Raw genomic sequence first — 144,179 nt, 5'->3', positions numbered from 1 at the left:
TGGGCCAGATGGCATACACCCCCGGGTTCTGCATAAATTATGTACGGTGATAGACAAACCTTTATTTTTAATATTTGAAGATTCACTGAGGACTGGTTATGTTCCACAGGAATGGCGCATAGCAAATGTGGTACCAATATACAAAAAAGGATCAAATAGCGATCCTGGAAACTACAGACCCGTGAGTCTAACTGCTGTGGTGGGGAAAATATTTGAGGGGTTTATTAGAGATGCTATCCTGGAGTATCTCACTGTGCACAACCTTATAACCCAGCGCCAGCATGGGTTTATGAGAGATCGGTCCTGTCAGACTAATCTGATTGGTTTCTACGAGGAGGTAAGTTCCAGACTGGATCTGGGGGACGCTGTGGATGTTGTATATCTGGACTTTTCAAAGGCATTTGACACTGTGCCACATAAAAGGTTGGTATATAAAATGAGACTGCTGGGAGTAGGAGAAAATCTGTGTATTTGGGTAAGTAATTGGCTTAGTGATAGAAAACAGAGGGTGGTCATTAATGGCACATTCTCAGATTGGGTTGATGTTACCAGTGGAGTGCCACAGGGGTCAGTATTGGGGCCACTTCTTTTTAATATTTTTATTAATGACTAGAGATGAGCGAACATGCTCGTCCGAGCTTGATGCTCGGTCGAGCATTAGGGTACTCGAAACTGCTCGTTACTCGGACGAATACTTCGCCCGCTCGAGAAAATGGCAGCTCCCGCCGTTTTGCTTTTTGGCGGCCAGAAACAGAGCCAATCACAAGCCAGGAGACTCTGCACTCCACCCAGCATGACGTGGTACCCTTACACGTCGATAGCAGTGGTTGGCTGGCCAGATCAGGTGACCCTGGGATAGACTAGCCGCTGGCCGCGCTGCTCGGATCATTCTGTCTCTGGATGCCGCTAGGGAGAGAGCTGCTGCTGGTCAGGGAAAGCGTTAGGGTGTTCTATTAGCTTACTGTTAGGCAGGAGTGATTCTCAAAGAACCCAACAGCCCTTCTTAGGGCTACAATAACGTTCTACTTTTTTTATTTCAATTTGCATCTTTTACCATTTTGTGAGGAATTAGCAGGGGGACTTGCTACCGTTGTGTTTAGCTCTTAGTGGCACACATATCCATAGCAAAGACCGAAGTGGGAAAATTCAGTAGGGGTTGGATTTCTATTAGGCAATAACTCAGTGTCATCTCATCTGGCATAGTAGTGTGCTTCCTTTGATACTTGGCTAGAAAATAGCCATAGGAGAATACAAACAGCTTCTTGAAGCCTACAGTAGCGTTCTATATATTTGATTTCTGGTTGATCTGCTGGTGGCTGTAGTTTCTGCAGTGCATGTACTTGCCAATTCTGAGCAATTTGTAGTGAGACTTGCGACCGCTGTGTTCTGCGCTTAGTGGCGCACATATCCATAGCAAAGGCCGAAGTGGCAAAATTCAGTAGGGGTTGGATTTCTATTAGGCAATAACTCAGTGTCATCTCATCTGGCATAGTAGTGTGCTTCCTTTGATACTTGGCTAGAAAATAGCCATAGGAGAATACAAACAGCTTCTTGAAGCCTACAGTAGCGTTCTATATATTTGATTTCTGGTTGATCTGCTGGTGGCTGTAGTTTCTGCAGTGCATGTACTTGCCAATTCTGAGCAATTTGTAGTGAGACTTGCGACCGCTGTGTTCTGCGCTTAGTGGCGCACATATCCATAGCAAAGGCCGAAGTGGCAAAATTCAGTAGGGGTTGGATTTCTATTAGGCAATAACTCAGTGTCATCTCATCTGGCATAGTAGTGTGCTTCCTTTGATACTTGGCTAGAAAATAGCCATAGGAGAATACAAACAGCTTCTTGAAGCCTACAGTAGCGTTCTATATATTTGATTTCTGGTTGATCTGCTGGTGGCTGTAGTTTCTGCAGTGCATGTACTTGCCAATTCTGAGCAATTTGTAGTGAGACTTGCGACCGCTGTGTTCTGCGCTTAGTGGCGCACATATCCATAGCAAAGGCCGAAGTGGCAAAATTCAGTAGGGGTTGGATTTCTATTAGGCACTAACTCAGTGTCATCTCATCTGGCATAGTAGTGTGCTTCCTTTGATACTTGGCTAGAAAATAGCCATAGCAATAGGATAGGATTGTTTGGTTTTAAAAACTCAAAAAAAAACAAAAAACACAAAAAAAAAAAAAAAACACAAAAAAACACAAAAAAAAACAAAAAGAAGTAAAAAAAAAAAAAAAGTTATAACTCTCATTTTAAAAATGTTTAACCCGAGGGCTAGGGGTAGAGGACGAGGGCGGGGACGTGGGCGTCCAACTACTGCAGGGGTCAGAGGCCGTGGTCCTGGGCGGGGTGAGACACCACCTGCTGATGAGGGAGCAGGGGAACGCCGCAGAGCTACACTCCCTAGGTTCATGTCTGAAGTTACTGGGACTCGTGATAGAGCACTGTTGAGGCCAGAACAGTGCGAACAGGTGATGTCGTGGATTGCTGACAATGCTTCGAGCAATTTGTCCACCACCAGTCAGTCTTCCACGCAGTCCACCCATGTCACCGAAATCCCCACTCCTCCAGCTCCTGCACCTCAGCCTCCTCCCCCCCAGTCTGCCCCCTCCCAGGAAAATTTGGCATTTGAACCGGCATACTCTGAGGAACTGTTTTCTGGACCCTTCCCACAGTCACAAACCACTTGTCCGGTTGCTGCTGAGCAATTTTCCGATGCCCAGGTTTTCCACCAGTCACAGTCTGTGGGTGATGATGACCTTCTTGACGTAGTGGAAGTGTGTAAAGAGGTGTCCGACGATGAGGAGACACGGTTGTCAGACAGTGGGGAAGTTGTTGTCAGGGCAGGAAGTCCGAGGGGGGAGCAGACTGAGGGATCGGAGGATGATGAGGTGACAGACCCAAGCTGGGTTGAGAGGCCGGGTGAACACAGTGCTTCTGAGACGGAGGAGAGTCCTCGACCTGAACAGGTTGGAAGAGGCAGTGGTGGGGCCAGACGGAGAGGCAGGGCCAGAGCTGGTGCATCAGCGCCACTGTCAACTAGTGAAGCTCCCGTGGTGAGGGCTCTTGCGGCGAGGGCTAGATCTTCAGAAGTGTGGAGGTTCTTTAAGGAAACACCGGATGACCGACGGACTGTGGTGTGCAACATTTGCCAAACCAGGCTCAGCAGGGGTTCCACCACTACTAGCTTAACTACCACCAGTATGCGCAGGCATATGAATGCTAAGCACCCCACTCAGTGGCAACAAGCCCGTTCACCTCCGGCCGTGCACACCACTGCTCCTTCCCCTGTGTCAGCTGCTAGTCAGCCCCCTGCCCAGGACCCTGGCACAAAAACCCCATCGTCGCCTCCACGATCCTCCACAGCATCCACCAGCGTTCAGCTCTCCATACCCCAGACGCTGGAGCGGAAACGCAAATATAGTGCAACCCACCCGCACGCCCAAGCCCTTAATGTGCACATCTCCAGATTGCTTAGCCTGGAGATGCTGCCCTATAGGCTAGTAGAGACCGAGGCCTTTCGCAACCTCATGGCGGCGGCCGCCCCTCGGTATTCGGTCCCCAGCCGCCACTACTTTTCCCGATGTGCCGTCCCAGCCCTGCACCAGCACGTGTCAGACAACATCATCCGTGCCCTGACCAACGCCGTTTCTGACAAGGTCCACCTGACCACGGACACGTGGACGAGTGCTGCCGGGCAGGGCCACTATATATCGCTGACGGCACATTGGGTTAACTTGGTGGAGGCTGGGACCGAGTCTGACCCTGGGGCTGCTCATATACTGCCGACGCCGAGGATTGCGGGGCCTACCTCGGTCCAGGTGTTTCAGGCCTACTATGCCTCCTCCTCCTCCCACCCCTCCTCCACCTCCTCCTCCGAACTACCATCCGTGGGCACGGCGCCATCAGTCGGTAGCTCTAGGCACAGCAGCAGTGCCGTCGCTAAGCGACAGCAGGCGGTGCTCAAACTGCTGAGCCTAGGCGACAAAAGGCACACCGCCCAAGAGCTATTACAGGGCATCACGGCGCAGACTGATCTGTGGCTGGCACCGCTGAACCTCAAGCCGGGAATGGTTGTGTGTGACAACGGCCGTAACCTGGTGGCGGCTCTGCAACTCGGCAGACTGACACATGTGCCATGCCTGGCCCATGTGTTAAATCTGATAGTGCAGCGTTTCCTCAAGACATACCCCAATCTGTCTGATTTGCTCACGAAGGTGCGCCGCATCTGTGCGCATTTCAGGAAGTCCAGCCCAGATGCTGCCACTCTCAGGGCAGCGCAGCGCCGCCTCCAACTGCCCGCTCACCGACTGTTGTGCGACGTGCCCACGAGGTGGAATTCAACACTGACCATGTTATCCAGAGTTTACCAGCAGCGCAGAGCGATTGTAGACTGCCAGATGTCAACTTCCACCAGAACTGGTAGTCAGGTCAGTCAGCTTCCTCAAGTCTACAATGAGGAGTGGACGTGGATGTCTGATATCTGTCAGGTGCTGAGTAACTTTGAGGAGTCAACACAGATGGTCAGTGGCGATGCCGCCATCATCAGCCTCACCATCCCGCTGCTTGGCCTGTTGAAAAACTCTCTGGTCAGCATGAAGTCGGAAGCTTTGCGCTCGTCACAAGAGACGGGGGAAGAATATTCCCTTGTTGATAGCCAAAGCACCCTGAGGTCTGTTTCTCAGCGCATATCGGAGGAGGTGGAGGTGGAGGAGGATGAGGAGGAAGAGGAGGAGAATGTTGGCGAGACACAAGAGGGGACCATTGTTGAGTCCTTCACTGTTCAGCGTGTATGGGCAGAAGAAGAGGAGTTGGAGGAGTTGGAGGAGGAGGAAATGGACAGTCAGGCCAGTGAGGGGAGTGAATTCTTACGCGTTGGTACTCTGGCGCATATGGCAGATTTCATGCTAGGCTGCCTATCCCGTGACCCTCGCGTTCAAAGAATTTATTCCAGCACCGATTACTGGGTGTTCACTCTCCTGGACCCACGGTACAAGCAAAATCTTCCCACTCTCATCCCTGGAGAGGAAAGGAGTGTGAGAATGCATGAATACCAGCAGGCCCTGGTGCACAAGCTGAAACAGTATTTCCCTTCTGACAGCGCTAGCGGCAGAGTGCGTAGTTCTGCGGGACAAGTAGCGAGGGAGAGTAGGCGAGCAGGCAGCTTGTCCAGCACTGGCAAGGGTACGCTTTACAAGGCTTTTGCCAGCTTTATGTCACCCCAGCAAGACACTGTCACCTGTCCCCAGTCTCGGCAGAGTAGGGCTGATCTTTACAGAAAGATGGTGAGGGAGTACGTAGCTGACCATACCATCGTCCTAAATGATCACACAGCTCCCTACAACTACTGGGTTTCAAAGCTGGACATGTGGCACGAACTGGCGCTGTACGCCTTGGAGGTTCTTGCCTGCCCTGCCGCTAGCGTCTTGTCCGAGCGGGTTTTCAGTGCAGCTGGTGGCATCATCACCGATAAGCGTACCCGCCTGTCGACTGACAGCGCTGACAGGCTGACGCTTATTAAAATGAATAAAGGCTGGATTTCTCAGAATTTCCAATCTCCACCAGGTGAAGGAAGCTCAACCTGAATAATTGATCCACTCCTCCTCCTCCTCCTCATTTTCCTCCTTCTCCTCCTCTTTGTACAGTAAAGCAGAGGAAAATGGCTATTTTTTGACAGGGCCCACTGGCTCTTGCTATAGTACTTCATGCATTTAATTTTTCTGGAGGGCCACCTACCCGGTCCTCTGTTTGAAACAATTTTTGTGAGTGCCACATACAGGCACTCAATCTATTCCATTTTTCTGGAGGGCCACCTACCCGGTCCTCTGTTTTAAAAAATTTTTGGGACTGCCACATACAGGCACTCAATCTATTCCATTTTACTGGAGGGCCACCTACCTGCTCCTCTGGTTTGAAACATTTTTGGGACTGCCACATACAGGCACTCAATCTATTCCATTTTACTGCAGGGCCACCTACCTGCTCCTCTGGTTTGAACAATTTTTGGGACTGCCACATACAGGCACTCAATCTATTCCATTTTACTGGAGGGCCACCTACCTGCTCCTCTGGTTTGAAACATTTTTGGGACTGCCACATACAGGCACTCAATCTATTCCATTTTACTGCAGGGCCACCTACCTGCTCCTCTGGTTTGAACAATTTTTGGGACTGCCACATACAGGCACTCAATCTATTCCATTTTACTGGAGGGCCACCTACCTGCTCCTCTGGTTTGAAACATTTTTGGGACTGCCACATACAGGCACTCAATCTATTCCATTTTACTGCAGGGCCACCTACCTGCTCCTCTGGTTTGAACAATTTTTGGGACTGCCACATACAGGCACTCAATCTATTCCATTTTACTGCAGGGCCACCTACCTGCTCCTCTGGTTTGAACAATTTTTGGGACTGCCACATACAGGCACTCAATCTATTCCATTTTACTGGAGGGCCACCTACCTGCTCCTCTGGTTTGAAGAATTTTTGGGACTGCCACATACAGGCACTCAATCTATTCCATTTTACTGGAGGGCCACCTACCTGCTCCTCTGGTTTGAAACATTTTTGGGACTGCCACATACAGGCACTCAATCTATCCCATTTTACTGGAGGGCCACCTACCTGCTCCTCTGGTTTGAAAAATGTTTGGGACTGCCACATACAGGCACTATCCAAATTAAATTGTCTCCATAGCAGCCTCCACACGTTGTCTCCATTGCTACCTCCAAAAGTCGTCCATATAGCTGCCTCCATACATCGTCCCTTTATCAAACGAGGTGTGTCAGGCAGAAATTTGGGTTGTTTTCATGGATTCCACATCAAAGTTGTTAACTTTGTCGCCACCCTGCTGTGTTATCCACAAAATATACTGGCAAACTTTTACCATTTAGGGATATTATTTCAGCGCTTCTTGCGCATCTGTTTACATTCCCCTCACCCGGCATATCCTAAACTTATAAGAACGCTACTACACTTGATCTTATACAAAAGGTTCTTAGAAGTGCTGTTTGGGGAGTAGCCTAGAGACAGGGGCTTGGATTGGCGAAAGCTCGCCTGGCAGCGGAACGCCAGCTCCATGCGCATCATGCGCTTCTTGCGCATCTGTTTACATTCCCCTCACCCGCCATATCCCAAACTTATAAGAACGCTACTACACTTAACTTGGTGCAGGCTGGGACCGAGTCTGACCCTGGGGCTGGTCATATACTGCCGACGCAGAGAATTGCGGGGCCTACCTCGGTCCAGGTCTCAAAGGCCTACTATACCTCCTCCCACCCCTCCTCCACCTCCTCCTCCTCCGAATTACCATCCGTGGGCATGGCGCCATCAGTCGGTAGCTCTAGGCACAGCAGCAGTGCCGTCGCTAAGCGACAGCAGGCGGTGCTGAAACTGCTGAGCCTAGGCGATAAAAGGCACACCGCCCAAGAGCTATTACAGGGCATTCCACATCAAAGTTGTTAACTTTGTCGCCACCCTGCTGTGTAATCCACAAAATATACTTGCAAACTTTTACCATTTAGGGATATTATTTCAGCGCTTCTTGCGCATCTGTTTACATTCCCCTCACCCGCCATATCCTAAACTTATAAGAACGCTACTACACTTGATCTTATACAAAAGGTTCTTAGAAGTGCTGTTTGGGGAGTAGCCTATAGACAGGGGCTTGGATTGGCGAAAGCTCGCCTGGCAGCGGAGCGCCAGCTCCATGCCAAGATCCAACTAACATAGTTTTAACTGCAGCACCTTTAATCTACTACTAGTTCACTGCCTCCATACATGGTCCCCTTATCAAACGAGCTGTGTCAGGCAGAATTTTGGGTTGTTTTCATGGCTTCCATGTTAACTTTGTCGCCACCCTGCTGTGTAATCCACAAAATATACTGGCAAACTTTTATCATGTACCGATATTATTTGAGCGCTTCTTGCTCACCTCCTTTGGTTCCTCTCTGCCACCCATTGGTTTGAAGCCTGAGTCCATTTAGGGTATGTCGCCATGACACTCTCTAGCCTGCTGCCGCTGCCTCTGCATGCCGTCCCCTATAGTGTCAGGGTCAATTATTGGATGTTTTAGATGCTATCTAGCTTCATTCTGTCACTCTGTCATGGCCATGCTGTTGCCCATAATTTTGGCATAATGGTGCGATTAGGCAGCCTCAGAGGCATCCATGCATGCTGCCCCTGCTGTTTCCTGTCCATTTCCGTGGTGTTTCCATCCTTTTCTGAGGTTCCCAGGTGTTTGGCCAAGCTTCCCTGTGCAGAGCCTTGGTCCCCTTGAAAAATGCTCGAGTCTCCCATTGACTTCAATGGGGTTCGTTATTCGAGACGAGCACTCGAGCATCGGGAAAAGTTCGTCTCGAATAACGAGTACCCGAGCATTTTAGTGTTCGCTCATCTCTATTAATGACCTTGTAGTGGGTTTACACAGTCAAGTTTCAATATTTGCAGATGATACTAAGCAGTGTAAAGTAATAAATACTGAGGTCGATAGTTTAGCATTACAGAGGGATCTGTGGAAGCTTGAGGAGTGGGCAGAGAAATGGTTGATGAGGTTTAATGTAGATAAATGTAAAGTTATGCACTTGGGCCATGGTAACAAAAAGTATAATTATGTTCTAAACGGTCAATTACTTAGTAAAACTGAAGCTGAAAAGGACTTGGGGGTATTGGTGGATGGTAAACTTAATTTTAGTGACCAGAGCCAGGCGGCTGCTGCTAAAGCAAATAAAATAATGGGATGTATCAAGAGGAATAGATTCTCATGATAGAGACATAGTTTTGCCCTTATACAAATCCCTGGTCAGACCACACATGGAATATTGTGTACAGTTTTGGGCACCAGTGTATAAAAAGGATATAGTAGAGCTGGAACGGGTGCAGAGGAGAGCAACCAGGATTATTGGGGGAATGGGGGGATTAGAATACACTGACAGATTAAAAAATTTGGGATTATTCAGTTTAGAAAAAAGACGACTGAGGGGAGACCTCATTACAATGTACAAATACCTAAATGGACAGTACAAGGATCTCTCCAAAGATCTCTTTATACCTAGGCCTGTGACCAGGACAAGGGGGCATCCTCTACGCCTAGAGGAGAGGCGATTCTACCATCACCATAGACAAAGGTTCTTTACTGTACGAGCAGTGAGACTATGGAACGCTCTGCCGCAGGAGGTTGTAATGGCGGACTCTATGTACATGTTCAAGAGAGGCCTGGATGACTTCTGGAGAGAAAAAATATCATGGGTTATGGGGATAAAACATTTATTTAATTCTTAAAGGTTGGACTTGATGGACTTGCGTCTCCTTCCAGCCTTATATACTATGATACTATGATCATACGAAAATTCAAAGAAAGGTTCACTGAACATCTCAGAGATATTAATAATAAAAAGAAAGAAAAATTTTATTAAAAAAAAAATCTCTGGTGCGGTTAGACATTTCCTGGAAATTCACCAAGGAAATACTTCAAGTTTGGAAACATATGCCATCGAACACGTTCAGGGACTTAAAAGAGGAGGTGACAGGCAAAAAGTACTAAGAGATAGAGAGGCTTTCTGGATCCTTCATTTGGATACTAGAATACCGAGGGGATTAAATTACAAACATGAGTTTTTATTTCATTACTGATTATACATCGTGTCCCCGGTACATATGTCGTACCTCTTTCTATGTATTCATTCATTCGTACCCTACATATACCCACATATACCTATTAAGTCACAGTTGATGTAGTGCTGTCGTTTGCGGATGACGTGTGGTCCTCAGAAGGAGTCCATGTGCGCATGAGCACTGGAAAGGTGCCTCCGTTGCTCCCGATGTATACTTCCACCATTGGTTTCCCTCCCGATGACATACCAACTACTAATTTGGTAACAATCCATCATGCTTTTCTCCCGCGATATCACAATAAGATATTATAGTACTATCGTGGAATTATATGACAATTATTTGTTTTATTCAGATCTGTTGGCTCATCGAGTCTTTAACTCCTGTTTTTCAATCTAAATTTGAAGTGTAACTTACAAAATTGTGCATCTACATATGTCTCTTAGATATGAACCTATGCTCAGGGATCTTTTGATTAGAAATGAGTACATTTATTTTATATATTGTTAATTTTAGTGTTAACTGAGTACGAGCGTGGATACCGGAAACACGCTGATTACGTCACTATGTACTAGCATATTTACCTTGAGTTTTTGTACCTTCATTTGTGCCATGACTAAGGGTGCGTGTAGCACCTGAAACGCGTAGGCCTAATCCCGCAATATGTAATAACTGGTGTTGCTATTGGGTTGTCATGTTCCATATTTTAATCGGAAGAAAATAAAGATTGAATGAAATTTTAGCCAAGCCACGCCGGTGCCGGAGTGAATTTGTTCATATCTAAACTAAACACATATCAGATGGGGATGAATTATCAAGTATGGATGTTAGCACTTCCTAGAGCAGTGGTGGTGTACCTATGGCACTGGTGCCAGAGGTGGCACTCAGAGCCCTTTCTGTGGGCACCCAGGCCTTCACCCCAACACATAGTTTGCCAGATAGGACTCAAGGCTTCCTCCTGGGGTCCAAGACAGCCGAGGACGTGACATGCTCTGCGCTATTTTAAAGCAATATCCTTGGCTGCCAAGAATTACAGGAGGAGCGAGAAGGTGTGGATAGAGATGGATTGTCATTTGAGCTCCTGCTCTGGGTCTCCTGATTCTTCCTTTTCAGGGTACCCTGGAGGGAAGCTACAATCCAAATTTCTCCATCATCTTTCTATTGTTATTGGTGAACTCAGGACCTGTGATACAGCAGGGATCAATAAGTTACTGCTTAAATTGTCATGTTGGCACTTTGCGACATACAAGTGGGTTTTGGTTGTAGTTTGGGCACTCTGTCTCCAAAAGGTTCACCATCACTGGCCTAGAGGCTTCCATTTTCATAATCTCTATCTAGAAAAAAATATACATGCACTTATCTCCTTTACATCAAGAAACTTATCCCACATGAAAACAGAATCAGTGTTAATGAATTCATTTCCCTTTTATGGCCAATGCCTTAAAGGAAACCTGTCATGTTATGGAACGGTGGTTTAGTGTCCCAAATTGCCCTGTATAATTTTTAAGCATTTGGGCTGAAAAAAAAATAATACAGGCGTTCACCTACTTAAAGACACCCGACTTACAGATAACCCCTAGTTACAGACGGACCCCTCTGCCCTCTGCACCTCTGGTGAAGCTCCCTGGATGCTTTCCTTTAGTCCCAGGCTGCAATGATCAGCTGTAAAGTGTCTGTAATGAAACTTTATTGATAATCCTTGGTCCAATCAAATAATTTTGAAACTTCAATTGGCAAAATTGACAAAATTTGTCTGGATCTACAATCTACAACAGACCTATGGAAGCTATCTTGTATGTAACCTGGGGACTACCTGTATCCACCTCGGTCTCTCAATCCCTCGGCGCCTGTGCGTTTCGGCAAGTAAAGCTGGAGAATTACACCCGGCTTTAGATAAGGCACATGTGAAGTGAAGCTGGGATACTGTCCTGGTTTCACCTCCCTCATATTATGATGCAAGTCCAATGTGCCTCATCAGACTCACATCCAGGTAAGTATTTAAGTTTATTTTTTATTTTCCTTGCATTTTAAAAACTTTAAAAGGTCAATTTGGGACATTTAACCAAGGGACGGTTTTAGACACAGTAGGGCCCTGGGCAAAACCAAAAATGGGGCCCTCAAAATAAAACTATATGAACGGTCACATTCAGTACCGTAATATGAAAGATTATATAGATTTATAGATGCATAAATATAAAGTAGATTATATATAAATAGACAGATATATGTTAGAAAGATACAGTAGAAGAGATAAAAGATTGATTGATGGATGGATAGATAGATAATAAATAGGAGATATAAAGATAAATAGATAGACAAATAGCTAGATAGATAAATGGCAAGATATATATATATATTAGACAAATTATAGGAGTTAGATAACTAGATGATACCGTAGATATATAGACAGGAGATAGATGATAAGCATCTTCACCCGGGCATTCAACCAAGGGGTATTAAAAGAGAAATACATCCACTGCTCACAAAATCCCACATGCAGGGGGGGAACCCTTTAGGACAGGGGGCCCTGGGCAAATGCCCAGTTTTCCGCCCCTAATGCTGGCTCTGCCTTAACCACAAGTCAATAAGGACCTGTAGTTGGTTTAGAGTCTCAAATCGACCTGACAGGTTTTCTTTCTCATGGTTGGGATGAACTTATTAGACTGTAGGATATGGTGATATCCCTATTGCTAAATCTAGGTTCACATCTACTTCTCAGTATATGCATAGCACATACTTCAGGACAGCTCCCAGCCTATACATATACTGTCCGACAGAAGCATCATTTCTGCCTTTGTCTGCCCAGTATGCCTCATATACTATGGAAAGACATAGCAAGTTAAAACTTTCCATCCTGCTGCCACCTGCTGAGTGAAGTATACACTGAGCAGTGGCCATTGAAGTTTACTTTTACAATATCTCCTCTAAAGTCATGTGAAAATGTGAAAAAAGTCATATTTTGCCTTAGAAGAGTCAAGTTTAGAGGCTGGAGGTAGAGTGTTACTTCAGGTGCATCTACCTGTATTTCTGTCATACCTAGAAACATGCTTTGGTTATGTCATATTTTTATCTTTTCATCTTCTGTACCTAATCCAGCCACCTCATGAATACGCCGGACCGCTTTGAGAGTGGTCCGGCGTTTGTAATGTACAGCGCAGCAATGTTAGATAGCGTTATTAGAGGTTTCCGATAACGCTATCATTATAACACTGCTGCGTTTGTTTTAGCACTAAAAGTACTAAACTAAAGTAAGCAGCTCCTAGTGCCGAATTTCTGGGTGACAGGTCCTCTTTAACACAATTTCTTTATCTTCCTGTGTCTCTGGTACGGTAGCTCACAAGATGAGATTCCTATCTTTAAAATGACACAAGCAGCATCTGGCTACCATAAAAGTGAAGATAGAGACATCTGACGTGACCCTCCACTGCAACCTCTAAACTTGACTCTACTCAGGCAAACTATGACTCATCTCTGCTCATTTTGGACTTTGGAAGGGATTTTTTTAAAAAAATAGATATCTGATATTTCACATAAAAGAGGGAATTCTGGAAAGGTTATACCATACCTGAAGGTGCTGCTAGTTTGGTGGTGTAAAAATCTGGTGACCCTTTAATGGACATCTCCATGGATCTCCACTTCCTGCTTCCTCTCAAAGGTACATTCAATCACTGGCCTTAGTAGTTAGCAATTTTTGTTTGGTAATATCAGGACTGGAAAGTGGAATCTCAAGTGGTAGACATCAGACAGGAAGTGTGACCCCTTATGGCCCCTTAACCCCTTATGCCGTGTCACACACAACCCCTGTCTGTCTCTCTCTCAACATTCCAGCAAGGCTTTTTTAGTATTTCCCACCCCTGAAAGGAAATAAACAGAGTGGTATATGTCTGTAGTTCAATATTGGCAGATGGTCCCTAAGTACTAGTTCCATACTGGCAGAATGCTGGTAGCCGTGAGACCTGTCAATCAGGAACCAGGAGACAGGCCAGTGCAGGAAACAATGGGGCACATTTGCTAAAAACAGTGCAGTGTGTACTATGTGCAGTTTGCCTGTGTAGTGTGCAGGGGGCGCCAGATTCAAGATATGTAGCGCACGTTCTTCATGAATCTGCACCCCTTCCCCCCCTTGCACTGCGCTGCCAGAGTGCATTAAATTTTCTTGGTGCACCTTTAACATAGGAGTGCGACACACTTCTGTCAGACTTTGATGTAGCTGCTGCGCTAGTCGGAGACACTAGGGAGAAGGTAGGAGTAATTTATTACCACAGACCCAGTACAGCTCTGATCAACATCAGCCCTAACTACGGGTTGTTTCCCCCAGTAACTGGGGCTCTTATGGGGCTTTCCATATAAAAGTAAAAAAAATATTGAAAATGTCCTCTAGGGGTCTTTTATGACCTCATGGGTGAAATATAAAAACACACACACTAAAAATAAATATGAATAAATATTCATAAAAATACATTCTCATTTCCCAATATAATAAAAAAATACACAGCTACATTACAAAAAAACATTGCCCGAGACTATACATATTGGGGCACATTTACTTACCCTTACTTACTAAATCCCGCGGTTTGTCAGAATCAGTTGGATCGTCCGATGGCACGCCCCCCGATTTGTGTTGCATGAAAGCTGGCGGCGCATGTCCCAAAATCCCCTTCTAAATGCCTGTCCCAGCGGCGCAAATCCGAAAACGTTGGAATATCCGATGAAAGTGCGGTCCGCGGGACACTTAGAAAATAAGCCCCATTATATATCAAAACAATGATTTTTTTTTCCTGTTAATTTGAAAAATAAAATAAAATGTATACTATGTATACTATAAATGACTTTTAACCCCAAATAAAACAAAAATGTAAAAAAATCTTTAAACTTTTATTACGTTTAATTAATCCTAATTAAGTCCCCTGAAAAAGATGCAGCAAAAACAAACAAAAAAAAGGTAGCACACAAAAAAAAATAACTTATGGCCCTTAAATCGCCTTGTACGCTAAAATGCCTTGGTCATTAGAGGACGCATCATTAAGAGGTTAATCGCTCCACTGCTGGCGCTGAACGGCACTAAACGGCTCTGGCTCCGGCTTAGACCAGATGGATAATTCAGCTATACAAGCAGTCCCCGGGTTACATACAAGATAGGGTCTGTAGGTTTGTTCTTAAGTTGAATTTGTATGTAAGTCAGAACTGTATATTTTATCATTGTAATCCCAGACAGAACTTTTTTGGACTCTGCGACAATTGGATTTTAAAAATGTTGGGTTGTCATAAGAATCAATATTAACACTAAAGCTTCATTACAGACACCTGTGATAACTGCTACAGCTGATTATTGTAGCCTAGGACTAAAGTACAATAAATTACCAATATCCAGAGGTCCGTTTGTAACTATGGGTCGTATGTAAGTCGAGTGTTCTTAAGTAGGGGACCGCCTGTAGTAAATAAGGAGGGACGGGTACAATCCCCTCGACGCCCCATTCCGTTTTTTCCATTCAGTTTTTCAGATGCAGTTTGGATCTTAATGCGCCACATTTACTAAGGTCTGCGCCACTATTGTGTCGCACGTGACCCTTTTGTGGCGCAGATGCTCTAGTCATCATTTGGGAGCGTTCCGGTGCTTAGTCGGAATGTGTGCCAGATTTATCCTGCAAAGTTCAACAGAAGTGTGTTGCATGCATGTTAAAGGTGCACCAAAAATAAAGTTGGTGCACTCTGTAGGAGCAGTGCAAAGGGCGCCAGATTCATGAAGAACGGGCACCACAAATCCTGAATCTGGCGCCCCCTGCACACTACACAGGAAAACTGTATTTAGCGAAGATTACCCTGTTCTTAGTAAATGTGCCCCAGTGAGTGAGAACGTATAATTGACTAAAGCTGATCCTCCTATTTTTATTCACTCCACTTTTGGATTGTGAATCAAAAACTGCATCTGGAAACCTGAATGTGTGGACACACCCTGATTTAGCTGTATTACCCCTTCTATTCTCTGTACATATTTCTGTGAGCGTTCAATGTTTGTGTATATATATATATATGGCACATGTTTTTCTGATATATAATACACTACATCTTTATTGATCCCTTTCGGGAAATTGGGCTGAATACAAACTCCTATAATATTTAATAATACTTCATATGGCTATTGCTAGTGACTCCAGTGACATCAGCACATGCAGCGGTGATTTATCCAGAGTCTCAGGACCGGTTATAAATGAAACGGGACGTTCACAGGGGAACATTTTCTCACCAAGTGCAGTAACTTTATCTGCATGCATTTCGGATCTCCAATCTGTACAGTAGATCCCCTGGGAAGCTGGCACTTTGCAGTATAGCAGAATATCTGGCTCTTCGGATGGCTTATACGAGGCGGCCACTCAGCACTCGTCAGATTTATTCCTGACAGACGGGAGCAGATGATTGCTGCAATGCTTAACCTTGGAAAGTTGAGCCTGCTCGCTGACTTGAGTAGAAGTCTATTTCTACTGATGTGCGAGATTCGGGAAGGGTTAATTAAAGCACTTTTAAAAGCGAGGCAGAATGTGCAGGTGAAAGGGCGGGGGTAGAAATGTGCTGAGACAGAAATGGCAGGAAACAGCTGACACTCGACTCGCAGCTGACGTCAGCCGGTGCGCTATCCATTCCTCTGCGGGAATACAAGATTAATATGTCTGTTCTACCACGCTCATCGCTATCATGTAACTGGCCGGGAACTGGCAATGGAAATCTCTTTGCTATGGCTAAGAATAGGAATAATGCCTCACAGTTATGTAATTCTAAATATACAATTGTAGCGCTAGATGCGTCTCCACAGTGACATAACGGTGGGAAATATACCCATCCACTAAATACAATGGGGCACGTTTACTAAGGGTCCGCGGACCGCACAAACACTGGGTTTCCTGAAGATTTCAATTTTGCGCTGTATTTAACAGGGTTTTTTGTCGCACGCAATCGGATTGTGTTGCAATCCCGTCGCCTTTCATGTGACACAAATCAGGAGGTGGCCCGTCGGACGTTCCGACGGATTTGGACAAACCGCAGGATTTAACTTTCAAATTGTGTCGCATATAATGCACTTACATACACCGGGAAGAAGATGGTGAACTCCGGCAGACCTTATCAGGGAAGCGACACATGCAGGGTGTCGGGCGCACACTGTAAGTGAATTGCGGCAGCTGTGTGTTCTCGTCGGGGATCGCACAGGGACGGATAAGTAAATGTGCCCCAATGATGGCAGGCTCTGTAGCTGCGGACAACACCTCAGGTTTTGGCAGTGGGGTGGGAACCCTCTCCCCCCTCTCATGTCTTAAAAACTTTGAGTAGCAAAAAAAAAATAATTAAAAAAATCAGCATTTAGTGTACATGTTTCCACAGCTTGTGGATAGGATTATGATTATGATCCATCTACCTCATGTAAACCTGCGCCACGTGGTCTTGGGCCTAATAATTGATATTAAAGGGAACCTGTCAGCAGGAGCCCGTTTTAAGGCTCCCCTATGTCCCCATAGAGAATAATGTACACATTGCCAATGAGTTTTGATAGTAAAACTGTCTTTTTCACCCTGAAAAAGTTAAGTTAGATGAAAGTTTGCTTTTCTATATGCAGACATATGCCCCTAGTCCGATGGGAGTGGCCAGTGAGGAGTGGGGAAGACATGTATAACGAGATGGTGGGAGGAGATATGGGGGACATGGGAGTTTTTTACATTCATGAAAGAGCCGTTTCCCGAGGTTGGGTGGGGGGGGGTTGAAACTTTCATCTACCAATTTTACTATAAAAAAACTCTTTGGCAATGTGTACATTATTCTCTATGGGGACATGGGGGAGCCAGAAAAATGGCTCCCAATGACAGGTTCCCTTTAAAGGGGTTGCACCAAGTTTAATTATGTCTTCTGCTTAGTTTGCTTGGCGGGGAACAACACCCAAATTTATTTTAACTTGCAGAAAAAAAACTGTCTATAATTATTTCAGAAATCTCAATTACGCCTCAAGAGTGCTGCACTGGATTCACTAGGGACTCTTAATAATTCCAGCATGTTGAGTGCTGGAAGACTTGCCAGTCTTAATAGATCAGCCTGCTGCTCCATCAATTAGTGAAAACGAGACCCCTCTTCTCAAACTGCATTTTCGATGTTGTGATCAGTGAGGGTCCCAGTAGTTTTAGGGGCGGGATTGTGGCTTAGTGGTTAGCATTACAGCCTTGCAGCTCTGGTGACCTGGGTTCAAGTCCCAGGGTCAACATCTGCAAAGAGTTTGTATGTTCTCTCCGTGTTTGCATGGGCTTCCTCCGGGTCCTCCGGTTTCCTCCCACAGTCCAAAACATACTGGTAGATAACAACATATAGGAGATAACAATGAAATTTGGGATAACCATTTCCATTCCATACCTTACCAGACATTTTTTTTGTTGTTGGACGTTAATTTCACAGTGGAAATCTCTGTAGGCCAAAAGGATTCTGATTTATATACTAGTAATACATCACTGCTTATCTGGTACATAATATTTTCAGTTTTTTACGCTTATATCACTTTTACTCTACTTTTTTGACATTTTCTTACATGTTTTTTTGCCCGCCATGTATTAACTATGTGCTTTATAGCCCTTTGTGCTCAAAATCTGATGTGCACTTGTTTAACCGAAAAAAAAAATCCATCACTTCAAAGTCCAGCCTCAGGCCTCTCTGTCTGGGACTCTTTTATTGAAAGGCTTGGATAAACCTCATTGACGCCTTCATAGCACAAAGACTGCAGTACAAGGGCCCCATTGGCTTTATGCTAGATTTGCTAAAGGCTGACAGCTTCCTTATTCCATTTCTTTGTACCAAAAATTCACATGATGCTGAACCGTAACTTAATAAGTCATTATTTCTTTTTGTACTATTACATCACCATAATTCTTATTAACCACCATTAAACATAAGATAAACGTGACATACCACATCTGGAGCATCCACATCCATAAATAATAATGTATTTCTTTCAACAAATGCTCTTGCTAATGTCCCCAGATGAACTGTGCCAACGAAGGGTTAATGCATAGGTTTCTATAAGGTTGCTTATTCTGTTTCGCAGGACCCCATCAATATTTATCACAGTAGCTCATGGTGCATGATGAGTTTGGCTCATTGACTGTCTAAGACTTTATACCATTTATGGGTTGTCCAACCCCTGAATGATTGAATGGGCCGTGGCAGTGCCAGATATAGGGATGTTCAGTTCTGTTCACTATGTACTGTAGCTTTTTCATTTTAACTTTAAAAGCCATTGACCCTTCACCAGGATATGTTATAAATACTTGAGGCTGCTGGCCCGGTTATTTTTGGCATTTCCAACCACTACTCCAACCATTCAAGCAGCCAGTGAGATGGATTAGGACATAAGTGTGGACCCGGACAAGTGCGTCTTCTGGATCTGCCATAAATACCAATGACAGAATACTTCTTTAATAAGAGATGCAGTACCATTCTGGACCACTGTGCAGTGGATGGAGCAGTGTTACTTCTGTCACTGTTGTAACCCATTGACTTATATGATTGCTAAGCGTTCCAGAAGTCAGACCTTGCTCATATGATATTGATGACTGGATAAGTCCAATATATTAACGTCTTGGGAATTCAAAGTATTTTGCAGAATGTCAGAGGCTGTGGTTATGGGTTTGTTTGATGATCCATCTGACACTGGCGATGACCATGGCACCTGTTGTTTGGCGCCATACAGAGAGAAAACAATTCTGCCAAAGCTTTATCCGTTTAAGCAAGTATAAACATTTACAGGTCATCCCGTGCTCCTTGTGTTCCGCTCCATGTCCTATTTTTAAATGCAAACAAAACAAGGACACCAATGTGAAGATCTTGAGGAATGTCCTTGATATACACAAGTGTCTCATTCAGTGACTTCAGGAAACGCGACTTCTATAGGGGTCAGAGAGTGAAGATAAAGCAATGAAATCCTAGACAAGCAGAATGCTCATTGCTATGGACAAACAATATGGACTGCGGAGGAGCAGCTGGTTCTTTATTACAAGAACACTTATTGACAATCGCACCAAGATGGAGTTGTTGGACTCAAATGAAACCTTCAATGATAAAATACTGTATGCAAGTGATTACAGTAGTAGAGGGAAAAGTATTGAGACATATTGAGAAAAAATGTACACTTGAAAGGAGACTCTAGTACCCCGGTGGGCCACCTCTGGGCTGGATACCGGACAGGGGCGTAACTAGGAGAGGCCGAGCCCCTTAGCAGACTTCTGCATGACATGTTATCCTGACTACATAATCTTGTTGTTGCTTACAAATGGACTCTTCCAGTCTTAACCTTTGCACTACCCTACCATATCTCTTGTTTATTTTTTTGCCTTGACACTGGAAATTGAGGATGCCTTCCTGTCTTCAGGTCAGCCGTTGCTAAAGGAGACACCTCTGTTTGTAACAACCAAGGGAATCCCTTCGGAAAAGTTCATACATTCTTGAAATGGTTGAGGGTAGGCTTACACCATAACAAGTTCGTCAATATCTCTTGTTGGCCATTTTTTTGTACCATATATGTTCAATACATGTAAATATAACTTGATTGGCATGAACTTGATTTTTTTTGTTTTAAATATTTCTTATTGAACTTACCATACTTACCACCCCAAACCAGAACCCCCATAAAAAAATCATAGAATGCAGAACGATTATCAGAGATATTGAAATGGCCCTGAACAAGCAATAGTCCAAAAAGCTTTCGCTGGACCTTTTTTTTTTTTAAACTTTGATTTTTATTAAATTTTTTTTTATATTAAATCTTTACAACAGGGACAACAAGCATGATAATACAGTGGTCTTCACTCTTTGTACAATAACAGATTTGATTCTGGTGACATAAGCAGCGTACAATATATAATACCAGCAAGTTAAACAATGAAATGGTATAGTGCGGTTCAGTTGCTCAAATAAGGATCTCATTCCTGAGTAAAGCCTATCCTTAATTTTCTCCCACCAGACAATATTAAACCAACCTTTGGAGGTAGGCTTACGCCTAGGTACTCTGCAATCCGTCATGCTTTCTCCCAATGCACAAAATCAACCTACAACAAATAACCTAACTTTATATAACTCAGAGTTTAGAACATAAAACATAGAAACAAGACTTGGGTAGACACGACAATAGACACAAAAGTTTAAGTGGATCTCGGGGTAGGAAAACCAAGCTTAAATAGTTGGTGCCGCCCAAAATGTAGCCCGAGGAGGCTATAAACCTGTAAGGGTGCAAAAAGAGTCCCACGGCTCCCATACCGTCAGAAGGGCATCCATAGAGTTATTAAGCGAAGCTGTCATCTTTTCCAATGAATAAATCTCCTTAATGCGGGTAAATAACTCTATTTCAGACGGAGGAACAGTCCGTTTCCAAGACTTAGCTATTAGACTTTTGGCTGCCATACAGACATGTAAAAATAGCTTCGTATGGTGCTTACGCGTATTTTGTGGGGGCACATTAAGGAGATATATCAAAGGATCCAGTGGAACCCCAACACCGAACAGCTTCCCAGTCAGTCCCATGACACACCGCCAATATGGAACTATACGAGAGCAAGACCAAAAAATGTGGAAAAGCGTGCCTGTTTCCTTTTGGCATCTCCAGCATATGGGCGAAATTGTCGGATTGAGGGTATGTAGTAATGCTGGGGTATGATACCAGTGCATCATTATCTTATACTGTGTTTCCTTATAAGCCGTGCAAATTGACGATTTCGCCGCCCTACTCCAAATCACCTGCCAAAGGGCTGGGGGAATAGTGCGCCCGATATCCGTCTCCTATTTACTCATATATCTATGGGTGATCAAAATCTGGTAAATGGCAGATATCGAACCTCGACATGAGGTACCCCTTCTACACAGGTATTCAAACTCAGAAGGCCTGGAAACTTGCCCTGAGCCAAACTGTTCAGTAACATAGGGGCACATTTACTTACCCGGTCCGTTCGCGATCCTGCGGCGCGTTCTCTGCACTGGATTCGGGTCCGGCCGGGATTCATCAAAGCAGTTCCTCTGACGTCCACCAGGTGGCGCTGCTGCGCTGAAGTCCGCTGGAATGCCTCGAAATACACCGGCCTATCCAAGATGAAGGTGAGTGAAATTTTCGCGACACAATTTTTTTTTTAAATGCGGCGGTTTTTCCGAATACGTCGGGTTTTCGTTCGGCCACGCCCCCCGATTTCCGTCGCGTGCATACCGGCGCCGATGCGCCAAATTCCGATCGCGTGCGCCAAAAACCCGGGGCAATTCAGGTACAATCGGCGCAAATCGGAAATATTCGGGTAACACGTCGGGAAAACGCGAATCGGGCCCTTAGTAAATGACCCCCATAGTGTCTTATTTGCATATAATGGTACCACTCATCGCTAGGTAGCTTACGCTCTTCCTTAAGGTATGAAAACTGTCTCAATTCCATTGTGAGAGGGTCTACCATGTCCGCCAAGTGGAACAACCCAACTTTAGACCACTGCCTCACCATGTGAGACGTTAAGCTATCCGGTATAGCAGGGTTGTATAAAACTGACATCATTGGGGAACACTTAGAGGAGAGGTTAAACCTTTTTTGGCACATTCGCCAAGTGGACAGGGTCAATGCGATAGGACCCAGTAATGGTTGAGACGGTTGGGGGGGTTAGGCCCCCATAAACACGAATTAGGATGCATCGGGGCCAACCAAAGCTTCTCTATTTCGACCCACTTAGTATAGGCTGCTGAGGCCGCCCAATATGGTATATATCGTAGCTGTGTTGCCCAGTAGTAATTCCCAATATGTGGGACTGCTAGGCCTCCTCGGGCCTTGGGAGCAAGCATGACCGATTTAGGCATTCTATGCCTTCTATTATCCCAGATGAAGTTAAAAATAGCCCCTTGTAGAGCCTTAAGCTCCTTTTGGGGTACTTTAATTGGCAGAGTTCTAAAGTAATATAAAAGTTTTGGGAGCCAAGTCATTTTAACAGCAGCCACTCGACCGAGCAGGGAAATATGATGTCCTTTCCATTTAGTGAGCATAGCTCGCAAATCTTTAAATAAAGGGGGGTAATTGGCATTGTAGAGCGTTGGATAAGAGGCTGTCAACTGTACCCCTAAATACTTTAGGGAATTTGTCTTCCACTGATACTGATAGTTCTTTTTCAGTAAAGACAACTCCTCCCGTGGAATGTTCACTGGTAAGGCTTCTGTTTTGGCCGTGTTTACCTTATACCCTGCTAAGTTGCCATATTCCTGAATAAGGGCGTGTAGGACCGGGAGGGAGGTGTGAGGTGACACTATGGTCAATAAAACGTCATCCGCAAATAATGATATCTTGAACTCCTTATCCCTTACTAAAACTCCTCGAATGTCCACATTAAGCCTAATTTTCGCAGCTAGGGGCTCGATGCATAAAGTAAAAATTAGGGGGGAAAGGGGGCACCCCTGTCTAGTACCATTATGTATGGCGATGGGGTCTGACATGGCATGTGGGAAGCGGACCATTGCAGTGGGTATACTATAAAGTCCACGAATCGCTTTTAAGAAGTTTCCTATGATCCCATATGTCTCTAATGTAGCTATCATAAATGACCAATCTAATCTATCAAAAGCTTTCTCCGCATCTAGGCTAAGCAATAAAGCGGATCGCGATTCCATATTAAACACGTCAATAAGATCTATGGTACGTCTGGTGTTATCAGACCCTTGCCTCCATGGGACAAAGCCAACTTGGTCTTTATTGACCAACTGTGGCAACCATTCATTGAGCCGATTAGCCAAGATGCGGGTAAAGATCTTCAGGTCAGAATTAAGCAGCGCGATAGGCCTATAATTACCACACTCTGTTGGATCCTTCCCTGCCTTAGGAATCAATGATATGTAAGATGCCAGCGTATCGCGGCAAGGAATGGTTCCTTCTAGAAAGGCGTTAAACAATGACAACATATAGGGAGCTAGATCATCCATGTAAACTTTATAATACAGATAGGTGAGACCGTCTGGTCCAGGGGATTTTCCAGAAGGAAGCATCTTAATGACCTCATCCAATTCTTCCTTTGTTATGGGGGCATTCAGGGTAGCCGCTGCTGTAGCTGATAATTTCGGCAGTTGGCAGGTGGACAAATAAGATTTCAATAAGTCTCGCCTCTTATTCTCATCCCTGGGGAGGTTACTAGGCAATGCATAAAGTTTAGAGTAGTAGGCCCCAAACAGGTGTGCAATTTCTTTCGGGTGATACCTAAGGTCGCCTTTCTTATCTTTAATCGCTTGAGGGGTACCATTAGTATGCCTTTCCGACAATAGTCTTGCCAGTAGTGTGTGCGCTTTATTACCCTTCTCATAATATCTCTGTTTCGAGAATATCAGTAATTTTTCCACTTTCTGATATGCGTAGTCCCGCAGTTTAGCCCTTGCTGCCACTAGCGCCTTTAAGTGTACTGTACTTGGTGAGGATAACATTTTTGCTTCTAGGTCCTTAATCGTATGTAATATTTTCCTATAATATTCAGAGGCAGTTTTTTTCACTCTCGCAGAAACTGCCATACATTCGCCCCGTACTACTACCTTGTGTGCCTCCCACAGCGCCTCTTTTGAGAGTGAAGAGCGCTCCTCCCTGACATAAAAGGCATGAATGGCCGCCCTGACCTGTTCCCGCAATATGGGGTCCCTGACCAATGACTCATTTAATCGCCATCTACTAATCTTAGTGGGCCTCAGTTGGCTCGTGAGGGCTACAGAGACTGGCGCGTGGTCCGACCACGAAATAGTGCCAATGTCTGCCGAACCTAGAAGACGTAGGGCTACAATATTCCCAAAGAAGTAATCTATTCGTGTGTGACAATTGTGGGGGAGGGAAAAAAAGGAAAAGGTGCGCTCGCCCGGGTGATCTATCCTCCAGAGATCGTACAATGAATGCAGTCGGATCAATTTACGGAACTCCCTAGCTACTCGCTCCTGCGCTGCAGATGCAGAACCGCCTGTCACGGATAGGCGATCCATTGAGGTTGAAAAAATCATATTAAAGTCTCCCCCCATCAGTATGGCTGCTGGGGAGAGTGTCTGCAGTTTACGCAGTATTCTCCGCAAAAAGGAGATTTGGGCCGTGTTGGGTGCATATATATTACACAGTATAATCGGACTTCCCCTTAGTGTCCCCTCTAGAATGACATACCTCCCCCCCGGATCTAGGTGCTGGGCCGAAACTGTCACAGGACATGTACTTGAAAGGAGTATTGCCACCCTCGCTCTTTTACGGTCGTGAAAAGCAGAAAAGGCCTGTGGAAAGTAATGTCTAGCGAAATTAAAATTCCCTGCTCGGTCAAAGTGAGTCTCCTGCACAAATGCAATCTCTGCCTTTAGTAATCGAAGCTCTCTCAGTAATAAACGGCGCTTAACATTAGAGTTAAGGCCCTTTACATTTAGCGTCACACAGTTAACCATTGGGATAATTTAGTTGCAATACAAATGCATAGGTCATGCTTACTCACCACCGTGTGAACCTGATAGTTGCACCAACCGTTACTAGCCAGACCTGCCAGCATAGTGAACAACTTTCGTTCAGACTCCCAGCTCCGAGAAAAAAGGAAAAACATGAGGTTAGGGAAGACAAAGACAAAAACAAAAAAGTGACAAAGACCAACATATAGGGGGTCATTTACTAAGGGCCCGATTCGCGTTTTCCCGACGTGTTACCCGAATATTTCCGATTTGCGCCGATTGTACTTGAATTGCCCCGGGATTTTGGCGCACGCGATCGGATTGTGGCGCATCGGCGCTGGCATGCACGCGACGGAAATCGGGGGGCGTGGCCGAACGGTAACCCGAAGGATTCGGAAAAACCGCCGCATTTAAAAAAAAAAAATGGTCGCACGACCCATACTCACATGCACCACGATGAAGAGGATGAACTCCCGGGCATCTCGGCGGACATCGGCGCAGCAGCGCCACCTGGTGGACATCGGGCGCAGGACCTTGATGAATCGCCAGAAGACCCGAATGCTCTTCAGAGAAGCCGCCGCTGGAACGCGAATGGACCGGGTAAGTAAATTTGCCCCATAGTGTCTTCAAATGGTCCGGGCTAAGGGCGCCCCGGCCTCAGGGAACTCCTCCAGGGGCCAATCGTCCTGTAGCGGACTAACAGCATCCCATGCAGGGACACCGCACAGACCCAATTCCCAAACGGTGAGGGGTAAACCATCACTCAACAGAAACCCCGGTAACCAACCTCCCCCTCCCCACAACAATATTGCAACTTATAAAGAGGAAACCTCTATGCATATAGAGCCACCACCTTTGAATTATAGCCGTTTTCGCCAAACCTGATGAGAAAGAAAATAAGAGCAAAACATCATATATCAGAAACAATAGCCATATCGTTCAGCCCTCTGATGGGGTCGCTGCAGGCCGGTCAGGCGGGGACCTGGATCCCCGTAGGCGCCTTTTCCTCTGCTGTACTGGCTGCCAGGCTGGTGAGGGTGATGGGGGTGGCATTCCCACCTCCCAATCAGACAATTGGGGCTCCACAATACCCAACTCCTTGCAGAAGCGAGGTAGGTCCGTGAAAGAACGCAAAAGTGAAGTAGTCCCATCCTTCCGAACGGTGAGAGCGAAGGGGTATCCCCATTTGTACGGTAGCTGTGCCTCCCGCAGTACTTCAAGGAGGGGACGTAGATGCCTTCTCTTCTGCAAAGTGATCCAAGACAAGTCCTGATAAAGCTGCACACGAGCTCCTTCGAACTCCAGATCTTTGGCCACCCTGGCTTTGGCCATGATCGCTTCTTTTAATGTAAAATCATGTATACAGCATATGACGTCTCTTGGCTGAGAAGAAAGCCCCTTAGGGCGAAGCGCCCTGTGTGCTCGATCCAACCTTGTTTGTCGCTGGAGCTCCTAAAAGCCCATTAAAGATATATTCTAAAGCCTTCTGAATTTCCGCGTCCAGTACCTTTTCGGGCAGGCCCTGGACTCTGACATTATTACGCCTGCCCCGGTTATCCAAGTCCTCAAGATGGCATTGCATGTTTCTCATGGCCTCAGAATGCTCAGTCACTGTAGTTTGTAGCTGGGAAACATACTGGCGCGTGATATCATGATCACCTTCTAGGGTCTCAACCCTTGCTGCAATATGATGTAAATCTTGTCTAACCGCAGATATTTCAGAGCGGCATGTCTCTGCTACCTCTGAGATTAAGTGTTGAAAGTCTTTCTTTGTTGGTAGGGTACTTAAAAACTGTATCATAGCACTTGGAAGCTGTTTAATATTTTCATCAGTAGTAACTGAAGGGGCTAATGGTGATGACCCCATGCTCAAAACGTCCTGTGCAAATTGTGACATAGATGGTGTGGCCCCCAAATCTTCCTCTGAGTCATCCTCTTCCCCCATCTCTGAGGGGTTAATGGCCTCTGACAGAAACTTCTCCCCCATAACTTGTGGCTGAACGCCATTTCTCTCAAGCTGGGTACATGCAGTTATGCCCTGGGGAGACATGGTTGTGGCACGCTCACCTGGGGTCAACGGGTGTCGCTGCGGCAGTGGCGCTGAGGGAGCCGGGAGCGCAGGCCAGTCCGGGTCCCCGTGTGTTGATCCTGCTGTGGAGGTAGGGTCATAGTCCTCGTTCCCAGGAGGCGCCCGCGGCGACTCCTGCTCCCCTGCCTGCTCCGGCGGAAGCTGGAGCTGGCGTTGGACTGCCGGAGAGGATCTGGAGCGCACTCCTGCCCCGGCTGAGGTCTGAGGCCGGCTGCGTCTGGTTGCTGGAGGCTGATGGCCGGGAGCAAGTGGCAGGGAAGATGGCGCCGGGCCGTGCGCTGTTCTTGTGGCGCGAGTCACAAACTGCTCCATTCCACCTCCCGCGACCGGTAATGGAGCTGTGGAGATGGACTGGGGCTTCTTGGAACGCTTTTGTCCCATCAGGTGCCGGATGGTGGTGGCTGCGATCCGGTATGTGGGGAGAGGTGACGGAGCTGCAAGGCTACACGTCTGCTCCCATCAGTGTCTAGGCCACCTCGCTGGACCTTTAGTTCACTCAGGGAGGAAGGTAACGGCACCACCAAACCTGCAAAGGTAGAAAGTCAAAGAACGAAGCATCCACATTACTGACAGTAGAAATGACTTATCCATTAAGACGACAACTAGCCAATCGAGAATTATGTTGCTGATTGGCCTGGTCTGGTGGACCTAGTGGATATGTTATTTCTAGTGTCTATAATGTGGATACTTGGTCTTTTAATACAAGAGACCCCTAAACACTAAACAAACCCCAATCGGTAACGGGACCAGAGGAATCAATCCACAGTTCGCACATCTTTTGAGACGTATAAAGGGCCCCTTTTCTCCATGAATTAACATTATAATTTCATGGGAACCAATTTTTGATGACTCTTTAGTGGACTCGTTTTTCGTTTCGTTTTTTTAACACAGACTGTAACAAGTCATAATCAATGGGGTACATTTACTCACAGGGTCACCAGAGTTCACTGAAAGTGCTATTTCTGTCTACTTCAATGCAGCCTGCGGCGATTCACTAAGATCGTGCAACTGAAATCCTGAATCTGTTGCTTCCCTGCACTGGTCCTAAAGAGTTCACCATCTTTTTAGTGGTGCATTTTCAACATAGAACTTGCAACACAGTTTCAAAGTTAAATACCGCACTCAATACCATTCTTTAAATGGATGGCATATGGATGCACTAAATTCAGCACTTTTTATAGGATTAATGGCCATGAACATTATAGGTCTGTTCCGTTAAGAGGTAGAGCATTTCAAAGTCAGAATTGCTTTTTAACAAACCGTTCTATAGTTTATGAGGATCTGTGAAAAAACGGATGCCAAATGGATGCAAATTGGCTGTGTTTCACAGACGAGAATCATCTTGTTTCTGTGTCTAGTTCATGGTAAAACGAAATTCAATTTGTGGAAATACTCTTTGCTAGTAACTTGGGTAAATAGGTGGATAAGGGCTAAAATCACATTTTGTCTTTGTCATTTACATTGGAAGAGAGAGGCAAATTAATGTAAATACAGTATCTAAATCTGCAACTATAACTACATAATGGAAGGGAAATATTTTTACCTGGGACCCTGAGAATAGTCTAAAGACCCTGTGCAGACCAAGAAAAGATTATGCTGTCTTTGTTTCAGGGTAAATCTAAATTCTGACTAAATTGTACATATCTGGAGCCATAAGTATATTTCCATTTATATATATAAACTGATATTTTATTCATTAATATAATTAAAGCTAAAGGAGAGTGATTGTATAAAACAAAGTGGATTGAGATTTTTGACAGAACATGTTTTTTGTATTAGTAATGCGAGTGATTCATCAGTGAGAACATTGTAAGAATTATACCAGATGCCTACTTGTGAGGGGAACAGATGCGCAAGTCTCTCTGATATTCTTCCCCGAGGGACTGGAGCTTAGACCATATGTAGCCAACACAAGGTAGATACTTGTATCCTGTTTAGTTTGGTCAGAAGTGATGACAAATCATTTTATGATGGTCAGTGCATGAACAACATGTAAAAGTACTAAATAATATCAGAAGAAACATGCAAGAAAAGAGTCTGAAGTCCATGTATGCTGCAGCATAAATCACAACTGGGTGGAATTAGCGGGAATCGGAAACCTGATGCTAAGTGTAGGGAACGAACAGGAGTATGACTGCAGGACCATCTAAATAGATGTTGTCTGTAGTCTAGAGCTATGTAGAGCTATCATAACATATAGAGCTATCTACACAGAAAACAGCAGGATATATGTTTCACTTAAGAAAAGTTTCTTAATATTCCATTCTAAATGAATTGAAGCAATGCAATAGCTTTTGTGAAGATACATATCTATAAACACCTCGGAAACCAAGCACTGTTTTCGTATATTTGAGGATGTGTTTTTGTCTTTAGTGTTCGAATTTTGGATTTCATCAAGTGCCAGTATCTAAATAAAGGTACAATTTCTATATTTAAAGACAATTTACCAAAAGTTGCAAAAATAACTCAATGGGGGGCATTCGTTAATAGTGTTGCAGAATCAGATTTTTGGTGCACAAATTGTCAAGTTAGACTGGGATTTTCGTTTTTTGGCACATGCGCTTCATGAATTGCTGCACGACTATGAAGGTAAAATAGAAGTTGGTAGAGAAGTTTTAAGCTGGTCTAATTGAGTACCAAAAATGCATCGCACAAAAGTGTCGGTAGAAATGGAAGAAATCGCTACTGTATTCCATTTAACGATAACAATTTACTCTTGTAAAATCGAGGTATTGATTGCTCCTAGAATAACTTTTTTTTTCCTTAGGGACCCCTGTATGTATACATATACAGAGAACAGACATATTTATGTCTATATGGGTGTGTATTTAAATATTGTGTATGCTTTGTATAACAATGTAGAATTGATGTTGTATGGTACAGTATAATATTAAATATGTAAATATAGAAGAGTCCAATAAAAACATTTGTTAAAAAAAAAATTGTAACCAAGAAGTGCAAGAAAAGTGTTGGGATTCCCAAGCTGCTCCCAAATCGAGCAACCGGAAAAGAAATTCAGAAAAGGACACATCATAAATATGGGGCACAAGGCGCAGCAAGAAAAACTGGTGGAAAGCAATTAATAAATGCCCCCAGTGAAGAGGTGCGCACCATGGGACATTAAACATCTCTTTTGCAAAATAAAGTTGATAAATTTGATCTGGTCTGGGCTCCATCGGCTTTGTACTGGTTCGGCAAGGGGTTAGTTTAGGGTAATAAGGGATAAGAAGTCCACCCCCACAAGAAGTAGCTGATAAAGGTCCCTTACCTGCACTTCCTTCTCTAATGTCATTCCCTTATTGTTTTGTGTCTGGTAATACTACATTCTTCAACTTGATTATTGTTATTGTTATTTTATTGTTACTTCGTGGTTGCATCCCATTACTACTTATACCTGAATCCTCTTTGGGCCAAGTGTTTAGACCCCCTTGAGGGCCTTTTTGAGATAAGTAGTTGCATAATTATCCTTATCCCTGTTGTATTTTTTCTTATGAGTTGAAAAATACCCGATAAAATGCAGTTGGAAAAAAAAAATAAATGCCCCCATTGAGGGAAGTCAGGTGCCCACATGGATTCATCAACAACACATAAACCAGTTTTCCTTTTAATTTCCGCCAACACTTTACCTCTCTCTTGATGTTCCCTTTGCCTTGGGGCTAACATTTGGGTAAGCTGTTATGTTGCAGCAGTTCCCCTTCTGTCTCCAGCACCCTTCTGACCTTCTGAAAAATGTTGATTCCAAATGAAAGTGAAGCTGTCTCCTATGGATGAATGATCTGCAAGGCAAAATTTACCTTCAAAATTCATGTAAATTACTGTTCACGCGATCAAGGATAAAAGTAATCGAAATTCTTTAGTTTAAAAAGGACCTTACAGGTCCTTATGGTTCATTGGTTTAGGGTCCCAAATCAACCTGTATGGAAAAAATTTATAAAACAAACTTTTTTACTTGCCTAGAGGTGATGAGGCACATCAGACTCACATGTGAAGATCCCACACAGCCACCTCATCTCGCAATATGGCAGGTAAATCCAGGATAGGGCCCGGCTTCATTGCGCATATGCCGAACCTGCACAGTAAAGCTGGGGTGTACTACATAGGCTTCACTTTCCGTAAAGCACAGGTGAAGAAGGAAATGAGGAAGGAGGTAAGTATGCATTTTTTTTAATACACCCGCTTGAAAAAATCATGTAACGCGATTTGATAGCAAATCAACCTATATGATAGTAATGTGGCATTACAAATTTGCTAAGGGTCCGTACGTTACACTTTCTTTGGGTTTCCCAAATATTTCTGTTTTGCGCCGAATTGCCTCAGGATTTCAGCGCACGCGATCGTATTTTGGTGCATCGGCGTTGGCTTGCACGCAACAGAAATCGGGGGGCGTGGCTGTCAGACAACCCGACGGATTTGGACAAACCGCGGAATTTAAAAAAGGATTTGTGTCGCAAGATCAAGCACTTACATGCACCAGGAAGAAGCAGGTGAATTCCGGTGGACCTCGGCCCAGCAGGAACACATGCAGGAACTCGGACGCACAATGTTAGTGAATCGCACCGCTGGATCGCGACGGGACCAGGTAAGTAAATCTGCCCCATTATCTCTGCTAAGGACTAGTCTTCTCCGCTCATGTGCATCAATCAGCATGTGGAATTTACGTCACTCTCCTTTTTGAAGAGGTTTTGACCATGTTGAACAGTATGTTCATCACAATCTGTCCCCATTCAATGTCCCTTATATCCATTTTTCCAGCCATCCACAAATCAATTTTAAGAACTTGCTGTACAGTCGCTTCCTTAGATGTGCCACCCCTTGACAGATGCCATCCTCTTGAGCTAAAGTTATTCACTTTCCTTTTGGCTTTAGTGTTGTGGCAGATCAGCGCATCTTTAGTTTAGCCTCATTTCTCCTTTGGATTTATGTAGCTATTCACTTGAGCATTTAATCCTTTCCATATTTTTGGGTCGTATGTGAAGACTGTTAATATGTCCCCGTTACTATTCTCATAGCAAAAGCAAAAACTGCAGCAAGAAAGAGCAAAATGTGCATGAGAGATTGAAGGGACCTGACAGATGGGTCGTGATTTATCCATATCAGAATAATCCTTTGAGAACAATAAAGCCTGATCATGACACATTAGATGATAAAGCTGGATTCTTTTCTGCAGTACATTGTCTATAGAGAGTACTAAAAATCTGTTTCCAACTAAGTTTAATGGTTTGTCTTGATGTGTGTACAAGTTGTATGTTATACTAGTATACTAGGTCATCATAACTACAGATGGATAAGCCTTCTAGTCTATGGCTGAATATGTCTATTTCCTGCAGGTGTCGCTTCCCCGCTCAGGTCCGCCAGAGTTCACCATCTTCCTCCCGGTGTATGTAAGTGCTTGGCTTGCGACACAAATTGATTGTTAAATCCTGTGCGTAGTCCGCATCTGTTGGATCGTCCAACTGCCCGCCCCCTGATTTGTGTCGCGTGAAAGCCGGTGCGATTGCGACACAAAATGATTGAGTGTGACACAATCCCCAGTGTGATGCCCTAAAAATCGGGAAACCCAACGAAAATGCGGCCATGGTACCCTTAGTAAATAAGCCCCATTGTCTCTTAACTGTTAGTATATTTTATGTAATCCTGGTGTCCTCTTATGTGGCAAAGTAGATCAAAGCCTGGGAAGAATATGGTAAGAACAGTGGTCCCAAGATACTGGGTTTTCCGTTTCCAAAGGATGCAGCCCTTGTGCAGATTCTTTTGGTGCAATGCAAAATTACAGACTCCTCCCAGGGGCACAATATTAGCGCTTATAGGATCCATATATGCCAACCAGATTATTTTCTTTTTTAAGAAACAGTCTACTCCTGTTGAAGGCTGAAGGGAGGAGGCAAGGGATTAGAAATGCTTATAACCCAGAGAGAACAAAATGGGGCTCATTTACTAAGGGTCCGTGGAGCGCATTTTTGTCAGGTTTCCTGACGATTTCCGAGTTGCGCTGCATTTAACAGCGGATTTTGGCGCATCGGCGCTGGCTTTCACGCAGCACAAATCGAGGGGCGGGCCGTCAGACTATCCGACGGATTAGGACAATATGCGGGATTTAACATTGGAAATTGTGCCGTAAGACACGCACTTACAAGCACCGGGAAGAAGAAGGTGAACTCTGGTGGACCTCGGCAGGGAAGCGGTGGATGCAGGAACTCGGGTGCACGAGCTACGTGAATTGCACCGGACTGCATCTTTGTCGGACTGTCCGGATCAGGGATCGCGACAGGACCGGGTACGTAAATTTGCCCCAATATGCCGGACTGGAGCCTGAGTCCTTTGGTACGAAATGTGTTGCATTAAAGAATAAAAGCTATATGTTCCATCGTGTGGTGGACATCTGTATTGTGTCCCCTCTAGTTTACAAGCATCTCATATGTGACAATGGGACCTTAAAGTCTATAACCTCCCCACTCATATTGGACAGAAACCACCATGTTTTTGAGCCCTTAAAGCTGACTTGCAATATACCTTCAGTATTAATAATGAGTGTCCCATTCAAATGGCTTTGAACCATTATGCATATGAGCTATGTTTCTTTCACACCTGGGGAACTTTTCTGCTGCTATTCTGGGTTACCGGAGTATGCACAGTACTATTGAAGAGCCACATGGTCGGAATTCTGCAAAAAGTGTGCATTGTGGGTGGAAGCGAAGGTGTGAAGAGTAAAAGCAGAGGGTGATATTGACATGGGAGAAAGAGGTGTCAGTTTTTAGCAGTTCTTTGGAAGCAAAAGCATCTCCCATGTTGCACCACATAGCTTTTTTTCTGGAAAAGCAGATAAGTCAGCTTAAGATACCCCTTACCTCGGTAGCTTTAGTCTTGTATGAATGGTAGACTCCTGTAAATGGTATGGATTTCAGCTTGGTTTCCTATCGGTCCCACCCTTATGAACTTAATCGGGGTTTTTTGAAACCCCTTTCACCTGCTCCAGAAAGCTTCAGGATGCATTTTTGTCTGCAAAAGTTTTTTCAGGCCCTCGGTTAACCCCAACAAAATATGGCTAATACTTGTGTGGATCTGTGACGCATCTCTGGCAATGCTTATGTAGAAATACTGATCTGATTTTATACTTATGGCTTTAGGGTCCTCTAATGCAGCACATTTGTCTTCAATAGCTTTCACTATCCTCCATATGTTATAAAAATATTTCTATTTTCTTGTGAGAAAACATTGAAAATATCACATGATATCGGAACAAAATTTTTTTTTGCATCATGGTCCAGTGTATGTGTTATTTTCCTTGTTTTGAATCAACACTGTAGGATTCTAGATTGGACATAAATCAAATACATTTGCTACATTATTCAGTAGACAATTTTAGACAAACAGGACCCACAAACCTGAAAATAACTCATATGCCGTACAAGACTTATAAACCTCAGTGCGTCTAGTGCTTAAATGTATTATTTTTCTATTAAACGGCTTCATCCTTGTCTATGAGCTGTATCTGGCACTGTAGTTCAACCCTAATTATACAGGAATAATAGGAATAATACCAGATCTGCACTGTTTATGGGGGATAATATATATATATATATTTTTACAATTCTGGAATAACCTCTTTAAATTTATGTTTTCTTTTCTTACTTGAATGCAGAAATGAGTGAATAAAAGCAACAGGCTTTGTGTGAGCAAGAAAAAAACGTTCAGCAGGAAAGAATAAATGGAGACAACTTAATTAAACAATTCTTCAGAGCAGGTTAAAGCTTCACACATCACAGAGGACAAACCCATTAATTACTATTATTATAGTTGCTGCCGAGTAGGATTTGTCATGCTGTGGCAAATGTACAAAGTATAAAGCAATTAAATCATATAAAAACGCTCATTCTTCATAAAAAAGAAAGTTGTTTTAATTTTCATGTAGATATTAATCAACTGTAGATGAAACTAGTAGTTATTACTAGCACTGGACTTTACCCACAAATCAAACTGATTCCTTAGACAGAGAAGATGAGCTCAGTTGTAGATCCAACCTTCCATAAAGTGTATACTATAAAACTGAAGAGGTAACACTGCTGTACTACAATATATGTTTACATCTCAGCAGGTAGTAATAGTAATTTTTTTATATTTGGATTACCCTCTAAGGCAGCAGCATTTCTATTAAAAAAAAAAAAAAAAAGTAATATATAAATTGTCAGGATCAGGGGTATTGGACCCACTGTACCACCACAAGCGTTGATGTAAGCCGACACCTGGGAGCGGAGTCTAAGTGGCGCCCAGTTTTTACCAGAGCCCGCCGCAAAACGAGTTTGCTCATGGTGGTGACCAAAGCGTAGTACAGAATTGTAGTCGATCGTGGTCGTAGTTGAAACATAGTCGAGGGCAGGTTAGAGGTTGGGACAGGTGGCACAGGATCAAAGTCAATAGCAAGCAGGAGGTCACACAATCACAAGGATAACAACTGGGAAGCTTTCTCTAGGGCACTAGAGACAAAGATCCGGCAGGGTATGCAGGAAAGGGACGGCTATTTATTAAATTAATGGTGTGTGCGGCGCCAATCAGTGGTGTAATAGCCCTTTAGGAGTCAGGAAGCCGCCACGTACGTGCCCTAGGAGATGGGGGGGGGGGGGGGGGGCACAAGCGCCAGGCTGCTTGAGGAATCGTGGGAACGTGGACAGGTAAGGAGAGCTGCTGCAGATGTGCTGGGTGAGAGAGGGGTGCACGGGACCTGGGTCGCAGGAGCATCCGTGACAAAATCATTTAATAAATATTCAAATAACTATAAAATGCGGAATATATCAAATACATTGACCAAAATATATACTCTCAGGTCCACAGCCTTTAAAAGGTGACTACACTACAAAAAATTTTGCAGCTCAACCTAATCCATGGAGAGTGAGTGGGATATCCTCTCTGTAGCAGAAATAAAAAGGGCAAGAATAGCCTGCTCCAGTCCCCTTTTTATAGTTAATTTTCCCGCCAATCAGCTTATTCAAACCAATGAAACAACTAATCACTGGGCAAAAGTAGCCATCACTGCTGCGCCAAAAACCTGTTTCTGTGCAGGTGCTACAGGCCAGCTCAACCAACGTGAAATTAATTAGGAGAGGGGACCAAACCATAATGTGACTAAAAATACAACACAGGGAGGACCAAACCTGCGGTAAAATACTCTCCAAAATGAACTAAACTTAATAAAAGATACCTAATTAGGGAGAGAAGAATATGATGGGCACCACACAAGTTGTGCCATTACGTTCTGGCAGCCACCCTTAATTTCAACAGAGGTTCTTTGGTGTTTCTGGTTCCATCAGGCCCAACGTGATGATGTCATGTGCAACACTCCTGCCAACATATAGGCAAGGTGGTAGTAGCGAATAGCGCTCTCTCCATGTCAGGATCTCTCTGGTGAGCCTGCACAACTCACCCAGAAGATAATGCTAGGAAAATATAGTGTCATTGCAGCTGTAGATTTTGCTTGGAAAGGCAACAGTTAAATTGGTGTAAGTAATTATCCAATTATGTGGATGTATTGCTAGCTGGAGTGGGATTGGAGAGGTGCTACCACCTGACCAGGGGGAATATAAAGCCCCTGTGCAGGGAGAGTACACGGTCTTATCCCAAGGCGAGAGAGACATTGTGCAGCACACCTTCAGTGCAGACACAGATACTAATCCCAGGAACTGAGTTAGGAGACTCCAACCCCAGTCCTGCAGCTTTCACAAATTGGACACAGCTCCACCTCAACTTTCCCAGCCTACATCTACTATCAGGCTGGTGCATCATTCCTGGGGACCACTCTCCATGACCACTCCAGTAACCAGAATCTGATGTTAATCGTGTTTGGCCATTGCCTGCTTTTTGAGGTTCAATAAAGAACTGTAAGTTGATTTGCACAACGTTGCCTCAGTCTGATCCCTGGTTCCAGGCTGCTCATCCTACAGACACTCATCCTACAGACACTCAGGGATTGCCCCAGGGAGAATCAGTATATCAGCCTCTCCCTTCATATTTCTTGCACACACCACCTGCTGGAGACCTGCAAGGCTGTAGGACAGCCCTCCGGTCTCCATAGCAAGCACCATGACAACAGTGTGCCTAGGCAGCAATCGTCAGCCACTCCGGTATTCCGGGCACCGGCTGCATCCAGGCCCCAAGAAAAGGCGAGGCCCCGGTGGGGGATGTTGTACATGCATATCAAGTGATGTCTGAGGCATTCCCTGGAATTCCTATCATCACTTGGAATGAGATTTGCTTATTGTGTGGGAAATATACTGCTATTGTTCTTCTGAAAATGTTGTTAGCTGCAGATTACATTTTTTTTGAATAGTCACATCTAAAAGATCGTCCTGAGACTTCCAAGGACAAAGGATTTGGTCAACCATTAGATGCAAACCCCAACATAGAGGAATCTAGTACTGGGACACAGGATTCATTTCAATCCGAAATCTTTATGGCAAAGCTTCTAAAAACATATACAAATCAGAATGCCGTTCTGCAATTTTTGCAATAAAGATTTTGCATTGAAAGGAATCCTGGTGTTTTTCTATGTTGAAATTGGGTACCCTTGCCTTGTGTTGTCCGTGCACCAGCTGGTTTTCCTTAAAGGAAATCAAACATAGGGAATCTACTTTCTGAAGTAGTTCCCAATGTACATTCGCCCTCCCTGCCCGATCCCCAAACTGTTTATACCTAACTCTGTTATGCAGCCTTTACTTCTACTTTATGTAAATTAATTGCAGGGGCTACTGGGGGCGTGGAGCAGCATCAGAGAGATCCAGGGACCAAAGGCCACTCCACGTTCCCAGTAGCCCGTGCAGATAGGCTTAGCCGCTGATCTATTTTTGCTCAGGGACGTCTACAAGTGTAGTAGCTCCTTTTCGCCTGTTGGAACCGCACTGGCAGCAGGAGAGTTCCCAGCCTGCGGGCATGTTGCCAGAAGTGGGACAGGAGCTAATGCGCTAGGAGTGTATGGATCTGCGGAGGCTACTGGGGGAGTGGAGTAGCCTTTGCCCTCTCTGAGGCTACTCCAAGCCCACCAGTAGCATCTGCAATTAACTCTTACTAATTGCTGTCTCTTTACTGTCTGGTAGGTGGTCCAGGAGTGGAGCAGAGAGCCTGGTACCACCCACCTGACAGTAGAATGTTGAAACTAATGGTACTAATTGACTGGCAATGGTTTGGTCTACAGAAAAAATTCTTATTGCACTGGAATCTGTGGAGTGGCATTTATTAAAGCAAGCAATGAGTGGAGGAATTGGTGATAGACCCTCTTTCAGATAGTGAATTAATATTGGGGGTAAGGGGACACTTAATAACAGAGTAAGTGACTGTAAGCCCTGGCCATAATCACATCGACAATGAATGTGAAATGAGCTGTGCTGGTAACAAGTCCTAAAATTTATACAAGACTTAAATAGAAGAAAGTGGAAGATTACCTCCAAGAGAGTCATATTCACTTGATTAATAACTGTGCCATAGTAAATAGTTCAATGACATTTTATAAAAAGAATTCCCACTGGAGACTGAAATAAATATTATGTTACAAGCAAAACTATTAATAGCTTTCATTTTGGTGCCAGGAACAGTTTTAAACAGCTTTGGAAAATGAATGAGCTCAGGCTGCGGGAAGATAGGTTTGTGTGTGCCGAGCTCACTCTTACTTTCATGACTGTAATTCTCTCTGACAAATATGACCATTTTCTGGAGTGCTGTAATTTTTCTTACATTGAATTATACCTTTCCACATTGGCAGAAAACACAAGTTAATTACATTCCACCTGTTAACACTGCATCACGTAAATAAATAACAAAACGTATTGGTGTCATCAATTCAGGGATCAGTGTAGAATATAATGGCACAAGGAATCTGTGTGGAGTTTACAGTTCCATTGGAGCGCTGTTCTAGAGTAGGGGAATACAAATATTGTATGAAAAACTGTCCAAAAAAACTCAGCCGGCGGAGATTGGCGTCCACGTGGAAAATAATTTTGATATGCGCATTTTCACCTTTTTATGTGAGTAGAACCTGTAATAAAAGCTTTTAAAATTTTGAAACTGTCTACACTATGGGGCAGATTTACTTACCCGGTCCAGTCGCGATCCAGCAGCACGTTCTCTGCTCTGGATTCGGGTCGGGCCGGTATTTATGAATGTAGTTCTTCCGCCATCCACCAGGTGGCGCTGCTGCACTGAAAGTCATCTCATCGCGCCGGAAAGCACCACCTCGGACCAGGTGAAGGTAAGCGCTCCCCAAGCGACACTTTTTCGGTTTTTAAATGCAGCGGTTTTTCCGAATACGTCGGGTTTTCGTTCGGCCACGCCCCCCGATTTCCGTCGCGCGCATGCCGGCGCCGATGCGCCACAATCTGATCGCGTGCGCCACAATCCCGGGGCAATTCAGGTACAATCGGCGCAAATTGGAAATATTCGGGTAACACGTCGGGAAAACGCGAATCGGGCCCTTAGTAAATGACCCCCTATGTCTGGATATGTCTCTTATACACAGTGAATGGAGGAGACTGGGACAGAAGTGAAAATATTGCGGTTTCTTGTCTGAATGGTGACTTATTCCCGAAAGTGATCTCTTGTGTTTGGAGTGGTGCACAAATAAGGAGGAATTGTGCAGTGATCGATGTTGGAATTATGAGCCCCCATATGTAGCCACAATCCAACTACTCACACTGTCCCCCCAGGTAGTCACACTGTCCCCGCCTACATAGCCACACTGCCCCGTCCCCTCATAACCACACTGGCCGCTCCACTTCATAGCCACACTGCTCCCTCACCCCATAGACACACTGTCCCCCCCTACATAGCCACGCTGCCCCTCCCCCAATGGCCACACTGACCTGCACCCTACCCCCACACTCTGGGAAAGAAAAAAAACAAACCTTTTCTCGTTCACCCGAAGCAGCACCTGCAGCCGTCTTCTTTCTTCGGCATGCGCCCACTGTACACGCCGCCTCACAAATGATCAGCTTCCGCACAGTATGCGACGGCTCTGAAGCTGGCACACGTTGATGTAAAATAATCCCATGTTGTGGATTGGATTGGTGTCTGTGTCCTGGGTGACTCTGGCCACATTGAGTTCAAAGCCACCCATAGGTGGGATGTGTTTACAGGATATGCCTCAGCAAGCAGTTTCACTATTAGCATTTACCGTCGCTTATGGTGCAGAGTGCCGCTGTATCATCAGGTGACAGGGGGCGGAGGAGCCTAACTGCATTGGGGTCCACCATTGTTTTCCCCGGCACACTGGTGGGCCAGTCCGACAAAGACCCTTTTCATTTGTTTTGAATCTCTAAGACCCACTTGCTTGACAAATTATTATTATTAAACAAGATGAACAAATTATTCTTAAATTGTTTCTACATAACTCCAGATTTTCACTATCTGCCCCCTCACTAGTGCTGAGGAGTAAGCAAACCTAGGTGACAGCTGAATATGATAAGAATCTGTGTACAATTCCTTGAACAGACAGTGCTAAAAACAAGCCTGGGTTGTATTGCCTTCACTATGGAGATACAAGTGTTCTTTCTGTCCAGCAAGATTGCTGGCGGTGATCCTGGCAGCCAGTGCTTACTCGCTGATGATACCTCCACACGTTGTATTCCATCAGAAAGCATTTATTTTATCTAATGAACTGTTACTGTGTCCTGACATCTAGAATACTTCTACCCCAGATGAAGAGTTTTTGTTAGACAGGTGTCAAGAACATTGAATAATTATATGTGAATATCTACATTATGCAATGGGGGTCATTTACTAAGGGCCCGAATCACGTTTTTCCACGTGTTTCCCGAATATTACATTTTTTCCCTTAATTCCCCCCGGGTTTTTGGCGCACGTGATCGGATTGTGGCGCATTGGCGCCGGCATGCATGCGACAGAAATCGGGGGGCGTGGCCGTCGGAAAACCCAACGGATTCGGAAAACTGCCGTATTTAAAAATGAAAAGTGTCGCTTGACACGGACTTACCTGCGCCCAGCCGAGCTTGGTGAACTCCGGCGGACCTCAGCGGACTTCAGCGCAGCAGCGACACCTGGTGGACATCGGGCGCACTTCCTTAGTGAATCGCCGGAGGACACGAATCAGCGTCGGAGAACCCGCCGCTGGATCGGGAATGGACCGGGTAAGTAAATCTGCCCCAATGTCTCAGTAAGATAGGGGGATGTTGAAGACAATTAGTGGGATAGTTCAATGGAAAGTGTTTGGGTGAATGTAGACCTTAACTTCCCAATCCGAACCTCGCAGGTCATGGTTTGATTTTTTTTTGCCATGAGTGGTGGTGACCATGAGACCAGTGTTTGGTCCAGCACTGATCAACTGGGTCTTTACACCTTGGATACAGGTGTCCGCTAGATGAGTTATGAGAAAAGATGAGAAAAGTAGAAAAGAAAGATTCTTCTTTTTTATATTTAAGTCTATACAACTATTTAAAGAGAAGCTGCCACAGATTTCACCCCATTAAATTACTATCCCCCTATGGACGGGGATGAAATGTCCATTCTAGAATCCCCTCTTTTATGTAACATCTCCTCCGTTTACCTATAACAAATTTCCTCAAAAGTCATTAGTATTTCATACATTCTCGTATTATGTATGACTTCATGAGGAAGTTATGCGGTACCCAATTGTCTATATAGATAAATAGATATCACCCTGTTCAGACATGATTTGCCTTAGCACCAGCTCGTAAAGTCTACACATAAGAGAAGCGTGTAAATTGTGCCAACTCTCTGGTATAACAAAATGATGACACGGTCCAGCAGGAGAGCGGCCGCACCTCTCTGCCCATTAGTCTCTTAAATGGTGCTATTGAATAGTAGTATGATATAATGGGGTAAGAAACAGCTAGTATAATGGGACAGATTTACTTACCCATTCCATTCGCGATCCAGCGATGCGTTCTCTGCGCTGGATTTGGGTCCGGCCAAGATTTATTAAGGCAGTTCCTCCGACGTCCACCAGGTGTCGCTGCTGTGCTGAAGTTCCCTGGAACGCACTGGAATACACCGAGCCGGCCTGAGTGAAGGTAAGTGCAAGCTCCGCGACACATTTTTTGTTTTAAATGCGGCGGTTTTTCCGAATCCGTCGGGTTTTCGTTCGGCCACGCCCCCGATTTCCATCGCGTGCATGCCAGCGCCGATGCGCCACAATCCGATCGCGTGCGCCAAAATCCAGGGGCAATTCAGGGGAACAGGTCGGGAAAACGCGAATCGGGCCCTTAGTAAATGACCCCCATTATCTGTCAACCAATTACGATGTACTGTAGACAACATTAAATCCTTTAGCTGTTACAATGGCAGCCAGAACTGAGCGCTGCATGAGATGCCTTTCCTCGTCCTTGATGACTTTGCTGGGAGTGAGATGCACGTGGCCTGCGCACTTTTTCATGTGTTTCAGATTTGCTCTTTAGAATCATTGATTGGAAAACCAATGATGACCACAGGATGCATTCCCATTGGCCAGCATTTGCTTGTTCCGTATTCTGCCCTTGGGTCACTGGGATTGATTAGCAATGATTGGACTGGAAGGTTTTCCTGTATGTAGCATCACTATCAAAAATGTGATGACTCGAAATATCACGGAGCAGTGCCAACCCAACCAATTTTTATATGTTTTTTACTACCATATTTTTTTATCTATTGTGAAGCTTAAATAGACTGGAAACCACAATACAGGACATAGATCATAGGAACCTGATATGTTTAGTAGATAGTTTATAGGCAAAAGAGTGACATTAACATTAAAATGTAACCCATGTTCTGTAAAGACCTTCACTGGACATTGCAGATCATGTCCACTGGTTGCCTACACTCATACGGTTGGACGCTCATTATGGAGAGGGGAGGGGTGAGAAGAACTTACCCCCTCCCTTCTCCAGCGGCCATATCAGTTTGCAATATGTTAATACTATATTACATAATTTTGACTCTTCCCACTTCTTTTGACTCTGTGACCTCTTTTTGACTTGTATATCCAGGATGTTGTCCAGATTCATGGGTTATCCCCACTTTTGGCTAGCTTTTCACTCTTAGGGACCTCTTGGTGATTAATATAGGGACTACTGCAGGAGTCCTTTTTTTCATCCAGGAAATTCATGTATTGTTTATTTTGATTTGTGGAATTGATTGTGCACCCTCAAACATTTGTGGCTGAATGTGGATCAACTTGCACTGTTTTGGTCCACTTGCTGTTTCCTTATGTGTGTTCTCACACCTTTTAATTGTTTTTAAACCAATTTTTTGATGCATGGTATCTGTTTAACACCTTAGCGCTCTGCGCCGTAGCTGTACTGCGCTGAGTCCCGCGATTAGCGCTCAGCGCAGTACAGCTACTGCGCAGAGCCGATGCCGGTTCAGCGCTGTATAGCAGCCGAACCGGCATCGTTAGCCGCGGGATTTCAGCGGTAATTTACCGCTGACATCCCCGGCTAACACCCGCGGTCGGAGTGGGCTCCGATCGCGGGTGTTTAACCCGTTAAATGCCGCGGTCAACGCGACCGCGGCATTTAACCTGCCTTCTGGGGGTCTTTACCCCACGATCGGCCCCCCCGCACCGTTTTCGGGGGGGCCGATCGCTGTTTTGGCTCCTCTGGGGTCCGATCGGGACCCCAGAAAAGCCTGGAGGGTTTACCTTTAAGATGGCGTCTGTGACGTCATCTTAAAGGCAAAGTGTCAGCCTATGCATCTGCATAGGCTGGCACTGATAATACCCTGCAATACATTAGTATTGCAGAGTATTATCAAGAACAAGCAATCAGATGATTGCTTGTTCATATCCCATGGTGGATCATGTAAAAAATGTACAAAATAATGTTTTTCAATAAAAAATTACTTTATAAATCACTAAAAATGCCCATAAGCCCCAAAACATATAAAGAGACATATAATGCTCAAAAAAGTCTAAATCATAACACAAACCCCACATATATAGTATCACCGCGTCCGTAACAATCCATAGAATAAAACTGAATAACTATTGAACCCATATGATGAACGCCGTAAAAAAAAAACGCCAAAAACCCGCCAAAAATTATGATTTTTACCTATTATATCCCACTAAAAATGCAATAAAAAGTGATCAACAAAACATATGTACTCCAGAATGATATTGTTGTAAAGAACAACATGTCCCGCAAAAAACAAGCCATCAACCAGCTCTGTAGCCAAAAACGTAACAATGTTATGCCACTTGGAAGACGGCGATGCAAAAATTATAGATTTTTCCCCACATTAGGGTTTTATTTGGCAAATTTAGTAAAACATAAGAAAAAATATTCATGTCTGGTATCCCCGTAATCGTATCGACCCATAGAATAAAGATAACATGATTATTAGGCTATACGGTGAACACGAAAAAAAAAAAAAGTAAAAAATCCAGTACAGAATTGATGCTTTTCTACTCATGACCTCAAAAAAAGTTCCAAAATTTTCAACAATAGGTGATACCAGCCCCAAAATGGTAACACTGGAAAAAGCATCTCGTCCCGCAAAAAAAATGCCATCACATGACCCCAATAACGGAAAAGCGAAAATTTTATAGCCTTCAAAAGGGGGCAACCAGAAAACTAAAATCCTGGCAGCTGCAGGGTGCTCCTTCCCTTCTGTGCCTCGCTGTGCCCCCATAACACAAGTAATGTCCACGTGTGGGGGGTCGCTGCACTCAGGAGAAATTGTGGAACAAATTTTCTGGTGAGTTTTCTCTTTTTATCTTTTGGAAATGTGTAAATTTTAGGGCTAAATGAACGTATAACCGACAAAATTTGACCATTCTAAATTTCACCGCCACTTTGATTCAATTACTATGAAGATCTCAAGGGGTTAACAATCTTTGTAAATGCTGTTTCTGATAGCTTGAGGGGTGCAGATTTGAAAATGGGTTGGTTATATAGGGGGTTTTGTTGCTAAATATGTAAAATTTGATTTCAAACAGTATTTATCCCCAAAATAGTCAATTCCGAAAATACGGAAAATCGCTATTCGATTTGTAGGCCGCGTGACGTCAAAATAAATTATCCAAACATTTCAAAAATTATGAAAATGTAAAGTAGACAAATGGGAAATGTTATTCTGCAAGTTATTTAGGTGGTAAATTTATCTGCCTGAAAACGCGGTGATTTTGAATTTCGAAAATGGCAAATTTTTCTAAAAATTCATCATTTTTTTCTTTTTTTTGTAAATAAACGCAAAACTTATCAGCCAAAATTTACCACTAAAATGAAGTACAACATGTGGGGAAAAAACAATCTCAGAATCGCTTTGATAAGTAACAGTGTTCAAAAGTTATTACCACAGGAAGAGACACTGGTCAAATTTCAAAAAAAAGTTGCGAGCCTTAACCTGCAAACAGGCTGCGTCCTTAAGGGGTTAAAAAATGTTTCAATGAATAAAATGTATATGTACCTTATGCTGATGCACACTTGCCCTTGTTGCTTATTATATTCTAGTGTGCAGGCGATTTTGTGATTATTTGGTTACTACACACTCGTCCACGTAGTGAGTACACTCAAATGCAGTGGTCACATCTACGACAACATTTTAGGGGTTAAAGGTCTATGATTGGAGGCCATAAAACTCAGCCACTATGACACATACTGAGCTACTGTGCAATCAATCTGGAAGTGGATCAAATCGATCGTCCCCACTGTTAAGGTCCATTTATTAAAGGGTACCTGGAAATAATCTCATCGGAGGTTCTGCTTATGAGACCCCCTATTTACATTTTATAACCAGATCCTACGGAATTTGCACAATTTTATACATCGTAGGATTCCCAGAACAAGCTGTTCCATGTAGGGGAACAATTCCTTGTACTGGCTGGATACTGATATCTCTTGATTCAGCCTCCCCTGCTCCTGAAGCTCCTTTATATATGGGAATCAGTCTGTGTAATGGCTCAGGGGACAATTCTGGAGCTATAGCCATGGAATGTATTTGCTTTTAGCATAAAGTCATGGGGATAACTGATCCATATGGTGTTACTAAGAACAACCACATGTAGTGGTGAGAAAACATGTATCAAGACCTGGACAATGTTCTAATACTGAAAGAAGGAAAACCCTGCACTATACCAGGATACATTTCACAGCAAAGTTCTGCCATCTGCCCATATATTACAGTTAAGCTCCACATGAATAAGGTAATCCATGTACTTCCTACCCCTCCGTACTGTGATGAGTGACACCATCCGTATTTATGTCTTGCTATAAAACTGCATGGTACCCCCATACAGAGCAGTTCTGTAACACTCTACTTTCATGAAATACAACTACACCTGTCACTCCATAGATAAAATGGAATGTGTCAAAAGAAAATTAACCATTTTTTGTTAAATGTATTCATTTGATAATTTTTGAAAAATGTTCCATGCTGCTATATATGAAAAAACAGACAATTCAATGCTAATTTTGTAGGTGATTTCATCACAGGCAGAAATACAATAAAAAACACCATCATTACATCACTACTGACAATGAATGATGTCACAGTTTATCTCCTCCTCCACCCTGTACAATTACCTCTATATAGATAACACTGACCCATCATTACATCACTACTGACAATAGATGATGTCACAGCTTATCTCCTCCCCTCCCTGTACAATGACCTCTATATAGATAACACTGACCTATCATTACATCACTACTGACAATAGATGATGTCACAGCTTATCTCCTCCCCCTCCCTGTACAATGACCTCTATATAGATAACACTGATCCATCATTACATCACTACTGACAATAGATGATGTCACAGTTTATCTCCTCCTCCACCCTGTACAATTACCTCTATATAGATAACACTGACCCATCATTACATCACTACTGACAATAGATGATGTCACAGCTTATCTCCTCCCCTCCCTGTACAATGACCTCTATATAGATAACACTGACCTATCATTACATCACTACTGACAATAGATGATGTCACAGCTTATCTCCTCCCCCTCCCTGTACAATGACCTCTATATAGATAACACTGATCCATCATTACATCACTACTGACAATAGATGATGTCACAGCTTATCTCCTCCCCCTCCCTGTACAATGACCTCTATATAGATAACACTGACCCATCATTACATCACTACTGACAATAGATGATGTCACAGCTTATCTCCTCCCCCTCCCTGTACAATGACCTCTATATAGATAACACTGACCCATCATTACATCACTACTGACAATAGATGATGTCACAGCTTATCTCCTCCCCCTCCCTGTACAATGACCTCTATATAGATAACACTGACCCATCATTACATCACTACTGACAATAGATGATGTCACAGCAAATTGTGTCTTAAGCCCAAGCACATCGTCCGAGCTTGATGCTCGTTCGAGTATTAGCATACTCAAAACGGCTCGTTGCTCGGACGAGTATTTCGCCCGCTCGAGATCGAGCATTAAATTAAAAAAACACAGTGAAGAATACAATGAAAACAGTGAACACAGGATCATTTAAGTGAAGAACACATTGCAGATGTTCCGTACACTTGCTAACTTATCAGAAGACATTAGTGCCGAATGGTGTTCTTCACCATACTATTGTGAAGAACACCGTTCGACACACGTGTCTTCCGATAAGTTAGCAGATGTACGGAAACATCTGTAATGTGTTCTTCACTGTTCTTTCAATTTGTTCTTTCAGTGAAAAAATGCTCAAGTCTCCCATTGACTTTAATGGGGCTCGTTATTCGATATGAGCACTCGAGCATCAGGAAAAGTTCGGCCTGAGTAACGAGCACTCGAGCATTTAGTGCTCGCTCATCTCTAATTATAACTTATTACTATTGTTAATCAGTTATAATATGATAAGTTATAATACGATAATTAATCACAAGATATTACTTGTGTTCACTTCTGAATGCTGTTTGGATTAGTGTTGCTGTTTATCCTGTACTAGGTACAAGAGAACAATTACTTGAAGCAGCAACTTTTGACATTCAGAAAAATTCCCCTGCTGAGGCTATAATATTTATATTTTTGGGCTATATATGAAGCAATTGGATAAAATGCAGAGTAAAGATTATTGTCTCATCTAGTCCAGCAAGTATTGTTATGTTCCAGAATATTTGCATGATGGCGAGATGCAGGCAGACCCCGAATTGAAGTTGAATTTGTATGTAAGTCCCCGACAGGTGTATTGTGTAAGTGTAACTCATGGGAATTCAGGGGTAATGAAGGGGATGGCGTGTACTCAATAACGTGACCATCTCTAGATATACATCTGTTACAGGAAGGCCTCTCATATCCATCTCCACACTCTTTTATATGTTTTACATTGCTGAATAACATGAGAAACTGTGCAGGACTTATTTTTACCAAGTTTGACACAAAGTGGGCAGATTTATACTATTTTACACCAGTTCTTTAGCGAGTGTTTGAAGCTACTTTGTAGAAACATTGGTAAATGTGGTTTTAATTTCACATACCAATATTGATCTTTCCCTTCTCTTTGGGCCACTAAATTACTGTTTTGCTGCAAAAAAAAAGAAAAGAAAAAAAGCACTCGATAAATCTGCCTTCGACATCTGGAATTACAAAATTTACCTGGAGTAAGGTGATTGGAAATAGGTAGCGCAGATTCACAAATCTGACAATATGGCAACACTTTAAAGGGGTTGCCTGCACAAAGAGTCCTTACTTACCTCCTTCCAATCTAGCGGTGGGCCTTTTGTCATCAAGGGTCTCTGTACCCCTCAGAACCACAGTGTGCAGCCGCTTCAGGCCCTGGCTGTAGTCTGTGTAAGGCTACATTCACACTGCTGTTTCCCGCCGTACCTTAGCACGGCGGGCAAAGGCAGTGCGCAGGGAGAGTAGGAGGAGGTGAGCGCAGCTAACCCCCGCCCCTCTCCATAGGAACACATGGCGCAAGGCGCCGTACTACGGAGAAAGATAGGACATGTCCTCTCTCTTTCCGGGGTACTGCTCCCGTTGGGCGCCGTGCGCCCATTGCAGTCTATGGGGGACGTATATCGGCTGTATATATGTGGGCCGTATATACGTCCCCCATACGGCAGTGTGAATGTAGCCTAAGTGTTACAGAGACTGCAGACAAAGGCTGATGTGGTAGCACACTGTGGACCTAACATCACCACTCAAGACCGTAGAATCTGATGGAGATAAGTAGAGCTTATTATTACAACTTCCACGCCAGTATTTAAAATTTCTTGGACGGACAACCACTTTAAAGGCAACAAAACCAAAACAATGTAAAGTCAATAGGGGCCTTATGTACATCAGTTTTCTTTTCCCTTCTCCACAATTTTTTAAAAAATTGAAGAGGCTGGGCACTGGACGGGCCAGGGTGGGGACGCTCTGAGATTCCCTTTAAAGGTAACCGGTCAGGGTATTTTGAGGCACTAACCCATCTGCAAGTCTTTATGGACCAGTGGTTTCGTGTTCTGAATCGCTATGAGATTCCTATCTAATTAAAAAAACCATACAAATAAAACTTTTATACTCCCCTTCCCTCCCGAGTTTCCTGCTTCCAGTGAAGCCGGAGTAGTACATCCTGTCTTAACTGCATATGTGCCGTGGGTACACACATGTGCAATGAAACTGAGGTGTTATCCCTGGCTTCACACAGCATCGCAAGCAGGGGTGTACCAAGCCTGTCTGCTGCCTGAGGCGAACCATAGAAAGACGCCCCCCCCATATATGTAATATATCAGATACAGCGTGGAAAATAGATACAGCGTACCTCCATGTAGTATAAAATAGATACAGCGTACCTCCATGTAGTATAAAATAGATACAGCGTACCTCCATGTAGTATAAAATAGATACAGCGTACCTCCATGTAGTATAAAATAGATACAGCGTACCTCCATGTAGTATAAAATAGATACAGCGTACCTCCATGTAGTATAAAATAGATACAGCGTGCCGCAATGTAGTATTAAATAGATACAGCATGGCACCTTGTATTATAAAATGCATACAGCATGCTGCCACGTAATATAAAATGCATACAGTGGGCCGCCACGTAATATAAAATGCATACAGCGGGCCGCCATGTAGTATAAAATGCATACAGCGTGCCGCCATGTAGTATAAAATTCATACAGCGTGCCACCGTGTAGTATAAAACTAAAATTTGCAATTATTTCGGGGCTTCTACGCCACTGACATGGTGCAGAAACCCTGATAAATATCACCAATACAGCATAAACAAATAGCATATACACACTCATACAGTTTATACAGCATCTATACACATACTGAGTATGCATACAGCAAATACACATATACAAACAGTATATACACACATTGCACATACATACAGCAAATATACACACACACCATATTCAGAATATACATAAATACAAACATATATATATACACATCTATACATACATGCACAAAAATATATACATATATCATACATCACTCATACATATTTATATACATACACATCTATACATATATACTTATATATAAATATACATAAAAGGTACCTTATTTTTTTTTTTCTATGGTCCTGGCTGTTTGGTCTTTATCTCCAGAGGGGGGGGGTGGTGGACCGGAGCCGGGGGGACCAGAGCCGGGAGGGGACCGAAGCCGGGAGGGGGGGGGGGGGGGGGAGAAGCAGAGAGAGAAGTGGGGGAACCCGGAGTGGACAGGTGGGGCTGCGGGGGGCTATGGGGCTGTGCGGGAGGGCGGGATGTGCCAGCCGACTGTCAGGGTGGGAAGTGCCGGCCAGCGGGAGGGTGATGCCATGTACATGTGCAGGGGTGCGGGCGGATGATATGCTGCCTGGCGGGATGTAATGGAGCAGTGCCGGCCAGCATGTACATGCACATATTGGAGTAGTGCCGGCCCGCAGGCATGTGCTTGTGCAAGGGAATGGGCGGAGGATGTGGCGCCCAGCGGGACGCACGGAGCAGTGCCGGCGGCAGGCATGTAAATGTGCCGGGGGCGGGCGGAGGATATGCAGACGGGATGCCAAGGGTAAGTGCCGGCCGGCAGGTACGTGTGTTGGAGGGTGGGCAGGGGATGTGCCAGCGGGCTGGACCATGTGGCGGACGGAAGCCCGACGCCGCCCCCTCACCCAGCAGGATGCGTGCCGCCTGAGGCGAGATTTTCAACTCGCCTCATGGCAGGTGCGCCCCTGATCGCAAGGTAAGCCTTATTGCACTTGCATCTAGGAAAGTATACATTTTTTTTTTTATGTTTTTTTTTTCACATTGACACCTGACAAGCTGATTTAGGACCCTAAACCACAGGTCTATATGGCTCTCTGCAGCATCTCAATAAATGGTGCAGATTTTACACAGTGGGGGAATTAAGTAAGAGCTGGAACATCATAGGGGGTGCTTAATTGGGTGGCCAGTCACAATTTCAAGGGGAAACCAAGCCATGATGAGAAAAATCTGCCCATTTCAGTTACTTATTTGCGGTGTGATTTCTGCTGGGGGCATTGTGCTGCAGAACCATCCTGTGTCCTTCCTTGCACCCTCCTGTACTCCACACAGGACATTAATACACCTCGGCATGCATTCAAGCAAGGAAACAACACAGAGACTGATAAACAACATTTTTATTGGTTCAAGTGAAATTCTGAAAATCAAAAGTGAAACATTTTCGGTTCAGAATTATAAATAAAGGGAAAAAAATGCAAATAAAGACTTTTTTTTTTCCACAGCAAGAAACGTTTAAAAGAGACGACATTCCATTGGTAAGTACATGGGCAGGCGGCTCGCTGTCCAGCGTACAGTATAACAACCAATTATAAATAGCATCTTATGTAAAATACAGCTGTGCACATCTTTAGAAAAATACCAACATTTTTTTGTTTCAGCTTCGTTTTTATAAAAGCCTAAAAATCGTACAATAGAAATGTAGCCAACATGCTAATTAGTGGTTTATTACCCAGTATTATCTTCAAGGGGGGGGGGGGGGACATGTATAACAAACAAGGTTTCAGTAAGAAATGTTTAAACCCCATCCAAGAGGTGTCTGAGCTATACAGGAGGCAAAGAAGTTCTCAAATATATATATATATATACACATACAAAAGTTTAAATAACAATTTAGTGTCTTATTATTGACTCTGTAGCTAAAACTATATAGAACAATATGTTAATAAATATACATGTTTTATATATATATCCATCTGTGTTTCTCAATACAAGCATTCACTATAGGGGCGAAAAAAATATATAAAAATATGCATCCTGCTGTCTGTAGATTAAAGGCTATTCTGTTTTCAGCTAATAAAGCTCATCCTATGTATAATAAAAAGTTCTAGTTTTATAGTTTTCTCTGTTTGCTTTAATGTTCTGGGAACCTTCATTGTTTACTTCGAGGGGATACAAACCTGTCCTGGTTATGTGATGGAAACCCAGAGCACTGCTACACCTATTGTGCCTAACAACGATCCTTGTCCCCAAAAATCTATGACCAGGATAGAGTTTTATTCCTTCGACATAAATAGTGAGGGTAAATTTGACTTCTACGGGAGGCAGTGAAAGTCTACTGCGCCCACACAGTGATTGATTGACAGCAAAAGTCCTGATCACTCCGACCACAAAGAGTGATTGACGGCGGGTGTGGGCGGAGTAATCAGGATTCTTGCTGGCAATCAGTGAATGTGGGCGGAGTAAGCAAGACTCTTGCTGGCAATCACTGAGTGTGGGCGGAGTAATCAGGACTCTTGCTGGCAATCAGTGAATGTGGGCGGAGTAATCAGGACTCTTGCTGGCAATCACTGAGTGTGGGCGGAGTAATCAGGACTCTTGCTGGCAATCAGCAAATGTGGGCGGAGTAATCAGGACTCTCGCTGGCAATCATTGAGCTTGGGCAGAGTGATCAGGACTCTTGCTGACAATCACTGTGTGTGGACGTAGTAATCAGGACTCCTGCTGGCAATTACTTACTATAAGAGTCCTGATAACTATGCCCACACAGTGACAGACCACGATGTGTCCACGTACACATAATACAGGAAGACCTGTCCATCATTCTGTCTAGTGGTTGTAAGCAGGACTCCAATACTCTCTGCAGTCCTGACAGGATTTATCCAGATTTTTATGTACAATACAAATACAAATTTATAAACCTATAAATCACAGATTTGGATTTATTACACAATGAATAAGATTCACCAGTCCAAACTGTGCTACACCATTAACACTGCTCCCATTCACTTCTAAAATCTCCTAGAATCTGTCACAACACGCTTATATAGGACACGTCAAAGGATAGCAAACACCAGTTATACTCAGCTTTGCATTAAGCCATGCAGACTACTTCAATTTGTCACAGATAAACCCAAAAGATCAAAAAGTAGGAAACACTCTTCATGAAGATAAACTCTGCATTTCTACATCCAAGCCCTTTTAGTCTGAATAACATTTGAAAGTAAAAATATCTTCCCGACTTACAAAAATGAAAAAAAAAAAACCTCATAAAATTCGAAAAATTAAAAAAATAAAATAAAAACAAAACAGAAAAAACACCACAACATAATCTAGTAAACATGAAAATATTAGATGTTCTCAGCAACCAATTGCACGTTATAACAGCAGGTGAAGACTATTTAAGACACTATAGAGGGCACACTGGCAAAAAAACCCCCCACAAAGGTTTAGGTCAGTTTCAAGTAAAACTATGCGCAGGCAGATGTTACAGCAGTATATAGGTCATACATTTTATTCACAATTTAACAATGTTTTTTTTTTTTAAGAACACCTGATTCTTTAGGTCCTGTGACTGCAGACTGTACACACCGTCCTATGGAGAGTCTGTGTTCATGCAGAACAGCCTGGGATGCACCTGTAGGATGTGCACCTACAGGATGTGACTTCTATAGAAAGCAGCACTGGAAGGTGACATGTTACACACCAGTTTCCTAGCATTTATGCCACTTTCTTGATTTGGAGACTGTAGGGATTCAGAAGGGTCAGACCCTGCATTAACAATATCCCATCAAAGTGTGACCAGAGACATAACCCTATTATATTATAGTAGATCTGTACGAAAACTGCTCAAACTGCGTCTGCAAAGTGAAAAGAGGCACTCAACACTGCAAAGTTAAAGGCCTTATGCACCCCACAGTATGGCACCCATAGCCAGCTATGTGCCCATTGTGTACCCTATAAAACTGGAGACGAGCAGAGGGGACGGAGTCTCGTGACATGTACATCTAGGATTTATGCATAAAGTTGGTACAAAGACTGCAGAATCGGGACTAGAAGAACTAGCAAGCATCAGGACAGGGGCAGCTAAAGGGCTATCCTGACCAAAGCATTGCTGACAAGTGTTAGATAGGTGGGGATAGAATGGGGCACCCACCTCTACGACTAGGAGCAGCCTGACTGGTGGGGTGACAATGACTCTACATAAAATATATGGCAGATACACTGTAGTAAATTTTGCACGCTTGTACATTTTTTCAAGAACAAGAAAAAAAAAAGTCCTTTATATCAGTTACTATATATCTAGCATCAGCAAAAATACAATCTATAATGTATATATTTATATACCGTGCATTACCTATGCCAGGGGGTTTCGTTTTCATATGAAATAACTTTTTGTGCAATATGAAAGCCAAACAAAACAGCCAATATCATCAAAATTAAAAAATTAAATATATATATTTTTTTTATTTGTGCCATTCTTTGAAGAACAAAATGTGCCCAAATGTATCACTGTGCAATTGTCCTTCCAATATACCTATCTATCTATACACGTACATCGTCTAGAGGCCCTGACCCTGACTAGATCTGTTAGAGACGCCCTCTTCTATAAAGTAGAAAACTATAGGATTTGTCACAATCCATTTCAATTAAAAAAAATTTTTCAAATAAAATCCTCTAAACAAAAAAAAAAAAAAAACAAAAAAAAAAAAACAATCACACGTGGCGATTTCTGTACGTACGAGTCTTCCAATAAATAATGTGATGGGTGTGTGTCTATATTTATAAATAATACCGCATAGGAGTAGAGTATAGGAGCCCGGTTCCTCTTAACCTACAAGCATGGAAGCAAATTCATCGACCCGAACCGAGAGAAACATACAAGTGTCAGGAGTCTGCGGCCCCAGGGGTCCCGTCCAGCCCTTAGTTATGTACATATCTATACATATAAATATGACAGTGAACGGTACCATGACATCAATTCAAAATAACTAAAAAAACACGAGCAAACAAGACGAAAAATAAATTTTTTTTTGAAAATAATATTTTGTTTTTATATTTTTAAATGAAATAAAAAATAAAATAAAATAAATAAGTTAAAGCAGTCACACTGAGAAGCGCTGCCAATGCACAGCGGAGGCAGGTCATCTGTATCCTCTGCCATTTCCCATACCTAGAGGAACTACGTAATGTGAATACTGCTCAGGTTCTACACTGTGCAAAGACCTATAAGCTATTATTATTATTATTTTTAAATAAAATCTTGTGAAAAATAAAAAAAAAAAGTAATAAAACTGCAACTGGTTAATAGATAGTAAAGTGGCAGCTCTTTATCTTCCATAGTAGATGGAGGCTGTTGTCCCCGGTAGTTACGGTTATCCATACGGTATAAGGGGTCGCCGGGGTCAGCCTCCACGCACAAGCCAATGAAATCCTATCTCCCGCAGCGCTGCAGTGGATGGTAAAAGCAGCAGGTAATGGAATAAGACTGGTGAGTGATGCTGCTGACTATTTCTTCTGAGATACGAGAAAACTTTGGAACCACATCCACAGCAACTGAATCCTCGGAGCACATTCCTCTGGCAGTCGCTTTTCCCATCTCCTCGCTATAAACGTCAGGCGGCAGAATAGTAAGGCAGCTGTCCGCTTCCATCAACCAAAAGTGCTGGTCTGGTGGTGGCCGCTGGCCATCGCCCCTGACTAGGCTCTTACAGCAGAATGTGTTTTGCCCTCTGACACGGTGACTGACCCATCGATCCGAGCGGTACATGACTACCCGCAGATCAGAGAGGTCTCACAGGCTTCACACACATACACATTTTTTTTATATTTAATTTTTTTAAACAACCCATCTTGCTTCCAAAAGTTTAAGCCTTCTCTTTCCCCTTTATCAGGACAGAACAGGTGCCATAAAAAACAGCTTATGGCACTAGTAACTGGGAACTGTGTGCCAACACCTCTCGTAGTCCGGACGTCACTATGAAAACGGAAATACAAAAGAAAAATGCTGAATTTTTGACATTTAAGCTCACATTAATAATTTGCATTCTTAGTGTACATGAGTAATGGCTCATTGCTAGGGAATGCCATCCTTTTATAGGAAGTCTACCTGTGGCCCCTGCGCATGCGCAGTAGCGCCGGGTCCCCTGACTGCTTCAGCACAGCTTCTATACCAGCGCATGCACACAACTTTGCACAGAGCTCACCTGTAGCCGAGGACACAACGGGAGGCACTGCGTTAAACAGTCAGCACGGTTGTGCAAGGAGGCGTCTCTGGAGGGCTACTGGGGGGGTCATGGAATAGCCCCCAGAGCTCAGAGAGGCAATAACACGTTCCCAGTAGCCTCAGCAGGCATAATAATAAAACAACAATTTTAAAGACACAGGCTACATGCCAGGCCTCTACCATGGGTCATCTATATGGATCTACTTTGATAAGTAAATTCCAGACGGTAAATTTCCTTTAAGATCTATGGTGGTCTGAACCCACCAAAGACATGGGCCACAAACTGCTTCACTGGTGTTTCAAGCCAAATAGCTGCACCTTAATGAGGTCACAATACAGGTGCTGTGCTATTCTCAGTAGGACCCCTCATCAATCCGGAAGTAATGGTATATCCTAGCGATACAGGAGATGGGGATAACAATAGAGGAAATAAGTTATTACCTGTACCAGTGTCCAATCAGGTGAGAAAATGAACAAAAAGAATTGCCAAACCCACGTTTAGGAGCATAACCAGGGCGATCAAGATCGAATTGGGCCCCTGCAAACAAGAAGAACAATTATTACATCAAAGAACTTACAGGACCACTACGGAGTCTTGTTATCCTGCCGGCTTTCCCATACTCCCCCTATATACATTTGGGGTACATACCGTACACCGACATTCAATGGGATTTTTTGGACAATAATATAAAGTAAACCAAGTTTTCTACAACCTCACGATTCATATACTAAAGCCGAGTTGACGTGAGATTGGCTCCGGCGAGTGTTCTGGGAAGGGCGTGCGAGGCAGGCGGCCTGGAGTTTGATAGCGTATACACGTTATATTCAATTACCTCCACAAACACGTCAGAAATAAGGCGGCTGGTGGCGCTGTGATTAGATCCCTCGAGAGCCATCATTGTGAATCATTGCAGTATATAAGAGTCTTATTAGATAGTCAGTAATCTACGTTAAGACTCGTATACAAGCAGCTTGCTAACAGTGAAGAAGTAATCACAACTCGGCAGGATAGAACTCGCCTTCCTGTACTATTTATACATAACCCTTTACCAAAATGTACTGCCTAAAAGATACCCGCCGGCTGCAGACACAAGGCCCAGTCAATCATTCTGCAAACTCAGCCGCGCACAGTCTGTCATCTCAGCCTCCTCTAATGACTCCGCCAGGTCACAGCTAGATGTTTTCACATCGTTTTTTTATATGGAAGTTAATACATACATATAGCACATGGTATGAATACATAGTGGTCTAACCATTAGATGCTAAAATACATTAATTTACCTTTTCCCATTGCTCCTTATTCTCTGACACTAGGTTGGTCCCCAGCTATAAAGGGATCCAGCACAATGTTTCCAATAGCTTATGTTTTATACTATATTATGGGATGTTATAGAAATCCTAATATAAAGCATAGCCTTAGCTCCCAGCCCTGGGGGCTTGGACACGCCCCAGTAGCCTCTGCAGTCAATTTATATATTACTTAGGATTATTAAATTACAGATTAGGGCAGAAGCAGGCAGAAGCAATCTACCATCAGATCCATATTATACTATTCTGATGGTAGATTCCTCATGGTTTCCTTTAAAGGGATCCTGACACCATGGACCTAATTTTCACTAAAGACAGGTTAGAGAAGCCTATTACAGCTGCATTGCACATCTGCCTTTCTGCTTTCTCTAAGTGTTCTTTAAGCTTAGCTCCGGGCCCCCACCTTTGTGCTTTTGTACAGCTCCTTCCTCCTGCTCCTTCACAGAGCTCACAACCTGATGAACTGACATCAGTGGCTGAGAAAGGAGCTATAAAAGAGCACAAAGATGGGGGCCAGGAGCTAAGCAGTCACATGTTTTTTGAAATACATCCAAACCAAAGCCCAACCCCTGGGACTACACAGAGGATTCTGTCAGGGTGCAAGGTAAGTTATAACACACAATTATATTGTAATGCAAATACTTAGAGAAAGCAGAAAGGCAGATGTGCAATGCAGCAGTAATGGACTTCTGTAATCTGTCTTTAATGAAAAAGAGATCCCTGGTGACAGGTTCCCTTTAAATAGGAAAAGTGCACAAATAAATAGAATTTCCACAGACTAATGATATGGGCTGTTAGATATATCAGCATCACTAAGTGCGAGAGTTGCTATAGATTAGCATTTCTCTCCTGCAGCTGCCAAATGCAAGATGATCTACATAAAGCAAATAACGCGAATGTACCACGGGTAAAGTGCAGGTGGGAAGCCAAAATAGTTCCTACGTAACTTACACCTGCTTTTTCTGAATATGGAAGCAGTTTTATAAAAGCAGAGAAGAATTTATGGTTATTAATAAGACTATGAATAATATACACACATTGTAACACATACTTCGGGTTGTTTTGCTGAAGTATATAGCTAGTAAGTCAGTATGACTGAATCATGGGACACACTCCGTGATATCCAGGACTCCTTGGAGAAGCAGTGAGTCCTGGCTCACCCCATCTACACACAAGGATAAGACTCTTCTGTATATCCGGATACAAGAAAGCTGTGAGGACGGAGTAAGAAGGACTCATAGCGTCTCCTCTAGGAGTCTTGGCAGGAGTTACACTGCTCATCTTTTCTATCTCTATCGTATCTGGTCCTTGGTTTTACACATATTCATTTTTAAGAATTACTTGACAGGGGTATGTTCAAGGGCACTCACCAAACAAGAATTTGGATCATCATTAAAAGAGAACGGGTCCCCTTATACCTCCATTATAAACCTTACATGAAGGTGTACAGGCATTGTGATGATTGTATTCCACTGCGCACAAAAAACAGCTTTTACTCCACTTCTCTGCATGCGCCAGGAATGTGCGCTCAATGCATGGCGCAGGTGCCATAAAGAGTTAGCCGCTCGCGCAAGTTCACATTGGTGTGCGGCTGGCCAGCTCTTTATCGCACCCATTACATTGGACCTGAGGAGAAAGCATGGCAGCTCCTTATTTGCTGGTGCACTGTGTATGCGCTATTTTTAGCTCACAGCGGAATCTTACAGAAACCTCAATAAAATTGTCGCAATGCCAGTACAGCACTCCGTAAGGTATTGTGTGAAGTTTATTATGGAGGTTTGAGGTAACAGATTCCCTTTAAATACTACTTAAAAAGATTATGATTTTATAGTACCTGGGACTTGGGGTGAGGAACCACCAGACCTGATACATTTAACCTGAAAGCATCAAATCTGCTACAAACTGTTACAATTCCATAGAATCTGTGGCCGTGCACAAACCTATTGAAGGATTTGGAATTTATGGCAATTCCAAGAGTCTCACAACAAGTCTTCCATACAGATAATTTGGGTGATTGCAGTGGGGAATTTTTCATTGGGAGACCAGACTGCACCAAAATCAGATTATCAGATTTATTGGAACAAAAAAATAAAATGTTTTAAACTAATTTTTTTAAAAACTGGTTTAGGACCTGTAGGAAGTTTTAAAACTTTTTATCCCTTTATCCACTAAACTTTACAATCGGATTGTGCCAATATGGTGGAGACCTTCTTTTTTTGGTGGTCCAGCATCCTGATAAATCCAGGACTAAAACCACCTGAGGTCCAATCGTCAACCCTGAGGGGTATCCTACCAGCAGGACCCGATACCATATAAAAATCAGTGCTGTGATATGTCACAACCGAACATGGCGAGGGGAAGAATATGGACTCACTGAATCCATTCATTTAACCAAAATAATAAGTGATCGGCATTATTTTTGCCGTTATTTTTAATTCTGCTTTATGGTGAGGAACTTGGCCATGTCACCAGCTTTCAGGCTCAGATTTAAGTTCGAGATGCCTAATAATTAATGTCCCTCATCTCACGCGTGTGAGAAGCCATACAACTGACAATACTTTACCACTAGAGATCCAAGGGCGATTTGACCGATGAGAAAGTCTATACTAATCTAAGGCACAAAGGGGGAAATCTTCTCGGAGTAAGGGGCTGGATCATATTTAGACGCTGCTAAAATTTATCACAGTTTAATCACTTCATCTCCTTCACAAACCTAAATTTTTGTACAAAAAAAATCCCAATAAAAGTAGTAAGTAAAACTTACTGAATTCATCCCATTTTCAACAGGTGATACTGAATCATTCTTTTTTTGATTCTTTGGTGCCACTTGTTGGGGTGTAACTTTTGGCTCAGGCGTGCTTTCTTTGGCATCTGGCTTTGTTTGGGGCTTTTTAGGGCTTTGTTTTTGGGGTGGTGGCACATTTACTGTTGATGGAAGCTTTTTGGGATTGGAGTCTTCTTTGACAGCTAAATGCGTTGATGTATTTACAGATCCAAAGTAACTATGGAAATCAGCGTGGAGTTCCCCATTCCCAGTGCTGCTTGGGTTATGGCCGTATGAAGCCTTTGGTGATTGTTTGACAATGGCCTCCTCTTTTACGGGAGCTTTAGGCGGCAAAGGTTTCAAGGAAGCAACAGGCAGATTTTCGCTGGACACACTTTTCCTTTCCAGATTCGGGGGTGCTACGGGGGCGGAGTTAGAATTTTTCCTCTGTATATCCTGTGAAGAAGACTGCTGAGGCTTCTTTCGCTTTTCTTCTGGCGTTCTTGGAGGAGTCGTTCCTTTCCTGTAAAAATGTGGCGACTCTTTTGGAGAAGGTTGTTTTTTGGGCAATTTTTCTTCAGTGTTCTCTTTTACTTCAACAACGTCTTGAAATTTTTGTCGGACATAATCTGGCCCTGGAATAAGTAAAAAGAAGATATAGTTAGTGGGGTGTCAATTAGGACATAGATGGAGGGGATCATGTGTTCAATGGGGTGTCCAAAGATCAGTTTATCCTTAGTGCACCGCCATAGTACAGAGGAGCAGTAGTGGTAACACATGCCATTAACCTCAAACAATATTCTACTATAGCAGTGGTGGCAAACCTATGGTAGTGGTGTCAGAGCTGGCACTCGGAGGCCTCTCTGTGGGCACACGGGCTGTCTCCCAGGCACAGAATTTGCCAGACATGGCACCTTCCTGCAGTCTCAGGCAGTCCAAGTAGTGCCCTGCTATTTTAAAGTGACTCCCCCTGTGCTGCTTGGTCCTATCCGAAGAGTAAAAATGTGTGGACAGGGTCGGATTGGAGCTCCAAAATTCTGGTAGCAATAAGTTTGTTGCTGCCTAAATTGCCGTGTTTGCCCTTGGGAAAAGCTTGTGTTTCTCATTTTGGGCACTCTCTCTAAAAGGTTCGCCATCACTGTACTATAGGGTCTCCAAAACATTCAGAATTATCAACTTTTTAATCAGTTGCAGAAATGACCCCCATTTCACTCTCATGAGTTAGTGTTGTACATAGTAAAGTAAAATCTGGGAACAGAACTAAAAACACATCTGCCAGCAGCTCATTTTGTCTGGTTTCACCTGCTTGCAGAATGGGAAGCGCAGGATAAATTTACTGATGGTACAAACTGCACTATAGAAATTAATGCTAAATTAAGGGCAGAAAAGAGTCTTCCGTTAGCCATCCGCTACTTCAGATAGACAAAATAGTCTACAGTCCACTGTAGTTCAAGTCCAATTATCCGTTCAGATAATGGAAGGCCAAATGCATGATGTAAAAAAGGACACCATTACAAGTCCATTGAAATCAATGAAGAAAAACGGCTCTGTTAGTAATCTGGTATTAACAATACTAAACAGGAATGGCAAAACAGAAGGCTGAACGCAGACATGAAGAGGCCCTTATAGAGGTCTCCAATTTAACAAATTCTGTGCAACAACTAATAGATTTAGTGGAAACCAAATGGAGTTAAAAAAAAAAAGGAAAAATTAAAAAAAAAATGTTTACATGCAATCTTTCCTACAAAAATTTTGCGATATAACCCTTATTCTTGAAATTTAACATCTGGAAGTGAAAAGGTTAATCCTTTAAGGGTGTAAGGCTGTACACAGACTAATAATACATTCTCATAGCAAAATTACACAGAACTCCAGCGTCAAAGCAGCTGGGAAATACAATTCTCTGTGCTTGTCCCTGGAGCCCATCAGCAAACAAATCCAGAAATCTCAGCTTACACTGCTCTATAATGTGCTAACAGATAGCAGGGTGCAGGCTCTATGGCCTGCTGACACCCTCCAAGGAAGGAACCTTATCCTGCACGCTGGCTACATGAATACAGAACATCTTATGTTAACAAAATGCTGGGTCACTGCCAAAATAAAACATGAAAAATTACTAAACAGGTGCAAATTTAGAAATCTAGGGAAAAAAATAACATGAAAAAAGTGCCCAATGAGAAATCCAGAAGACCACCCATTATTTGGACAAATACTCCAGTGTCTGATTTCCACTTCCCCAGATATTATGATAATGGTCATCTTCCTTGAGAAGCCCACAGTCCTGTAGTAGGCCATTCAGCACGAGACGGAGACGCATTTATCCTGTGGATATGTCATAAGGAGTCTACATGGGAAAACCCAAGTTAAAGGGAACCTGTCACCAGATTTTACCCAAATAAACTACTAGCCCCCTCAGGTAGGGTATAAAATGTCCAATTCTAAAATTGCCTTTTTTATCTAACCAGTTTTTCTCCTCCAAAAAGGCTGCATGGAGAGTGTCAATTCAGATGCCTCTTGTGTAGTATCTAGAAACTTGCAATTGCTGTTTTATTAAAGATAAGAATCACATCTTTCAGATTGCATCAGGCTTGCGGTTCTGTGAGCTACAGAATCAGAGATAAAGGCAGTTAAAAGGCAGAAACTAGATCTTTATCTGCATTTCCAACAACGGGATGTCTTTAACTGCCCATAGCCACTGGTCTGTAGCTCAACTGATATGATCTGAAAAATTAGATTTTTATCTTTTATATGACACCAAACACAAGTTTCTATTTACTATAGAAGCAAAGTCAGGGAGTCTGAAATTATGCTCACCCAAAAGCTACCACACTTGACTCATCACAGGCAAAATATGACTCTTCTCTGACTTTTCATATGACTTTGGAGGTGATTTTTGTCTAGGCAAACAGGTGAGATTTTACATAAGAGAGGGAATTTTAGAAAGGACATTTCTGATGACAGAGTCCCTTTAAATTGCAGAGGATTTATCATTCAGTATCTGACTCTCGGATTAAATCTGGTTTTGTATATCTATGCAGTATCTTACTGACCGCTCTACTGGGATTTCTACATGTACAGTCAGTGGCCATTGCACCCCTGATCACCACACACCTTTAATGGTCTGTCTCAGACACAAAGTACAAGTAACCCATATATATATATATATATATATATATATATATATATATACATACACATACATACATACACACACCAGCCACTTTATTAGGTACACCATGCTAGTAACGGGTTGGACCCCCTTTTGCCTTCAGAACTGCCTCAATTCTTCGTGGCATAGATTCAACAAGGTGCTGGAAGCATTCTTCAGAGATTTTGGTCCATATTGACATGATGGTATCACACAGTTACCGCAGATTTGTCGGCTGCACATCCATGATGCGAATCTCCCGTTCCACCACATCCCAAAGATGCTCTATTGGATTGAGATCTGGTGACTGTGGAGGCCATTTGAGTACAGTGACCTCATTGTCATGTTCAAGAAACCAGTGTGAGATGATTCCAGCTTTATGACATGGCGCATTATCCTGCTGAAAGTAGCCATCAGATGTTGGGTACATTGTGGTCATAAAGGGATGGACATGGTCAGCAAAAATACTCAGGAAGGCTGTGGCGTTGCAACGATGCTCAATTGGTACCAAGGGGCCCAAAGAGTGCCAAGAAAATATTCCCCACACCATGACACCACCAGCCTGAACCGCTGATACAAGGCAGGATGGATCCATGCTTTCATGTTGTTGATGCCAAATTCTGACCCTACCATCCGAATGTCGCAGCAGAAATCGAGACTCATCAGACCAGGCAACGTTTTTCCAATCTTCTACTGTTCAATTTCGATGAGCTTGTGCAAATTGTAGCCTCAGTTTCCTGTTCTTAGCTGAAAGGAGTGGCACCCGGTGTGGTCTTCTGCTGCTGTAGCCCAACTGCCTCAAAGTTCGATGTACTGTGCGTTCAGAGATGCTCTTCTGCCTACCTTGGTTGTAACGGGTGGCGATTTGAGTCACTGTTGCCTTTCTATCAGCTCGAACCAGTCTGCCCATTCTCCTCTGACCTCTGGCATCAACAAGGCATTTCCGCCCACAGAACTGCCGCTCACTGGATGTTTTTTCTTTTTCGGACCATTCTCTGTAAACCCTAGAGATGGTTGTGCGTGATAATCCCAGTAGATCAGCAGTTTCTGAAATACTCAGACCAGCCCTTCTGGCACCAACAACCATGCCACGTTCAAAGGCTCTCAAATCACCTTTCTTCCCCATACTGATGCTCGGTTTGAACTGCAGGAGATTGTCTTGACCATGTCTACATGCCTAAATGCACTGAGTTGCCGCCATGTGATTGGCGGATTAGAAATTAATAACGAGCAGTTGGACAGGTGTACCTAATAAAGTGGCCTGTGAGTGTATGTGTATATATATCCATACTATAGATATAAGACTATATTATACTCCGGGACGATTACCATCCCAATCTTCCAAATTGGTCCTCTATTGTCCGCCATTAACTCTACTTAAAAAGTGATTAATTTTGGACATCAAAACTGTAAGCGAAACACAGATTTCTCTATTTAATCTGACAATTAGAAGAAACACAACATCTCTTAATTACTGGAACGTTATGATCTTTTCTTCTGATGGTTACAATTTCCATTAGGTGTATGATAATGCTTATCATTAGCAATTGTTAAGGTGCCAATTTCTTCCATCCCCCACACCCTCCTCCACATACATGTCTTGTAAGATCTCCGGGTAACAATGACTATTCTGAGAACATTTATCCTCCGTAATCATAATGCTCGGCAGCAGTCACTCAGTAGGGAGCAAGTCATCTAATTCTAATATAAAGATCTTCATACCATGAAAGACAAACAATTATATACTGAGCTAAACCTACATGAGCATGTACCCAATAACCAGGACTGCGGCCCTCGGCAATTTCCTTCAGCTCCATAGAGATTAATGGAGCAGACGGTCACATGCGGCTGTCTGCTCCATTACATGGAACGACGAGGGGTCCGACAGAGGTTCGTGGGACCCCTCGTTGTCGTGATCATCACAGAAACCCCCACCGATGAGCAAGTTAGGCCCTATCCTGTGAATAGGGCCTAACTTACAGTATGTTGGTAGGAAAAACCCTTTAACCACGTGAATGACTCTGGCAAAGCTGCTGGAGACACTTAAATTGGATTCAATTGCTGCCCCCTATGAGCTCTTCAGGGGAGGTCTATTTTTAACCCATTGATTACAATGTGCGATTTCACATAGTAATAAATGATGAGGAATAGTTCCATATGTTAGGATCAATCAGACAACCTAGGGTTAAAAGTACCCTAGGGTGTCTGAAAAATAGAAAAAAAAAATAAAATGTCAAAATATAAAAATTCAGATCACTCTCCTTTCCCTAAAACCGATATAAGTAAACAGTAAAAATCAAACACGATCTATCAAAATATAATAATGGTTATTCCTGTCGTTTAATCAGTTAAGGAAAATAGCGCCCAAAGTTGAAAGTGCCACTTTTTTTTTGCCATTTTGCAAAATATAAGTGAAAAGTGATCAAAGGCTCACACAGTCCTCAAAATGTTAGCATTGAAAACGTCATCAAAAATTGAATTCCACTTCCCAGCACTCGGCATGGAATATTAAATAACGTCACTATGAAGTGCAATTTGTTACACAAAAAACAAGCAATCACACAGCTCTTTACAAGGAAAAATAAAGAATTTATAAATTTTTTAAGGTGGGGATCAAAAAACAGAAACACAAAAATGAAAAAGAGCCAAGTCGTTAAGGGGTTAAAAAGATGAGAGTGGTAGAACCTCAACTATGAGACACAAAATGTGAAAACAAATCCAGAAAATCAGGTTGTTTGATTTTTAAAGAATTTTTTTTCAAATTATCCTGGAAAATACATATATACTCGAGTATAAGCCGAGGTACCTAATTTTAACAAAAAAAAAAAAAAAGGAAAAATCAAGTATAAGTCGAGGGTGGGAAATGCATTGGTCCCAGCCTCCCAGTATACAGACAGCCAGTGCATGGTGCATGCCCACCAGTATACAGCCTGCAGCCCCTGCCCCCTGAATAATCTGCAGCCCCAGCCCCAGTATACAGCCTGCAGCCCCTGCCTCCTGGATATATAATCTGCAGCCCCTGCTCCCCAGTATACAGCCTGCAGCCCCTGCCCCCAGTATACAGCCTGCAGCCCCTGCCCCCAGTATACAGCCTGCAGCCCCTGCCCCCAGTATACAGCCTGCAGCCCCTGCCCCCAGTATACAGCCTGCAGCCCCTGCCCCCAGTATACAGCCTGCAGCCCCTGCCTCCAGTATACAGCCTGCAGCCCCTGCCTCCTGAATATATAATCTGCAGCCCCTGCTCCCCAGTATACAGCCTGCAGCCCCTGCCCCCAGTATACAGCCTGCAGCCCCTGCCTCCAGTATACAGCCTGCAGCCCCTGCCTCCTGAATATATAATCTGCAGCCCCTGCTCCCCAGTATACAGCCTGCAGCCCCTGCCCCCAGTATACAGCCTGCAGCCCCTGCCTCCTGAATATATAATCTGCAGCCCCTGCTCCCCAGTATACAGCCTGCAGACCCTGCCCCCAGTATACAGCCTGCAGCCCCTGCCCCCAGTATACAGCCTGCAGCCCCTGCCCCCAGTATACAGCCTGCAGCCCCTGCCTCCTGAATATATAATCTGCAGCCCCTGCCCCCCAGTGTATAGCCTGCAGCCGCCTGTATTAAGCCTACAGCTCCTGCACCCAATTATACAGCCCCTGCCCCCCCTTATACAGCCTGCAGCCCCTGTCCCTAGTATACAGCCTGCAGCCCCTGTCCCTAGTATACAGCCTGCAGCCCCTGTCCCTAGTATACAGCCTGCAGTCCCCTGTCCCTAGTATACAGCCTGCAGTCCCCTGTCCCTAGTATACAGCCTGCAGTCCCCTGTCCGAGTATACAGCCAGCAGCCCCCTTTCCCTAGTATACAGCCAGCAGCTCCTGCCCCCCAGTATACAGCCTGCTGCCCCCTGTCCCTAGTATACAGCTGCAGCACCCAGTATACAGCCCCTGTCCAGCCTATAAGAAAAAAAGAGTGTACTCACCTTTTTAAAACAAACTTGAGTATAAGCCGAGTTAAGGTTTTTCAACACATCGTTTGTGCTGAAAAACTCGTCATATACTCGAGTATATATACGGTAAGTATTTGGTCACAGAGGTTGCACTAACATTTTTCCTTAAGGGTAATAATACTCCTTTCACCATTTTTGAGGAGTAATCTCAGCCGAGGAGGAGTATGAAATTTTCAGTAATACAAATATATAACTCCTAGTCGTATATAGTGTTAATAGATTTTTGTTCCATATGACTATGTTTTTACCCTGTATTGTCTAATTTTATTTGTATATGTCCCCTATGATTTGTAAAGCACTACATAAATAAAGATTATTATTTTTATAGATGTCCATTTATAGAAGAAAAATTGTTACAGCCCCTTTTTTTTGTAGCTTCTTGGGACAATTATAGTACTATTTGGGGCCGACGCCGGCCCCAGACCCCCAACCACCCACAGAGTTAGCCAGGGCTGACGCTGCGCCCCAGACCCCACCCACAGAAAGGGCCAGAGCTGACGCCCGCCCAAGACCCCTCCACCACCCACAGAGTGGGCCAGGGCTGACGCCGACCCAAGACCCCTCCACCCACAGAGCGGGCCAGGGCTAACACTGGCCCCAGACCCCACCACCACCCAAAGAGTGGCCCTGCGCTGACACTGAGCCCCAGACCCCACCCACAGAGAGGGCCGGAGCTGACGCTGGCCCCAGACCCCCACCACCACCCACAGAGCGGGCCAGGGCTGACGCTAAGCCCCAGACCCCACCCACAGAGCGGACCAGAGCTGACGCTGGCCACAGACACTCCACCCCCAAGACCCCCTCCCCCATAGACCTGGCTGATGCCTGCCCCAAACCCCTACAGAGTGGTCTGGGGCTGACACCGCTAAAATTATTAAATTTTTTTGGGGGCGGATTGGGGGCATAATGCTTTTTTAAACTGTTTAATTTTTACTTTTAATGTCATTTTTGGTTTTTTTAATTACATTTTTTTTTTACAAGGTCGCATGTGTTCCGTGCTAAACTTATATATAGATCACAGATAACAGTGATCTAATGGTAACAGTCTATTGGATCACTGTTATCAGTGATCTGTATACAGTCATGCAGAGAGGATGCATATAGCACCTTCCCTGCAGCCTCTCACTGTATACAGGAGCTGCTCTGGCTACAAGATTGGGGGGGGGGGGGGGGTTGCGGAGCTACTCAATGCTTCAGCCCGCGGCCGATGTAGAACGTCATGTGACCTGTGCTCCGGTCACATGACTTTCAATCGGAGCCGCAAGATAGCTCGGCAGGAGAGGAGGGATGGCACTATATTGTGGGTGTTGCCGAGCGTTGCGGGCGTGAGCTGCGATCCTGGGCAGCAAGCGCCGGCAGCCAAGCACCCAGCCGGCAGATAACCACCAAGCGTATTTATACGCTTGGCGGTTTTTTTGAGGGGTAAATCGGCCTCTACAAGCGTCATAGACGCTTGTAGAGGCGTTATCGCGATCTCTGTTTGGTCACCTACAATCCAGCAAGATTAATGGCTCTCACAGACCTGTAACTTCTTCTTTACAAGGCTCCTGTGTCCTCCTCTCATTACCTGTAGTAATGGCTCCTCTGTCCTCCTCTCATTACCTGTAGTAATGGCTCCTCTGTCCTCCTCTCATTACCTGTAGTAATGGCTCCTCTGTCCTCCCCTCATTACCTGTAGTAATGGCTCCTGTGTCCTCCTCTCATTACCTGTAGTAATGGCTCCTCTGTCCTCCCCTCATTACCTGTAGTAATGGCTCCTCTGTCCTCCCCTCATTACCTGTAGTAATGGCTCCTCTGTCCTATCCTCATTACCTGTAGTAATGGCTCCTCTGTCCTCCCCTCATTACCTGTAGTAATGGCTCCTGTGTCCTCCTCTCATTACCTGTAGTAATGGCTCCTGTGTCCTCCTCTCATTACCTGTAGTAATGGCTCCTGTGTCCTCCTCTCATTACCTGTAGTAATGGCTCCTGTGTCCTCCTCTCATTACCTGTAGTAATGGCTCCTGTGTCCTCCTCTCATTACCTGTAGTAATGGCTCCCGTGTCCTCCTCTCATTACCTGTAGTAATGACTCCCCTGTCCTCCTCTCATTACCTGTAGTAATGGCTCCTCTGTCCTCCTCTCATTACCTGTAGTAATGGCTCCTCTGTCCTCCTCTCATTACCTGTAGTAATGGCTCCTCTGTCCTCCTCTCATTACCTGTAGTAATGGCTCCTCTGTCCTCCCCTCATTACCTGTAGTAATGGCTCCTCTGTCCTCCTCTCATTACCTGTAGTAATGGCTCCTGTGTCCTCCTATCATTACCTGTAGTAATGGCTCCTGTGTCCTCCTATCATTACCTGTAGTAATGGCTCCTCTGTCCCCCACTCATTACCTGTAGTAATGGCTCCTGTGTCCTCCCCTCATTACCTGTAGTAATGGCTCCTGTGTCCTCCCCTCATTACCTGTAGTAATGGCTCCTGTGTCCTCCCCTCATTACCTGTAGTAATGGCTCCTGTGTCCTCCTATCATTACCTGTAGTAATGGCTCCTCTGTCCTCCCCTCATTACCTGTAGTAATGGCTCCTGTGTCCTCCTCTCATTACCTGTAGTAATGGCTCCTGTGTCCTCCTCTCATTACCTGTAGTAATGGCTCCTGTGTCCTCCTCTCATTACCTGTAGTAATGGCTCCTCTGTCCTCCTCTCATTACCTGTAGTAATGGCTCCTGTGTCCTCCTCTCATTACCTGTAGTAATGGCTCCCCTGTCCTCCTCTCATTACCTGTAGTAATGGCTCCTCTGTCCTCCTCTCATTACCTGTAGTAATGGCTCCTCTGTCCTCCTCTCATTACCTGTAGTAATGGCTCCTCTGTCCTCCCCTCATTACCTGTAGTAATGGCTCCTCTGTCCTATCCTCATTACCTGTAGTAATGGCTCCTCTGTCCTCCCCTCATTACCTGTAGTAATGGCTCCTGTGTCCTCCTCTCATTACCTGTAGTAATGGCTCCTCTGTCCTCCACTCATTACCTGTAGTAATGGCTCCGGTGTCCTCCTCTCTCTACCTGTAGTAATAGCTCCTCTGTCCTCCCCTCATTACCTGTAGTAATGGCTCCTCTGTCCTCCCCTCATTACCTGTAGTAATGGCTCCTCTGTCCTCCCCTCATTACCTGTAGTAATGGCTCCTCTGTCCTATCCTCATTACCTGTAGTAATGGCTCCTCTGTCCTCCCCTCATTACCTGTAGTAATGGCTCCTGTGTCCTCCTCTCATTACCTGTAGTAATGGCTCCTGTGTCCTCCTCTCATTACCTGTAGTAATGGCTCCTGTGTCCTCCTCTCATTACCTGTAGTAATGGCTCCTCTGTCCTCCTCTCATTACCTGTAGTAATGGCTCCCGTGTCCTCCCCTCATTACCTGTAGTAATGGCTCCCGTGTCCTCCTCTCATTACCTGTAGTAATGGCTCCTGTGTCCTCCTCTCATTACCTGTAGTAATGGCTCCTGTGTCCTCCTCTCATTACCTGTAGTAATGGCTCCTCTGTCCTCCTCTCATTACCTGTAGTAATGGCTCCTCTGTCCTCCTCTCATTACCTGTAGTAATGGCTCCTCTGTCCTCCCCTCATTACCTGTAGTAATGGCTCCCCTGTCCTCCTCTCATTACCTGTAGTAATGGCTCCTCTGTCCTCCTCTCATTACCTGTAGTAATGGCTCCTCTGTCCTCCTCTCATTACCTGTAGTAATGGCTCCTCTGTCCTCCTCTCATTACCTGTAGTAATGGCTCCTCTGTCCTCCTCTCATTACCTGTAGTAATGGCTCCTCTGTCCTCCTCTCATTACCTGTAGTAATGGCTCCTGTGTCCTCCTCTCATTACCTGTAGTAATGGCTCCCGTGTCCTCCTCTCATTACCTGTAGTAATGGCTCCTGTGTCCTCCTCTCATTACCTGTAGTAATGGCTCCTCTGTCCTCCTCTCATTACCTGTAGTAATGGCTCCTGTGTCCTCCTCTCATTACCTGTAGTAATGGCTCCTCTGTCCTCCCCTCATTACCTGTAGTAATGGCTCCGGTGTCCTCCTCTCTCTACCTGTAGTAATAGCTCCTCTGTCCTCCCCTCATTACCTGTAGTAATGGCTCCTCTGTCCTCCCCTCATTACCTGTAGTAATGGCTCCTCTGTCCTATCCTCATTACCTGTAGTAATGGCTCCTCTGTCCTCCCCTCATTACCTGTAGTAATGGCTCCTGTGTCCTCCCCTCATTACCTGTAGTAATGGCTCCTGTGTCCTCCTCTCATTACCTGTAGTAATGGCTCCTGTGTCCTCCTCTCATTACCTGTAGTAATGGCTCCTGTGTCCTCCTCTCATTACCTGTAGTAATGGCTCCTCTGTCCTCCTCTCATTACCTGTAGTAATGGCTCCCGTGTCCTCCTCTCATTACCTGTAGTAATGGCTCCTCTGTCCTCCCCTCATTACCTGTAGTAATGGCTCCCCTGTCCTCCTCTCATTACCTGTAGTAATGGCTCCTCTGTCCTCCTCTCATTACCTGTAGTAATGGCTCCTCTGTCCTCCTCTCATTACCTGTAGTAATGGCTCCTCTGTCCTCCTCTCATTACCTGTAGTAATGGCTCCTCTGTCCTCCCCTCATTACCTGTAGTAATGGCTCCTCTGTCCTCCTCTCATTACCTGTAGTAATGGCTCCTGTGTCCTCCTCTCATTACCTGTAGTAATGGCTCCTGTGTCCTCCTCTCATTACCTGTAGTAATGGCTCCTGTGTCCTCCTCTCATTACCTGTAGTAATGGCTCCTCTGTCCTCCACTCATTACCTGTAGTAATGGCTCCTCTGTCCTCCCCTCATTACCTGTAGTAATGGCTCCTCTGTCCTCCTCTCATTACCTGTAGTAATGGCTCCGGTGTCCTCCTCTCTCTACCTGTAGTAATAGCTCCTCTGTCCTCCCCTCATTACCTGTAGTAATGGCTCCTCTGTCCTCCCCTCATTACCTGTAGTAATGGCTCCTCTGTCCTCCTCTCATTACCTGTAGTAATGGCTCCTCTGTCCTATCCTCATTACCTGTAGTAATGGCTCCTCTGTCCTATCCTCATTACCTGTAGTAATGGCTCCTCTGTCCTCCCCTCATTACCTGTAGTAATGGCTCCTGTGTCCTCCTCTCATTACCTGTAGTAATGGCTCCTGTGTCCTCCTCTCATTACCTGTAGTAATGGCTCCTGTGTCCTCCTCTCATTACCTGTAGTAATGGCTCCTCTGTCCTCCTCTCATTACCTGTAGTAATGGCTCCTGTGTCCTCCTCTCATTACCTGTAGTAATGGCTCCCCTGTCCTCCTCTCATTACCTGTAGTAATGGCTCCTCTGTCCTCCTCTCATTACCTGTAGTAATGGCTCCTCTGTCCTCCTCTCATTACCTGTAGTAATGGCTCCTCTGTCCTCCTCTCATTACCTGTAGTAATGGCTCCTCTGTCCTCCCCTCATTACCTGTAGTAATGGCTCCTCTGTCCTCCTCTCATTACCTGTAGTAATGGCTCCTCTGTCCTCCTCTCATTACCTGTAGTAATGGCTCCTCTGTCCTCCCCTCATTACCTGTAGTAATGGCTCCTCTGTCCTCCCCTCATTACCTGTAGTAATGGCTCCTGTGTCCTCCTCTCATTACCTGTAGTAATGGCTCCTGTGTCCTCCTCTCATTACCTGTAGTAATGGCTCCTGTGTCCTCCTCTCATTACCTGTAGTAATGGCTCCTGTGTCCTCCTCTCATTACCTGTAGTAATGGCTCCTCTGTCCTCCCCTCATTACCTGTAGTAATGGCTCCTGTGTCCTCCTCTCATTACCTGTAGTAATGGCTCCTGTGTCCTCCTCTCATTACCTGTAGTAATGGCTCCTCTGTCCTCCTCTCATTACCTGTAGTAATGGCTCCTGTGTCCTCCTCTCATTACCTGTAGTAATGGCTCCTCTGTCCTCCACTCATTACCTGGAGTAATGGCTCCTCTGTCCTCCACTCATTACCTGTAGTAATGGCTCCTGTGTCCTCCCCTCATTACCTGTAGTAATGGCTCCTGTGTCCTCCTCTCATTACCTGTAGTCATGGCTCCTGTGTCCTCCTCTCATTACCTGTAGTAATGGCTCCTCTGTCCTCCTCTCATTACCTGTAGTAATGGCTCCTGTGTCCTCCTCTCATTACCTGTAGTAATGGCTCCTCTGTCCTCCACTCATTACCTGGAGTAATGGCTCCTCTGTCCTCCACTCATTACCTGTAGTAATGGCTCCTGTGTCCTCCCCTCATTACCTGTAGTAATGGCTCCTGTGTCCTCCTCTCATTACCTGTAGTCATGGCTCCTGTGTCCTCCTCTCATCACCTGTGGCAATGGCTCCTGTGTCCTCCCCTCATTAAACACTAAATACTTTAGTTTCTCCACTTATGTTGTCCTCCAAAGAGATTTACATTATATGTAGGTGTCATATGTGGGAAATGATCTACTGTATATGAATCACATTATTACGAACCAAATGTTTATATATTTACCAATACCTCCGGAAACACTGAAAGTTGCTGAAGCGTATCTGGTTCTACAAAGCCATTCATCATGTCTGAAATGACATGCCAGCGATGTATCCACTCCGATTATTCATTTTAATCAGCATTTAATGTGATCGGATGCCCCATACAAGTGCCTCATAGAAAGAATTCTACTTCATCTGCAATTCTTATTAATAAATTACATTCTAGTGAACAAAAGCAAGTAACAAAACAACAGAACATGAAATGTAAAAATGTCCTCAAATTTACAGTTTTTTACTTCGCGCCTTACATGACCTGTCAGATATTTTCTGCCATACTGCTAGGCGAAACACTTTGTAACCCTGACAGGAGCTGCTTCTCTGCTGTATTTTGGATGTTCACACCTCATAGTACAAGTGTCATTGTCCTGACTGAAGGAAAATAGTCTGGAAAAAGACACTGAAGATATAAGAAGATATGAGGTGCAAGCATATTGGAGCAGAAGACCTTACCTAAAAAAAAACAAAAACCTGAAAATGAATGAGAAGTCAATGTAACGCAGTGTAACGACCTGTGAAGCTACAGCACAGATGGGCTCTGGCAATGTCCCCCCCTCATGGCTTATTACTGCAGTCACGGTGTCTGGATCTATAAGTTAAAATAAATTGTAAAGTAAGAGGTTAAAAATTAACTTTATTGCTGTTTTTGGTCCTTTGATGGTCAGCGCAAGATTCAGCAGTGTGGGCAGGCACTAGCTGAGCCGATGCTTCCAGATTCCTCTGTGTTATGAGATGCTGTGTGCTGACAATGTGCTTAGATTATCAGGGTACAGGTTTATATACACTTTTATTTAGCTTCTGAAGATTCTCCTACCCTGTTTCCCCTAAAATAGGACATCCCCTGAAAGTAAGACCTAGTACAATTTTGCCCCGGCTTAGAAATATAAGGCCCCCCCTGAAAATAAGACCTAGCGGCAGTCATTGCAGCGTTTTCCCCCACGCCATACATGAGTATTGGTAGATCTTTTAGATGCTGCAGAAGGTTGTGGGGAAGAATTCATGGAAGTAAATCACTGGTTGTTGTGCTGCAAATGTGACACCAGCAGCCACCAGGATAAGAAGGGTCATTTATGGAAAGTGCTTTTATTAAACATGAGAGACTGGGGGCAATGATTCTAATAGAAATGGAGTCACAATAAATACAGCATGAAATTCAGAGTTTGGAGAGTCATAAGGATGTTAGAGAAGTAGATTTTTTGTTTAACGATAAATGTAAATTCTTGTTCATGGAAAAATAAGACATCCCCTGAAAATAAGACCTAGTGCCTCTTGAGGAGTAAAAATTTATATAAGACACTGTCTTATTTTCGGGGAAACAGGGTAGTACACATGACACATGCTTGATTTTGATGGTAGATTTCCTTCAGAGGGTTATTCTGGCCTTATACCATCAATGACCTATCAATAGGCCAAAGGCTGCAGACTTACCTCCTATTTGTGTCAGTAAGACGTCTACTCGGATTGCCCTAGAGATTATGCTGAACCAGTCCCCTGTTCTTGTGATCGGTGTCGATCCCAGTGATTAGACCCTTGCTGATCAGCATCTTGGACATTGATAACACTAAAAGCTGGGACAACCTCTGGCTCTCAAGATGCCAATCGTTTTACATTTATCAGTTTTAGAATTGAGATTGTATTTTTGATTGTGAAAGTTCTGTAGATACTAAATATGAGAATACTATGACCCCACATGTCTCCTATATAGTCCTGATACAAGTAACACAAGGCTCACTATAATTGATATTGATTTCCCAGCAGCCACAGCAATATGTGACAAGCGCAGTATTTTACAAGTGGTTTGGCCATGCATGAATTCCTCGCCGTGACCTTACAAGCTGTCACATTCTATTAACGGTTATTAATAAAATCTTCACACAATATCATATTCAATGCCCTTCTGTACTTTCCAGCGCTGCGTATAGCATTAAAGCCAATTATGGTAAGCATGGCTTGTTTCAGTGACACCTAGTACACTGGAGGATTGTATGTCATGAACAAGGGTTTTATATCCTGCACAGACTCCAGCAATTTTCTCGATAAGAGACATATTATCCGGATAACAAAGATCCTTTGTATGGTGATATCAGCCATGAAGGAGAAGAGATGTCTCTAATCCATGTAATAATCTGCAGCGTAAAAGCTGATAAACTTCAACGTAATGAGCGGCTCTGATCTTATCATGTGATGATGGGAGTCTTCTTAAATTTGTTAACCATGGCTTCCTTCTAAAATCAACTTTTATAATAATGCTAATGAGCCAGAAGGGCTGGGTGTGTTCCAGAGCCCCTCAGTGCTGCAGCTTCATAGCTCTCTTGTTACGCCCCCAGAGTCCTTATGATCCATTAGCATAATTTTAAAAGTTGATTTTAGAAGGAAGGAGGCAATGGATAACAAATATAAGAAGATTATTTCTGCTTCTGAACAGTCAAGATATAGACTTTTATTAACTTAGATCAGTGTATGCAAATGTGCTGTATCTAGTCATGGGGCGGATAGCAGCTTTATGTAGTCATGCAAGGTGTGATTGACCCGGTCGTCTGCCTGATTGACCCGCCCTACACTGGGATGACCTTGTGAACTACTAGGCTTGGGTTAATTTGGTTAGGTTTGATTCCCAAGAATTTGGAAACCCCCCAGGGTGCGAATAAAAAGCACACACTTACCCAGGTCCCGATCCTGTGTGGCTGCTTTAAAACTACTCACTATTGGGATGCTTGAGTGACTTCCTTGAACCAAAGTGCGTTATTTGGGCCTGTGGAGGCTACTCATTGGTTGAAGCGGGTCCTGTGACCCCTAGAATTTCCAGCCAGATAAGTCTCAAAAACCAGGAGTACAGGCACAGCATAGGAATCGGAAACAAAGTTTGTGTTTTTGATTTTGGAAGCAGTTAACTTGAATTTTGAGCCAGGGAAAGTTTAGGGCGGTAAAGGAAGGGTCATTAGTTGATGTTAGATCCAGCATGGGATGGAAAAACCTTCCGACGGGTTCCCATCAAATTATATCAAAAGCTATAATTTTGTGGCTTAAACGAATACACTGTTTCTAACCCGCTTGATACCACAGTACTGCATATAGGCTTCAGATTTGCTGGTTGGCAGAAGTGTTAGTCTGAATGGCACTTGTGAACCTGCCGAGGAGATATTAATAGTTGTGTGGTCCCGTGACATTACTGATACATTCTGACACAGGCACAAAAGTAAACACCTGGACACGTTCCAGAGAAAGCCAAAACCTACAATGCCCCCAGGACTTTCCATACATTTGCTGCGGCACATTCCTGTTGGAAGGAGTGTGAGGTTACAGGAGAAGTGACAACAGCTTGATGTGTATTGTACACACTACCCATGTGTGACAACATTACCGTACTTGAGCCGGCATGGATTGAGGCTAAGTGATCCCCTACCTCATCCTGGGATAATAGTATCTGTAGATTTAAAGAAGGTGAAATTTGCTATGACAAGCCACAGCGGAAACTGCCTACTAGATGCTCTGGATTTTCTGCCCAAAAATATGTGTGGATTCTACCATGAAGAATCCAGAATGTAATACAGAAGCAGCGCATATTCATTGAATATTATGGAAAACTATGGCGGCACGGTGGCTGACTGAGTAGCACTTCTGTCTTGCAGCGCTGGGTCTGAATCCCACTCAGGTCAACATCTGCAAAGAGTTTGTATGTTCTCTCCGTGTTTGCGTGGGTTTCCTCCCACGCTCCAAAAAAAACATACTGTTAGGTTGTTTAGATTGTGAGCCCCATGGCTCACAAAGCAATTTGACATGCTTAGTGCAGTGCTGCGTAATCTGTGTGTGCTATATAAAGAATTATTATTATTAAACTCCTTAAAATGAAATTCCCATTTTAATCCATATGCTAATGAGGCAGTCAGTGCACTGCTATGACCATCCAGAGCACTTCCCTCTGTCAGTCAAGTAAGAAATTTGTGAGAAACCTGGGTTGGTACTGGTAGAAGAAGATAGTGATTTAGCAAGGAATAGCAATGCTCTACGCGGAGGACACACCTGCCTCATTAACATACAGATTAAACAGGGGATATCTTGAAAACTTCATTTAACATCTGGTCACAAGCTTAATTATAGAAAATTAAGCATTTACATTGGATAAAGTGATGAATGAATATCACATTAAAGGGGTTGTCCAATTTCAACAAATAATTGATGTGGTTTGTGTAATGAAAAGTTACACAATTTTCCTTGCGGTCTTCTAGATCTCTGCTTGCTGTCATGCTGTAAAAAGCTTCTATGTTTACTTTCAGTGGATAGAAATCTGTCCATGGCGGTGTGATGCACATGCAGGTGCATGAGCCGTTATTATCACACGGCTCTGATTACCATCTGTGAAAACTAACAGCTTGTTTACCTGCGAATCCATCACATGACTATGGACACATTTCTATCCAATGTTCGTAAAAGTAGAAGCTTTCTATAGAAGGAGCAAACAGATCTAGAAAACTGAAAGGAATTGATACAGAAAGTATATTAACAAATTGAATATTAGAAACTTTTCATTACACAAACAATATCAATTATTTGCTGAAAGTGGACAACCCCTTTAAATGGCCTATTTTTAAATATTGGACCATTTTCTGCTTCCTTTCATACTAGATTTTCTGATTCAAATTTCTATACGGGATACGGACCCTTAGTCTATGATCTGAGTGTGTCCGTTTAAGTGCAGAAAGGGTGGTCCCATTCCAGTTATATGATGAAAGGAAAAGTATTTATTAAAAAAAATTTAATAATGCTAATATGGTTCTAATGGGCACCACAATACAATCCCCAGGGGGTGGAACAGATATAGGATGAGGAAAGGTGTTGGCCTGTGAGATGTGTAACCGGTTGGTACCTTTGACTCAACGTTAAAGGGGTATTCTTGTCTGGGCATTCACATCCAGATTCATAATTCGGCTATACGTAAACATTTCTTCAATTAGATGTCATTGAAATTTTTTTTTACCTGTATGTAGATAATTTCTCATTAATGTAGTCATATGGTCCCTTAGAAACAAGACTGTGTCCCTAGATACGGCCACCTCTGCTGGAGGGATCGCACAAAGAAACAAAAAGTTTTTGTATATGAAATGTTCGGGAGATACTGCAGGTCCCCCAGCCGTCCTGTGGTAATGATTGCTGAATCCAGGAGGTCAGGCAGGGCTTAATAGCGCATCTCTGGCCATTGCTGCCAAATTGTGAGGTGGTCGTATCCGAGGAAGCCATCTCGTTTCTAAGGGACAACATGACTACATTTATGAGAAATTATCTTCACACAGGAACATTTTTTTTAATAACATCCAATTGAAGAAATGTTTACATATGACAAATGAATTAAATTTAAATGACCAGATGGGAATATCCCTTTAAATCACCTGCTATTTTTGGTCCAGGCATTCTTCATCATTCCTGCCAAAGCTGCTATTTATACACGATCACTATGTACCAACTTTAACCATCTCAATTATAGTTTCATTTGACTATAACGAGACAATTTAACAATAATAGTGTTTATAAATGTCAATAACATAGTAAACAAGATCTGTGCGCTGAGAAGACGACTCTGAATCCGTCATTTACGGTGTACAAAGACGGCCAATAAAAGTTCCTGTACCTTTATCATTTAGGATTTTTCACAAAATCTCTAGTGGTTTTCCACTAAACGAGCACCGAGTCTAAGTCTATCATATATACTGGGAAAAGCTGCCATGGTATAGATTTAATGGAAGCTGTGATGCAAAGCAGAGCAATCTATCACCTAGATACTGAATACACAATCCCCTACCTAAAAACAGCTAACTTACAGACGACCCCTAGTTAAAGACGGACATCTCTGCCCACTGTGACCTCTGGTGAATCTCTCTGGATGCTTTAATATAGTCCCAGACTGCAATGATCAGCTGTAAGGTGTCTATAATGAAGTTTTATTGATAATCCTTGGTCCAATTACAGCAAAAATTTTGAAACTCCAATTGTCACTGGGGCAAAAAATAATTTCGTCTGGAGTTACAATTATAAAATATACAGTTTTGACTTACCTACAAATTCAACTTAAGTACAAACCTATGGAAACTATCTTGTACGTAACCTGGGGACTGCCTGTAAATAAATCCTTTACTAGTTAGTTTACTACTTAGTCCTTTACTATCCGTTATTTTACATACTAGCTTACCAGTCAGAGGGGGAAATCTTTTGGTCTCTATGTGATTAATGGATCCCCTTTCGGACAACTTTAGTGGTAGAATAAAGGTCTAACATGCAACTACCATGTTTGCTTCTAGCATCCTACAGACCTCTATGTCACTGTCATAGACCCATAGAAGTAAATAGAGCTGCGGCTGTGCATGAACACAAACACTTTGTAAATGTGGACCAATGAGGGTAACTTGCTGACCCCCATCCTCATAATCACTGGGTACCTCGCCCTAAATTAACAAATGATTCATTGGGCTTTTATGGCCGCTTTCATTCCTCCACTAACTCCAGATGATAGATGATCCCACATATTGGATATTTGGCTGAACTAATTGAACTAATTGTGTGAGGGGATGGTGTGTGAGGGGATGGTAACCTAGTGTCATGGTAGTGTCATGGTACCCTCATTGCTTTTGTTTCTGACACAGTCCCCCATGGTTTTCTGGCTGCTACAAAAAAATTTTACCTCAGGTTGATGTAATTGTATCTTATGAGGTAAATCTGAAATTTGTGTTTTCCCGCACTTTTTCTAGGCCTGCCTAGTGATAAGACAAGGTGATCTGTGATTCGCTACAAGCTGGGCAAATAAAATGGCTGTTTCTAGGTCAATGTTTGTAGGTATTCTTTTGATTGGTTCTCCGGACCAGACTCACCTTTAAATTCCTGGGTTTACTAATAAATTGGATTACTCGATAATAAAGCGTTGCAGCCATACTTCACCACAATCTATTATTCTTGTGTTTTTATTCTTGGTTTGCCGGTCATTCTTGCACTACTTATACGGGAGATACTATTTACTATTGACATGCTTTCTCCTACAGTACATTTTTTCAGAAACCCCTTTTAAATGGTACTCCAACACCGACTACTATCATGCAGTTCAAATGGTGCCGCTCTAACATGGGCGCTTAGTAATAGATATAAAATATAAAAAAAATACAAAGAAACAATACACTCACCGGGTTGATGGAAGCTCGGTGACAGTTCTCTTGCCACAGACCTTGCGATGTCGGATTCCTGGCGTGCGGCTTGGCTAGCCTGGTCGGCGGCATCTCCCTTTGCGCGAGCGTGTGCTGTCCTACAACAGAGGAGAAACGCGTTACACCCACAGCAGTGGAAAGGGTTACATTACGCACACTTTTTCCTCAGGTTTCAGCAGCTTTGCCAGGTGTCAGAGGTTGAGAAAAACAAACTGTTTGTTCTTGTATCGCGCTTGGGACATCTGTCCTGTGTTTTCTTTGTGAACAAACACGCCACCACTTAACAAGTCACACAAGAAGGTCCCGTGCCGAGGTCCTAATGTGTACATTACTGACTGAGGGCCCGGGCAATGAGGAGACAATGATAATCTAGAAAGCAGAAGATCCCATTCCTGGTGGAGAGATGTGCATCCAGTCCTTCTCTTTCCAAACATTTGGAAGATAACGGCATAGGACTGAGCTGGAAGAACCTTTCCCATCCTCAGTGTAACGTTACTGAGCTGTATAATTCTGTCAATCTGATACTGATGGTCTAGTCTGAGGAAAGGGCAGCAATAGTAAAGCAGATACTACAGTTGATACCTTCCTAATATAAGTCTGTCACCAGATCTTACTCCATAAAACTACCAGCGTCCTCAGGTAGGGGATGAAATGTCCAAAATCTTACCCTTTTTTTCACCTATGAAAAAAAATCTCCTCGTAGAGGAGAGAAGAGTCATATTTGCCCCAGATAAAATAGAAGCCTCTGGTGACAATCATCTGAAACATGAGATTTGTATCTTTAATAAAACACCAGTAGCAAGTTTCTAGGTACTATGGAACTGAAGGGGTATCCAATGGTGAACTCTCCCTGCAGACTCTAAATTTGAGCCATCTCATGTAAAATATGACTCATCTCTGCTCATTTACACATGACTTGTGAGGCGATTTGGCTGTAGGTGTTAGATTTCATATAAAAGAGGGAATTCTAGGACATTTCATACTGTACCTGAGGACGCCAGTAGTTTAAAGGACATCTAGCACCAGGATGAAAGTCTGTATGCTAATGAGCCTGAGGGGCTCCAGACTCCATTAACACCTATGGAGCCTGGAGCCCCTCAGACTCATTTGCATACAGTCCTTCATTCTGGTGGTAGATGCACTTTAATGGGGTAAAATTTGGTGACAGATTTCCTTTAGGGCGTGGTCACACGTTTGTAAACACAGCGCTAGGGTACGGTGGTGGGCCACAGCCCGATTGCGTATATCATGGAAACGCATGTGATCAGTATGCAGAATTACCCATTGCTTGCGTTTGCATAGAAGCACATACGTGATCAGGCCAACGCCTGTTCCTAACTTAGAGCTAGTGGTACGTGTGACCGCACTCTCAATAGGGCTCTCCTTCACACTAACCTAACCCTAATCTTTAGGGTACAATCACACACACGTATGCCTGCCACTGCTCAACCCTCCAAAGAGAACAGCGCCAAACGGGTAAAGATAAAGCATGCTCTATCTGGTCCCCGTGTTCGGTAAGGAACGGTCGTCGAGCCGCCATTGAGCTGGCTAAACGACTATAAGAAGCTGCTCCCCACCCCCTTGACTATGGGGAATATGCCTAAAGTTTTAAAAGTTTATAAATTTGTCATTTCAGCACCAGAAAATTAACGAAGGTCACCATAGGAAACATCATTACTTGATGCTGCGTATGATGGTAGGGGGGGGGGGGGGAAGAAAAACCTGTTGGTTCCCTTTAAGGGTCTTCAATGTACAAAAAGTGGAGTTTGAAGAACATATTTTCTCTCCCTGAGGGTGCATTTACACTTTGCGTTTTTCATCTTTAAAAGCATTTTTCTTCATTGCTGGAAGTGTAATCAGCTGTGTCAACATGGGGACACAGCTGCTTACACTTCAGCAATGAAGGGAAAAACGCTTGCAAAGCTGGAAAACACATAGTAACATAAAAACGCATGCATTTGAGATGTGTAAATGCACCCTCAGGTTTCTTGCTGGAAAGGATGTTTGAGTGGAATCACAACCAATCAGCTTGGCTCAGGATTATTCTGATTGTCTGACAAAGACCATACCATTTTCAGCTGAAAGCTAGACAATTACTAGCAGGTCTATCTTTTCCTGGGAGAGCTGGACTTCTGCAACACATAGAAGCCATAAGGGATTGTCTCACAACAGATAGACAATACCCTTTTCAGTTGGGTGATGGACAATTCCTGCCATGTCTGTATCTTTTTCTGGGAGAGCTGTACTTCAGCAACACATAGAAGACACAGCTATTGTCAACAGGGCCCTTCCATGCCCCTGTGTAGGACAGGACATAACAGGGACTGCGATAAATCTCATTCATCACTATTTTTTCAGAAACTTTTGCAATATTCTGCCTCCCATAAATTGCTTCAAATTTCTCTCCGGATCTTAATTACATTACTGTTAAAAAGTCAAGCATTTCAATGACGTAAATTGACATATTGGATGCTTGCTGCATGATAACTAGCCTGTTTTTGCTAGAGAACAATCTGGGCTTCTTGGAATCTTCTTTGACAGTGAACAGCTGACATCTCGGCTTCTCTGATGTATAACCTGACAGTACACAATGAGGAGAGCACACTGTGCCACATGCTCACCCAGAACAATTAAAGGGACAGGCACCCGATGCTCCATCACACTATCATTCTGTACTGTGTGGTGTGACATTTTCTTATATGGGTTTTATATCACTAGTCATATGAAAGGATTGCACAGTGACTTAGAGGGTAGCTACTCACAACAGACACTGTCCTTTTATCTTGGAGGAGAGCTATTTTGCAGTAATATAACGGCACTGGCTGACATCCGTGCTATCAAGCATCACAAGTTTTGTAACCCATCAAAATAGAAGGTTTTCAGGAAACAACGGTGCAAGCTATTCCGAACAATAGTTATGTACAGACAGGCCCCAACTTAAGAACACCTGACTTACAGACGACCCCTAGTTACAGACAGACCTCTCTGCCTACTGTCTGGATGCTGGTAATTTACTAATCTTTCCCCCCAGGCTGCAAAGATCAACGGCAATAGTTATGAAAGGTGTCCACAATGAAGCTTTATTGTTAATCTTTGCACCCATAACAACCCTAAATTTTGAAAATACATTAATTACAGGGACAAGATTTTTAGTTGGTCATACACAAACACAATAAACGTCTTCTGACTTACATACAACTTCAGCATTAACGCAGCCATTTTACAGCTTAAAGAAAACCCGTCATGCAAAATAACCCCCTAATCTAAATATATTTTCATAAACTGCCATTAGAGAGCATTGCCTCCATCCCTTCATTGTCCCTCTACATGCCTGTAATCCTAAGCAATGAGGTCCTAAAGCTGTATGCAAATGACCTGTGAAATGTCCAATGAAGCATTAGCATATTCAAACTGTCCAGTTTATTCATGAGTGGGAGGCACAGCCACACCCCCAGTGCATGACTGACAGCCTGTATAATGGTGTGAGGCTGTATAATGATAAGCTTCCTGGTGCTGGCGCCCCCTGCAGCCTGTGTGTGTATAGGAGAGATACAACAGCTTCAGGATGCTTGTGTAGCTGATGTCTATGTCTCTGTGTATTAGAAGGATGCAGCATGTCAGCAGATACAGCACAGACACTAGCAATGCTTTACTATACATTACACACAGACATGAGCAGGGGGAGGAGAGGGGAGGGGGAACAGTGGTGACATCACTGCCTCTGACCATGTGACCAGCCTCATTTACATAATAAAGAAAAGAGGATTTTAGAATGATTAATGTATGAAATAACTAGATAAAGGCTGCGATGGGATCCATGTGAGCTGCTCCAACAGGTAGAGGTGACAGGACAAGTGACACAGACCTGATGACAGGTGTCCTTTAAGGCTTAGCCCCATTTTTTGGATTTGGCTTTATATGGTTATAACTTTTGAACACTGTTACTTATCAAAGCGATTCTGAGGTTGTTTTTTCCCAACATGTTGTACTTCATTTTAGTGGTAAATTTTGGCTGATAAGTTTTGCATTTATTTTCCAAAAAAAGAAAAAATGATGAATTTTTTGAAAAATTTCACTCTTTTGAAATTCGAAATCATTACATTTTCAGGAATATAGATTTACCACCTAAATAAGTTGCTGAATTACATTTCCCATATGTATACTTTACATTTTCATCATTTCTGAAATCTCTGGATAATTTATTTTGATGTTGCGCGGCTTACAAATCGAATAGCGGTTTTCCGTATTTTCAGGATTTACTCTTTTGTGGATAAATACTGTTTTAAATGAAATTTTACATATTGAGCATCAAAAACCACTATATAATCAACCCATTTTGAAATCTGCCCCCCTCAAACTATCAGAAACAGCTTTTAGGAAGATCGTTAACCCCTTGAGATCTTCATAGTACAGGCGGTCCCCTACTTAAGAACACTCGACTTACATACGACTCCTAGTTACAAACGGACCTGTGGATATTGGTAATTAATTGTACTTTAGTTCTAGGCTACAATAATCATCTATAACAGTTATCAGAGGTGTCTGTAATGAAGCTTTATTGTTAATCCTAAATCTTATGACAACCCAACATTTTTAAAATCCAATTGTCACAGAGACCAAAAAAGTTCTGGCTGGGATTACAATTATAAAGTATACAGTTCCGACTTACATACAAATTCAACTTAAGAGCAAACCAACAGACCCTATCTTGTATGTAACCCGGGGACTGCCTGTAATTGAATCAAAATGGAGGTGAAATTTAGAATGGTCAAATTGTGCCGGTTATTCGTTAATTTAGCCCTAAAATTTACACATTTCCAAAAGATAAAAAGAGAAAACCCACCATACAATTTGTTTAGATGGGTGGAGACCTGACACTTTGTACCACCCACTGATCAGCTGATCTATTCAGAGTCTGGGACAGAATCAACAGAGACGTGGCATTTATCTTTATTCCAAGCTTTTGTGCCTTTTTTTTCTTTGGGTTTTTTTTAGAGGGGGATATATCAGGCCTGTGAGTCTGTTGTTTTTTTAAAAAAAATTTTGGGGGAAAAAATTTCACAAAACTTGCAAATTCTTCTGCACCCCACAATTGTGATTTTAAAGGAAATCTACCATGGGGAATCTCCTTTCTGAGCGATTCCCAATGTAAATTATTTGCCGAAAGTGGACAACTCCTTTAATATCTAAGGCTACTGGGGGGGGTGGACTAGACCGAGATCTTGCCGCCCATCTCTGGCATCATTTAATCTCTGCGCAAGCGCAGTAGCTTGCTGCAGTGTACCTGAAGAAAATGGCTAATAAAAAAAAAGTAAAAAAAAAGGAGAAGAAGAAGAAATGAATAAAATAAATGACCCCCAGAGGGTGCAGCACAATTCCATTACCTTAAATGAGAGCTCAGATGCAGTTTCCCTGGTCGTCCACTACACAGAAAATGGAGCTGTGTTTCCATTTCAGATTCTGAATCCGGATTCTGAGGGTCTCAAGTATCGGAATTGAACCAATTTCAAATTGTTAACTTACGCTCAGGATAAGTCACCAATATCATTAACCCGAAAAACCCCTTTCAGGTCTATATCTAGAGGAAACAATTGGGGCAGCCAAAACCACATAAACAACTGGCTATAAAATGAAAGCAAGTATTAAGAGTACAGCATCATGCTAATTATGTTCTATTCTTTAATACGATTTTGGTGGCAGATCATAGGGTTATATTTGGTGCGACAGGAATAACAGAGAATCTGTGGTAGAAGAGGTGCATATCAAAAGCCAAAACCAGTCACATCTCTGTGACATTTCTGTCCGTCCCCTGCAGCTACAAACTGTACAGTATAAAAATAGTGAGGAATGAAATCCTTACAACAAATGGCAGTGGGTAGGACACATAGCAAGAAGGACAGAGAACAGATGGCCGGGCACAGAGAAGCAGCGGTTGTGAGAGACTGCGAAACTCAAGGGACACGGCCAAAATCTAATCAGCAGCCTCAAGAGGGGGGAATAGCTGCGCTCCATTCCTGACAGTGAGATAGTACACAATATAACTGTACTACTCCAGCCTCAGCGTAGTGCAGAATTGTAGGTCACTGGGTATATTATAATACATTCTAAAAAATTGCTTCAATTAAAGGGGTTGGCCACTTTCACTAAACTTTACCATGATAAGTACAAGACCCTTATAGGGTCACCCATAGAATACTTACCTGTAAAGCCGGAAGGACCAGGGGGCACAGGGGGCAGCAGGACTGCAGCAACGTCTTGATTAGACTGTGCGGTTATTACATAACCACTCCCATATAGCAGCACATTTGATTTAATTAGTCTGCCATACGCAAATATATATATATATATATATATATATATATATATATATATATATATATATATATATATATATATATATATATACACACACACACTGGATGTTATTAAAAAAAAAATGTACCAGTGTGAAGATAATTTCACATAAATGTAGTCATAGCTGCCCTTGGATACGACCACCCCTGCACTTATTGGGGCACATTTACTAACCCGATCCTGTCGCGATTCCCGCTGTGCGTTGTCCGATGATAATGCTTTCTGCCGCAATTCACAAACATCGTTCGTGGGATATCCTGCATATGTTTTTTCCCCGCTCAGGTCTACCGGAGTTCACCTTCTTCTTACTGGTGCATGTAAGTGCATTGTCTTGCGACACAATTTTAAAGTTAAATCCCATCCTCAGTCCGACGGATCTCCACCCTATTTCTGTCGCATGAAAGCGTCACAATCCCCTGCTTAATAGCTGTCACAGTGGCACAAATCCCGAAAAATTTCTAAAAGCCGACGAAAGTGCGATCCGCGGACCCTTACTAAATAAGCCCCATTGAGCCCTGCCTGTCCACCTGTATTCAGCATTCATCACCACAGGATGGCTGGGGGACATTCAGTCATTCCTGGACATTTCACATGGACAAACATTTGCTTCTTTGTGCAATCTCTGCAGCAGGAGTGGTTGTATCCAAAGACAACAATCTTGTTTGACAACAGAGCTACATTTATAGGAAATTATTTTCACACAGGTACATCCAAATGAAGAAATATATGTGTATGGCAGGTGAATTAAATTAAATGCTCAGATAACATTTCCCCTTTTAAGTGACCCTCCTATCTTAACAACATATTTAACCAGGGTGAGTGCTACATGGGTGACCCTTTTAGAGTCTCAAACTTCAGGGGACAGGGGTCTGAGCTGACATGACACAGGGTCATTAGAATACACAGACTTGTTCACGTGTGACCCTCGCAAGAGGCATAAAGTTGTCCCCTGCTGATAATACTTCAAAACCAAGAAAGAGATGTCTGGTCCCGCAGTTACCACGAATATGACCCAGAGAGGAGCCGGCATAGGTAAGGGACCCACGCTCGCACATACATAGGAGACATGAATAAAGATCATGCTTTGCTCGTAGCGATGATGCAGATGATGTGGAAAAACCGGGTTATAGCAGATGAGACGGAAAGAAGCGATCTCCATAGCAACGATGCAGCTCTTAAAAATGGAGGGGTGGGGGGGGAAGGGCGGCACATCTTTTGCTGAAGGCCTCAGTACACAATTTGAAGTCAGATCTCTGAAGCTCAAGGGTATTAGTATGACCCGAAACATGTATGTGCCATAGAAAACTGCATCATACACTGACATTACACTCCTCTGTTATCTAGGACCAAGAAAAAACCTAGGGTTAGTAAAATACATCCGGAAACTTATTTTCTAATACAGAAGTAGTTAAAAATACATGACAAAGTTTGTGATCCCCTTCATGAGGTTAGTAATTTAGTGGTGTAGAAGTAGTAAAAGGTTCCCTTGCCTTAAATGAATATACGTCCTATTTGCACGTTTCCTGTGCAGATAGCACTTATGACTGTTTTTGAGGCAACGTCTTGAAATGTATAGATCTCCTGAACACAGGATGTATAGATGTATAGAACTCCTAGAAACACAAACCTTGTGCCAGGTCCTCCCCCGGCCCGGATCCCGGGTAAGCACTGAGCTGGGAGGAGTAGGGATGAGAGCTCTTCACCCCTTCTCCGTTAGGCAGATGAGACCACCGGAAATATTCAAACAACTAGATTTATTTAGTCTGGAAAAGAGACGACTATGAGGGGACATGATTAATTTATATAAATATATGAATGGTCCATACAAAAAATATGGTGGTAATTTGTTTCAGATTAAATCAAATCAAAAGACATGGGGACACTGTCTCCGTCTGGAGAAAACAAGGTTTAATCACCAGAGGAAACAGGGCTTTTTTACTATGAGAACTGTCAATCTGTGGAATAGCCTGCCTCAGGCGCTGGTCACAGCAGGGACAGCAGAGAGCTTCAAGAAGGGTCTAGATGCCTTTTTACACCTAAATAACAATGACGGTTATGTTATATAGAATTGTTTCCCATGAATCCCTTTCTCATCCAATCCCTTCCCTTCTTTGGTTGAACTTGATGGACATGTGTCTTTTTTCAACCGTATAAACTATGATACTATGACTTGGTGACGGTGCGCTGACACGGGAGCCATCAAAATCTGGATGAGCCCTAATAATAATATCAGGATTGTATCTCAAGGTGAAACACGACTGGAGATATCCACTCCATAAAAAATTAGATTTTTAAATACACATCTTATTTCCTGACTGTAACTTTGCATAGTGTATACAGCGTACATCTCCGGTTCTGTTTGCCCTAGAAATACAATCCTGATATTATTTTAATTGGGAGATTGTGTTTGTAGGTGCCAGTGTCTCAGAGATATGACCCTTTGAAACAAGCCCCCTCCCGCCTATCACCTGAAGGAGCTGCAGAATATGCTTTACAAAATTACATGTTTTGGTAAAGCTTTATAGAATTTTATGGTTTATAAAAAAAATGAATGGGGAAAACAAGAATATTTTAAAATATTTTAGTTGTTTGACTGCCAATTATACATACATATATATGTTATTAAAATTATTTTATCACGTTAAAGTCTCACATAAAAGTCATCATGAAAATGTGTAAAGCGATTCCAAAGATGAGGAGAACAGTACTGCAAAAATTGACCAGAGCATCAGGACATTGAGGCACCAACAAGCTTTGGTCATGAAGGCATTAAAGGGAACCTTTTACACCACTTAACTACTAGCCTCATCAGGTAGGGAGTGAAATGCTCTCCCTAGAATTCCCTCTTATGTAAAAAAATAAAAAATCTTGTGAAAATGAGCAGAGAAGAGTCATTTTCCCAGAGATGACTCAGAGGTTGGAGGGGGGTTATTAAAGGGGTATTGTGACAGTAGTGCTGACTGTGTTTTATAGGCGAGATAGCAGGGCTGAGTTTGTCATTGTGTCTTATATCCATCTCATGATCTCATGTCTCTTTTTATGTGTGCCAAAAACTAGTAGAATATTCAGAAGCTAAATGAAAGTTAAGCTTAAACCCTCTACCCTGATAATCTAAGCACATTGTCACTACATGGTATCGCATAGCACAGTGGAATCATTAAGTGTCTGCTCAGCAACAGGGACACTAACTAATAGATCCAGACACTGTGACTGTGGTAATAATCCTCCTTCCTTCTAAAATCAACTTTTACAATAATGCTCAGAAGTATGAAAGGCAACTGGGGTCTTATCAGAGTCCCTACATGTTGTAGATTCACAGGCTGTTACAGTGTACAGGAGCACTTCACCCCTCCCACAGTGTGTGCTAAAACTTCCTGAGCTCCAGGGAGATTACATCAGGCAAAGAGGGGGAGTAGAGAGGGAAAGGTGCAGTAATACTGTGAATCCCGGGACTTGGGTCTATGAGTAAGTGCCCCTGGTTTATCACGCTTGATTTTGATGGTAGGTTTCGTTCAAATTTAGATTCCCATCTCTTGGGCTCTACAGTAGCTAGAACCATGGTGTTGGTATCTTATTATAGAAGAGAATTTCAAATGGTCAATGTTGGGCATCTAACCTGCTTACAAAGACCCAATTCCAACAATAGAAGCAATGAAAATTAAATGAAAGTCCTGGGGTATGACCAGGATTACGCCTTTTTTTAATCCCCCAATGCCAACTCTATTCTATCGTGCTTAGAACCACTTCTCAAGTCCGACTCATCCCAGACGTAAATCAGGGTGAGAGGCTCAGGCTAGATTTTGAACTCTGTAGCACCAAGAACTGTGGTTCTGGTATCAGATTAAAGATGAGAATCTCCAATCACATCAGTCCTGTGGTTCTGTGAACTACAGAACCAAAAATACAAACGGTTTAACAAAAAGTTGGGAATTGGATCTACAGCTTATATTTCCAACTGTGACTTTACCAGCTCACAAAAAAAACCATGGATCTAGCTGCTATAGAAGCCAAGATATTCGCGTCACCTTCCAGCCTGACTCATCTCTGGCAAAGAGTGACAGATTTCTGCTCATTTTCACATGACTTTGTTGGAGATTATTTAGAGGTAACAGCAAGATTTCACACAAAAGAGGGAATTCTAGAAAGCATATTTTATACCCTAGTTTAACCCTTTCCCTGCCAAGCATACATCTCACATGTCCTCACAGGGTGGCATATGTATAGCCAAGGATATATGCAAAAGGTCCTTACTTCAGAGGGCTATACCATCGCCTCTGTGCCACCTAGAAACACAAATTTAGATGCATATGAAAAAGAAGATTCTAAGTTTTAGTGATGTGATGATTTTTTTTATGTGAAAATATGGACTATGAGGTATCTCCGAACTCTACACATGTTCATCTACTACACTTAGCAGATGTGAAAGTAAATATTTTCTGTTTGAAGCATATTTTATACCATCAAAGTAAAATTTTATGAAAAAGTTACTCTTGGGGCCGAAGTCTATCAACTCTTTAATGCAATTTTAAAAACGGGGCAAATGTCTGCTTTCAGAAAATGTATGGTCCTTTTGGGGGGGGGGGGGGAAGGTTTAGTATAATTTGTTTTGCTGTAATGTTGGTTTTATTTGTAAACGGCAAAACTGTACAAATTGCTCTGGCCAATAACGTGCCAAAATTTCCAGTAATGCCAGGTAGTAAAAAGGGTTAATGGGGTAAAATCTGGTGACAGGTTCCCTTTAAAAAGTGAGTTAAGTCAGGATCAATTCATACTTCCATATTAGTTCACCGTTATGATGCCATAAAATCTGAACTTCTGTATAGCCAGATATACCATATTCCCAGAAATGTAATCTAGTAAAAGCAGGATGACACATAACTAATAATAATCGAGGTAATTGGGATAATCTTGTCATATCTCTGTATAAGGGTTGGGCTGCAGTCACAGCTCCCATCATTGTCTGTAACCACCGGAAGCCCAGCGGCTGAGATACACCGATCTAGGCAAACACTGCAGATGCGGAGCACTGTATATCCCTGTCCTATTACATTACTGGAGTCCTGATGAAGTGTAGTCAGCCCTCAGGGGCCTTATGCTTTGTTAGAGAGGTTACATAACAGGCTCGGCAAGTTGCGGGACGACTCTCACAGGAGGATATAACCTCAATTAACCGGCACTGAAGAGGTGTCCTCTAGCTCTCAAATGTTCTTTGTATTAATGTGCACCTTATGATACAAACCTTTTCCCTTACAACCTCATACATGAATGGCACAATTATTCATTTCTTGTTACCGAAATTTAAAGAGGACCTGTCACCTGTAAAAACGGCAATAGGAGCTGCTTACTAGAGTAAGCAGCTCCTAGTGCTACAACAGAAGCAGCAGTGTTACACCTCGATAACGCTAGCAGACACTGCCGCGCTGTACACTAGAAACATCTGACTGCTCTCAAAGCGCTCCAGTGTATTCACGAGGGGGCGGGATTAGGGGCGGTGATTGCCGCATGGCGCTCGGCAGTCACAGCTGGCCTATGGAGTGGGTGGGGTGGTCCGGGGAAGAGGCAGCTTTGAGAGCGGACCGGCGTTCCTAGTGTACAGCGCAGCAGTGTCTGCTAGCGCCTTGCGTGTGTGAGACTGCTCCCCCCACCGTCACCAAGCTCTGGGAAAGCACTGGCGCATGCGCACTGTATCTTAATTTTGCACGGCTGCAATAAAAAGCAGACGGGCGTGCAAAATTAAGATACAATGCGCATGCGCCAGTGCTTTCCGAGAGCTCGGTTTAATCACCGGCTCTCAGAGCGAGGGTGGGGAGAGCAGTTTCACACACTCAAGGCGCGTGTATTATCATGATCATGACCAAGCACTGAGACCCCTGGTGCGCTGAATGGGGTCATTTGATTCGTGAAAAAATAGATTTTTTGGCGAAACTGCACATTTATCTGCCTTCACAAGACCAGCTCCAGCATCAGCTTACATACAGGTATGTTTAGGTCAAACATATACATTTAGTAAAGAGTAAAGTGGCAGCACTCCATTTCAAGTGAGAAAGATTTAAGGTACTTTATTTACTATGTGTCTCACCAAAGTGGTCACCATATTAAATGACAATCATCAGATTTGGGGGAAAAAAAGGCCTCAGGAAGATGAGGAGTTAAAACTTGTGATTTATGCATTTCCTCACTGAAATCCAAACCATAAACAGAAACCCCATAAAAGTGTGAATGCGGCTTAGTAAAGAGGCGAGCCGGGGGGTTTACAGGCCTCAAAAGCTCTTGTGAGACTTTGTAATTACCCGGCCCATTCACCGAGCACTTGAGGCCGGTGCTTTATAGGAAGATTTACATATAAATAAATCAGGAATCTACGCTCGCGTTTCATCATATAAACCAAATACTGGAGGACTATGGGATTATCACACTGCTGCACATGTAATGGAGATTATGTAGAATCGTAGACTCAAGGACTCGTGTAGGAAGTGGCTCCTTTACTCCCTTGTGTGTTATACAAGAAAACAAGACGGATAAAGATATAATCACCATATCTCACCGCACGCCCATATCAGCAGCAAAGAAGGGATAACGCAGCAGGTGTTGATGGGAAAATAAGGTTTAGCTCTGCCCCCCGACCATGGAAAAGTGGCGCCTTTATAGGCAACTGCAGCTCGTTTTGGTTAAAGTTTGGATAAATCCCTAGGACATTCTGCAACATGTACAGATACCCTAAGGCAGCGGTGGCGAACCTATGGCACGGGTGCCAGAGGTGGCACTCAGAGCCCTCTCGGTGGGCACCCAGGCTTTCACCAAAGAGGACTTAAGTTATCTACTATCCACTCCCAGACAGCCAAGTACTTGTCACGCTCAATGTTATTATAAAGCAACAGTGCTGCCTGGGACTACAGGAGGAGTGGGAAGGTGGGGACAGATCAGAATTATCATTGTTGCTCCTTGTCGAGGCAAAAAAATGTTTTGGGGAACAGGAAGAATTGGTCCTCCTTCTATATACTGTATTGTTGTCCTCAGAACACTGATACGATTGAAAGTCACACCAGAGCATTGAGCAATAAGTTATGGCATAAATTGCCATGTAGGCACTTTGTGTTAAACAGGTGGGTATGGGTTGTAGATTGGGCACTTGGTCCATAAAAGGTTCTCCATTCCTGCCCTAAGAGAGCTATGAGGGCCTTATGACCAATGTTACCTATTGTGTGCAAAAACTCAAAGAAATAGTTCCCCGAACGACAAAGGGGCTAATTCTTCATGTGTATCTGCACAAGGGGCAGCCTTAGAAATATAGATCACACATGAGAGGATTAGACACAGACAGAATTCTGAAACTTTTTAAATGATCTATACCTGGATTTACAAATAAAATTCATGCTCTACTCTACAGGGCACAATTATCATATACTGACACCAAGTGTGCCAGTGTATGATGTTCTCCCCACCATCTGGCACGCACCAGATTTATCAGAAGGCTCTGGCTTCTAAATAAATCCATTGGGCGATACTAAATCATGCACAGGTCAGTATGCCCTGTATGAGTTCCAAGGTGGGGGCAGTAAAAAAAAAATAAATAAAAACAAACACATTAATAGTTACCTGGTCTGGAAGCAATGAAGCTGGAGTTATACACCCTGCTTCACATCGCATGCACAGTGGGTACAGTGCATGCGCAATGAAACTGTGGTCGTTTCCCAGCTTCATCCTGCATTACAAGAGGTGGAGGACGGTGGTGAGAACTTCAGATGCAAGTCCAATGTGCCTAATTGGACTTGCATCTAGGCAAGTATGTGTGTAAGGTCCTGAAACTGCGGAACAGAAGGGACACATCTTCCATTCCCCAAGAAGCTTGATTCTAGTACCACATGTAGGAAGTGATTCCAGACTTGTAGCCACAAAGCTCTGCACAGTGCTGCACCTACCTACCTCATCTCTGTCCATCACCTTACCTGTGCTCTTCAATCTGCCAGTGATTACGCTCTTTGAACCTTCAACTCACATCTCCAAGACTTTTCCCAAGCTGCACCAATCCTCTGGAATGCCCTACCCCGGAGTATCAGACTTCTACTCAACCTCCAAACCATTATATAAGCTCTTATATCTCGTGTCACCCCCTCATCCTCATAGACTGTAAGCTCTTGTGTCACCCCCTCATCCTCATAGACTGTAAGCTCTTGTGTCACCCCTCATCCTCATAGACTGTAAGCTCTTGTGTCACCCCCTCATCCTCATAGACTGTAAGCTCTTGTGTCACCCCCTCATCCTCATAGACTGTAAGCTCTTGTGTCACCCCCTCATCCTCATAGACTGTAAGCTCTTGTGTCACCCCCTCATCCTCATAGACTGTAAGCTCTTGTGTCCCCTCTCATCCTCATAGACTGTAAGCTCTTGTGTCACCCCCTCATCCTCATAGACTGTAAGCTCTCGTGTCACCCCCTCATCCTCATAGACTGTAAGCTCTCGTGTCCCCTCTCATCCTCATAGACTGTAAGTTCTTGTGTCACCCCCTCATCCTCATAGACTGTAAGCTCTTGTGTCACATTCTTTATCCTCATAGACTGTAAGCTCTTGTGTTATCCCTCATCCTTATAGACTGTAAGCTCTTTTGTCACCCCCTCATCCTCATAGACTGTAAGTTCTTGTGTCACCCCCTCATCCTCATAGACTGTAAGCTCTTGTGTTACCCCTCATCCTCATAGACTGTAAGCTCTTGTGTCACCCCCTCATCCTCATAGACTGTAAGCTCTTGTGTCACCCCCTTCATCCTCATAGACTGCAAGCTCTTGTGTCACCCCCTTAACCCTCATGGACTGTAAGCTCTTGTGTCACCCCCTCATCCTCATAGACTGTAAGCTCTTATGAGCAGGACCCTCACTCCTATTGTTACATCTGACCATGTTATAACTCCATAATATGTTATTTGTATGTGCCTCCAAAATCTGGAGGATATGATGACACTATGGAAAGACGATTAGTATTAATGATTTGAGGGTAGATGATTGAAGTAGAATAAGAAGCTCTCTGTCCCCTTAGTGCACAGTCAGCAGTCCTGAGAAGTATATATGTCTGCATTACGTGTAGCTGATGGGAGCACAAATTCTGGGCTTCGCTCATCAGTTTGCAGACTATACGGCTCTCAGATATAGACATGTAGACTTATCTAGATAGACATCGCTGCTGAGCAGACAAGCCATCAAGTCTCATTCTGTACCGAGATGGACAACTTTCATGATCTTATTAAAAGGCGTTGTCCACTTTTTCAGCAAATAATAGTGTTATAATATTCTTAAGCTATACAGAAAATATTTTGAAAATTGTATCAATAACTGTTTTCTAAATCTCTGCTTGCTGTCCTATGGAAACAGGGCCGGTGCCAGAATTGGGCATAACTGCGCCAGTGCCAGTGCCAGGAGCTGCTGGGGGGGGGGGGGGGGGGCCACATAGCACTGTAGGGGTGAGGAGGGCTGTACTGAATTAATCCATAGTATGTGAGGGGGGCTGTATATAAAATAAACATGAGGGACTGTTTGGGGTGATAAACTATGGAATATTTTAGGGAACCGGAGACTGTTTTATTTTCTTACTTTTTACTGCCGCCAAGTGAGTTCACTGCAAAGGGGCCCACTGAGGCTCTGTCATCCAGGGGCCCACTGAAACCTGGAACCAACCCGGTATGGAAACCTTCATTGTTCACTACCTGTGTATAAACACAGCGGTCCCTGGTCATGTGATGTCACACAGCTCTGATTACTATAACGAACCCTGCACCTGAAGCTTTCCATAGGGCAGCAAGCAGAGATGTAGAAAATAGTGAGTAATGGATTCAGAAAATACATTGAAAGTTGTGTAACTAAAGAATATCGTAACAATAACAATATTATTTGCTGAAGGTGGCAACCCCTTTAACAAAGAATGGGTTCTGTTGTTAATCAAATAAAAAGCTGTGATTTTCTAATGTTCTACAGTAATATTTTTTCCAAGATTGCTCTGCTAGGTTATCGGCCTACTTCAGACTGTCTGGAAGGATGGGGGGGGGGGGGGGGTTAACTCTTACAGGGGTTGTCTGGAGGTTGAAAAACATGGCTGTTTTCTTCTAAAAACAGCTCCACACCTGACCATGGGTGGCGCACGGTATTGCAAAAAAAAGCTCCATTCCTTTCTTTACAGTGCAGCTGCAATACCGGCACAAACCATAGTGAGGCGCTGTTTTTGGAAGATAGCAGCCATGTTTTTCATCCTCCAGACAACCCCCTTAAAGGGAACCTACCACCACGAATCTACCTATAAAGGTAGATCGGGTGGTAGGTGGATGTATGGGACGTGAGGATAGCCCTTTTTAGAGCTAATCCTCACGTCCCCGCTAGCCTAGCATAAACTTTATTGACCGAATATGTTAATTTAATTAAGCGGCTACCGGGGCGTGGAGTAGCCGGACACGAGGCTACACGGCGCGGCTACTCCACGCCCCAGTAGCTGCTTTCCCCCGCCTACCCTGTGATCTTCGGCGCGCAGCTCCTGGCAGCTGCGCGCCCTCGTCCGAGAAGCCGGAGTTCTGCGCATGCGCAGTAACTCCGGCCAAGATGCGCGATCTCGGGAACGAGGCCGGAGTTACTGCGCATGCGCAGAACTCCGGCTTCTCGGACGGGGGCGCGCAGCTGCCAGGAGCTGCGCGCCGAAGATCACAGGGTAGGCGGGGGAAAGCAGCTACTGGGGCGTGGAGTAGCCGCGCCGTGTAGCCTCGTGTCCGGCTACTCCACGCCCCGGTAGCCGCTTAATTAAATTAACATATTCGGTCAATAAAGTTTATGCTAGGCTAGCGGGGACGTGAGGATTAGCTCTAAAAAGGGCTATCCTCACGTCCCATACATCCACCTACCACCCGATCTACCTTTATAGGTAGATTCGTGGTGGTAGGTGCCCTTTAAGGGCTCTTTCAGATGACTTGCAGTGGCTGGATTTCAGGTCCCAAGCCCAGTGCTAGAGACAGGACTCACAGGGAATCCCTTCATTCCCACAACACAGCAGCACCAAAACGTAATCATGAAGTAGGGATCCTTGCATCACTATTATGCCGAGTCCTGTGGTCGCTCCACGAATTCCGGCCACTGCAGGTCCATGATCCACATTTGGTTTTAGCCCTAATGTGTATTATCAACTTCATAATTTCTCATTTTTCATAGTCCCTGGGAGACGTTTCAGAAATGCCCAATTCTGAAACGCAGACCCCAGTGGCGTAACTAGGAGTGGCAGGGCCCCATAGCAGGCTTCAGCTTGGGGCCACGCTTCCCACTTGAAATTGATACATTTGTTTACTTACACGTGCCAGTTACAATCACACATTTATACACTAATGCACACTCATATAGAGCATACACAAACACACAGCATATATACACACATACAGTATATGCAGATGCTATACACTGAAAACACATACACTATATACACATCACAGATACAGCATATATACATCACATATTTGTTTTATACATATTATGATGTACAAATTGCAGCATAATATGGATATAAGGATGCACATCCTCCACTCTTTAGTGTGTCGGGTCCCCTGACACTGTGGGCCCCATAGCGGTTGCTTTGGCTGCTACCACTGTAGTTACGCCCCTGGCAGACCCCCTCTGTAAACCATCTTACTGTATCCAGTACAGGATCTGTCCCCTTTATAGTAATTTCATAAGGAAAATCTTACAGATCCTCCATAAAATGGAGAAAAGTTTTCTTTTACTACACATAAAGTTTTCTGAACAGTGAGTAAACATTAGCCAGACCTAAATATCACCGCTCAATCACCTGTAATCCCCTTTATAATATAGTACAGGCGATGTAGTCTTAGTCATGTGTGACCTTTACATTTCTATTTCTTATGTGAGCATGTAGGTAGCAACCCGAGTACAAAGCGAGGAAGAGGAGGATTCCTGGAACGTGGCCGCACATAATGGACTTGGATGTTTGTGGCCTGCGAGTCGTCGCTGTGTGCCGTCCGATCACACGGGCAGGAATAGATCCTGATCTATGATTTGTGGCTCGGGCAGTCGGATTATACTTATACAGAAAGCATAGAAATACATGGGATAGTCGTGGAAACAATGGCTAGCGTCCGGCCAATAACACTCACATGTATGTAGCCTTAGCAGGAGAGACTGGAAAGGAAGATTAAAATATTATAAGCCAGACATTAACTATAACTCTATGCAGCGATCAACCAGGCAGAAATATAATATGTACAACCAGCTTTAGGCCATGTTCACACCATAAAACATTTCTCTGGGATTTTGGTGTAGTTTCCATAGGAGCAAAGTTTATGTATACGGTATACTATAAATGCGAAAGACGGCTGGAGGGAATAATCCGAATACTAATCATATTAATAACATTCCGTATAGTAATAATAATAATAATGAGCCAAAGCAAGTGGAGACAGAAGCTCTTTCCTCTTGTTCCTTGTATTCACTTTGTATTATTGATTCATGGACATTATGTTTAACGTAAATCCACCATGAAAATCCATCAAGATAAACCAAACTTATAGATCCAGGCACCACGACTGTGGTAATCTTCATACATTTGTTATCCCTGGCCTCCTACCTTCTATAATCAACTTTTATAATTATGCTAATGAGCCAGAAAGCTCCTCCTTCCTGTAGCTTCACAATCTTTTACACGGCTCTGCACCCTCAGCACTTCCGCCCGTCTCTGATTGATGTAAGCAGCAAAACAAGTTTCAGCATACAGTGAGAAAATGGGAGTCCTCCTGCACAGTGTAACAACCTGTGAAGCTACACCACGGAGGGGCTGAGGGTAACCCCCCCAGGAACCCTTCTGGCTCATTAGCAAAATTGTAAAAGTTGGTTTTTAGAAGAAAGGAGACCATGGATAACAAATATAAGAGGATAAGCAAGTTCCCCTGGTTTTTCATGCTTGATTTTGATGGTAAAAATCAAAAGACTTTGTCATGACGACATAATCCAATTCAACTGTGAAAATAAATCCTGTAGTCATGTTTGCAGCTTGTACTAATGGCGGCCATTCGGATGAAGTCCACGAAGCAGACGAAAATGCTTTGCTGCAGCAGTCCCCTGGGTCCTATAGTAGGAGGTCCTCGACGTAGAAGTGTCACTATGGCGGTATAGTATTGACACGTAGTCAAAGCCATCAAATCTGTAGTTAAAATACCAGCGGGTTTTGTGTATTACACAAAGTAGTAACGTGAATAGGTTTTGTCAGTGTTAATTTACACTGCAGGGAGGAAAACGTTTTAGCAAATTCACAGCAGATTTGACAATGAAATAAAAGCATCAGGGCGCTTACAATAAAATAAAGAAAAAGTAAAAATGGCAGAAAAAAATACAATACAATATTAAATTGTGCATTTTCAATACAATACATTTATGAGCGAAAAAGTCAATGAGGACAATGTAGACTGTGGCGCTGCACACAGCTGCATCACTACTCCAGAAGGTAGACCACCGGCTGCACATATCATCTGTATAAACCCTACAATAAGCGCTATACACTCACCGGCCACTTTATTAGGTACACCTGTCCAACTGCTCGTTATTAATTTCTAATCAGCCAATCACATGGCGGCAACTCAGTGCATTTAGGCATGTAGACATGGTCAAGACAATCTCCTGCAGTTCAAACCGAGCATCAGTATGGGGAAGAAAGGTGATTTGTGGCCTTTGAACGTGGCATGGTTGTTGGTGCCAGAAGGGCTGGTCTGACTATTTCAGAAACTGCTGATCTACTGGGATTTTCACGCACAACCATCTCTAGGGTTTACAGAGAATGGTCCGAAAAAGAAAAAACATCCAGTGAGCGGCAGTTCTGTGGGCGGAAATGCCTTGTTGATGCCAGAGGTCAGAGGAGAATGGGCAGACTGGTTCGAGCTGATAGAAAGGCAACAGTGACTCAAATCGCCACCCGTTACAACCAAGGTAGGCAGAAGAGCATCTCTGAACGCACACAGTACGTCGCACTTTGAGGCAGATGGGCTACAGCAGCAGAAGACCACACCGGGTGCCACTCCTTTCAGCTAAGAACAGGAAACTGAGGCTACAATTTGCACAAGCTCATCGAAATTGAACAGTAGAAGATTGGAAAAACATTGCCTGGTCTGATGAGTCTCGATTTCTGCTGCGACATTCGGATGGTAGGGTCAGAATTTGGCGTCAACAACATGAAAGCATGGATCCATCCTGCCTTGTATCAACGGTTCAGGCTGGTGGTGGTGGTGTCATGGTGTGGGGAATATTTTCTTGGCACTCTTTGGGCCCCTTGGTACAATGCCACAGCCTACCTGAGTATTGTTGCTGACCATGTCCATCCCTTTATGAGCACAATGTACCCAACATCTGATGGCTACTTTCAGCAGGATAATGCTCCATGTCATAAAGCTGGAATCATCTCAGACTGGTTTCTTGAACATGACAATGAGTTCACTGTACTCAAATGGCCTCCACAGTCACCAGATCTCAATCCAATAGAGCAGTGATGGCAAACCTTTTACAGACCGGGTGCCCAAACTTCAACCAAAACCTACTTATTTACCATCGAGTGCCAACTTGACAATTTAAACAGTAAATTATTGCTCTCTTTTGTTCCACAACAGTCAATTGTATCAGCCCCCTGAGGACACCAATACAGTTGAAAGCAGGAAAGCAAATTCAGACATCATTGTAGCTTCTCTCCAGGGTCTCTCTGTACAGGAAGAATCGTGGGGCCAGTAGTAGGGACCTCCAAAAATATTCTGTCCCTGTTCACACCTTCTTAATCCTCTTGCAGTTCCAATCAGTCAAGGATACATCACCAAGAGCTGTATCTCAATTGTCTAGGACTGCAGGAAGATTTAAGTCCTGTCTGGTGAACTTTGTCTTGGGGCGACAGCCTGAGTGCCCACAGAAAGGCCCCCGAGTGCCACCTATGGCACCCGTGCCATAGGTTCGCCATCACTGCAATAGAGCATCTTTGGGATGTGGTGGAACGGGAGATTCGCATCATGGATGTGCAGCCGACAAATCTGCGGCAACTGTGTGATGCCATCATGTCAATATGGACCAAAATCTCTGAGGAATGCTTCCAGCACCTTGTTGAATCTATGCCACGAAGAATTGAGGCAGTTCTGAAGGCAAAAGGGGGTCCAACCCGTTACTAGCATGGTGTACCCAATAAAGTGGCCGGTGAGTGTATAATATTACTTAAAAATGAGAACTACACTAAGGGAGGCCATAAAGTGACAATACTCCACACCTCTTATATTACTTCTATCTGTACTCTATAGCCAGGTCACCTGTTTCCACAGCATTTATAGGGACTCCGTCACCAGTTTTACCCGGTTAAACTCCTAGCTCCACTTAGGTTGGTTATGTCCTTATGAAAATTCCCTCTTCTGTGTGATCTCTTCCAAACTCATGAGAAAATGAGCAGTGAAGAGTCATATTTGTCTGAGACGAGTCAAGTTTAGGCTGCAGACCTCAGTCTTCAGTTTTTTAGTACCCAGAAACAACTTAAAAGGTCAAATTAAAGATAGGAATCTCATCATTTAGATTGGCTTGTGGTTCTGACAGCCAAAGAAAAAGGCAGGGACTGAATCTATCTGCTGATCACATTTCCAACTATACAGGCGGCACCCTACTTAAAGGGCACCTACCACCACAAATCTACCTATAAAGGTAGATCGGGTGGTAGGTGAATCAATGGGACGTGAGGATAGCCCTTTTAAGGGCTAATCCTCACGTCCCCGCACTTTTTTGTAAACTTTTATTACCCTAATATGTTAATTTTGTTATGCGGCTACTGGGGCGTGGAGTAGCCGCATCTGAGGTTACACGAGGCGGCTACTCCACGCCCCGGTAGCCACTTTACCCCTCCTACTCACCATGTTCGGCGCGCAGCTCGTAGCTGCGCGCCCTCGTCCGACGATCCTGCCGTCTGCGCATGCGCAGAACAGCAGGCCCGCGTCTGTGCAGCCCAGGCTTCGGAGTTGTGACCGCGCAGGCGCGGGCCCGCTGTTCTGTGCATGTGCAGACGGCAGGATCGGCGGACGAGGGCGCGCAGCTACGAGCAGCTGCGCGCCGAACATGGTGAGTAGGAGGGATAAAGTGGCTACCGGGGCGTGGAGTAGCCGCCTCGTGTAACCTCAGATGCGGCTACTCCACGCCCCAGTAGCCGCATAACAAAATTAACATATTAGGGTAATAAAAGTTTACAAAAAAGTGCGGGGACGTGAGGATTAGCCCTTAAAAGGGTTATCCTCACGTCCCATTGATTCACCTACCACCCAATCTACCTTTATAGGTAGATTTGTGGTGGTAGGTTTCCTTTAAGGACACTCGTCTTACAGACGACCCCTAGTTACAGACGGACCCCTCTGCCCACTGTGACCTCTGGTGAAGCTCTCTGGATGCATTACTATAGTCCCAGACTGCACCGATCAGCTGTAAGGTGTCTGCAATGAAGCTTTATTGATAATCCTTGGTCCAATTACACCAAAAAAACTCCAATTGTCACTGTGGCAAAAAAATTTTTTGTCTGGAACTACAATAATAAAATTACAGTTTCGACTTACATACAGATTCAACTTGAGAAGAAACCTGAGGACCCTAACTTGTATGTAACCCGGGGACTGCCTGTATCTGTAACTGCCTTTATCTCTGGTTCTATAGATCACAGAAGTGCAAGTCAGGTCAAGTCATGCAATCTGAAAAATGAGATTCTTTTCTTTAATATGACACAAAAAAAATTTGTTTCTGGGTGGTACAGAACTGAAGATAGAGGCATCCGAAGGGGCACCATCACTGCATCCTCAAAACCTGAATCATCTCAAGCAAAACATGACTCTTCTCTGCTTATTTTCATATTACTTTTTTTTTTTTAATAGAAAGCATATTCTTATACATATTCTTTTTAAACTTTGTTTTTATAGTTTTAAAGTCGGTTTCACTGTAGTCTGCATTTTGTTTAAAATTTAATGGAGGAAAAATCTTTTGCAAACACATTTCACTGTGAAAGAGAAATGTAAGAGATGCTTCATCTGTAGCCTGCAGGTCAGTACAATCCCATCTACTTGGCCTCAAAAAAATTGCACAAATGTGCGCAAAATAAAATAACACTTTTCATAGCAGAATTTTGCAGCGTTCCGGCACATTTTCCTGCACCGTTATTGCTCAAGACAAGAATGGGACAGACAGGTTTGTTCTTATCCGGCAGGAATCCTTTGCATCCCCCTCTGCGGATTTCAGTTCAGACCTATAGAGAATATGATCCCTGACCTATACTGACCACATCACCCCGTGCAGAAGATTGAGACAGAACTAGACAATCCCCAGATACAATGTCACATCTCCACTCATTTCACTGCAACATCAATTATTCTTCAGTATTTTACATCATACAAGAGACATCTGGTGCCTTAACCCCAAATGTACATTGTCCCAGTTAACCAAAAAAAAAAAAAAAAAAATTGCATTCTGCCTCCAGACAGCGATAACCCCTCTCCAATGTAACATTTGTTGTCACGCAGCATCTAATCTGAGAGGACACAGGAATCCTCACCCTAAATGATCCGAGCCAAATGCTCCACAATACAGGATTATACAGACATCTCCACAACTGGATCACGTCAGGCCTTTCTTACCGGCAGTCACTGATCCGATGGGTTATATTTATCTCATACCACGTGATATAATGGCTGCACATATATAGTCAATGGGCACGTTACACCAGGGCAGGACTGTGACTACACAGTATATCCTTCATTCATATTTACTATTCTACCAACACAGGTCCCGCTACAGGTCCTACACTAGAAGATATGGTACATTTCTATGTATTACAGGGGCGTTCTCATTTCGGTAAATTAATGTTATTGTTTATATGATGAAAAGTTAGACAATTTTCCAATATACTCTCTGTATCAATTCCTCACTGTTTTCTAGATCTCTGCTTTCTGTCATTCTATGGAAAGCTTTTATGTTTACTTCCAGTGGACAGAAATCTGACCATAGTCACACAGGTGCACAGCTCGTTATATCACACAGCTCTGATTACTCTCTGTGATATAACGAGCCGCACACCTGTGTGACCATGGTCAGCTTTCTGTCCACTGGAAGTAAACATAAAAGCTTTCCATAGAATGACAGAAAGCAGAGATCTAGAAAACAGTGAGGAATTGATACAGAAAGTGTATTGGAAAATTGTATAACTTTTCATTATACAAACAATAACATTTATTTGTTGAAATGGGAAAACCCCTTTAAGGACTACTGTGATGGAGAGATAGAGAAGGCAATAGGTAAGAAAATAGAGAACGAATAGATGATTTAGAGGATAGCTTGAGTATAGACAGATGATGAATAATGGGTATAAAGATAGAGGACAGGTAAACAGGTTTGTAGATAGATAGGGGGGAACTTTAGCTTCCCATTCACATTTGCCCACCATATCCATCAGAGTGCCCCCTCCTCCATAAATCATCCCTCCCTTCTTTCCAATCGTGATAAAACCGTTTCAGCACCAGCCCCCCATGCCCTGCTATCCCGAAGGAGGTGCCGCCCCAGGAGTCTAAACTAACCCCATTTTAGGTGCTCTCCTGGCAAACAGCAATGATGATTGCTGAGGGTCCAAGCAGTTGAATCCCCAAGGATCTGACATTTGTTTCTTTGATCACAAAATCCCTTTAAAACACGTCTCTAACACTGTTTCCGTTTATATACAGCCCTGAAGAGGTCTTTTTTATTTTACGCAAGGAATACGACAACCCTGTAAGAGGCCATCCCTGTACTATCTCCATGACAGCAGCGGGAAACATTCCAGAATTTGTTCCTCATTGTAAAGAACATTCCTTATATGGGAATTCCAGAGACACGTCTGTACGCTGCTTTATACTCTGCTGGAGGAATCCTATGGAGGCTAAATCCTCTCATCTTCTGGACCACATCATCCTTCAGGCTTGGTCAGAGTTTTTAACTTTTGTAATCAAATTTATTCATAAAGTCTTAATGTGATGTTATGTGATTAAGAGGAATTTACACAGTCTTATCTGCAGGCAGCATGTTATAGAGCAGGAGGAGCTGAGCAGATTGTACATAGTGTCCTATCTGCAGGCAGCATGTTATAGAGCAGGAGGAGCTGAGCAGATTGTACATAGTGTCCTATCTGCAGGCAGCATGTTATAGAGCAGGAGGAGCTGAGCAGATTGTACATAGTGTCCTATCTGCAGGCAGCATGTTATAGAGCAGGAGGAGCTGAGCAGATTGTACATAGTGTCCTATCTGCAGGCAGCATGTTATAGAGAAGGAGGAGCTGAGCAGATTGTACATAGTGTCCTATCTGCAGGCAGCATGTTATAGAGCAGGAGGAGCTGAGCAGATTGTACATAGTGTCCTATCTGCAGGCAGCATGTTCTAGAGCAGGAGGAGCTGAGCAGATTGTACATAGTGTCCTATCTGCAGGCAGCATGTTATAGAGAAGGAGGAGCTGAGCAGATTGTACATAGTGTCCTATCTGCAGGCAGCATGTTATAGAGAAGGAGGAGCTGAGCAGATTGTACATAGTGTCCTATCTGCAGGCAGCATGTTATAGAGCAGGAGGAGCTGAGCAGATTGTACATAGTGTCCTATCTGCAGGCAGCATGTTATAGAGAAGGAGGAGCTGAGCAGATTGTACATAGTGTCCTATCTGCAGGCAGCATGTTATAGAGAAGGAGGAGCTGAGCAGATTGTGCATAGTGTCCTATCTGCAAGCAGCATGTTATAGAGAAGGAGGAGCTGAGCAGATTGTACATAGTGTCCTATCTGCAGGCAGCATGTTATAGAGAAGGAGGAGCTGAGCAGATTGTGCATAGTGTCCTATCTGCAAGCAGCATGTTATAGAGCAGGAGGAGCTGAGCAGATTGTGCATAGTGTCCTATCTGCAAGCAGCATGTTATAGAGCAGGAGGGGCTGAGCAGATTGTGTATAGTGTCCTATCTGCAGGCAGTATGTTATAGAGAAGGAGGAGCTGAGCAGATTGTCCATAGTGTCCTATCTGCAGGCAGTATGTTATAGAGAAGGAGGAGCTGAGCAGATTGTGCATAGTGTCCTATCTGCAAGCAGCATGTTATAGAGCAGGAGGAGCTGAGCAGATTGTGCATAGTGTCCTATCTGCAAGCAGCATGTTATAGAGCAGGAGGGGCTGAGCAGATTGTGTATAGTGTCCTATCTGCAAGCAGCATGTTATAGAGCAGGAGGAGCTGAGCAGATTGTCCATAGTGTCCTATCTGCAGGCAGTATGTTATAGAGAAGGAGGAGCTGAGCAGATTGTCCATAGTGTCCGATCTGCAGGCAGTATGTTATAGAGAAGGAGGAGCTGAGCAGATTGTGCATAGTGTCCTATCTGCAAGCAGCATGTTATAGAGCAGGAGGAGCTGAGCAGATTGTGCATAGTGTCCTATCTGCAAGCAGCATGTTATAGAGCAGGAGGGGCTGAGCAGATTGTGTATAGTGTCCTATCTGCAAGCAGCATGTTATAGAGCAGGAGGAGCTGAGCAGATTGTCCATAGTGTCCTATCTGCAGGCAGTATGTTATAGAGAAGGAGGAGCTGAGCAGATTGTACATACCCAAAAATAAGACCTAGTACAATTTTGTTCAAGCTTAGAAAAACAAGGCCTCCTCTGAAAGTAAGACCTAGCGGCAGTCATTGCAGCAGCTCCCCCCACACCGCATATTAGTTACAGTAGATCTTAAAGATACTACAAGAAATTGTGACAAGTTATGATATAGGTGAAGAATTCATGCGATACAAGCAGCTACCCAGAGGGAATATTTAGGAAAGTGCCATCGCTACACATGGGCAATTGTAGCCAATGATTCCAATAGAAATGGAGTCATAAGAAATTCAGCCTGAAATTCAGCGTTTGGAGAATTTAAAGGAAGAGAAGTAGATTTGTTTTTGCAACAAAAACGTGAATTCTTGTTCATGGAAAAACAGGACATCCTCTGAAAACGAGTACCTCTCTAGGAGCAAAAATTAATGTATGTATATATATTCGAGCATAAGCATAGTCCAATCTCTGCTTATGCTCAAATCCCCCAAAAAAAGAAAGTTAACAACACAAGTCACAGATAAGTGAACGCTTCAAGTTCGACCAAACTATTTTTAGAGCAGCTCGAATTTTCCAAGCCCTTGTTGTACAGTGTGCCTATAGTAATGTATAATGCTCGGGAAGCATTGGCACGTGTAAGCGGGTCCCTCTCTATTATACATGCCTGGTACACCGGGCACCATGCCCTTTATTCATTACATAAATAATGGCACGACAATAGGCTGGGCACATATGGCTCCCTCCAGGCAGGACAGGGTTACAAAGGCGTAATATCCGGTGTAGTAAGGACATCCAATACATGAATGGGTCCCAAGCTTACACTGCCCATATTACATCCCTACACGAGTCACACAAGGCCCCATACAAGTTATAAGGACCCTACTGTTCTTTTTCACGTCTGGACAAGAAACGTAGGGAGAATATTTCTTTAATAAGATGCCACATGGAGGCACCATATGGCGGCATACAGTGAGTATACGCCTCCGTCTTGTGCAGGGACTCGGCGTGCCTTTCTAGAGGCTGTGATGGAATGTATTACAAGTTTGAAAAACTCAGATCTAACGGCAGGAACAGAACATATTGGGACACTTTATAAAAGTTTGTCCAATTTCAGCTATTAATTAATATTTTTGCGTAATAAAAAAAAAAAAATTACATTATACTTTCTGTATAAATATCTCACGGTTTTCTAGATATCTGCTTGCTGTCATTCTATAGAAAGCTTTATTGTTTCCTTCCAGTTATATCTGCTTGTTATTTCCCTGGTCATGCGATGTCACACAGGTGCGCGTCTCGTTATATCCCTGGTCATGCGATGTCACACAGGTGCGCGTCTCGTTATATCCCTGGTCATGTGATGTCACACAGGTGCGCGTCCCGTTATATCCCTGATCATGTGATGTCACACAGGTGCACGTCTAGTCATATCCCTGGTCATGTGATGTCACACAGGTGCACTGTTCGTTGCAGAGTGACGAACCGTGCACCTGTGCGACATCACATGACCAGGTACAGATTTCTATCCATTGGAAGCAAACAATGAAGCTTCCTGTAGAATGACAGCAAGCAGAGATCTAGAAAACAGCGAGGAATTTAAGCAGAAATTATATTTGAAAACTGTATAACATTTCATTACACAAAGATCATATTTGAAGAAACGGGACAACGCTTTTAAAAACAAACCTTTAGGCTTAAAATACCAACAGCATTTCCAAGAAAAAAAACTTTTCATGTATATGCACATTGGCTTGCAATTGCCCCAAAAAGCAGTCCCAAAACCCAGCAAGTGCTTCACATCTTGCTAGTAAACCCAGTCCACTCTGCCGGCCCAGTCACCAGAAACATCATGTACAACAGCTTTAACAACTAGGCCCAGTTCACTGCTGCATATGGACCTTCATTATAATCACCTTTCTCTAAAATGTTACATTTTTTCTGTTTCTGTTAGAGTCCATTTGCACCCCTTCCATTCAGATTTCTTCTATAGAGTGGAAAATTGGAAGGGAGCTGCAGCGCCATTTTTTCGGCCTTCATTAACGGAACACTAATGGAAGCCATCAAAAGTCTATTGAAAGCAATGGACATTTTAACAGATACATTAGACTTTTGTTATTATTGAATAAAAACTGTAGTATCTCGCGCTCTGAAAATGGGGATATACTGTTCAAAAGTGTAGAATATGGTAGTTGTTACCTTTCCAGTGTTAATGTTCTTTTTTATCCAACGTCCCGGATGGAAGGTGAACGGTAGATACACTTCTGTCTCCACGGACCCTCGTTCCTTCACGTAGCTAAAGTGGTGACGTCACCGAAGCGGAAACAGATGAACCTGAAGCATTGTCCACGCACATCCGAGTGCAGCCACTGGCCTGGGCTGCTCCGGATCCGTGGAGAGAGAAGTGCATCTACCATTCACCTTCACCTAACATATTGTACACTTTTGTACGGTGTATCCCCATTTGCAGAGTGCAAGATACTACAGTTTTTATGTGATTTTTTAAATCTTATTTAAAATACCAGGATAGGAGATATTTAGCATATCGCAGCACCAACTAGACTCAACTGCGCCAGTGATAACAATTTTCTATACAGTCATTTACAACCTTTTGTTATTATGGTTTTAATGTTGGAAATCAGTTGCGGAGGTGTGAACTGGGGCTTACACATGTGCTGTGACATCTCTTCTGTGGGCACTTGTATAAGAGAACAAAGCTCCCTTTATCTTAAACACCAAGTATACCTGAGGTCACCATACGTCTACCTGGTGCGGTTACTGCTGCAATAAAGAACCTGAGGGACTTCATTTAATGAAAGACATTAATCCTATTCTTTACCCCTACCAAAAGTTACGACAGTCTGGTCAAAGCAATAATACACCGCTGTGAGAAGGTGACGACGCCTGTTATTCTGGGTGGTAAAAGTGCTATATTTGGCGCGCTCCATGCTATCAGGAGAACGGCTCCTGTGGGAAGGAATCAGACACTTTGTCTATAGTCTGGATAAGGTCACGAGCTGCCTACCTGGAAGCTGCGATCTCCACCTTTGTCCTGGCTACGGCCGCCGCTCTCTGGGCTCCTTCCACCGCGCGGTCTACCTTCTCCTTCGTTTTGGTGTTCTTTATAGGTATAAGTTGCTTTCTTATTCCACGGACTAAAACGTTGTTTTTGTATTTTCCTTCCTCTTTTGTGCCATCGGGAAATATGGTACATCCATATCCGTGCCTTCTATTGTTCAGCCATTCGCCTTCATATTTCATTCCGTTCGAGCGCTCGCTTACTCCAAACCCGGTGCGTTTATCGTTCTTCCATTCTCCCAAATAGCTTTCTGTGGTGGTGGCGTCGACGTGATCTTCTACGGGGCAATAATCGGAGTCTAGATCCCCAAAGCTAATTGTAGAGTTTGCATCACTGGAGCTGATTCTACTCATAGCTGCATCGCTTCTCACAGAGCTGCGCTTACTAGATATAGAGATCTTGGACTCAGATTTTCTCAGCTTAATGCTACCCAGTAGGGATCCTCTTCTGAACAAACCTTTCTTCTTGCCTGTCATAAGCTCAGAGTCACTGTGAAAATTTAACACAAAACCTCCACGTGTCCCAGCAGGACTGTCCGCTCCGATATCATGTAGTACGGTGCCATTGCTCTGCTCGCTACGCAGCGAGGAAAGAGATGTTCTGAGCGGTGACCGGATCACTGTAGCCATGCCATAGGGAACGCTCTGACGCACGCCATATCCATGCCTCATTCCTCCCATCCATTGCCCTTGGTATGTACCTGCACAAAAACAGAGTAAAATGAGGATAGAAAAAGAAAATATCCACTTCACAACCATAAAATCATGCATGTCCACAGATCGATGATTTCATCCCTGTTGATCGATAATATCCCTACAATCAATATATTTTAAGTAACATCTATAACCTGAGCAGATTGGTCCAAACACTGTTCTGAAAAATTGCTTTCTAATTACTGATAGAAATCAGATGGTGTCATGACTTTCCATGTTTTTTGCTCCTCTCATTCCTCATGTGTTTAATACTTTTTCTGTGTCATTTCTCTTATAGTATGGATATCTACAGTTTTGTTTCCAGTGTGGATTGGATAGGATGTTAAGGACATATGACGAGAATTTAATCTCAATAGCAACTTTAGAAATATATTTACTCGTGTTCAATACTTATTTCATCCGCTTTCAATCAGAAGGCATTGTTTTATGCCACAACTTTAACTTACATGTTACAGATGTGGAACCTGCAGCATAAATAATATTTATGCAGCATGTGGATCGGCAGTAATCTCATCCACTATTCTGCCGTATTGCTGAATGTTATTCAATGAAGATTCTATTGCGGCTATAACTATCCATGATTGTGCTACGCGTGGCCCCGGCCTAAGTGTGTTACTCTTGTGACAGATGCACTCTCTACGACAGGCACAGCTTACTCGCGTGACATTGTTACACTCTTGTAAAGTAGGACACTTTCCAGAGCCACTGCTGGATTGGGAGCAAGAAGGGTTGTGATCACAGTCCTATTTATATGCTGAGATAGAACAGATGTGTAGTAACATATTTGCCGAAAAGTGTGTATTAAAGGGCTCCTAATAAGTGCTGTGCTAAATTCAGTGACATCCACTTTTTCCTTTTGAGATCTGAAATATAAGTTGTCTTTAGTGGAAAAACCCACATATGGAGTCCCCATTATCAGCTCTTCTTCCCATCTTAGGAGTTCTTTAACCCCTTAACAGCTTGGTTCTTTTTTGGGTTTCCATTTTTGCACTACTCACCCTCAAAAATCTAACTTTTTTTTAATTTTTACTTGTACCAAGATGTGTGTGGGCTTGTTTTTTCTGTGACAAATTATACTTCATAGCGACTGTATTTAAATATTTCATGCTGTGTACTGGGAAGTGGAAAAAAAAATTGCATTTGTAGTATTTTCCTGTCGTCTTGGTCTTTACTGCTGTGCCCTCCAAATGACACCTGTCACTTATTCTTTGGGTGGGTACAATCATGGGGATACCAAATATATATGCGTTTTATTGTGTTGTTACACATTTTGTAAAAAATTAAAACCTTTTTCTATTTTGATAATTTGGGACTTTTGTGCCCGTGAGCCAATCCATGCTCCCATAACAGAAGTGCGACATAATATATGTCACACGTTGTTTAGGGGTTATTTTAATAGGAACGTTCCACATTAAAAATACAGTCCATTCTTTGGTTATGGGGAAGGATTTTGACAGCTTTTTCTGTGCATCTAAGTCTTGTCCAAGGTCCATGAATGAGGCAAGATTGTAAAAATAGATGCCCCACTTCTATGATTATATGAGTAGTAAAATAATAGGGACTTACAGGAAATCTACCTTCAAAATCCATCATGATAAACCAGGGACACTGACTCATAGATCCAGGCACCACGACTGTGGTAACTTCTTATATTTGTTATTCCATGGCCTCCTTCCTTCAAAGATCAACTTTTAAAATTATGCCAATGATTAAATGCCCCTGGTTTATCATGCTTGATTTGGATGGTGGATTTCCATTAAGTCACAATAATTTTACTACTCATCTAATCCTAGAAGTGAGAAATTTACTTTCACAAACATCCTGATTGGGAGAGCAGTGACCATCACTGGATTTTGGGCAAAGCTATAGCCGGTCTCGTTAATGGAGTCATTATCTACAAGATAATGTCTGACTACACAACTCTGCCATATATGTCCAGGCTTCCTGCTTCTTCTGGATGCAGATTAATGAAGTGTGTGCATTAGATAAATTACCTTATATACTCGAGTATAAGCCTAGTTTTTCAGCACAAAAGAAATGTGCTGAAAGCCCAAACTCGGCTTATACTCGAGTAAAAAATATATAGGTTTTACCAGATTTTTGTGGTAAAATTAGGGGCCTCGGCTTATACTTGGGTCGGCTTATACACGAGTATATACGGTAGCTGAAATCCCCACAACCCCGGGATGTCAGCAACATTCTCTGTTGAATGAATTAAATGTATTCATAAAAGATAATACTGTTTTATGTCATTTAATTAAATGGCAGATCCTGGAAAAGGGGGATTTCCATTGTAATTATTCATTAGTGTGTCCCTCGGATTACATAGCGAGTATTTTTTTTTTGTTCTTGGCCACTGCACAGCAACAAAGGACATAGCGGAGTACACAATGGCGGATCACCACACGCTCTCTTCTCATGTGTATAATAGACCGGTAAATGATTACGTTTTTTTTACTTCCTGTATAGAAATGTGTCCTCCCGATACGTCCGCTTTTTTACATTCATGCATTTGTTTTGTTATAATGATAAAAAAATCAGCACCTTTTCCCTTGGAAATGCAAAGATGGACAAAACTGACACTTTTTCCATAGGATTCCCAATAGGGGATTGGTATAACCCACCACCAGCTTTTACCACACTAAACTCCTAGCCCCCCTCAGGCAGGTATGAAATTTACTTAATAAATTCCCTCTTTTCCCACAACTACATAGAAAGAAGAAAAAAAATAAAATTTCCAACTTCATATGCAAATAAACTTTATGCCTGAGATGAGTCACTGTTAGAGGCTACAGGAGAGCTTCTCTTTGGATCGCCATATCTTGTGCTCTTGTAACAAATTTTAACAACTCTAGAACTGGGAGATGCGGGCAGTTAAAGTTCCCCCTTACTATACACATCTATACTATCCATTTCTCCTATTGAGCACAGGAAGGCCTCACTTATTGACTCTTCACAGTAAAATCCCATTTATATAAGTAATCCTACAAGTGACTGCGGGATCTTTCAGATAAGCGACTCATCCAAATAAGCGCAGACTTCCCTTCACACGTGCAGCCGCCTCTTACATCCTGGAGAGCAGGGCCATCCCCAAGTCATTTTCCTGTTTATCTTGCAATTCGTCTTACCCCTCGTCTTATTGTGTATAACTAAACTTCCTTTGTGGAGGTGCTGACCCCTCTAAAGAGATTTACATATGTTTCCACATGTGCCAAAACATCCGCAGTAGTAACTACTACTACTACTACTGCAGCTACTACTAACATTGTGGCCATCACTTATCCATGTTTTCTATACATATTCCTATAGATATTGGCAGACACTGATCTAGAAGATCGTCATAGATTACCATATATTTAGAGATGAGAGGATCCATTTGTCGACAATCTGGTACTGAATAGGGCACAAAAATCGAACCCGAATATTTTCGGATTCAATTTGGATAAATTTTGTTTATAGGATAAAGTCTTACCGTTAAAATTTTATTTTGTGATTTTAATGGACTTTTGATAAACCGAAGCATAACGTAAAATTAATTGTTTTAGCAAAAAACAAAGTAAAAATTGTAAAGATGTTTATTGGATGTTTATATATTCACTATAGGGATTTATATGCCAAATTTCCAGGACAATTAATGCAACAGGACAGAATTCAGACCCGAATAGATTAGGAAAAATATATTCGCTAGTACATTGCATAAATATTACTTGAAAAGGTTTGTTCAGTCACAACAAATTGTACACTATCCATAAGACGGGTCTAACATGGTGATCCGCGGGGGCCCGTGTGGTGCACCAGAACAGGGGTCCGTTGACTCCCCATTGCAATCCAACAGAATGGAGATGCAGCTCGGACATGTATACGGCCGCTTCATTCATTGTCTGTGGACGGCATAGAGCGGGGTTTATGGTAATTCTGTTCATTCAGGGTACAGCAGACCCACAATGTTATGATCTGTGAGGGTCCCATTACAAAGACCCCACGAACATCAAGTTAGCCCCTATCCTGTGACTAAACGATGCAAGCGGATTGCAACATCTGATTGTGCACTGCTTAAGTCCTGTATATACAGTGGATAACCAAGGAGAATCGGAGCTGTGGAAGGACTTTTTTTCCTACGGCTATGGATAAATACGGTGCCATACGCGCTCATATGGGTGACAAGCGTTCAGAATACAGAGCAGAAGAACACAGACATTTGTGTGCACGAGGCCTGAGCAATGGTCTTAGCATATAGTCTCTCTGAGAATTTACGTCATCAGGTAAAGAATTTTTAACTTTAGACTGACAAGAATGGTCTCAGAGGAATCGTCCCACACAACCACAAAATTTTACTTCGAAATAACACCCATTACCTATACGGTCATGATCTTAACTAAGGAGGTGAAAGGATTCATATAAATATCAGGTATCAGGGGGTTTGGATTATTTGGTTACTAAATGCTGGAAATATCATCCTTAGAAAAAAAAAAAACAAACAAAAAAAAAAAAACATGGCACGCTCTGACAAGTGGCTACAAGTAAGAGAAAGAAATTATCATTACAGATAAATTCTGTCATGCAAAATACCCTCACAGTCATCTGAAAATATTTACTTTTCCAGCGCTGCTCACCATTACATAGGCAAAGTGTCAACAGCAAACGCCATCCAACCATGGAAAACCATAAGGGAAGACGGAGTGTTTAATTTATCCCTGAGGCGTGAAGCACGTAAACATCCACTATCTATACATACAGTATCTTTACATCGCTCCCCACCTGCATTCCTTATATAGGTATATGCGCGGGACGATGCGACTGACTCAGGAGTACGGGATTTAACTTTCAAGTTGTGTTGCAAGCCCAAGCACTTACACCACTAAAAAGAAGTGGTCCAACAGAGAAAACTCTGCCGGACCTGAGCAGGGAAGTGACACAAGCAGGATATCGTACGCACAATCTTAGTGAATCGCGGCACATCACATGATTGTCGGACAATGCACTTTGTCAACTCCCGTGGGAAAGTAAGTAAATTTGCCCGACCGAGCAACCGACCCTTGAAACAGAAGAGTAAGTCCCAGTCAGAACCACCTTTCAATGATCACTCATGTTCTTAAGTTCATGATGATCCGAGTAAAACAGATGCCAGAAGAAAATCTACCATGTGACGATTTTGCTTTTGCCTGTGTGTAGGTCACCTTAGGTCTTGTGCAAATATTACACATCTATTATGTTTGTGTTATACTGTACTGATGTGCATCACTGATATAAATAGGTTTTGCATATGAAAACAATATGGGAAGTCCCATTATAAGGGAACTTGTCATCACCAAGGTCATTTGTCAGTGATGACAGGTTCCCTTTAAAGAGTTTTTTTTTTCTTGCCCATAATAGATTTCTGACCTTCATGACCTATCCGCCAGTATGTGATCAATGGGGATCCGATATCAAGCATCAAAACCTATAAAGTGGTCACAGACCTCCATATAGTAGTATACCTACATCATTTATAATGGAAAGAAATATTAGCAGGACCATGGGGCCCTTCTAAGTGTAGGAGCGGATTGAAGGATGGACAGATGTCTCCATTATACAACAGATGCCAGAGCAAATTCTAAAAAAAAAAATTTACATTTACAAATGACACTTGAAGATTCTTCATATGTTTGGATTTTTACCAAACGAGGAAAGAGCTATTCCCATAGAAACCTTTCTCCATGATTACAAGGAGAGCGATGCACAATCTGCCCACACACATCAATCTTATCCAAGAACTCCAGTGTGTGCTCATCGCAAATATGTTCAATGAAAAACAGGTTACAGGAGAAGCCGAGCGGCCTCTATACCAGGGGACTCCTTTATATATGTATATCTCCCTCTCTCTATATATATGGTCACAGCTCATTATATACATAATGGAACATTAACCAGGTTCTCGCTCACGTCCAACCTGGTCCATGAAATCCGCCACTAAAGGTTTATTACACCTAGTTCAGGCTCCAGAGCGGAGGTCACCACTTTATGGCTACGTAGTGTATTTATACACCTGCTCCCATATACATCAGAGGGTGGGGGGGTCTATAAAAATCAATGTCAGTGGGGAAGGGGGGCATTCCAATAAAAGATAAATAAGAATCTGTTCTAAAAATGTAACATAACCAAATAATGAGTTGCTTTTTTTTTGGCGGGCTGGGGGAAACTTCATTCTTGCGCAGGGGTTCTGTTCAGTATCCCTCTTCATGAATGGGTTTGAGCCGTTATACTGGACTGCTCGTATCACATGGATGGCTGAGCCGTGCTCTTAGTTGAAGCCTTCTTTTTGAACATTTAAAAAGGGGGTCCCCACTTATGGCACACTACAAGACACTAATGGGGGTGACTCGTTTTATATTTACCCAGTTAAAGTTTGCCGTTCACCGCTATCAGCCAGGGGTCATGTGATCCCCAAGTAGCAGGACTTGTGGCTTCCCGTGTCCTGCTGCAATCCAGTGGATGGAGGGGACCCTACATGGGGTCTTATATTTACCCTGTTAAAGTTTTGCCACAAATTGCCAACCTCCCAAGTGTTGGCCATAAAGGCCCCTTTTTTTTAGCTTTCTTGAAGAACACAATACCAGCAGAGGGGGTGTCCTGGTGAAGTGACCACCTGCATTAAAGGATGGGGGGGGGGGGGGGTCTAACTGCTACAACCCCAATCACTGGAGCAAACCCCTAGAGTTCACAGGAATGGCGTCCCATGGTGACTAATTGATCAAAGCGTTGATCAGGTGTTCTGCTGCTCTATTCAATACTATAGGAGTGCCCGATACTGCTGCACACAGCGCAGTAATCTCATAGTAACTGGGAGCGCTGGAGATGTCTGAGCACTGTGCTCAGCAATTTCCAGCTCTCCATATCACTGAATGGACCGACAGGGCTCACGCACGTCCCTCGGCTTTATTTTAGTATTGCGAACAGTACCCCCATTATTGTAGGGGCCCAATCCCATGATCAGTGGTGGTCCTAGTTGCCAAGCAGAGGGTCCTTAATGTGACGCTCAAATGCCAGATAATAAAGATAAAAGCTGCCTTTATAAAACAACCCCTATACTATATGTTAGTTTTAGACCTTATAAAGAGCCTTTTCTCATTTTTACTTACTATGGTGTGTGATTATACAGTGCTGCACTGTTCATCTTACAGTCAAATACACATTTTCATACAGAAACAATATACAAACGCAAAGCTGGAATTTCCATTACAACCAAATTATTGGGAGCTCATGTAAAATCCGGATTCCACTTAAAGAAAACCTACCATCAAAATCCATTGTGATAAACCAGGGACACATTCACAGATCCAGGCACCGTGACTGTGGTGATCTCCTTATATTTGTTATCCATGGCGTCCTGCTCTCTTAGCACTTGTGAAGTGCAGAGGGAGCAGGAGGAAGGGCGAGGCACCGGAGGTGACGGGAACTTATCCTCGTGGCTCCACATCCGCTGCTGGTCTTGTTACAACTGATCCAAACTTATGTGAATGTTTTGCTGGCTTTATACTCCACTACACACAAATACATTTTTGCACCCAGTGTCCATCGGTTGGCGCTACACTACGCATTTTATTAAATAAGAAATGGACCTACCCTTGAAGGGGATGTGTCACCAGATTTGACTCCATTAACCTCATGTAGGTCATGAAATATTAGGGCAGTGCAGTGGCTTAGTGGTTAGTATTACAGCCTTGCAGCGCTGGGGACCAGGGTTCAAAGATTCTGCATACAAAGATTTGGTACAATTTTCTTTCCGTGTTTGAGTGGGTTTCCTCCGGTTTCCTCCCACACTCCAAAACATACTGGTAGGTTGATTAGATTGTGAGCCCAATTGGGGACAAGGACTGATTTGGCAAGCTTATTATATTAATATCCTTTCTATAATTCCCTTTTATATGAAATCTACTCTAAAGTCACGTGAGCATGAGCAGAGAAGAGTCATTGGTAGATCCGATGTTAAACATTCCTTCTAACATCCCATGTCCTAAACCATCTTTCTCTAATCTACCTGGGCTTGGAGTAGTAGCCCCATCAGGCTGCAGGAGCAAAGGCTACTCCACGCCCAAATAGCCTCCTCCGAACAATGGCATATTAGTTGGATAAAGTTTAGATCACATAAGGAAGAATTAAATGGTTAGACAAAGATAGTTTAGCGCTTAGGGTGCAGTCACACGTTGCAGTTAAAACTGCATGGCAATCAGCTTTGAGGTGGTTTTAGGTGCAGTTTTGTCAATTGAACAGGTGAAAGACATGAACTGAACGAGTGAATTTGATTTTTAAGGTGAAACCTGCTCCACAAATGTCATTCACCCATTCACTTCATGTCTTTCACCTGTTCAATTGACAAAACTGCAGCTAAAACCACCTCAAAGCTGATTGCGATGCAGTTTTAACTGCAACGTGTGAACGCACCCTTAGGGTGTTTGGAGGAACCTTCCATCAGATCTACCTTAACAGGTTGATCCTTGACAGTAGGTTTCCTTTAATCATGTAATATCTGGTGACAGACTCCCCTTTAAACTATGTACCCTACTTTATCCAGCAAGCAAGACAAGAAGAAAACAAGCACTGCATGGTGGTGGATATACACGCTCTATACCTCTGGTGTCACCCCCCTCACCCTCAGAGTGTAAGCTCTTGTGACACCCCCTCATAGTCTGTAAGCTCTTGGGAGAAGGGCCCTCACTCCTTTTGTTCCATATGACTTTGTACTATAATTTAGCATTACATTTGTCCTTGTTATGATTGTGCTACATAAAGATTATTATAGTAATATAATATATTCTTATAAGCTTATGCTGCAGCACATAAGCCCCATATTATTCCACTAGATGCAATGCTCCTATTGTAGAATACCGCTATGTAATACAATTTTTATTTACATGGATTTAGATCTAAAAAAAAAAAAAACCCTTCTGCATATGTGTATATACAACACTCAGAGGTACAGCAGGAACCTGTGTGACACGCATGTATTATCACGTGTGCATAAGCCTTAAAAGTGACAAACACAACACAAATGAGGTTTTCTTCTCAGTTTAATCAACTTGGAACTTGACATGTAAAAACAAAGTTAACAGAGTAAAAAAAAAAAAAAGTCAGTAAATACGAGGACTCCTCTAGTGTATGATATTATAGTACAACTTCTCAGGGTCATCTCCGCTAGACATAGGTGCACACATATCTAATTTTGGAGATAGGGTAGGTTATTTTTCATTGGTTTCTCTGCAGCAGGTTGTGTGCGGGAGATAAGTGGGGTAAGGTCTGCTCCTCCAGGATAAGGAGGTGCTGCCCTAGAGGACATAAGTGCTATGTGATATTACAGGGGGGCATGTGCCATCACCTCCGTCATAGCACTTCCTTTTTAGATGTGCCACAGGGTGCAGAGCAATTTCAGATGGTCACCAGTATATACGAGTACTTGCTATGTTCCTGTATACACAACTGTTCAATAATCCAAAATACGGAGTAATCCAGGTCCTAACAAATTTCATAAAATGTTAAGATTTTAAGAAATCTTATTCACAAAAATCAACACCTATCGTTAGGATAGGTAACAATATCAAGATTAGACTAGTGCTGCATTAAAGGGGTTGTCTCCAAAGACAGCGCCACACCACCTGACCACGGCTTGTGCTGGTATTGCAGTTGTATAGAGGTGAATGGAGCTTGGAAGCAATACCATATACTGCACATGGTCAAGTGTGGATTTTTTTATTTTTTTTTATTTAAGAAGAAAGCAGCCATGTTTTTTAAGCTCTTTAATCCCTTACTAAGCACAGCTCCGCTACTGAAAAAGTGGCTGCATTTGGGATTGCAGCTGAACTACATTCACATGGACCTGACGCCACAGGAAGGTGAAGAATGGATTGCGGAGACCGTTTTAGTGATGGGTTGGGGCCTCCTCTAATAGGTTATTAACATAGGATTGAGTCATTCAAACCTGTTGATTCTGGTGCGACTGGCGGACCCTAAATAGTGGAACGCACTGCCAACTTAGGAATAAAAGGATCTGCTTGTTCTACATCAACACAGAGATCATTCACGTTCAAGGGACATAAGCCGCCGGCAGAAGTATCTGGCACCTTACAAAGCCAAGGGTGCAGGTGCACGTGGAGGTCATCAGGAATAACTTATAAAATGAGCATTTGACCAACAAAATCAGATTCAAGCAATTTATAGACGAGATTACATGGTCATTTACACCAATGATCGGTGTGACAAGTCATTAAATAAGTGCCCCCCCCCTTATATCATTCTGTCATCACACACAGAGGACGAGAATATAACCTGTTCCCAGCGACCGAATTATCTCCACCCAAATCTACACACGTCTTCTGCTAAAAGCGCTGCGCTCAGCTGTGCCGAGTCTACAGAAACATGATCGCTAGCCACCTGCTCCCCGAAAAAGTCCACAAAGAATCCAAGTTTATTCTAGAGATTAACCACTTCACTGCCAACAGTACACTAATGCCCGCACAATCTGTCTATACAATGCAAGGTATAAGAAGCAGGAGGCATGCTGGGACCTGTAGTCCCATAACAGCAGCCGGCAAAGTTCTAGTTCACTATGTACAGAAGCTCCAAATACACTCAATGACAGGTGGCAGCTCTACCCGGGAGTCTGATCTGATGGCATTTGCCAAACTGCAGGGCACAATGAGGCTCATGTACTAACGCAGTCACTGGAAACATCACAGCCTGGCATTTTATACAGAACACAGGTAATGTGCTGGGATTTGTAGTCCGACAACTGTGGCGCAGACCAGAGGAGCTAGAAATAAACTCCATGACAGGTGGCAGCTGGTTGGCATGCGGCTGCACTGTAGTTTTCCATCCGGCTCCATAGATAATTGGCGGCAAGTGAAGTTATGTAATAGAAGAGGCTACAAGTAACGCCGGAGTCTTATACGGACCGGCACCAGCGTGTAGTGCGTCACACAGCCGGCATCATGTCCTTGGCATAACTGATATACATGCCCCTGGAGGTGCCCACATATTATTTTACAAGACTGTAAATCAATCTGGATCAGGGCAAGTGCTCGGATATCTAGAAGCCCAATCCCAATACATAATACAGGTAAAGAATTAATCAGATCCTACAAATCTGGAGCAATCCCAACTCCCAAAGTAACAGAAATAAGGAAAATCCATGTTTCTGGAACCTTATTGCAGAACCCATGTTATGTATATGGCAATCTATCCCTGGCACCATTTATAGATGACAGCTGTATCCAAGAAGCTGGGCATGCTTAGATTTGTAGTTCCACAGCAGGACCCATCCTGCATCTACCCAAGACAGTTGCCCCCGGGGATACTGGGGTCAGACATCACTAGAAGTGGCACAAACAAGCAATGGGCAGCATGAAGGGGCAGAGGGGATGGCGGCCGAGCATGCAGGTGCCCCTCGTACTGCACCCGGCACGAGGGGAAAAGTTGTGGGCACAGGGGGCATCACTCACCTCCGTCTCCGTAGGTCTCGATGCCGTAGCCGTCCTGCAGCCCGTTACTCCAGGTGCCCTCGTAGCGGGCCGGGGAGCAGAGGCTCTGGCGGAGCCCGTATCGCCCCTTGAAGCCGTGCGACCACTCTCCCCGGTACATCCACCTGCCCTTGGTCTCCACGCCCAGCCCGTGCCGCTTCCCCTGAGCCCAGTAGCCCAGGTAGGTGTTGCCGCTGGGCCAGGTGTACACCCCGACCACCTCGAAGCCGTGGGACCAGGAGCCGGCGTACTCCCCCTGCCCCTTGGGCCCCGTGCAGATGCCGTGCCCGTGCGCCTTGCCATCCTCCCAGCCGCCGCAGTAAGTGCCGCCATCGTCGAAGTCAAAACGTCCGCCCGTCATTCAGGGGAGCAGCGAGGAGCGGGCAGCTAGTGACTGAGTCCCGGCGGCGGCGGCATGTGCCGTGCTCCGGGCGCGGCGTGTACACCCCCCGCAGCCCGCTCACAGCTGCCAGCAGCCGGCCAATCCCGGCCCGAGCCCGCCAGCATCAGCTACCGCTAACCCCGCCCCGACACGCCCCCTCATCACTAGCAGCAGCACCGGAGTGTACGGGTCCGAAACCGGGATCACACAGCGCAGGGGCAGCAGCACCCCCTACAGGCGGGGGAGAGACCGCAGTCAGATACACTAATCCTATGTGTCTATTAAGGGTCACTGCTTACCACCACACTGCCCCCCATAACTATACCGATAACTGTACAGATAAGAACCACCAACCACACTGCCCCCCATAACTGTACAGATAAGAACCACCAACCACACTGCCCCCCCATAACTGTACAGATAAGAACCACCAACCACACTGCCCCCCCCCTATAACTGTACATATAAGAACCACCAACCACACTGCCCCCCCCCATAACTGTACAGATAAGAACCACCAACCACACTGCCCCCCCCATAACTGTACAGATAAGAACCACCAACCACACTGCCCCCCCCCCCATAACTGTACAGATAAGAACCACCAACCACACTGCCACCCCCCCATAACTGTACAGATAAGAACCACCAACCACACTGCCCCCCATAACTGTACAGATAAGAACAACCAACAACACTGCCCCCCCCATAACTGTACAGATAAGAACCACCAACCACACTGCCCCCTCATAACTGTACAGATAAGAACCAATCACACTGCCCCCCCCATAACTGTACAGATAAGAACCACCAACCACACTGCCCCCCCATAACTGTACAGATAAGAACCACCAACCACACTGCCACCCCCCCATAACTGTACAGATAAGAACCACCAACCACACTGCCACCCCCCCATAACTGTACAGATAAGAACCACCAACCACACTGCCACCCCCCCATAACTGTACAGATAAGAACCACCAACCACACTGCCACCCCCCCATAACTGTACAGATAAGAACCACCAACCACACTGCCCCCCCATAACTGTACAGATAAGAACCACCAACCACACTGCCACCCCCCCATAACTGTACAGATAAGAACCACCAACCACACTGCCACCCCCCCATAACTGTACAGATAAGAACCACCAACCACACTGCCACCCCCCCATAACTGTACAGATAAGAACCACCAACCACACTGCCACCCCCCCATAACTGTACAGATAAGAACCACCAACCACACTGCCCCCCCCCATAACTGTACAGATAAGAACCACCAACCACACTGCCCCCCCCATAACTGTACAGATAAGAACCACCAACCACACTGCCCCCCCCATAACTGTACAGATAAGAACAACCAACAACACTGCCCCCCCCATAACTGTACAGATAAGAACCAACCACACTGCCCCCCCATAACTGTACAGATAAGAACCAACCACACTGCCCCCGCCCCCCCCCCATAACTGTACAGATAAGAACCAACCACACTGCCCCCCCCATAACTGTACAGATAAGAACAACCAACAACACTGCCCCCCCCCCCATAACTGTACAGATAAGAACCAACCACACTGCCCCCCCCATAACTGTACAGATAAGAACAACCAACAACACTGCCCCCCCCCCATAACTGTACAGATAAGTACCAGCCACACTGCCCCCATAACTGTACCCATCAGTAAAAACATTCAGCACCCATAACTGTACCCAGGGGTGTAACTAGTAGAGGTAGGGATCCATTGCATACATTTGCATGGGGTCCCTTTCCCCTATACTAGATACACATACCAGTATTGGTACACTCACACACATTTAAACACTGTTAGGGCGCGTTCACACGTTGCGTTTTGACCTGCGTTTTCATTGCGTTTGAAACGCATATACAACAGCTGAGGAGAGGTGATTTGCCTAATTTCATCACTGTTAACGCATGCGTTAACAAAACGCATCGTAAACGCGATGTTAACGCATGCGTTAACAACGCGTTAACGCATGCGTTTTGTTAACGCATGCGTTAACATTGCGTTTACAAACGTAAACGGTAATGTAATTAGGCAAATTACCTCACATCAGCTGTTGTATATGCGTTCCAAACGCAATGAAAACGCAACCAGAACGCAACGTGTGAACGCGCCCTCAGGCCCCGTGCACACTGCTGTTGTGGGGATGTATATAGAGCTGCAAGCTTCTGCCAGTATATATGTCCTCATAGATGGCAATAGGCACCGTGCACTGTACGCTGCACACAACGAGTGCTCACCATACTGTGCCATGGCCACAAAAAAGATAGAACATGCTCTATACTTAGCTGCTAGAACGGCCCGTGCTGCACTATTTTCTATGGAGAGCACTGCTCCCCCCTCCTCCTCTCCAGCGCGCCCAAAGTATGCCCACCCAGCCACATATGTTCATGTGCATGTACCTTATACCCATACATGTATACATTCATGTGCATGTAGCCTTACACGCATATGTTCATGCACACAAATTCATGTATGTACATATATTGTCGGGGTTCAGCTCAAATGTGGGGGTCGGCAATGATAAAGCTCTCTCGGACAGCAGGATTAAAGTTGAAACTGTGCATTTATTCCAGCAAAAACAGCAGTAACAAACAAAACATCAAATAAAATCCCTGCCTGTCCGGCTCTAGCTATACACTTGGCGGCCCTCACTAGCCACTGGAGGGCTTCTCCCTGCCAGCATGAACCATACGTTCAGTAACCCCGTGTCACTCACATGTGGCTCTCACACAGTCCAGCTTCTGTGTCTCCATGTAGAGAGCCACTTCTGACTGCTCCACATCCTTCTTTAAGGGATTGCACACCTGGTGCATTGTTAGACTCATTAGAATCTGGAAGCTTTGGTCTGGAGCAGTGATCACCCTTCTGTCTCCACTCCTGCAATTAGAGTCCTCTCCAGGTCTTCCAAGAGACCAAAACATGGAAAACAGCTTCCAGTGTGACCTAATTCACATTCTGGTCGCTGTAATACATATAAACACTCATTTTCTCTCCAATTCAATAGTGACCTTGTATGCACTAATACATACAGTATATACACTTTTTATACACACATAGGGGGAGATTTATCGAACACCTATAGGTAAAAGACTATAACCCAATAGTCATCTATATATGTATATACAGTACAGTTATTTTGTGCTTCCTATCTAGACAATAAAGAGGGTCATAAGCTGCACATGGTCTAGTCACATTCCCCTCAGATATGCCCCAGAACCAGTCATGTGGTGAACCACCATTGGTCTTCGACAACTAACCTTGAAATTCATAGGTTTTTTTAATGTTGCGCTCACAGCTCACCAAAGTCATGCCACAATAAAAACCCAGGCTTAAAGGGGTATTTCTGAACAAGTCTGTGATGTTACAATTGGTGGCCCAACAACACAGCTCATGTTGGCTCACAGACTGGTAGAGCGGCGCTGGTCTCTGTGTAGTTTCCGGGACATACACTACATTTTTCCAATTTTGAGTCTCTGTTTTTTACAGCCCACCATTTTTCCATTTCCAAAGCTGTATGAGGCCTGTTATCTGCAGGATATATTGTTTTTCCTAATGGCAGCATTTAATATTCCATGCAATCAACTGGAAAGCTGGAAAAAAAATCTGTGTCCGGAGAATATACAGATAGAGTTAAATAACATGATGGTGCTGAGAGCTATTAGCTCTCTCCATCAACACTGTTCCTCTGCAGTTGTGATGACGTCAGAGGAAGAAGAGGGGAGCTGCTGGGGAATGACGGCAGGTTAGTATCTGGTGGTTATTTTTATTATTAATTTGAAACAAGGAAAAAAGAGGACTAGTGGGGGGGGGGGGGGCACAAAATGAGGGGGGAGGGGAGCGGAGCCACAATACAATGAGAAAATGAGGGGATAAGAGTGGCCGCAATATAAGGGGCGGGATGAGAGGAGTTCACAATATGAGGGTGGATGAGAGGGGGCCACAATATCGGGGGAGGGGGGGGGGACACAATATGAGCGGATGAAGAGAGGAGCCACTATATGAGGGGAAGATGAGAGCGGTCACATTATGAGGAGGGAAATGAGAGACCACAATATAAGGAGGAAATAAAGGGCCACAATGTGAGGGGGAAATAAAATGCCACAGTATGAGAGTTGAATAACATGATAATGCAGAGATCATCATCCCTGTTCCCCAGATGTAGTTGTGTGGCCAGCAGGTGCCATGTGATGATGTCACGTCTGCCGCCATCAGGGGACATAGCTGCAGCAGTGGAAGAAGAGGAGAGCTGCTGGGGAATAATTTGAAACAAGGAAAAGAGGACTAGTGGGGGGGGGGGGGCACAATATGAGGGAGGGGGTCAGAGGGGCCCACAATATAATATGAGAGTGGATAAGAGAGAGCCACAATATGAGGGGAAGGGGGGACAGAAAGTTGTGTAATTCTAACTCTTGTCCACACCAGATTTCAGTTCTTGGAGGAGGAGATGTGTAACAATCATCAAGGGGCAGCCATGGCTTGGGCGTTATTATATCTTGTGCAGGGAAAAAAATCTTTAGTCCACTTCGTGGTATAAATTGTTTGAAATAAAATGCAAACTTTGGCGCATGGCCAAAGCTTACAACTTTTATTAATGTGGTGCCTCTTCTGACACTTTTATCACAGTTTTACTATAATTTGTGCCAGAAAGCAACTTTATTCTAATTGTTAAACAACCAGTCCATCACAGGTTTCTATCTGGCACCCCTCTTGAAGACATATAAACCTTATACATACAGGGAGCATACCACCAAATATAGTAAAAACAATAGACCTTTATTTGTTACAAATTAAAAAAGAGTATTGCATACATAGACAATTCATCAAAATAATCCTTCACATACAATGGGGAACCACCGCAATGCAGTATGGCAGGTAAATGCGTTTAATACTCAATCCATTTGCATTTATATCTTATTTAATCTTAGCTTCAAAGTTAGGAATCTCAATGCAGGGTTTCTAATATGGTTCAAGGCATACGTGTTTAGTATATCAATGCATACCTGTATGCTAAGCTGTGGTTCGAATCAGCTTTTTCAGGGCGTGGGGAACCACAGCATAGGATGCAGGCATTGATATAATGGGGCAGATTTACTTACCCGGTCCATTCGCAATCCAGCGGCGCGTTCTCTGTGGTGGATTCGGGTCTTCCGGTGATTCACTAAGGCAGTTCCTCCGACGTCCACCAGGTGTCGCTGCTGCGCTGAAGTCCGCCGAGGCCCGCCGGAGTGCACGATGCTATACTTGGTGAAGGTAAGCGTATGTCCCGCGACACTTTTTTTTTTTTTAAATGCGGCAGACCCCCAAAGGGTCTCATTTACATACCCGGCTGCTGGAGTTCACTGAAAGTGCATTGTCCGACGATAATGCACTCTGCCGTGATTCATTAAGATTGTGCGCCCGATATCCTGCATGTGTCGCTTCCCCGTTCAGGTCCGACAGAGTTCACCTTCTTCTTCCCGGTGCATGTAAGTGCTTAGGCTTGCGACACAATTTAAATGTTAAATCCCGCGCTAAGTCCAAATCACTCGGCTCGTCCGACTGCCCGCCCCCCAATATCTGTCGCATGGAAGCCAGCGCAGCTGCGCCCAAAAAGGATTGCGTACGACACAATCCCACCGCAAACACTTGTTAAATAAATGTGCAAGCCGTGCAAAATGAAAGTGCACTCCGCGACCCTTAGTAAATGAGCCCCAATGTCCCAAATGTCCGAATCGCCACTAATAAACCTAATAAAGCCTTTATAAATTTGCTATCACTGTGATCGTGACAACCCAAATAATAAAGAGGAAGTGTCATTTGGAGCACAGAATGAAAGCCATAAAAGCAGAGCCCACAAGAAAACTCCCCAAATGTGTTTTTTTTGTCAATTTCACAGCAGTTGGAATTTTTTTTCTCTCCAGCTTTCTAGTACGTTGCATGGAATATTACATGGCGTCACTAAAAAGTACAATTTGTTCTGCAGATAACAAGTGCTCACATATCTCTGTAAATGTAAAAGTAAAATGATGTAAGAAACATCAAAAACTAAAAAGGGGCTGAGACCTGTAAGGGTCTAATCATCCAGTATTTACCAGCGGTGGCATGCAGCTCTTTGATAGATCCTGCCTGGCGTAAAATGGTAGTAACAGAAGGCCGCGGGCTGGATTTGTGTTAGAGGCTCGTGCCCTAAGGCGTTTGATCGTTTATATGCCGATTGGGCATTTTTTGCCACACAAACTCAAATGTAAGCACAGGTCCACTTTTTATGAAGCCACAGTCACTTCCTGACACAACCCTTTCCATAAAAGGCTCTAAAAGTGTCTGAAACACGTGTAGTGTTCGGATCAGCTAATTCCAGATCAGTTTCCACTTAACTGAATGGAAGCTAAGTTGCAGTGACACAGTTCAGCCACTATTTAGTTAATGGAGCTTCCTGTTTCGGAAACCTCCGATAACGCTAGCAGACACTGCCACGATGTACACTAGAAATGCCAGACTGGCTGTAAGCTGGCGGGGTTAGGGGCGGTGACTGCCGCATGAAGCTCGGCAGTCACTCCCAGCCTATGGAGTGGGTGGGGTGGTCCGGGGAAGTGGCAACGCCTCGGACCACCCCCTCATGAATACGCCGGACAGCTTATAGTGCGGTCCAGGGTTTCTATTGTATAACACTCCTGGGACCGTTGTAGCAGTAGGAGCTTTAGTAAGCAGCTCCTAGTGCCGTTTTTACAGGTGACAGGTCCTCTTGAAGTACATACTTTAACTACTGGGTAACCTTTTTTTTTCTCAATGACTAAATATCACATACATTTTCTTCAAAATCAGCAAATATCTAAAGATAAACTATTTTTTTTTTCATATAACCTTTCCTTTTCTGATTTTAATCTGTTATTCACACCTGCAGATTCTTCTCAGAACCGGTGCCTGGTTTATCTATAGTCTGCAGACGTTGACTGTGTAACCGAGCTCCCAGGGTGCTCTGCTCTCTGGAAAGAGGAATCCAGCAATAATTCTAATTTTAGTATTCTGTCTAAACATAGCATAAAACATCGTACCATGAAAAAGCAATACAAGATTAGTAAAGCAAAGTATTTGCAAATATATTCACAATATAAACCGGAGGAAAAGACTAAAAATATGTTTGACATAAATGAAGTAAGTCGGAAATAACTTCAGCAAATCCGTGAGTAAGTCGCACTAGGAGAAGACATACCACAGATTTAATGGGGGGCTTTTATAGTGGCTCGTATCCCAGTTTTCTGGTGTACAAACAATCCAAAAGTAGCAATTCTGGGAAAAAGAATTGTGACTCCCCCCCCATACTTCCTCAATAGCAAGTGAGCTGCACCAGTTTGGCCCTGTTTTGCTGGGAAGAATGGAATGTTTTCATCATGTATTACTATAACCCACCAAGTCCTAAACTTTTATAATACAAAGGTAGAAATCCTCCTGGAGTCTGGGGACAGACTGGGTAAGCTGCAGGTTGGCAGCATGCCCATGAAGTTCAACAAAGGAATGGAAGGGATTTGATAAAGAAGGGATATAAGGGTAACCACTCTGTATTATAACATAACCATCAATATTATTTTGATGTAAAAAGGCTTCTAGACCCTTCTTGAAGTTCTCTGCTGTCCCTGCTGTGACCAGCGCCTGAGGCAGGCTATTCCACAGATTGACAGTTCTTACAGTAAAGAAGCCCTGTTGCCTCTGGTGATTGAATCTGGAGAAAACAAGATTTAGACAGTTCACCTTGTCTTTTGATATGATTTAACTTTGAACAACCATATTTTTTGTATGGACCATTCGTATATATATAAATTAATCATGTACCCTCGAGAATAAATAAATCTTAATTTATTATTCTTTCACCATAACTGAGCACCTCTTTATCATTTTTGTGGCTCTTTGTTGTACCCTCTCCAACTGTAGGGCATTCTTTATATGGACTGGTGCCCAGAACTGAATGCCATATTCCAGATGAGTCCGAACCAATGCCTTGTACAGGTACCTGTACCGATCCTGACACTCCATACATCATTTTATACATGATAAGATCTTGCTGGCTTTACAGCTTAGTGTCATCCGCAAATAGACACAGTGCTAATATTTTCGCCACAATGGAAGTCAAACTCCCCTATAATTGCTTGGCAAAGTCCTGGAGCCCCTTTTAAATATTAGGGAATACAAATTGAAGGAGAGTCAGCTAACCAACTGCCAATGTCTTGACGTGTCTTCTCAAAGTACAATAAAGATGAAAAATATAGTATTAAATCCAGCTTACAACACAATCCTCACATGTCCATAAAAAGATTTTTTCTTTATTTCATGTCTTTAAAAAAACGCAGGAACACAGCACACAGCCCACGCGTTCCGGAAAATCATGGCCCAGGGTGGAATAGGATATCCCACACAACAAAATTTGGCTACATTTTTGAAATGTACGTCCCCCTGCCTCCAACCAAGTATAACAAGGTGGATGCCTTTATCATCATCTGGTCCCAGTGATGTTATTTAATTAAAACTAATATCATCTTTGTTGTTCATCTATTCCTTTTAATTTGTTCTGTGTAAGAAGTATTATGTTTTAATTAAATACAACTGCAGCTATATGACTCCCAAGATCTATTTGTCACAGGATGGAATTGTCACATAGATACAGATGCCGAATCTATAGCCTGAAGCTGATGAGAATGAATATTGATGCGCTTCTGAATTCTGGGCATCACTTATTACCACAGATGCTCCATAGTATACTCTCCAGAATGTAGTAGAGATGTAAATATTATGCAGATACTGTATATTCTTAAGAATCTTTTTTATGTTATTTTCTAAACCCTATCTAACAATATCAATGTCAGTTTTTTTAACCCCTGCTTTGCACTGCAGGCTATAGAGGCTCAGGTATAATACTGCAGTAGTACAAATCCATAATGCTGCAGCCAGAGTATGTAATAAAGCCACCATTGAATCCTGGCTTAGTTTGTCAGATGCCATATTAAAGAGCTACCGGTATTTTTCCATTAAGTTTTTCCTCTAGAGAAGAATATCTTTTACTTTATTGTGTAACGATTTTGAAACAGTATAACACCAATAATGGTCTAAGATTATCAGATGGTTGTTTGCCAATTAATATTTATATTTAATTAATACTGTGCAGTCTACATATGCTATGAACTGGAATAGACCTCACACTGCTTTCAAAGAGTGTTTTTAGGGGTTATAAGTATGTTTAAGGAAGGTCATCAATATCAGATTTAGGGGGATCAAACATCAGGCACCCCTAGCAGATCAGCGGTTATACATAACATTGGAAGGATAAATAACAAAGGATGGCACAACACTGACTTTTAGATGAAATCCGTCGATCTGTGTAGCCATCCTGTTGTATATGTTACCCCTTTTCCCCCCAAATATGACATCTCCAAAAATAAGACCTAGTATCATTTTGTTCAAGCTTAGAAATATAAGGCCTGCCCTGAAAATAAGATCTAGCGGAAGCTCCCCCCACGCCGTACATTAGTATCAGTAGATTATTTAGATATTGCAAGAGGTTGTGACATGGGTGAAGAATTTATGGGATAAAATCACTGACCACTGCACTGTCTGCACCGTCTGCAAGTGCTCCGGATGGGTTTTTCAGCCCATAGAGCTTTCTGTTCTTCTCTTCTCTAGTAATGAGTAATTCGCGAAGGAGCCGGCACAAAGAGCTCACTTAACCCCGCCCCTAAAATGCTCACCACGCCCCCTTTAACCCAATATAATTTGGTTAAAAGCGGTGTGGTGTGGGGTGACTGACTGGCCTGCGTCTTCCTATTACATATTTAGTAGAGAGACTTCAGGAGCCAGAAAAGCCGGCTCATTTTAGTGAGCGGAGCCTAATGAGCCAGCTCACTAAGAAGAGATGCAATTCCCATCACTAGAAGCTTCACAGAGTAAGAGCTGTAGCAGGACTTTATTACAGCAGTCATTCAGAGCAGAGGGGCGTGGCTATGATCAGTTCTAATCAGAGAGCTACACAGGCTGAAAGATTCTTGCAGAAACCTTGAAAGAGCTGAAATATACAAAAATATGATTACCGTATTTTTCGCCCTATACGGCGCACCGGACTATAAGGCGCATTAGTCCGATGCGCCTTATATATGTAATAATTCCATATATAAGGCGCATCGGACTATAAGGCGCGGGGTCCGGGGGCGTGGCGGAGGTCCGGGGGCGGAGCGGAGACCCGACGGGACGCGACACCGAGGCGCGACGGGGAACGCAGGGAAGGTGAGGGGGAGGAGGGCAGCGGACCATACTTACATAGGTCCCCGCTACCGGAGACAGCAGATCTCCAGCGGGAACTGCAGACCACGCGGCAGAAGTTGTTCGTGCCACGTGGTCTGCAGTTCCCGCTGGAGATCTGCTGTCTCCGGTCTCCGGTAGCGGGGACCTATGTAAGTATGGTCCGCTGCCCAGCGCCATACATAGGGCGCACCGGACTATATGGCGCACTTTGGATTTCCACGGAAATCCAAGGCTTTTAAGTGCGCCTTATAGTCCGGAAAATACGGTACACAGATCTCTAGGGCTGATACCTAAACCGATCTGAAGTTTTCCATGGTATAAATTGTAGATAGATTTCCTTGGGATACCAAATTTTTATAGGCTTTATTGGGTGTTAATAGATTTTTAAAACCTTTTGTATGAAAATAAATATCTTCTTTTTGCCATATTCGGACTCCAATAACTTTTTCATACTTAGAAGTACGGAAATAGCTAAGGTGTAATTTTTTTCCAGGACAAGCTGACGTTTTCATTGCTACCATAGATACAACAAAAAACTGAAACTGTGAGAATTATTGTCTCTTCAAAATCTTACAGGCTAGCCATGTGACAAATGGCCATGGCATATCGGGCCTGGAAAATAAAAGTGATGCTTATGATACCCCACCACCATCTCCAGAACAAGGCTTTCCAGCCCCCCATGTAGGCAGGTATCTAAGCCACCGTGAATGAAGAATTGACAATGTACTTCATGTTTCCACTTCTATAGAAGTTCTGAGAATAGCTAAGTGCATTAGTTCAATGGGACTGGAAACCCCCATTCTTGAAATCAATACATTTACCAGAAAAATAAAAAAAAATGCTGACATTTACCCCCCAACCTTGCACTGCCAGCTCCGATTCAGTAGGCCAACTTAGTTTGCCTTAGTATTCTCTGAATGACATTAGACATGCTAAGAATTGCCTCGCACAGTAGAAGGCTCAGTCAGTGACTCCAGCATTGATAACACATTCAAAATTGGCATTTTACAACTCACAGGTAACAACCTGCTTCATTTAGTCCACAAGTTCATGGTGACTTCAGCTCTTTGCAGCACACTGTGCCCAAAAATACCACAGTCTTTTACAATATAATGGGGCAGATTTACTTACCCGGCCCATTCGCGATCCAGCGGCGCGTTCTCTGCGCTGGATTCGGGTCCGGCCGGGATTTATTAAGGCAGTTCTTCCGCCGTCCACCAGGTGGCTCTGCTGCGATGAAGAGCATCGGAACGCACTGGAATACACCGAGCTGGGCTGAGTGAAGGTAAGTGCAATTTTCGCAACACATTTTTTTTTTAAATGCGGCGTTTTTTTTCCGAATCCGTCGGGTTTTCGTTCGGCCACGCCCCCAGATTTCCGTCTCGTGCATGGCAGCGCCGATGCGCCACAATCCGATCGCGTGCGCCAAAATCCCGGGGCAATTCAGGGGAAATCGGCGCAAATCGTAAATATTCGGGTAACACATCGGGAAAACGCGAATCAGGCCCTTAGTAAATGACCCCCATTATATTTGTAAAGTCAGTGAAAACTGGAAAGTTAGGATGTCAGTTAAATAGGGTTTGCCAGATAGTTAAAGAAACTAGCACCAGGTGCCAGGCGCAGCCCAATCGCAATGTTTTCCCACGAACAAAAGTTAGGCCCCCTCCACGAGATAAGGTCTAATTTGCTGAACAGTAGGAGTCTCAGTGCTGCGCTCGGCAATTTCCTTCAACTCCATACAGATTAATGGAGCTGAATGGGCATGCGCGGCCCCCTGCATTAGTCTGACTGAGCGATGAGTGTCCCGAATGATCACCAAGTTAGGCCCTATCCCATGCAACGGACCTAACTTTTGCTTGTGAGAAAACCTGTTTAATCATCACCCATTGTTATGACTAACAGTGGGTGCTAGTTACCAATCGCATTAATTTCAATGGAAACACAGGCTGATGATCAGGTGATCTGGCTGAGCCCTTGACATTTAGGAAATTCTGTGTTGTACTCTAAATCTCCTGTGTGTATACAAAGTTATGTATATAATGTAATGGCAGCAAGTCAACGCACAAAAGAATATTTTTCTAGGTGGAAATTACATAAAACATGTAGGAATTTTAAAAAATACTACTCATTGCTGAGACAGACATTATTCATAAAACCCTCCACATTAAGTACTATTGTGATTTTTACATAAATGCCTGAAGAGTGGAGGTGGCAGGACACCAAAGGTCTCAAGAGCAGTGAGTAGGAACATAATGTTACTTTAGAAAAACACTGCTTCTACTGAGAGGCCGTGGAGGTATCCTTAGGCAACACCTGGATAGACACAGGTGAAAGAACACTGACATCTGACAATACAACAGACATCTCCTCTCTCCACAAACTCAAGCTTTTGTTAGTTTATGGGTAAAACTATATACCTTTTAAGGGTCTTTAGAAAAACAACAAAGTGGGACATGATGTATGTGTGTTCCTTAGTCCAGCCTGGGACGAAACTACTGCCTAAGGTAAATGTCTCATGAACTTACTCATCTCACATACCTAGAGGGGTGGAAAAGAGCTTGGAGACTGCCAATCTACCTGAACAACCCGAAAAACCGGAGATAGGGATACTCTGCCATGGCTGGCTCCAGGTTTCAGTAGGCCCCTGGGCAACCGAGCCTCAGCGGGCCCCTTTGTAGTGAACTCTCTTATAGCATTAAAAAGGTAGAAAGTAAAGATACTAAATATGAAAATATTTATATACAGCCCCTCATAGGGGTGTCTTAAAGACCATGTAATGGAGATTACTGATAGTACATACTTGCCAGCGCCTGGCAAGTCCATACCTCAAGTATGGTGCAAGTGGCAGCACCCGGGTATGCAGTGCTATATGCTGAGCAGCTGAAGTTAGAAGCGGCCGTGAGAGGTGTACCTTGGGCCTCTCTTGCAGCTCTGAACCCCGTCACTTGCCTGGGTATACCAGGTGCTGGCATCGGCCCTGTACTCCGCCATAGATCCTGGGCTCCTAGCCTTTGGTCAGAGTACCAGCCTTCTGAGAAAGAGAGGGACAGGGCCTTTCCTCAGTGTAGACACTTCTGTCATGGAGGAGAAGTCGGCACTATGCTTTGCTTGTATTGGTCTGCACCTGAATTTCTTCTGTAAAGAAGGAAACTGCTCACTGCAGACCATGACTCTCTGGACTTATTTCCGATTGGGATGACCAAACGTTTCCACACCCTCTGGATAGCAGCAACATGTGGTGACGCCTTGATGGTGCCTGGCTGACCCAGCATAACGTTGGGGTCGCCATTAACCCGGGCACTGCACTAGCACATAAATGTGAATCTAGTTTAAAGGGGGCTGAGGTGGGAAACCAAGAACACATACATGCCCCACTCTGGCCACTTTGGCTCCTACGGGAGCCATTTTAGCAAGTGGCTCCTAACACAACAGGACTCCTTACTCACTGTATATACTTGAATAAATGGCGACTTGAGTATAAGCCGTAGCCCCTAATTTTGTCACTAATAACTGGGAAAACGTATTGACTCAAGTGTAAGCCTAGAGTAGGAAATGCATTGGTCACAGCCTCCCCGCACTAATGAAATGCCCAGCAGCCTGTCACACTCAGGATACACAGGAACGGACCACAGGATACACAGGAACGGACCACAGGATACACAGGAACGGACCACAGGATACACAGGAACGGACCTCATGATACACAGGAACGGAACACAGGATACACAGGAAGGGGCCACAGGATACACAGGAAGGGACCTCAGGATACACAGGAACGGAACACAGGATACGCAGGAATGGACCACAGGATACACAGGAAGGGACCTCAGGATACACAGGAACGGAACACAGGATACACAGGAATGGACCACAGGATACGCAGGAATGGACCACAGGATACGCAGGAATGGACCACAGGATACACAGGAACGGACCTCAGGATACACAGGAACACAGGATACGCAGGAATGGACCACAGGATACGCAGGAATGGACCACAGGATACGCAGGAATGGACCACAGGATACACAGGAACGGACCTCAGGATACACAGGAACACAGGATACGCAGGAATGGACCACAGGATACGCAGGAATGGACCACAGGATACACAGGAACGGACCTCAGGATACACAGGAACGGAACACAGGATATGCAGGAATGGACCATAGAATACGTAGGAACGGACCACAGGATACATGACCTGGAACGCAGGTTACACGGGAACACGTTGGAGACACAAAGGAGGGTTTCACTTTAGAATGAGTTTGAAGATCCGTCGGGGAATGCTGGGAGCCAACGGATTATATAGCAGAGCTGGGAATGCCAGTGCCAATCAGCAGGATGCTAGTCCTTTAAATCCTGAAGAGTTGGCGCTCCCTAGAGCCCGGGGACATGCGCAGCCTGGCAGATCGGGAAGTGAGCTTGTGGACAGGTGAGTCCGGGGATGAGGTAGCCACGCTGCCACGGAGAGGGGCACGGGTTGGCCCGTGATCTGAGACATGGATCGTGGGGGCACCCGTGACACAGCTGTCCCCAGTAATGAAATGCCGATACAGCCCTCCAAGTAATGATATGGCCAATGCAGCCCCCTCAAGTAATGAAATAACCTGAAGCCCCCTAATGATGGAATTCCTAGCAGCTAGCCCCCCTAATAATTAAATATCCCCTGAAGCCCCCCTAATGATGGAATTCCATGCAGCCCCCCTAATAATGGAACGCTCTGCAGCCCCCCCAATAATGAAATGCCTTGCAGCCCCCCAATGATGGAATGCCCTGCAGCCAGCCCCCTAATGAAGAAATACCCTGCAGCCCCTCTAATGATGAAATGCCCTGAACCCCCCCCCCCCATAATGAGTATATACAGTACTCTGTTGTTACCTGTTTCAAAGAAGCCACACTTCGAATGAGGTAGGTCCCTTGCCCTCTTCCCATGTCTCTTGGAACAGGCCTGAAATATGGAAGTAATGGAGTGACAATCCTGGCAAATATGACACTACAAATAGCTGTGTCTGGGAGGGACAATATGAGTGACTTATTTTGCTTACGTATGCACACACAAGTGGAAATTAGGCTCAGTTACCTCCTCAGTTAATTTTATATTATGTGTTATGTTCAGTGAGGCAGCCGTTCGTTATTAAAGCATTTTTGGAAAAAAATGATGGTGGCTGCAGTGTTTTCTTTTCTAACAGATATTATAATTTTCACAATGAAGTCAATGGGAGATGGATAGTTAGAAGCAGTGTCAGTTTTCTATACAAATATATAGATAAATAGATGATAGATAGATATATATATATTATAGATAAATGTGAAATACATAAGTAAAGATTACTGAAAAATGGCAGCACTCCAAAATGGTAGAAAAAAGTGGTGTTTATTCCACCTCCAGCAATGTTTCAGCTGTGAAACCAGCCTTTGTCATAGATAGATAGTTAGATATGTTAGAGTGGGCTGTGTGTTACTGCGGGATAAAGACAGAGATAGTTAATCTATGTGTATGTATAGATAATAGATAGCTAGACTACACATAAATGTGAGATAGACATAGATAGATGTTGGTGTGTGCTGTGTGGCAGGATCATCCAGATGAGAGGGGTTGGCATACATTCTTGTCAGATAGATAGACATGAGATATAGATATATGATTTCTACATATCATCAGTTACTATTAGTTAATTTCAGTTTATTTATCATTTGTTTTTTTTAATGGAGAAAAATAACAGTATTGTGCTCACCGTACCGAGTCTGGGCGCAATAGCCGACTATGGGGGAGGTATATCCCTCAAACAGTTGTGTGAATACAGCCTTAGCGGGCAGCAAAAAGATTGTTACTTTATGTAAGAGCTTCCCTAGCTACTTGTAAAGATTCTTGATGGAGCTCAACATTTACCTATATAATCTCCCTCTCTGTATAGCAGCAATTGTATGCAATAAGGCAGTGATATATATGACAAAAAAGCCAGAAGACGCCAGAAAACTGTCTTGAAACTTCCCTGAGCGCTTTTTGCACCATTTGGGGCAAATTTACTTACCCGGTCCATTCGCGATCCAGCGGCGCGTTCTCTGTGGTGGATTCGGGTCCGGCCGGGATTCATTAAGGCAGTTCCTCCGACGTCCACCAGGTGGCGCTGCTGCGCTGAAGACCATCGGAATGCACTCAAGTTCGCCGGCCTATTCCTAGTGAAGGTAAGTGCAAGCTCCGCAACACTTTTTTTTAAAAAATGCAGCGGTTTTTCCGAATCCGTCGGGTTTTCGTTCGGCCACGCCCCTGATTTCCGTCGCGTGCATGCCAGCGCCGATGCGCCACAATCCGATCGCGTGCGCAAAAATCCCGGGGCAATTCAGGGGAAATCGGCGCAAATCGGAAATATTCGGGTAACACGTAGGGAAAACGCGAATCGGGCCCTTAGTAAATGACCTCCTTTGTGTCTATTATTTGCACCTCATTTGTCTCGGTAGTTTTAGCTCCTTCTCAAATGCAGATTTTTTTTTAGACTTTTTAGCTGCAAATTTTAAAAAAGGTGCAACTTTTTCTGCAACTCTAATGCTTTTCCTAAACATTGTTGTAACTGTAATGTTTTTGCTCAGTTATTTGTGTCTTTTGAGGCACAAATCAATGTTTAATCAGGCACAAGCCTCTGGAAGCCAGATATATACAAGGTTGAATTAGGTACAAACCAGGATTGCTGCAACATGGCGAATTTCAGTGCACTGCTAGAAAAGCCATACCAAAATCCGTCCAACAAAAAAATGTGCATCAGACTAAGATAAGTTTGCCCCAATAAATTCAACAGGATTTGTCCCTCCCTTTCTAACGACAACACAAAATATATAAAAAAAATTAAGAAAGTTGAATTTTGCATCTTTGTTATATATTATAAAAGTCTAATACACTATCTAATAATATCACCACATTGAACAGTGAAGCACAAAATATATCATTGGGGCTTTCCGAAAATACAGTAGTTCAGTTTTTTGGTGCAAAGTTATTTAATCAAAGGAACACAGAATTTTTGTTGGGTCACATTTACTAAGAATGTGGGAAACTGCACTAAAAGTGCCCTGCCTGTATAACTGTATAATGCTCGGTGAGACAGATTCATTAAGAATGTGCGTCGGAAATCATGAATCTGGCTCACCAACTTTTTTTGTGGTGCACCTTTAACATAGACAGACTTTGCATGTTAAATCAGACGCTCGGTCAAACTGAGTGTTGGAATGCCCCCTAATTTGTGTAGCATGGTGCCTAGTGCAGCTGTACCATAAAACAGTTGCATGCGTAACATTTGTGGTGCAGATCGTTGCTATGGCATCTTAAAGGCACGGGATCGTCTGTGACGTCATCTTAGAGGCACAGTGTCAGCCTGTGCATGTGTATGTGTTTTGGCTGACACTGCTAATACCCTGCAATACATCAGTATTGCAGAATATTACCATAAACAAGCAATCAGAAGAACGCCTTAAAAAAAAAAACTGTAAAAACCCGCCCCAAATTTTGATTTTTACCTATTGAATCCCACAAAAAATGCAATCAACAAAACATATGTACCCCAGAATGATACTGGTGCACAGTACAACATGTCCCGCAAAAAACAAGCCATCAACCAGCTCTGTAGCCAAAAAAGTAAAAATGTTATGCCACTTGGAAGACGGCAATGCAAAAATGATAGATTTCCCCACATTAGGGTTTTATTTGGCCAAGTTAGTAAAACATAAGAAAAAATATTTATGACTGGTATCCCCGTAATCGTATCGACCCATATAATAAAGATAACATGATTATTAGGCTATACGGTGAACACGAAAAAGAAAAAAAAAGTAAAAAATCCAGTACAGAATTGAGATGAGATGAGAGGGGATACCAATAGAGATGAGCGAGCACTAAAATGCTCAAGTGCTCGTTATTCGAGACAAACTTTTCCTGATGCTCCAAATAACGAGCCCCATTGAAGTCAATGGGAGACTCGAGCATTTTTCAAAGGGACCATGGTTCGGGAATAAAATGTGTTATTTAATTGAAAAAGAATGTCTTCTGATAAGTTAGCAGATGTATGCAAACATCTGCAATCTATTCTTCACTGTTCCGCGCGTATATTATCTCCCAACAAGTTAGCAGATGTGAAGAACAGTGAAGAATAGAATAAAAACAGTAAACACAGTGAACACAGGATCATTTAAGTGAAAAACCCAGTGAAGAATAGATTGCAGATGTTCGGCACATCTGCTTACTTGTCGGGATCCGTGCTGCTGCTCCCCGGTGTCTCCATGCTGCTGCTCCCCGGTGTCTCCGTGCTGCTGCTCCCCGGTGTCTCCGTACTGCCCCGGTGTCTCCGTTCTGCAACTGCCCCGATGTCTCCGTGCTGCCCGATTGTCTCCGTGCTGCCCGAGTGTCTCCGTGCTGCCGCAGTGTCTCCGTGCTGCCCCTGCCCCTATGTCTCCGTGCTGCCCGATGTCTCCATGCTGCCCCAGTGTCTCTGTGCTGCCCCAGTGTCTACGTTCTGCCCCTTCCCTGATGTCTCCGTGCTGCCCGATGTCTCCGTGCTGCACAATGTCTCCGTGCTGCCCGATGTCTCCCTGCTGCCCCAGTGTCTCCCTGCTGCCCCAGTGTCTCCCTGCTGCCCCAGTGTCTCCGTTCTGCCCCTGCCCCGATGTCTCCGTGCTGCCCGATGTCTCCCTGCTGCCCCAGTGTCTCTGTGCTGCCCCAGTGTCTCCGTTCTGCCCCTTCCCCGATGTCTCCGTGCTGCCCGATGTCTCCGTGCTGCCCGATGTCTCCCTGCTGCCCCAGTGTCTCCGTTCTGCCCCTGCCCCGATGTCTCCCTGCTGCCCAATGTCTCCCTGCTGCCCCAGTGCCTCTGTGCTGCCCCAGTGTCTCTGTGCTCCTCCAGTGTCTCTGTTCTGCCCCTTCCCCGATGTCTCCGTGCTGCCCGATGTCTCAGTGCTGCCCGATGTCTCCGTGCTGCCCTATGTCTCCGTGCTGCCCCAGTGTCTCCGTGCTCCCCCAGTGTCTCCGTTCTGCCCCTTCCCCGATGTCTCCCTGCTGCCCGATGTCTCCCTGCTGCCCCAGTGCCTCTGTGCTGCCCCAGTGTCTCTGTGCTGCCCCAGTGTCTCCATTCTGCCCCTTCCCCGATGTCTCCGTGCGGCCCGATGTCTCCGTGCTGCCCGATGTCTCCGTTCCGCCCTCGATGTCTCCGTGCTGCTGCTCCCAGGTGTCTCCGTGCTGCTGCTCCCCGGTGTCTCCGTGCTGCTGCTCCCCAGTGTCTCTGTTCTGCTCCCCGGTGTCTCCGTCCTGCTCACCGTGTTCTTCAATGTGTTCTTCACAAATATATATTATTCTTCACATAGTATTTTGTTCGCACCGTTCCGCGCGTATCTCCCAACAAGTAAGCAGATGTGCCGAACATCTGTAATCTATTCTTCACTGTGTTTTTCACTGTGTTTTTCACTTAAATGATCCTGTGTTCACTGTTTTTATTCTATTTTTCATTGTTCTTCACTGTGTTTTTTTAATTAAATGCTCCTGTGTTCACTGTTTTTATTCTATTCTTCATTGTTCTTCACTGTGTTTTTTAAATTAAATGCTCGATCTTGAGCAGGGGAAATACTCGTCCGAGCAACGAGCCGTTTCGAGTACCTTAATACTCAAATGAGCATCAAGCTCGGACGAGTATACTCGCTCATCTCTAGATACCAACCCCAAAATGGTAACAATGGTAAAAGCATCTCATCCCGTAAAAAAAATGTCATCGCATGGCCCCAATAACAAAAAGCAAAAGTTTTATAGCTTGCAAAAGGGGCCAATGAGGAAACTAAAATCCTGGCAGCTGCAGGGCGCTCCTTCCCTCCTGCCCCTCGCCA

General features: G+C 43.8%; 1 protein-coding gene across 3 annotated transcripts; it reads right to left on the bottom strand.

Moving 5' to 3' along the window:
* Nucleotides 1-51,642: 51,642 nt before the first annotated feature.
* Nucleotides 51,643-124,120, bottom strand: JPH1 (junctophilin 1). 3 transcript variants are annotated; one of them, XM_072151696.1, is made up of 6 exons: nt 123,619-124,119; nt 111,381-112,134; nt 81,390-81,508; nt 60,558-61,192; nt 56,927-57,023; nt 51,643-56,236 (listed from the first exon to the last, which is right to left on the bottom strand). In XM_072151696.1, exons 1-5 carry the CDS (start codon nt 123,995-123,997, stop codon nt 56,943-56,945), a joined length of 1,968 nt encoding a protein of 655 aa, XP_072007797.1. In that variant the 5' UTR covers nt 123,998-124,119; the 3' UTR covers nt 51,643-56,236; nt 56,927-56,942. The 3 variants fall into 3 exon arrangements, with proteins under 3 accessions (XP_072007797.1, XP_072007799.1, XP_072007800.1); XM_072151698.1 differs by lacking the exons at nt 51,643-56,236; nt 56,927-57,023; nt 60,558-61,192; nt 81,390-81,508 and adding an exon at nt 100,684-100,937 and having other exon boundaries at nt 123,619-124,120; XM_072151699.1 differs by lacking the exons at nt 51,643-56,236; nt 56,927-57,023; nt 60,558-61,192; nt 81,390-81,508 and adding an exon at nt 100,895-101,015.
* Nucleotides 124,121-144,179: the final 20,059 nt, after the last annotated feature.

The sequence above is a fragment of the Engystomops pustulosus genome, chromosome 5, assembly GCF_040894005.1.
Source record: "Engystomops pustulosus chromosome 5, aEngPut4.maternal, whole genome shotgun sequence".
Taxonomy (NCBI): Eukaryota; Metazoa; Chordata; class Amphibia; order Anura; family Leptodactylidae; genus Engystomops; species Engystomops pustulosus.
This window is presented reverse-complemented; position numbering and strand designations above follow the sequence as displayed.

Bases quoted from the DNA above. Each gene is read 5' to 3' on its own strand.
- JPH1 (XM_072151696.1), bottom strand. From the start codon at position 123,997: ATGACGGGCGGACGTTTTGACTTCGACGATGGCGGCACTTACTGCGGC. The intron at 112,135-123,618 runs GTGAGTGATGCC...GTTTTTGTGCAG, and splicing joins CGAGACCTACGGAGACGGAG to GTACATACCAAGGGCAATGG. The intron at 57,024-60,557 runs GTAAGTTTTACT...TCTTGTTTGCAG, and splicing joins TTGAAAATGGGATGAATTCA to GGGCCCAATTCGATCTTGAT.